Source organism: Schistocerca americana, chromosome 7 (assembly GCF_021461395.2).
Source record: "Schistocerca americana isolate TAMUIC-IGC-003095 chromosome 7, iqSchAmer2.1, whole genome shotgun sequence".
Classification (NCBI taxonomy): Eukaryota; Metazoa; Arthropoda; class Insecta; order Orthoptera; family Acrididae; genus Schistocerca; species Schistocerca americana.
In genome coordinates, this window is record NC_060125.1 from 287,404,889 (window position 1) to 287,549,067 (window position 144,179).

The window sequence follows — 144,179 nt, forward strand, 5'->3', positions numbered from 1 at the left end:
ACTCGTGACCCCAATAAAATACTTTGATAGGCACCGGTTTCGATTAGAACTTCACCGTCTTCAGACGATTTACACTGTTACGGTAAGCGGTGGTGGTGAACGGAGCAGCCTTCAGGACTCCAAGAAAGTCAACCGACCAGTTCGTGGAGTCATAACGCCTGCTCCGTCCAGCGCTGCCTCCTACAATCGTGGTATAAACGGTCTGAAGATGGTCACATTTCGACCGAAACTGGTAACCATTACAAAAGTGTTACACTGCGTTGAAGACTTTAAAATGTATTACAAGTATTTTTAACCACATCGCCATTTCTCCACCAGAAGTGTTCTGTAAATTTACTAAATCTGGAGGACTGGGTGCGGGCCTGAACCAAGCTTCTCGAGAATAAATGCGTTTGTCATTTAATCACTAACTCAGCCTCCGTAGCTAAGTGGTCAGCGTGTCTGACAGCTATGCGGTGGACTACGGTTAGATTACCAGTATTGCCATGGATTTTTCCTCTGTAGAATGACAGTAACGGGGCGCGCTCTGCCTCCTGATGCCAATTGAAGAGGTACTTCAGTTAAAGTAGCGGCCCCAACGTCTTGGAAGCATACAACGGCCTCGGTTGCTGTGTGCTGACACCACGTCCCTGCGATCCCATCGGCATGGCGCCATTTGACAGAGGATGACATGGCGGCCGATCCAATAAATGTCCGCAGGCGACCAGTAGACGGGACTTATTTTATTTAGTGACTAAACGTGTATGTTCATTTAACAGATAGCTGCAAGATTTCCCATGATGATTCACACGGTCATAAAACAGTAACCAAGGTGATCCTTAGGCAGGAATATTTCAAGATCCAAATTAAAGTAGTTCAGGGACATCATTATAACATTATGTAGCTCCCCAGACGTTACTTTGAGACGCTGCATCATCTGACCAAATTCATTTACTTTCATGAAACTCCAAGGAAGATTTGCGTCCACTTTCTTCGCTGTAAGTGGATATTTTCTAAGCTATAGCAATTTGAAGTAGGTCCGGCAGCACCTACTACGCTTCCCGAGACATCGACAGTGCGCTCAAAAGTGAACCCGCGTTAGGTAGAGTTCCTCAACAACTACTCTTGAGTTTCAAGACCGAAACTTCAGCATTTCTTGGGACAACTATTCAGAGAGAACAATGTGTAGTTGTTCGTGCATTTGTTGATAGTCATACGTTACACGCGTATTGTATGGAGCCTACTGTTATTCATGTGATTATATCAGTAATACCAAGAAGGCACGAAGACGTGAACTTCTTAATACAGAGGCGATAATTCATGGGATAGTCGCTTGACACCGTGTCGCACGTCGTATCGCCCGGCGTAGTGCATTAACACAACGTGGCATGGACTCAAGAAGTTGTTCGAAGCCCCCTACAGAAATATTGAGACATGCTGCCTCTTCAGCCGTCCATAATTACTGCGAAAGTGTTCAGGTACAGCATTTTGTCTTCCGACTGACGTTTCGATTATGTCACATAAATATGCGTCCCGATTAATATCGGGCGATCTGGGTGGCCAAACCATTCGCTGGAGCCGCTTAGAATGGTTTCTCAAACCAATCGCGAACAGTTGTGGTCCTATTACGTGGCGCATTGTTATCCAGAAAAGTTCCATAGTTGTTCGGAAATACGACGTCTGTGAATGGTTGAAATTGGCGTTGAAGTAGCTGAACATCCAAAGTACCTAGTCCATTCCATGTAAACACAGCTCACACCATTATAGAGCCAACACCAGATTTCCCAGAGCCTTGTTGACAACTTAGATCCGTGGCTTAGTGGGGTCTGCGCCACACTCGAACCCTACCATTAGCTCTTACCAACTGAAATCGGGACTCCCAGGCCACGGTTTTCCGGTGGTCTGGGGTCCAACTGATGTGGTCACGAGCCCAGGAGAGGCGCTGCAGGCGATGTTGTGCTGTTAGCAACGGCACTAAGGTCGGTAGTTTCCAGCCTTAGTCCATCAACGCCGGATTTCGCCGCACTGCCCTAACGGATACGTTCGTCGTACATTCCTCATTGATTTCTAGGGTTATTTCACGCATTTTTCCTTGTATGCTAGCATCGACAATTCTACGCGAACGCCGCTGCTTTTGGTCGTTAAGTGAAGACCGTAGGCCATTGCGTAGTCGGTGGGAGAGGTAATAACTGAAAATAGGTATTCTCGGCATACTCTTCACACTGTCGCTCGTGGAATATTGAATTCTGTAATGGTTTCCGAAGTGGAATGTCCCATGTCTCTTGCTCCCACTACCATTCCACGTTGACCGTTAATTTCCTTCGAAGACCTTTTCACATGAATCACCTGAGTGCAAATGACAGCTCTGCCAATGCATTGTCCTTTTATACTTTGTACTGCTACGGTCGCAGGTTCGAATCCTGCCTCGGGCATGGATGTGTGTGATGCCCTTAGGTTAGTTAGGTTTAAGTAGTTCTAAGTTCTGGTGGACTGATGACCAGAGCTTTTAAGTCCCATAGTGCTCAGAGCCATTTGAACCATTTTTTTATACTTCGTGTACGCGATACTACCGCCACCTGTAGATGTGCATATCCTATGACTTCCTTTACACAGTGCTCTTCAAAACCCGCGAGCACTACCATCAAAGTACCATGTAGGCGGAGCCTGCCGTTCGTCCAAGAAACGAACTTTTTTTTCCTGTTGGTTGCCATATATCTACTGAACTTCTGACAACAATCTGAAATTAAAAACTGTTGACGTCGCAGTTCGCACGAGCGGAAAATGGAATGCAGTTGGAGCTTGGAGCGGGTAGATAGGTTCTAGTAGAGTTAGCCACTTCTGGGACCACGTAGACTGGTTTGGATTGCGAGTTGTTTTCGGAACTTCAGTCGTGCACGCATATCGCCATAGCTGTTGCATTACATGCTCGCTGTGTGCTAGGCGTGTAAATTCATAGGTTTTCGAATCTCCTATAACATTACTGCCTACACACGTTCAAACTGCAAGACGTTCGCTCTTCATTGTCACCTGGTATGCATGATATTAATGCAGGATTTATAAATAAAACGATAAAACATTGTTAGGTGTGTTCATCTTTACCACTTAGATCAATAAAGCATCCAGAACAGCTGCATCTTTTTAAAAGGCATTTTTACTACCCAAAACTTATCAGATTTACATCTTAGCGTATTGTTAGACCCTTCGTAGTATGGGGAGTGTTGGACGATTTGCTTAGATGATTCGCGGTTCGTATCATCCCACAGTGACGTGATGTTCGTTATTTTTTCGGATAACTTGTCTACATTGTTTTCCTCTTCCTGCTTCTGGATTGGAAATACGTAGTTACTCAGTTAAGTGACACTGAACAAACTTCAATTCTATTGATCCACCGCTAAACGCACACACCGGTCTGAAACGATAGTGGTATATATTCATTGTGAATGAATAGCTTGATTGCTGTTCTTGTCGTCGTTCGTCCTTGATCATCTGACTAATTTGATGCAACCCATCACAACTTCCTCTTCAGCCCCAACCTTTTCATCTCAGAGCAAAACTTGCAACCAACATCCTCAATTGCTTGCTGGATGTATCCCAACCTGTCTTCCTGTACAGTTCTTTTCCCCTCCACAGCTCCCTCTTGTACCATGGATGTTATTTCCTGGCAGAAAGTTCCTTGTTAGGACATGATCGTTGGTTCGTTCATACATGAGCATTAAAACGTTTGCCTGATTTTTACCCAAAATTGTATGTACTGTCCTCAGTTATAAAAAGTTAAACTGAAATTACTATTTCAAACAGCGTGTCTCAGTGCATACATTTACTTGAAGACAAAATTAACTGTCGTTCACTGTGCAGGAAATTAGATGAAAACTGTTACACATATACCACTATCAAAATCAAATTGCACTGCCCAAAAAGCTGAAACACTGAAATTAGGTAGCAACATCATAAAACACACACTGCTCACTCACCCGTTAAAAATCTGCATTTCAGAGAACATACTTAAAATTTGCGCAGTGGAAACGTGAGATGAAAAACGAAAGAACGAACAAAAAATGAAACCAATCTAACCTGAAAAATGACCGCATAATCAGCAACAACAACGCGGTATGAAGAAATCGCGCTAGCTGAAATATGCTAAAGTAAAACGAAGCTATTGAGAGAATGATTGGTGTGAGGTTCTCATACTAAAGAAAAATTTACAACTTGAAATTTCAAGACGAATCCGTTCATTATGACAATGCTGTTCTAAACTCTCATTCCACAAGAACATAAAGCTCACAGAGAACCAAAGACATTACGTTCTTCACAAAAGTCTTACAAGGCATTACTTCAACGTTTATGCAAATTGAAATGAATTAAAACTGAAATATCCTAAACTGAGGTGGGCTCATCAGTTAAAGGACTCGCTACAATCATAAGTGCGCACCAGCAGAAATTATTACTTTAAAAAAAGTCCAAAATGCAAATCTAGTCTCTGTTCCATAAATGCTGCATTTGTAAGTCCTTACGTCAGATTAATAATTCCTAACAATTTGCGTCAGCAAAATCCTTCTCCAATATGCACTTCACTAAATGTTCTGCCAGCTTTCTCCATGTGCAACAATCGACTATGCTCCGATTTACAATTGAGACAAATATACACAGGTTCAGAGATACTAATGTCACTGCCGTTAAGTTGACTATTCCACAGATGCCACACGCGACTGCTGCGCTCCCGTAACATGAAATTCCCACTCACTCTGTAACTATCCGCAAATAAATGTCCAGTCCACCTATATACGTTCACGTCCGCAACTCGTGGTCTAGTGCCTCTGGATCACGGTGTTGGGATTCTCTCTGCCCGGGGGCTGGGTTTTTGTGTTCTCACCATTTGTGACGGTGTCGAGATAGGATAGTGTAAAAATTTGACTGTGTACAAATTGAGACTTTGTGCGCCACTTATGACGGCGCAGTTCAGCGCCCCACAAAGCCACCATGCAATATACCTGTACGTTCACTTTTCATACTCCTTGCAGATGTTCTATCATCTTGTGCCTTCTTGTCAGTGTTTCCACGCCGATTCTTCGGTGAACTCCCTCTTCCCTTACCGTGACTGTCCACCTAATTTCCAACATTCATCTGTAACGCCACATCTCAGATGCTTCGATCCGCTTCTGTTCTTGTTTACTCACAGTGCATACCCTGTGCCATACAGTGCTCTGCTCCACACGTACATTCTCAGAAATTTCTTCTACAGATTAAGACCTATGTGTAATAGTAGCAGAATTACCTTAGGAAGAAATGCCCTATTTGTCAGTGTTTGTTTGCTTTTTGTGTCATCCTTGCTCCGTCCGTCGTGGGTTATTTTGCTGCGTAGGTAGCAGAATTCCTTACCTTCACCCAATTTCTCATCCGCAATTCTGTCGTTAAGTTTCTCGCGGTTGTCATTTCTACTACATAGATACACTGTCCATATTCTGTAGTCAATCGACTCTTCATTTCATTCAACAGACCAATTTTTCTTTACTGTCACGTCGGATGACAGTGTCACCAGAGTGTCTTAACATCGATATCCTTGGCCCTGAATTTTAATCCCACTCGCGTACCTTTCTTTTATTTCCGTCACTATTTCTTCGATGAATAGATTGAACACGAGTCGTGAAAGTCAACATCACTGTCGTTCTTATCCTTCAGTCTCATTGTTCCCTCTTGGTTCTTCTAAACATCGTATATTACCCGTCTTTCCCTCTAGCAAACACTTTCATCAGAATTTCGAATTATGCACAATTTCACATTGTCCAACGCTTTTCCTAGATCGGCAAATCTATGAGCGTTCTTGCTCTTTATATTCCTGTTTCCGATGCCAGCGCAGCAACTAAGTCTTTCGTGACTTAACCTTTCCTGAGTCACCTGAAAATCCTCAGCTGAATTTTTCATTATTCTGTATATTATCTTTATCAGCTTAACAGCCCCGTGCTTATTTACGCATGAGAATTTTTTAAAACGATGTTTGCAGTTTCCTTACGTGAATCGTTACAATGAATTGAAGACTCCACACCAAGGTCGTATTCGGGGTGCGGCTCGAAATTTCGGAGTAAAATCGTCCGTTAAACATAACGTTAAATCCCTTCTGACGTGTAAACATTACTTCTGGAGTGATTGAAACGATTGTTGGTGGAAACTGTCTGATGAAAGACGCCAGCTTTTGAGGACTGGTTATAGACAGATTGAGAGAAACAAAGTGTTAGAAACTTACTTAGATGTTACAGACCCACTTGAAAACGGGCTACGCCTGAAACTTCAGAGTGCTGAATAAAGTAGTTTCAAAATACGGTCTGGTGGGATCATGTCTCAAGTTAGTCGTTGTGGAGATAACTGGAGACGGACTTAATTGAACGAGTGTGCTACAGAATCTGTTGGCTTGCGAAACAAGAATCCGCCGACCATATTAAGTGAACTAGGTAAATCGTGAAACACATGAGTCGGTGGGGGTGGATGAGAATTTGAATCTCGGTAGATACAACGTACTGTAGATACGTGTCGATTGACACGACAGTAATGAAGTACTAACGTTTATAGAGCGTTAAGAAACTCAGCATCTTTAGTAATGGAATTGGAAAATGAGTGGAAATTAGGTCTGAGCTTACTTCTCTGTAATAAAAATTGGCAAAGCGAAAGAGCTTAGTCATTGATGTTAGAATTGCGACGCTCTCTCTAACAAGCAGCAACGGGCTTCGTTGTCATGTTTTGAGCTCAAAACGGGTCGAGAATAGCCTAGAGCGAATGAGACAGTGCTGCAGATGTAATGTCAACTCCAATGTTTCGTGGAAAGACCTTTCCTCCCGTTAACTGCGGAAACGGCACTCACTTACGTGGCACGCACAAACGTGTCTTTGTTAAGAAATCATTCCATTGTACATTGCGTCTCCATAGCTGCTTCACCGCCGTTCATTAAACTGCCGTTTCTGCCCGACGGGGCAAAGGTTGCTTTTGTATGAGAATCCCTTTCTTTGTAGTATCGCATAGATGAACAGACATTACTGGTATTGTCCTACGTAGAGTTCATAATACGAGGTCGTGCTGAAAAATAATGCTTCTGATTTCCTATTTTGTTGAATATCGGTTGAACTATTACATGCCATGCACATTACTCGTTAGACTTTCCCGCCTCGCTAACGCAAGTTTCAACCCTCTGCCGTAGAGGTCTCAGAGTCGTAACGTAACGATGTCGGTGCGAGACAGTCCCTCAGAAAATTGAAAGCACGAATGTGGAGAGTTCGCCCACACTTGGAGCACCGTCTTCTTAAACATCACAAAGGAAGACCACATCAGGGCCAGACAACTCAAAGCGCTGCGACAGTCCGATGCTTTGGGCTCACTGTCATCGATGATTCTCCATACAGTCCCGACTTGAGTTGGCTCCATCCGATTTTCATCTGTTTCCAAATCTTAGTCACCTTGGAAGACTTCACTGTGTTAGTGATAAAGTGGTGTAAGCAGAGGTGAGGTTGTGGCTCCGTTCACGAAGTCAAACAATGTACAGTGACGGTAGGAACAAATTAGTCTCTCATTGGGAGAAACGTGTTTGTAGCCAGAGTCCGGCAGAAATAGGTATACATGAAGAACAATGATGCAGAATGTTAATAACTTTTGTTTTAGTTTAAAAGCTGTAAGAGGTTTCACATAAGAAAACTCAGAAGCATTACTTCTCAACATGCCCTTGCAGTAAAGTCATAGGTTTTCTATCAATATATTTGTGTTTCCGGAAGTGGTTTGAGCAGATACGGTGTAAAATACGTTACTGCTTTGCTGTACGTGGTAACTTTAATTTTCTAGGCGTTATAACCAAAAACAGACGGCGTTTGTTAGGGCAAGAGATACCCAAAAGAATAAGTCTAAGAAAGGCAACCTTGATGTTGATTGGTGCAAATTCTGGAAAGCTATTGGAAACGAGAAGTTATTTTTGTACGTGCAGTATTTTGCAAATTAAGAAAACTACGCAGACAGCAACTATCTACACCATTAACAATCTAATGCCAAAGAATGATCACGAAATAGATACCGTATTATACATGAACTACAGATCACAGAAACAAACTGTGGCCAAATCTTCACCCACTACGTATCACATAGAAGTCTGTGAGAATGAAATACGGTAAACCAAAATCGTTCACTTTTAAGGGAACGCAATAGTTGAGGTACAAACCGACGAACCGCATGCTTAGAGGATTCGTTGCATTATGAGGACAAACTGCCGTCAAAATATTGAATTGTCTGAGGTGAAATTGCATTAAAATGAAGGTGAAAAGTGGTGTGGCTGTGAGAAAAGCGACAGTAACCTCTTCCCTCTGACAGGGTGCCGAATGAAAGACAACTTGGAAGTAAATTTACTTCACTTGTTTGTGTGCTGAGTTGACGCAGCTACCAAAAGACACATGCAAAAGAGTGCTCTTTATATGGGCAGTGGTCGAGCTGGGACTACTGGTATTTCGTCCGCCTCACAATTATTAGACCCCATGAACTTTTTGTTTCCAATCTTAAATCAAAATAGCGTGGAGAAAAAGCTATTCTAATGGACAGTTCATTTGTACTAAGTGGGAGTAACTTGCAAAGTTTAAAAATTCCGTGAAGGAACTAAGATCATTCTTAAATTTATTTTCCTAAAAGCTATATTTTTGATGTTCAAGTTGTGATTTCGGTGTTGCAGTATGCGACGCTCTGAGGCAGCTGACTGATTCATTAAACTCACTCAGACTATAACTTGTTCCTTACATTTCGACAGCTTGTGCACGCTCTGGGAAACACGTATGAGGAGGAGAGAGAGAGAGAGAGAGAGAGAGAGAGAGAGAGAGAGACCGACCGCAGAAGTCCGTTCGGCTTTTAAATCTTCGTGGCGACATCGAATTAAACTTCGACTAAGCCATATACAACGTACATTGTGTAATAATTATCAGCTAAAATCGCTAAATATTGATTTGGACGTAAACTAAGTTCCAGCTCTCCGTGTAAAGTTAACTCTGCTTTAGACTAGGCTTAATACAGTTACAAACATGGTGACTCAGTTCCTCTCCGCTAATTAACACACGTCTTGACTGTTGTTTACTCTGAAGTTGAAAGCGTAGTCGTTAAAAGGCCAGGAAGTCTAATTCTCGACATTTGTTTGGTTAGAACTGTTCACTTAAATTCTGAAGATTAAAGGCTTAAGGTTTAGTGCCAAGTGTGGAGCGTGTACATGTTTAACAAGTGGATGGGCTGATGTCACTTAGTGTACTACACCCTTGTCTTACAATTCCATACAGTTTGCTTATGCACGTATTTTTATTTGAAAGTAACTGTCAACTATTAACTGTTCAGTCATGCAAATATGTATGTCTGCTGTGGTCCTGGCTTTATTCTTATAATCCAGTAAGAAATTCGCCTTGAAAGCAGAACTATCATAACATAAGATGGCAAGCTGTTTCCTCTTTTGATAGTAAGTATCGTTGTACAAAATAAAATTACACACTCAAATGCTATATTACTCCAACGCACACATCAGCTGTAGCATGGTAGATTTATCCTAACTGGGACAAGGCATACGGGAAATGAGATTGAGTAATACGTACTTAGCGAAATTAAGAAAACCAGGCGCTACTTCAACGTAGTAGTCGGGCCATGTGGTTTTCTCTAAAATCCAACAAAAATTCTCAAAACGTAGACAGCGAAGCTGTTACTGCCGCAAAGTAGAAGTATAAGTCGCTACCTACGGACGGTAAAGGGACGTTAACATTAAAATTTTCGTAATACATATTTATAAAACATAGTTCTGAATTGTCTTCTTGGCATAAGAGTGAAACCTGAGGACGACATTGCGCAAATACAATACAGCCTCACATACTGTCTGCAATGAAGCGCAAAGCATACAGAAAAAAGATCACACATTGGAAATGTTACCTTACAGCGCATAGCAAGCTGGACATACCGTGCAACGATTGCTCTTGCAGTACGACTTGGTGTAAAAGTACCATTTCTGAGATACTATGTTCGCATCCTGTCGGTCTTCGTCTCGTCCGTTGCTGGAGTACAGATAACACTAGAAATACCTTTACAACATTCAGGAACTGGTTCTTTACACCAGAACAAGGAAAAAAGTTCTTACAAACATATCTCCGAAAATCCTTCGTTTTGTAGTTATTAATGAAAGTTGATGTTAAACGGCTTTCCAGGTCCAACCCAACAACTTACCTGTGGAACTGTTTGACTCATGGTATCCTAAATGGCATTTTGTTGCCAGGAAGACTTGTTCACATTTGTCTGACTTCAACGTGTCCATTGTGTACATCTACAAGAGGTAGTGAGTTAACTGAAGGTGCTATTTCTGAGACACCCTGTATATGAGTTACGGTATCTGCAGTTACTCTGTTATACATGTTAATTACTACTACTACTACTACTACTACTACTACTACTACTACTTCTTCTTCCACGACACAGTTAATGTAATACACTATTTAGCATCTGTTTTTCCATGCATTAGGACTTCCAGCTACGTGCATCCGTGTTTGTTTTCTAATGTTATCTAACGATCTTGCATCAGGATGAACTGCCGGTCTTTCGTCCCGACGTTGCGGTCCAGCAAAGAACGTTCCTTCAATTTCTCACCGTGTTGTATATACACCGAATAGCCAAAGAAACTGTGCCTAATATCGTGTAGGGCACCCGCGAGCACAAGTTAGTGCCGCAACACGACGTGACATGGACACTCTGATGTTTGAAGTAGTGCTAGAGGTAACTGACAACATAAATCCTGCAGGGCTGTCCATAAATCAGTGAGAGTACCAGGGGTGGAGATATGTTCTGAACAGCATGTTGCAAGGCATCGCAGATATGCTGAATGAAGCTCATGTCTAGGGAGACTGGTGGCCAGCGGAAGTGCTTAAACTCAGAAGTGTGTTTCTGGAGCATCCCCGCAGCGATTCTGGACGTGTGGGGTGTCGTACTGTCCTGTTGGAATTTTCCAAGTCCGTAGGAATGCACAGTGGACGTGAACGGATGCAGGTGATCAGACAGAATGCTTACGTACGTGACTCCTGTCAGATTCGTATCTAGACGTATCAGGGTTCCCATAAAACTACAGCTGCATTCGCCCCACACCATTGCAGAGCCTCCGCCAGCTTGAACAGTCCCCTGCTGACATGCATTCATGATGTCTATATACCCGTGCACGTCCGTTAGCTAGATACGATTTGAAACAAGACTTATCCGACCAGGCAATGTGTTTCCAGTAATCACCAGTCCACTGCCGGGGTTGATGGGGCCCAGGCGAGGCGTAAAGCTTTGTGTCGTGCAGTCATAAAGGGTACAAGAGTGGGCCTTCGGCTCCGAAAGCACATTCCGATGATGTTTCGTTGAATGGTTCGGACGCTGACACTTATTGATGGCCCAACCTTGAAATCTGTAGCAATTTGCGGAAGGGTTGCACTTCCGTCATGTTGAACGATTCTCTTCAGTCGTCGTTTGTCACGTTCTTGCAGGATCTTTTCCCGACCGCAGAGATGCCGGAGATTTCATGTTTTACCGGATTCTTGACATTCACGGCACACTGGGAAAATCCCCACGTCCTCTCTACCTCGGAGATGCTGTTTCCCACCGCTCGTGTGGCGACTATAACACCACGTTAAAACACAATTAAATCTTCATAACCTCCATTGTAGTAGCAGTAACCGTTAACAACTGCGCCAGATACGTAACGTCTTAGATAGGCTTTACCGACCTCAGCGACATATTTTGCCTGTTCACATACCTCTATTTGAATACGCATGCCTATCCCAGTTTCTTTGGCGCTTCAGTTCAACTGCATAGGAAAGAAGGAAGGAAGGAAGGAAGGAAGGAAGGAAGGAACGAACGAGCGACCGAACGAAGATACCGGTTTGTCTCATCGACACCGAGGTCGGGACAACACCAGACCGGAATGTTTCATGGTTGATGAAGGAGATTGGCCCTGCCCTTTAGAGGGAACATATCAGGAGAGCTTTAGGGAAATTATGGGACACTTTAACCATGATGGCCGGGAGCGGATCTGAACTGTCACCCTACTGAGAGTACAGTGGGCTTATCACTGCGGCACCTCGCTTAGTCGGCCCGCTAGAGATATTTTTCTCTGCTGTTTTTCCACTTGAAACATCATTTGCTGTTGGCAGAAGTATCTTTTAAATAATTCCTTTTTAGTACGAGTAAGTGCGTATCATCGGCTTAAAATGAGAACGTCGTATCTGGTAAGTCATGCGTGCTTCTCTCACTTAACGTCGATGTCTGGCAATATAAATGGTTTCTGTTTTCCTCACCAGAACGCAGCACTTGAATCATTAAATAGTTGGTGGAGATAGTTTCCTAACCAGTAATGCAATACACACTTCTAAAGATAAGATTTTTATTCCAAGTCGACGGTAAGTGTCTGTAAGATGCGTTATTTAATATACTATGCACACTGTAAAATAGCTAAGCATAGATGGCTGGACGACAAATGTAAGGATGTATTGGCATATATCACTAGCGGTAAGATGGATGCCTCCTACAGAAAGATTAGAGAGCTCTTTGGACATAAGAGAACCACCTGTGTGAATATCAAGAGCTCAGATGGAAAGCCAGTCCTCAGCAAAGAAGGGAAAGCAGAAAGGTGGAAGGAGCATATAAAGGGTCCATACAAGGGCCATGTACTTCAGGGCAATATTATGGAGATTAAAGGGGACGTAGATGAAAATGATACGGGAAATATGATACTGCGTGAAGTGATACACAGATCACTCAAAGATTTAAGTCGAAAGAAGGCCACGGGAGTAGACAACATTCCATTACAACTACTGATGGCCTTGGGAGAGCCAGCTCTGACAAAACTCTACCATCTGGTGAGCAAGATGTATGAGACAGGCGAAATATCCTCAGAGTTGGAGAAGAATATAATAATTCCAATCCCAAAGAAAAGAGGTGTTGACAGATGTGAAAATTACCGAACCATCGGTTTAATAAGCCACGGCTGCGAAATGCTAACACGCATTCTTTACGGACGAATGGAAAAACTGGTAGAAGCCGACCTCGGGGAAGATCAGTTTGGATTCCGGAGAAATGTTGGAACACGTGAGGCAATACTGACCTTACGACTTACCTTAGAAGAAAGATTAAGGAATGGCAAACCTACGTTTCTAGCATTAGTAGACTTACAGAAAGCTTTTGACAATGTTAACTGGAATACTCTCTTTCAAATTCCAAAGGTGGCAGGGGTAAATTACTGGGAGCGAAAAGCTATTTACAATTGATACAGAAAGCAGATGGCAGTTATGAGAGTCGAGGGGTATGAAAGGGAAGCAGTGGTTGGGAAGGGAGTGAGACAGGGTTGTAGCCTCTCCCCAATGTTATTCAATCTGTATATTGAGCAAGCAGTAAAGGAAACACAAGAAAATGTGGAGTAGGAAATGAGGTCCAGTGAGAAGAAATGAAAACGTACGTCTGCAGATAACATTGCAATTGTCAGTCAACAAAGGACTTAAATGAGCAGTTGAAGGGAATGGTCAGTGTTCTGAAATGAGGGTATAAGATAATCAACAAAAGCAAACCCAGGATAATGGAACGTAGTCTAATTAAATCAGGTGATGCTGAGGGAATTAGATTAGGAAATCGGACACATCCAGTAGTAGACGAGTTTTGTTGTTTGGGAAGCAAAATAACTTACGCTCGAAGTAGATATAAAATATAGACTGGCTATGGCAAGGTAAGTGTTTCTGAAAAGGAGGAAATTTAACATGGAGTGTAGATTTAAACATCAGGAAGTCTTCTATGAAAGTAAATGTAGGAGTGTAGCCACGTATGGAAGTGAAACATGGACGACAAATAGTTCAGACAAGAAGAGAATGGAAGCTCTCGAGATTTGGTGGTATAGAAGGATGCTGAAGATTAGATGGGTAGATTATGTAACTAATGAGATAGTACTGAATAGAATTGGAGAGAAGAGGTATTTGTGGCACAAGTTAACTAGAAGAAAAGATTGATTGCTAGGACAAATAATGGGGCATCAAGGTGTCACCGCCGGCCGTGGTGGTCTAGCGGTTCTAGGCGCGCAGTCCGGAACCGCGCGACTGCTACGGTCGCAGGTTCGAATCCTACCTCGGGCGTGGATGTGTGTGATGTCCTTAGGTTAGTTCGGTTTAAGTAGTTCTAAGTTATAGGGGACTGATGACCACAGTAGTTAAGTCCCATAGTGCTCGGAGCCATTTGAACCAAGGTATCACCAGTACCGCTGCTGCCTTTGGAACATGGGGTCCCGGGTTGGGGATTATCTCTGCCCGGGTACTGGGTACTTGGGTTGTCCTCATCATTTTATTATCATTCATGACAGTGGTTGTGTTGGACTGTGTAAAAAAAATTAGACTGTGTAAAAATTGGGACTTCGTACGGGCGCTGATGACCGCGCGCGCATTTGAGCGCCCCACAAACCAAACGTCACCAAGGGATCACCAGTTGAGTATTGGAGGGAAGCGTAGAGGGTAAAAATCGTAGAGGGAGACCAAGAGAAGAATACACAAAGCAGATTCAGGAAGAGGGTGTAGGTTGCATTAGTTGCGCGGAGATGAAGCAGCCTGCACACGATAGAGCAGCATGGGAAGTTGTATCAAACCAGTCTCTCGACTGAAGAAGAAGAAGAAGAAGAAGAAGAAGAAGAAGAAACACATTGTACATCTCTCCCCCTTCAACATAATCTGCACTTCCTCTTCTCTTGAAGTGTTTCTTTAAAATTTTATGTCCCTTGTTTGCTGTGTACGTTGCGGGTCTCATAAATTAAAGTTATGAAGTTGATTGGATCTGTTACATACTGTGAAGTTATTTTGTTTTCGTGAAATGTAGTAATCTGCGTTTTTCGACCTATCGTATCGTTTCGAAGTCCATGTTCTGTTCGCTTCCTTTTGGAAGAATTGTGAATGTCTTACGTCTCTAATATCCCACAGTTCCAGCGATGTGGAGGCAGACTCGTGGAGTCTCGACGATAGCATGTGTGTCGCATTGTTGATTTTTTTTTCAGCAGCCGCATCTCCAGAGGTCGCTACAAATGTCATAAGGGAATGATGGTTGGCAACAAATAAGTTTTCGGTTGTCATCATAAGGTCGATCTTGTTTCTCCACATACTGTTAAGCTCGCGTCAATGATACATCTACGTTGTCAGGCTAAGACACAAAAACCTTGATAATTTCTGGTAGCATATTCTGTATTTAACTGTGAAGAATCGTTTCTTGGTTTATCTCTCTGCTCATTTTTCACAGTATTACTGGCTATCATTTTCTGGCGATTTATCATTCCATATCCCAGATGCTGTGCGGTGTGGAATCCGCATCAGATAGGACATCGAAAAAGTTCGTTTCGTATTATCGCGAGGTAGGATTTTTCCACGGACTTACGTGAAACGGGTTTGGCGATCACTAAAACAAAGGCGTTCTGCGTTGCGGCAGGACCTTCTCGTGAAATCACCAGCTTTCTCCTCAGATTGCGGAAATATTGTTGGCGCCCAATTACGTATAGGGATAACTGATCATCATGATAAGAGAGATCAGGGCTCTCACAGTAAGATAGACATGTTCGTTTTTCCGCACTCAGTTCGGGGATGGAACTGTGGTGTCACGCGGTGTGGCCGCGAAGTCCCTCCCGCCGGAGGTTCGAGTCCTCCCTCGGACGTGTCAGTGCGTGCGTGCGTGCCGTTCTTAGCATCAGTTTAACTTAGTTCAAAGTAGTGTGTAAGTCTAGTGACCGATGAGCTCAGCAGTTTGGTCTCTTAGGAATTCACACACATTTGAACATTTTTTTGAACTGTAGAAAAATAGCTTAAAGGTGTTCAGATGAATCCTGTGCTAAGCACTTCATTATGAACTGCAGAGTAATGACGTATATACAGTTAACGAGGATCGGGTGTAAAAGATCAGTTTGTCGTACTGCTGTATTTACTTCGAAGGCTTCTGATTGCTCCCCCGTTCCTCGTGATTACATTTTAGATAGTATCTAGTTCGCTAATTTATATCCGTTTGTATCCAAATTAATGTGGACCTATTTCGCATGATATCTGGCATAGAACGTGTTTAATTTCTCGTACATTATTTTCTGTGTTATTTAAACATCATCCTTTTTGACAACGTACCACAAGAGTCTCAAGGAAGTTGAGACTACAAATTTGGTGAGACACCTGCGGTCTCAAGTCACGACACTTCTCGAATTGGCCTGCAAAACTACCTCAGCTATAGCGCATGCGCGTCGCACGAGATGTTAATTTTTTTCGTACTCACTTAGCGCAAACTATTAATCGTAGAGAAAAACGAATAGGATCTTTCTTGTAGAATATTTAATGTAGGTTAATTTTGTACTAAGACATGTTTCCGTTAGAGGGTGTGGTTTTAGAGTTATACTAAATGTGTTCCGTCTCTTAAAGCATTGGAATAAGACTTAGGACCATATGAAGTTTTTTTATTCAGAATCACTATAGCATGTACCTTGACTCGTGACTGAACCTATATTTGCTCAGAATAAAATGTAACGCTTTCTATTCCCAACCAGACATTCGTCGTAACGACAATAGCCTTGTCAGCAATTTTTTTAATATCTTGCATCCAACTGATAAAAATAGAAAACACGTGCAGTTATAAATAGCAGTGGGTAAAATATTATCAGTTTCCATACGTCCGGAATCTTCTTTGATTACCAGATGTCGTAATAAATCGCTGACTATCTTTGGTTGAGACGATTTTCAAAGTTTCCAATTGATAGGGATCTTAATTCAATTACGTGTATTGAAGCGTTCGACTACCGTAGAAATAAACTGGAGAGTGTATGCTACATTGCGGTAAAGCACCAAACCAGAAACGTTGATTTTAAACATCCTCCAAAAATCAGGATGCATAAGCATTGTATATTTCCTCTCTCTCGATGAGTAGGACCCGTTCGCGAGGAAGAGGCAGATACCTTTTTCCATAAAGTAGTTCATAGAACGCAGACGAAAAACCACTGCTGAAGAACAGCATATTGATCTGAGAGCTACCAGAAATAGTATTATTCGCGAACATAGACACCTATGAATAAATACAGAATGTCGGGTCACGTATAAAACATCGACCTCATCCTGATTCCTTAAGCATTTCTGAAGACGCCATGAAGACGTCACATGATCGCTTGCAGTACGTTGTTATATATATATATATATATAATATGGCAGATTCTAAAAGCATAGTTTGTATCTCTTTATCTGTTGGCAGTTTAAAGATGACCACCGTTTAGTCTAAACCTTCCACGGCATTGTGAAATACTGATGTGATATTGTCCTATGTCATATACAGAATGAAAGAATTTCAGCTCTTTTTTTTTCGTCAGTGTGTAGTAGTTTCCTCATTCTTGCAAACAATCCTTCAAGTAGGGTCTCCACAGCTAAAATCATTATACATACTGAAAGGAAGACTTAAACAAATTAAATTACATTGATGTTAAAATGGTAGTAAAACTGATTGACAGTTCGATTTGCCGCGTTAGCTGTTCCATTACAGTCACTAACAGGCTGGTAGAACAGGTTTCTTACATAGCACATACATCACCAGATATATTTATGCGAAAAAGAAATTTCGTTCGTGACTTTCCGAGAGCGGCGCTACAGACACACAAAGTTCCGAATTCGTAATACTAGAAAATTAAAATCATGGCACTCGAATTAATAACGAACGACGTGAGCTGCTACCATTAAAAAATCCTGTCAAGGTCTAATATCATTTTACTTCAATGGCTTAATGCTTTCCCCAGGATGCAATGAAATGAAATGTCGTGCGGCTAGGGCCTCCCGTCGGGTAGACCGGTCGCCTGGTGCAGGTCTTTTTAGTTGACGCCACTTCGGTGACATGCGCGTCGATCCAAGATGCAATGAGCAGCTGTGACGCAACCAGCAACGATAGTCAAACTTCATAAAGCCAGTTGTCACTGATAAATTACGTTTGGAGAGTGCCAAAAGTCCCCAGAAATAAAATGGTGTGAAAGTAATATTGAACACCGTTGGTGGTTGCGTCACTTGGTGCTCCTCATTGCGCCATGTAACAGGCATTAAGCCAATTAGATAACATGGTACATCAGACCATGTAATTAATTTCATGGTAGCAGCTCATGGCTTTTGTTATTAATTTGCGTGCCATGATTTTCATTTTCTAGTATTACTAATTCTTAACTTCCAAGGCTGTAGTATAGCTCTTAAAAAGTTCTGTATAAAATTTTTTTCGCAGGAATTCAATTGCGGATGTACGTGCATGGTATGAAAGTAGTTACACCAGTCCCAGAGCGACTACAGTATGACTAACACGGACAATTGGACTCTGAATTAATTTTACCATCATTTCACTATCTCAACATATTTTAATTGGAGTGGTCCTTTTAGTATATAGATTTTCTCATTTTTGTTAGACCCTGATCCTCCTCCTCACCTCGTGTCATTGCCAGTTAAATTTTAGCACAAATAACATTTTTCTCCTTTCATTAGAATGACGTCCCTCGTAACTTGCAGTATTTTGTTGCTTTATTCAAACTCTTCTGGTTGGTCGCTGGAACGCTCTGTAAACACGGCGGCCTTATCGGAAGTGGTTCGGAGTCCGCTGCCGCCGCCTCCTTTCCTCGCTGGCAGAACTTTGAAAGTGCAGGCTGGGGCCGGAGTCATGGTGCTTGAGAACTTGGGGAGCGGAGCCAAGTGTCCCGTAAATTCCCAGGTGCCCTTGATACGGCGCGACAACTCCAGTTTAGCGGGCCCCCGCTTCTTTCTCTTCCCCCCCCCCCCCCCCCATACTGTTCCGTTCCGTCCTGTCGTGTCACATGCGTGACCTCTCCTCTGTCATTCATTTATATTAAAATCAAGTAGTTCACCTTAATTCATACCAAGTTGAATATTAAGATGGCTGCTCATTACTGTTCTCCTCTGCTCTCTCAGTATCGTATTGATCGATTATGGGTATTACTGTTGGAAAACGCTGATTGGAATTAATCAGTATGATTTGACCCTCACTCATCGTTCCTTAAAGCTAAACTCAAATTTTGTTATATAAAGATGTAACTACAGCGCAGTCTGCATGTCTCTTGAGAAACCTTAAGTTTTACAGTTCATTGCCCAGTGATATATCTTGAACGTACTAAACTCCATCTCCTACCACCAGCAGCTAAGTACTCTCGCTAAACTACGATATTCCTCGATATTAGTAATTTCCAAGAATCTTCTCATAAGCAAGTCACGTTGATAAATAGCAACCCCTAAAGTATACCCAAGCTTCCTTGAACGCTTATTATGTACTATATCTGATCTGTGTTATTGACGTTTTATTTCCTTCTGTTTCAGGTAAGCTGAGTTTCTGACCAGTCTCCAAAACAAAGAAGCCTTCTGTCAGTAAGTTTAATCAGCTTTGGTATTGGGAGACTACAATGCCCACTTAACCCTCCATAACAGGACATTGTTGCAAAAATATTCTATATTTATGCTAGCGTTTTGTTTCCAAAAAATTGCGTGTTAGTTGACGCTTGAAGCAGCCGATTTGGTTACTATTACACTATTTATCATGTTAATAGTTACAGCAGAGAAGAGTATATTACGAATATTTCCTAATGGTATCCGTTGCCTGTAAGCGGAAGCTCCAACGAAAGGAATGCACTTATCTTCATTCTTACATCGTGGTACCGTCTTGCTCCTCTTTATTCCACTTTCTGGGGCATGATTTTTAAATGTTGATACTTATTTAGGACACAGTAACAAAAGCGTATTGAGGCCCCTTTTTAGGTGGAAGAATACTCTGCATTTCGCGGGTGCGACACTAGTAACAGGCAGTTCGTTAAAATTACAAAAAATGCCCTTATCTTGATCCGAGAGTGCAAGCGGTTGTCACTGCTGTGTATCCTTACCGACAAATGCTCCATTAAATAATTTCCTAGTTCTCACACTTCAGAAATACTAAGGAAATAAGTCGTGTTAGTTACTTACACGTCCGCAGATTTGTTTAGTATTTGAAATGTTCTTATGTAGCCAGCAGACACACAGAGGCCTTATTGCACATGTACTGCATACGTTCACCCCCTCGTAATACTCTGTAGATTTCACGAGCACTGTTAAATTGCCGTTCGGCTTAGACTGTAGTGAAAACAGCCATGTATTGATATCTTCCATAGCGTTGTTTTTGTTTCAGCTCTGAACACTACGGAATGACGTATGTCAACGTATATTTGAACATACTTTAATTTCTTTTCCCTCCCGGCCTTCGTTCAGTTTTCTACCTCCCTACCTCATTTCCTTTCTACCTACCTTCTTTCTTTCCTTGTCCTGCTCTCACCCAGAATTACAACTGCTTTTACATGCGGAAAATTATGTAATGCAGTCTAACTGTATATGATAGAATCGTTTCTTGTGTGTGGTCTGTTTTATACTGTTATTTACCAAATGTGTTAGGCGCCCAACATAAACGTAGCAGTAAGCGAACCGCCTACCATAGAAAGTACAAACCGATCCAGAAGAACGTGACTTTTGTCTTGGTAGTTTAATGCTGCATATAGCACTCACTTCCTAAACATCACATCACTCCAATGAGCGCTGCCTTTAGTCGGAGCATTCACGCAGACGAGCTATGAAGCTCCAACGCAAAGGGTTGTCCAGTACAGCAACAGGACTACTAGCGACTCCTGTACGGATGTTGGCCTCCAGCGCTTCGATGTTTGCAGGGTGATTTTCGAAAACTTCCGACTTACGATACGCCAGAGAAAGAAATCGGGCTCCTTCATATCGGGTAAACCGATGCCCGTGCCTGTACCGTTTCCCCGTGTCCTCACATTTTGGGCTCGTCCAGAAGACTTGATATCACGCACTGATCCATCCTGCGCCACTTAGCTACCCAATGCCGCATGGTATGGCCATCTGGGACGTGTCTTCGACGGTTTAATCTACGGAAAGGTCGTTGGGTCGCTACGATTGGCTTCGTTTCAGTGTAAAGCTGTACCACACGGACAAGGTCTTGCACACTCCACTTCTCCATTGTAAGTGGATCTCTCACTCCCTTGCATTGTTGCTAACGTGTACCTGCGCGCCCACCAGTAGTGAAAATAGCAAACTGAAAAGGGCCGTCCTTTCTGACTCGCCCAGTTGTTGCTGTGATGAGGTGGCATGCTCGCACGCCGGAATGCAGATTAAAATTTAATGACGTCGGTAACCCAATAGCTAAAATTAAGTAATTTGTTAAAAGACTATGTACAAATAGTCAGCTTTTGTTCGATGATACGGTGTGCCACTGAGGTTCAACTTGTGATGACTGGTCTAAACCTAATTACGTGAGGACGGGTAACCCAACAGTACTTCCAGTCTGGCTCTGCTCTCGGTGGCAGTATCAGTCTTGAGTCTTGCAGCATATGTATACGGGGGACATAAGCCGGTTACTGCGAGACGGTGGCTGCGGCAAGGTGACAACATTCGATAACTGGTGAGTAGCCGAGTGTAGACGTACACCCCTTTAAACCCCCGGTCGGCGCATAAAGATTAATTTGCGAACTATTTATCTGACGCCAGGCGGAAGCTGGATGCAGTCCCCATTCCCATAGCTCTCTATGGCGTCAGAACGTAACTACGGCGGATGGATAAGACATCCGTGTGACTTCGGTGTTACAATTGCACTCAGGGGCTACTGACAAAGACTGTGGTGAAGAATTGGGGACTGTTCTTGTCGTTTGGCGCTCTCTGTGTTCATGACAGTCCAGCCGTGTCTGACGGCGGACACGGCATATAACAACCGACTACCCCTTCTTAAACCCTTCGGACACAATTGAAGGAAAGGAGGACGTCTACGGATTACAAATAAGTGCACGCTACAGTAACATCCGTTCGGTTTTGTTTAGTCGTAAAACTACCGCAGGCTACCGTAGACTATAACAAGTGTAGACTGCGGTAGTTTCCCTAGTAGCTGTGGTCAGTTAAGATAGTACCGCGTTATATGTACTGTAAGGGTGTATCAGGCGTTACCTCATAACGATCTTTTCTCTTTACATATGCGACCAGCGTCTCATTATTTAGCGGTAAACCGTCTAGAAACAGAGTGAGGATGTATAAAGGGCCGAGTAACCTACGGAACATATTTGTTCTACATAGTTAAACTATAGGCAGTTACTTCAGAGTAAACAGTATTTAAAGCATAATTGAACTCCTTAATGTTTAATTCAAGTTTTGTTCGTAAATTGTTCATTTTCAATGCGAAACGGAGGCATGTTGTAGAAACTAAATGAAAATAACATAGATTATGCAAAACAAAAATTTTTCAAACATCGCTTCAATACTTCGAACTTAAACATGTTTAAGTTATTCATGAAAGAACTTCGGCAGGAAACTTACTGCCTTTGATCGTGATGAAGAAACGTCGGTTGAGTACAAAGTAACAAAAATAACTACAGTTTTTGTGTCGCGCATGTAAACTGTACTTAAATTAAAAGTAATTGCTTTACTTACATAATAGCGCAGAATCATACTATCAACTAATTTTCATACTAAGGAAACGCATTTTATATTCTGTAAAGATCAAAAAACACAATGTAGTAACATAGATTGACGTGCACTTCTAATCATGTGCAATACAAAAAGCAAAGAAGTCGTAGTCTCCCAGTTCCTCTCTTACACATAGATTTACGTCTCTTTTCCTACAAATACTACCTGCCGACAATCCTACCATTTACACCGAGGTGACAAGTCATGGGATAGCGATATGGCAGTAGCATCGCGTACACAAGGGCAGTGCATTGTCCGATCCGTCATTTATGCTCAGTTGATTACTGTGGAAAGATTTCCGACGTGGTGATGGCCGCACGACGGAAGTTCCGACTCTGAATCCGTAGACGGAGCTTGACGTGTGGCACACTGAATTTCGGAAATCGCTTGGAAATTCAACGCTCAGAGATCGACAGTGTCAACAGTGTGCCGAGAACACCAAATTCTAAGCATTCCCGTCGGCCTTTACTTAACGACCGAGAGCAGGAGCATTTGTGTAGAGTTGTTGGTTGCAACAGATTAGCAACATTCATGAAATAACCGCAGAAATTAACGTGGGAGTACGACGAACGTATCCGTTAGGACACTGCGGCGAAATCTGGCGTTAATGGGCTATGTCAACAGATTACCGGCACGGTGCATTTGATAACAGCACGACATCGCGAGTAGCGCCCGTCGTGGGCTCGTGACCATATCGGTTGATCCTAGACGACTGAAAAACAATAGCTAGGTCAGATGAGTTCAGATTTCAGTTGGTAAGAGTTCACGGTAGGGTTAGAGTGTAACTGAACCCACAGAACATACAATGCTTTAGAGCATTGTATTCATTGCTTGCGGGCAAGAAATGTGTGGCTGACATGTGGCATTAATGAATAACATGACTCAAATTGATTCACAGATTGTCACGAAAAAATTTAAAAGCGTAATAGTCAAATGGGTCCTCCTGCCAAAGGAATTAGGATGTTAATTTAGACTAGTCATTATTGGCTACCAGTAGGCCTATAGCCGAAAATTATTTTCGCTCTACTTTGTGATAAAGGGAATGAAATGTTTATTTTCAACGATGTAATTATACTTGGGTACGGGAGGTATAATTGAGCGTGTAACTTCAACTCGTGTGCGTGACAACATCCACTATACTACAGGTGCCAATTGATTTTTTACTGCAGCTTCTGTCTAGTGACGTTATTCCTTAGCATAGGTCATAGAGCAACAAAAACTGACACGTAACCAATACATACACAAAGTTAGTAAACAGAAAAGAAACTTTGCAGCAGCTGCCCTACAAAAGCGGGATGACATGGAACAAAAATTGCGCTTCAAAAGACCAGGACAGTGTGTGCATGCAAAGAGTCTTGAAACGAAACCTAAGAAACGGATATACCTGGAACGGCGGCGGAGTTGCTTTTTCTGTTTAGACCTGTTACGTTGAATCTCGTGTATCTGCGCCTTACATCGCAAATTCATTAATGTCACGGCTGCTTTCTCCCTCAGCCGAGCAAAATAGAAGGTTAAAAGTCAGTGGCATTTATTGCACGTTTGGCATTTCATGTGCGCTGTATGAACCGGAAATGATTTCGTGTTAGGCTTCCGTAGACTGCGTTGTTCCCGAAGGTTCCTTAAATTACTTAAAGACGTATTGAGTACTCTATTGGCGTCACTGACGCTTTAATCGCTTGCTGTTAATGCTCTGATGGAAATAAACTATATCACTATCCCAGAGAGCTTGTCGAAAACTGCGTAGTAGATGTTCCTTAACGTGTCGTCAGAACGTTGTCTTAGTGCGCTATGAGCAACGTTATATAGTTAGTGCCCTCTGAGCAACGTCTGCGCTCATATAGAATGGAAGGAGGTTGCCGTTAATATGCACTTGGTAATGAACACGGTAAGCAGGAGGAAATGAAGTTGGCCTAAACACACACAGTTATTGAAGTCAATTACGTCGAGACAATATAGCTACCAGTTATTTGTTAACTATCTTGTACAGTTTAGATATTAACGAATCGCCTTCATTGAAGACGGCAGCTGTATTTGTGAACTGTGGAGGTTTGTGGACTACGAAAGTGATATTCATGAGAATTGCAGTCCCCTCGAGAAATTATTGGAGTTGTTAAATAACTAAATAGTTCTAAACATCAAATAGCAAACGCATCAGACGTCATCGTCACACACTGCTTAGATACAAGTCGAGTGTGGATTAGTGTTAAGTATGTATTTACACGTTCCTTAAAATCATGGTTGGCCACCAGGCCAAGGCTGTCTGTATCACCTTCGCTCGTTCTTACCCGGAAGTACCCGGGACAGCGAGACATTCCATTTCGTACTGCGGTGTGGCATTTTTCGGTCGGCACAAATGTCTTCAGTTCGGCAGAATCGCGGTGTTGCCGCTGTTTACCCTTCGCTATTTGTTCGTGGTAAGGGGACGTTCGAAGGTTCAGTGGTTGTTTGCACGAAAAGAGGTATTCTAGCGATCTATTGTCAAAGGCCGTTAAAAATCAATGAGAATGACAGAAGAGAGGGATGAGAGTTCTTAATACATCATATTACGCAGTCGCCTAAACGACTGGTGCTGCAAATTTGCTAGGAAGCGATGTTACAGACCAAGCAGAAAGGGTTTAAATATTTGACAATGAAGAGCAAAGAATTAAGACTGATAGATGGGATTCATTGCTCAGTACATCAAGAACTACTCAGTACATCAAGAACTATGTAGTGCAAAATTTAAAAGTATGCAGCACGGAATATATTAGTGGTATGAACAGTGAAATTTCTGACGACTCGCGCGTTATTCCGCTATCAGATGACACTCTTTCCAGGGTATTGAGCGAGTTTGTGGGTATTGAGCGAGTTTGTGGGTATTGAGCGAGTTTGTGGGTATTGAGCGAGTTTGTGGGTATTGAGCGAGTTTGTGGGTATTGAGCGAGTTTGTGGGTATTGAGCGAGTTTGTGGGTATTGAGCGAGTTTGTGGGTATTGAGCGAGTTTGTGGGTATTGAGCGAGTTTGTGGGTATTGAGCGAGTTTGTGGGTATTGAGCGAGTTTGTGGGTATTGAGCGAGTTTGTGGGTATTGAGTGAGTTTGTGGGTATTGAGCGAGTAACTACAAAGTACGAGGGCAGCTCAATAAGTAATGCAACACATTTTTTTCTCGGTCAATTTTGGTTGAAAAAACCGGAAATTTCTTGTGGAATATTTTCAAACATTCCCGCTTCGTCTCGTATAGTTTCATTGACTTCCGACAGGTGGCAGCGCTGTACGGAGCTGTTAAAATGGCGTCTGTAACGGATGTGCGTTGCAAACAACGGGCAGTGATCGAGTTTCTTTTGGCGGAAAACCAGGGCATCTCAGATATTCATAGGCGCTTGCAGAATGTCTACGGTGATCTGGCAGTGGACAAAAGCACGGTGAGTCGTTGGGCAAAGCGTGTGTCGTCATCGCCGCAAGGTCAAGCAAGACTGTCTGATCTCCCGCGTGCGGGCCGGCCGTGCACAGCTGTGACTCCTGCAATGGCGGAGCGTGCGAACACACCCGTTCGAGATGATCGACGGATCACCATCAAACAACTCAGTGCTCAACTTGACATCTCTGTTGGTAGTGCTGTCACAATTGTTCACCAGTTGGGATATTCAAAGGTTTGTTCCCGCTGGGTCCCTCGTTGTCTAACCGAACACCATAAAGAGCAAAGGAGAACCATCTGTGCGGAATTGCTTGCTCGTCATGTGGCTGAGGGTGACAATTTCTTGTCAAAGATTGTTACAGGCGATGAAACATGGGTTCATCACTTCGAACCTGAAACAAAACGGCAATCAATGGAGTGGCGCCACACCCACTCCCCTACCAAGAAAAAGTTTAAATCCATACCCTCAGCCGGTAAAGTCATGGTTACAGTCTTCTGGGACGCTGAAGGGGTTATTCTGTTCGATGTCCTTCCCCATGGTCAAACGATCAACTCTGAAGTGTATTGTGCTACTCTTCAGAAATTGAAGAAACGACTTCAGCGTGTTCGTAAGCACAAAAATCTGAACGAACTTCTCCTTCTTCATGACAACGCAAGACCTCACACAAGTCTTCGCACCCGAGAGGAGCTCACAAAACTTCAGTGGACTGTCCTTCCTCATGCACCCTAGAGCCCCGATCTCGCACCGTCGGATTTCCATATGTTTGGCCCAATGAAGGACGCAATCCGTGGGAGGTACTACGCGGATGATGAAGTTATTGATGCAGTACGACGTTGGCTCCGACATCGACCAGTGGAATGGTACCGTGCAGGCATAGAGGCCCTCATTTCAAGGTGGCGTAAGGCCGTAGCATTGAATGGAGATTACGTTGAAAAATAGTGTTGTGTAGCTAAGAGATTGGGGAATAACCTTGTGTATTTCAATGCTGAATAAAACAACCCCTGTTTCAGAAAAAAAGTGTGTTGCGTTACTTATTGAACTGCCCTCGTACATTGGTTAAGTCAGGAAGCAAGCTAGCAACGATTTTTCGATTTAATACACGCTAGTGTTGAAATTATGAAGGGAAAGGAGTGCAGGGACGGAAATCAGAACATCCGGGAAGGACTGTAGACCTCGCATTTCAAGCGGACTTCACTGCACACTATCAGCAGTAAGATATTGCAAGGTGAGAAATAACGTATTTCTGATACGACGGAGATGCTTTTAAAAAGAAAATCGCGCTTTAGAAGGGCGACATTTTGACAGACTGAGTTCAGTTGCCTAAGCTGACTGCCGTTAAGGGAAGTGGAGGTTTGAAGAATTCATTGTGGCCTTGAAAGAAGTACAAAGATAGTTTCCTAAATGTTTTTAGGACACTGTCTCACATCTGTTGTCGAGCTATTTAGAGACCGTTTCAGTTAAAACTGGTGCAGATGGAACTGATCGATCTGCAGGGTAATTCAAATTTTAATGACCAATCCTTCTACGTTAAAACTGTCAGACTTCTACATCCTTTTCCAAAGGTAGTTTTCACGTCTCCATAGTGAGGCTGAAAAAGTGCTACACAATTTCGAGCGATATATGTAAGACCTTTTTCGATCAGTTAACTGCGTAAGATTATGTGGCAACTTAATTGCGAGAATCTGTGAAACTGTCTCCGTCTGTCCGTAAGTCGACAGCTTGTACCATATAAAAAGACTTCTGCACAACTGAATGAATAAAACTGAAAATAGGTTTTGTTTGTGATCTGTGTCGTTGGGAAATGTGAAATATAGAATGAAGTCTTACGCAGTGCGACTGCACTGCCATTTAAATGCGGCGCGTTGGCACTTTCCCCTTGTCCCTCCCCCCTCTGCTCAGTGAGAGTGGCGTGGCGGTGGGGGAGATGTGCACCGAAGCTACACGGCCCGTGAGCCGAAATCTTCATCGCCCCTGCTTAAATTGAGCAACAGAGGGCAAGCTACAGCGAACAGGAAAAATCTTCTGTAGTTAGACGATCACATTACTACTGCAGGCACAGAGTTATCCATCATGGAGTCGAGGGCTAATTGGAATTCTCTGTTCCTTGCTTAGTTTGTGGCAACTGCTGTGTGTCAGACGGAATTATTATTCGTATTGCTCAGTCACAAAATTTTATCCAAAGCATCTGAATGTACCATGTATACTGCCAGCGGCACTCCTTTCAGTGCCTCAGTTGCACGACTCGCGTTGCATTACTGTGAACGCAGAGATTCTATCTTCTAGTTTCCCCCACTGTTGGCTGCGTCCTATACTCTTCTAACATCCAGCGTAATCACGTTTGCTCCTGTTATTACAACATGTACTTCTGATGCAGCAAGGCACGGTTTCAATTCAGATTGGCCAGTTAAAACACTCCGGTGTTCTTCGCACTAAACTGCCATACTGTGCCTTCTCTCGCCTCGTAACCTCACTGCCGGTTCGACGTGACAGATGAGAAGCTGAGCAGACCATTCGTTTCGTGATGAAAATGTAACACGTCTGGCAACATTATAATCTGGTATTTTTGAATAGGCTACCTTCATGTGTTAAGTATGTTTCGCATTTTTGTTATTCTAAATCATTCAGATAACATTTTCGGTCAGTATTATCCCAAAAGTCATTTTTTATGTAATTAAAGCCTAAAAATCGTTAAATTTAAAGATTTGGTCTTGTGATCGGAGGTGCTGTTGCTGGCCTGAAACGCTAGTGATTCCACAGGCTAGGAGTAACACGAGACTATGCATCTGTTGCTGGAGTGTTAGCCGGAGTTACTACAGTTTTTCCGTACATTGTCTGCAAATAGTTTATTTATCTGGCGATTGAAAACGCATTTACAACTTTAAGTAGAAATTGAAGGTAATTCTATGAATGATAGTGAAAACCTTCCAAAATTAGATGAGTGTATGGTCTCTTCGTTCTTCAAAAACTACGCAGATTTTTATGTTTCGGAAATGAGAAACTTAAAAATAGTTTCGCGTGGGGTCTGGGACGGAGGTACTGTAACATAGCAGTAAGTCGCAGAATTGCCTTAAAACTGAGGAAATCTAGAACACCGTTTGCTTGGACTAAGATGAAAAGGCAGCTTGTGAAAGACTTCCCACCAAAACGCAGTGTGAACTTTTTCAGTCCGGGTAGAATTCTGATAAACTGCCGCGCTTGTTGCAGGAACTGCTACAGTTTTTCAGCTTTCCGCAATTATCAAATATTCAGACACGTGTTTGCCTTCAACATGTTTACACATTGAGCTTTTTCTGTTCCTACAGGTCATTAATTTAAACCATGGAAAATTACGCCCATAAAATACGCAGTTGACACAAGGGAACCATAAAGTATGTTGTTCAATTGCGTACTTAACTGCTGTTGATTTGAAAGTGCTTAAACAGTGCCAGCTTTCATTTTGTCGTAATGCCCTTATCTTAATATATTTCTTCGTAGGTTCGAAGCAGTGTTAAATTTTTCTCTCCGTTAAAATCATACAGCCTTACAACAGGCTCAGTGGAGACAGGAAGAAGTGGCAAATTGTCTTCAACGACTTGTTTGGGAAGAACAATGTCGGAAATAGTTAAATGGTATCTCAGATTTTCCAGAGCAGGAGATACATCAGGCGTGAAATAGTTTCTTAGCGCCATATTCGTGATTCATCACAAACTGATCAGGTGTAAAAGGAAGCTAATAAATAAAATAGATACTAAAATGTAATATGACACAGAATTTAAAGTCGCTACGTTGCCAAATTACGAATAAAATAAACTTAATAAGACGGTAGTGTTACGGGAAGAGAACGGGAGGACCGAGCGAGGTGGTGCAGTACGAACGCATGTTACCCCTGTGAACGAAATGTTTTAACAACACTTACCAGTTAGCAAATCAACGACGCCTGTGGCGAATACGTATTCCACAAAAGGAGAGTTTTATGTTCTGAGATTATTATGTATGAATTCGATGCTTAAGAGTGGGGAAGTGTCAGAATAGTCTCAAGTTTGAGTGAAGAGCGTTAGCTCAGTGACCCTTACACCGAACAACCCTCAATACTTCGAAGTAACTGAGTCGCGATTTTTCTCATCGGTCGCTGAAAAATAAGCATACGGTTCCTCCGATTCGATTCGGTGCAGGTACAGGCGCCCTGCGACCTAGAATGCAGTCTTACTTCTTGTTCTCGGTGTGACGTCAAACCGGAAGGGAGAGAGCGGCCGCAGGTCAGCTTCTTGTCGGCCACGGGCCACCTCAGCCGCGCATCTCGCTGGCACATTCGTGGCGGCCGGTCTTCGCCCAAGACTACTGGCAGTCATGTTTACATGCTAATTTAGACGTTGTTCCGCCCACCATCCAACACTAGAGCACTTAGGCTGTGAAGAATAATTTAGGACAATGGGAGGCCGGTATGTATGAAATTATTGGAGGGGGGGGGGGGGGAGGAGGGTGAAGAGTTTAGAGACAGGTTATGGCTGTAAAATATCCGGATTGATGGTGTCAGAGTAAGCAAGCATGTGCCAAGTATGATCGTCCAACAGCTTCAGTCGAATGTGGCATTTATGCTGTCCGTAGACACATCACTGTGGCCCTCGCCTTAGTTCGTGTAAAAGCTGTTACTTCGTTTCACCGGAAAAGGGATATGTGTAATAATAGCACAACGAATTATTGTGAAGTTTCATGCTGCTGAAACTTATCTTTTACGAAAAGACGCATATGGCGAAGAGAGTTTATCACGCACGCCAGTTTCTAAGATGTTCAAGCGTTTACAAGAATGCGTTGACCGCGGTTCAAGATGACGCGTTTGGGACGCTCCTCGACATCAAAAACGAATGAAAATATCGAAAAAAATAGATCTCATTCGAGCTGATCGTCGGGCGAGTATTCTATAGACTGCTGGAACTGTAGGAATTGACAAAAATGCATAAGGAAATTCTACATATCAAATTTAACATGAGAAAAATGTCTACGAAACTCGTTCCGAATATTCCCACGTTCGAACCAAAAGAAGTCCTCGTTCTATATTGGGATGTATCGTGGCCTATGAGCTATAGTTCCCGCCTGAAGGAGCGTCTGCAGTTAGAGCATTCTGGCAATTTGTTTGTACTGCACTTCAGGAAGTGCTGTTACTTCAGTACTTCCTGTAGCAGTCTGCTTGTCGGATAACATTCGCAATCTTACTGCCGTGTACACTTCCGCCATTTATCGTATAGCGCCAGTTTATTCGGTAAGCAGTCATCTGTTCTAGCTCTGAAGTGTTGTGCTCGTATTAACATGTGTTGTACATAAATGTTTCCTATCCTCCACCTTCATTGGCGCTTAACATCCGTATCCTGTCCTCCATCTTTCTTGGCGCTTAACATCCGCTGTGTCGTCTGACATGGATTTTCATCAGAACTATACCAGTGCCTGACATATTTGTTCTCATTGATATGAGTGGATTGATGGCATTGACACTCACCTTTGCCCCAAGAAAGGACATGAGAAGTTTCAGATGGAAAAGGTCCAGTTTCTTGACGTGTCTCCAGTATGGACACACACATGCAAGACTGCCCGAAGGGCAGTGCCTGCGACATTATTGTATAAAGGGAACTACATAATTGCAGAATGTGAAAGAGGAAGAGACAAACCAAAGTCACCAAACTCAGCGCTTTTTCATCCAGTGCGGCTATTAACTTAAACATAAAAGCTTTATACGTCACACTGCCACCAAACACTAGTATTTGCCCACAGATTGAATGAAGTTTTTCAACGTCTAAGCGGATTTATTTAGGTTCATGACAGTAAGAAAATACCTCTTACGTTATTATTGGGTGTCACATTAATACTGAGACGAAACTTTGTGATTAGCAGAACCTGTTTGCATTGTGTGGAGTCCCTCTTCAGTGCCTCAGCTGCGATCACGTCATTGCCGATTACAGTCTGTCATTTATTACTTCTGGCTAAGGTTTCCTGCAGCTTCGGAGCCTTTGTAAGCTAAGAAAATTTCCATTGGCATTATATCATAAGTGGTCATCATCAGCGTGGTTCAGTACATCATTCATGAGTGCCGTGAAATGTATGAAAAACAGAATTGTACCTTGAACACGCGTTGCGTCACAACGCGCCTGATTTTAAAGCCGTTAGAGTATGTTTGTCAGACCGTGCACTGCGCTTGTTGCAAAGGAACGTAAATCGTCAGAGGTGAATCGTTTGCCCCTCAGCCTTTTTAAGGGGACCAAAAATTGTGTAATCACAGGGATGGAGGTCTGGACCGTAGGGAGGGTGGCAGAGAACCTCCCATTTGATTTTTTGCAGGTGTGTCGCGACTGTTGTTGGCCGTATGAGGCTTTGCATTGTCGCGGAGCAGAATGGCCCCACGGGCGAGATTGTCTGGTCGTTCTGATTTGATCACAAGGCGAAGGTTGGTCAAGGTTTGCGAGTAACGCTGGGCAATCACTGTTGTCCCGTGCTGCAGGAAGTGAGTCTTGGTCAAAGAAGAACGTCAGCATAACCTTTCTGTACTCACGTGGACGACGAAGTCCAGCTGTACGTGCGGAACTGGTTAACATCGCAGCCCAGGGAATTTTGTCAGACAGCCATTCACCTCCTTGTGCCGCAGTGGGACAAGTGTCTCAACAGCCAGGGTCAATACTTCTAACGTACAGGTACTGGTTTCTATAATTATGCCTCCGGCTGGTTTCTTTTTGATCGCCCTTTACAATAACCCTTGTAGGACATTCAGGCAACGGAAGATCGGAATTGGGAAAAAAGAAAACCACGGATAAACGCCTATACTTTCGTAAATTAAAAGCTCATTTATTGATAAACTGTTATCATAACTCCATTATTATTTAAAAGTCTCAATCCATATACTTCAGAGCTTAGAATCAAGAAATTGGACTCCGAACGTGGTCTTTAAACTTCCAGGATTGCTCTTAGAAACCTGAAAATTGAGACTTTGAAGGCAGACTGGTTAGCATTGGATTGTATCCAGGAGCTTCGGCTTTACAGGAATATCTTAAAACGAACGAGAAGGATCGGCATGATCAGCTGTCCCTCTCTGAATTCCAGGCTAACTGAATGATACCTGAATTAAAACTTCAGTCTTGCAGCTATTTCGGATCACAGTCAGGCACGACTGAAAAATCGCGGTAGTTTCCTGCTGTCTCATGTAGTCGCATATAGGTTATAATAGGTGACAGTTTCTTTCCCCACCTCTCTGTGCTATAATCAATTGTAGCGAACACGTGCAAGGTGACATCTAGATAAAAGGGTTCTAGTTGACGTACGTACTATTGCGCAGTCACCCAATATTGTCAATAACTACACATAAGAATAGAAACAACGCAAACGAAATTGCGTATTATTCGCAGACAGCCACAAAATGGCATTGTAGGCGAAATAGACTTAACCAAACCAATAAACGACTAAATACGTTAAACACAGCAGCGATTGGTATTTCTCTAATTATAAGGCCAATATTAGATAGCTATAAAATTGAATAGTCTGGTTTGTTTTAAGTAAAAATTACTGAACAGATACTAGCCATTCGCTTAAAAACATTTCGATATTACCGTCGGCTCATTGTCCGCGCGTGAAAATTGGAAGCTTCATAAAGCAAGACAGACTACGACTAGGTCAGCATAGACGTGGCACAAGCTCTGAGTACACTAGAAAAGGGCGGGGAATCAGTCGTGGCCTTTCAAAGGGAACCGTGACGGATATTCCTCAAGTAATTTAGCGAAACCATGAAAGCCTAAATGTAAACGACCGAAAAGAGGTTTGAACCCTGCTCCTCTCTCATGACAGTCCAGTGGCTTAAATCAGTGCTCTGTTCTGCTCAGCCTGGCATTAATTACAGTTCTCTTATGGTCAAGCGTAATAGTCTCAGGCCGCTAACATTTCAGATTCAGCATTCGAGGCAACACGAGAGTATTTGCTGGAAGTGCGTTCGCCATTAGTCAGAACATTATCGCCTGCTGTTGACAGTCTACACTTATCGCTGATATGTATTAATATCCAGAAATGTCACCACAGCGCCGATATTAAATATTTTGTTTCAATGTACCAGGCTCGCAAACACCACGGACGATTATTATCGCATCCGATATTGAAATGTTCCGAATGAAGCCGCTTCGTTCCGCTGCTTCGGGCTTGATTGCTAATTTTGCGGTTTCCTCTCGTTGTTTACGTACGCGAACTCAATTAGGCGAAATAATTTTTATTCGAGCACCATCCCGTAAACAATTTGTTTTTGATGTACACAGATCCTTGGCCGTCGCGTTAAGCTGCTCATGTTATTTAATTCACACAAGGCAGGCAGGTGGCTTTATTTGCTCTTGTCTGAAGTCTGTTCTCGCAGTTTGTTCCAGCGAGCCTTTCGAAAGCACTGCTCACTCATTCACACAGCGGTGAAAAAGGATATCACTAATACTAGACGGCAGTGTTTTACAGCACTATCGTTTTCATTAGCTTCAGCAAAAGACTAACTTTCGTCAGAAGTTCGGACAAACAGTGTTCGCATCTAATCATACTGCCAGTTATTTTCTTACAATGTTCACTTATTTTCTGTTTTGTGGGTGTTCATTTGTACCTAAACTATTTTTTTTTCTTGTGTGTTAGACTTCACCATTTTACTCCGTTACAGGTATAATAGGTGGAAAAATTTGGATTGGTTTGTCCCTCCGTCACCACCTTGCAAAGATGCGACGAGCTCCTGTTCTGTATTCTGTAATTCGGTACTATTACCAATTCAAAAAGGCATTTTTCTTCACAGCAGCTTTTAAATGCTAACATTGGTGCTCTGAACAGCCGAAGAATTAAACCATAAACTAAGTCATTTCCAGTTGTATGTGCGCTCGTGCACTGTGCCTGTGTCAATCGTGCAAACATGATAAGGAAATTTGTTACATTCTACCGACGTATAGATCATTACTAAAATGGCACAGACTGGACAAAGACGGGGATAGGAAACACCACGGCTGTAGTATAGAAACATATCAGCATTTTTTAAAGAATTTCCTTCAATATGAGCTTACATTTTTGCTCGTGACATACGCCGATGGACAAACACAGAAAACAGTCAAAAAGAAAAGATTTTAGGTAAAACGTAACCGTAAGTATTATGAACATCAAACTAGCAAATAACTGTAACCAAATACTTCCAGTTATTGCGCGTTTCGGATGAGTATCCTTATTTAAATCTCAATGCTTTGGCAATTAAAATATAGTAACATGTGACATTCACACTATTAACGATGTATTATCCGAAACACTTAGTGGAAATATTAAAGAAAGTGACAGGTTAGAGTTCGCATTTCAGTCGGGAAATACACTTCTGCAAATTGAAATAAGAACACCGTGAATTCATTGTCCCAGGAAGGGGAAACTTTATTGACACATTCCTGGGGTCAGATACATCACATGATCACACTGACAGAACCACAGGCACATAGACACAGGCAACAGAGCATGCACAATGTCGGCACTAGTACAGTGTATATCCACCTTTCGCAGCAATGCAGGCTGCTATTCTCCCATGGAGACGATCGTAGAGATGCTGGATGTAGTCCTGTGGAACGGCTTGCCATGCCATTTCCACCTGGCGCCTCAGTTGGACCAGCGTTCGTGCTGGACGTGCAGACCGCGTGAGACGACGCTTCATCCAGTCCCAAACATGCTCAATGGGGGACAGATCCGGAGATCTTGCTGGCCAGGGTAGTTGACTTACACCTTCTAGAGCACGTTGGGTGGGACGGGATACATGCGGATGTGCATTGTCCTGTTTGAACAGCAAGTTCCCTTGCCGGTCTAGGAATGGTAGAACGATGGGTTCGATGACGGTTTGGATGTACCGTGCACTATTCAGTGTCCCCTCGACGATCACCAGTGGTGTACGGCCAGTGTAGGAGATCGCTCCCCACACCATGATGCCGGGTGTTGGCCCTGTGTGCCTCGGTCGTATGCAGTCCTGATTGTGGCGCTCAACTGCACGGCGCCAAACACGCATACGACCATCATTGGCACCAAGGCAGAAGCGACTATCATCGCTGAAGACGACACGTCTCCATTCGTCCCTCCATTCACGCCTGTCGCGACACCACTGGAGGCGGGCTGCACGATGTTGGGGCGTGAGCGGAAGACGGCCTAACGGTGTGCGGGACCGTAGCCCAGCTTCATGGAGACGGTTGCGAATGGTCCTCGCCGATATCCCAGGAGCAACAGTGTCCCTAATTTGCTTGGAAGTGGCGGTGCGGTCCCCTACGGCACTGCGTAGGGTCCTACGGTCTTGGCGTGCATCCGTGCGTCGCTGCGGTCCGGTCCCAGGTCGACAGGCACGTGCACTTTCCGCCGACCACTGGCGACAACATCGATGTACTGTGGAGACCTCACGCCCCACGTGTTGAGCAATTCGGCGGTACGTCCACCCGGCCTCCCGCATGCCCACTATACGCCCTCGCTCAAAGTCCGTCAACTGCACATACGGTTCACGTCCACGCTGTCGCGGCATGCTACCAGTGTTAAAGACTGCGATGGAGCTCCGTATGCCACGGCAAACTGGCTGACACTGACGGCGGCGGTGCACAAATGCTGCGCAGCTAGCGCCATTCGACGGCCAACACCGCGGTTCCTGGTGTGTCCGCTGTGCCGTGCGTGTGATCATTGCTTGTACAGCCCTCTCGCAGTGTCCGGAGCAAGTATGGTGGGTCTGACACACCGGTGTCAATGTGTTCTTTTTTCCATTTCCAGGAGTGTAGTTACTGATATCGGTGTATCGAAAAATGTGGCAACTTTCGTGGGATTGACTTAACAGGAACTAGAACTCATGTGAAAAATAAACAATAAGATTTCAACAGGCGCCAGGTATACGTAATTGTATGAGCTTGTCGACCAACCAGTCTCCCAGACATCCTCTCTGAGTGTTTGGTTGCTCGTACATCGGCCGAACGCTTTCAGATTTGGACATGGATGTCCAAATACATGCCCGTCGCATTATCCGCAGGAGTATCTCATATGTTTGCATAAATATGTTTTTCATGTAAGTTATCACGATAGCGAACAACTAAAACTTGTTTTAAATAAGTCATAGATTCGCAGAGAATGTACCTCATTTGAATTAAATGTTTTATTCAGCACTATTGCCCACTTCAACAATAAAATGCCCCAATTTTAAACTGCTCATATACGTAGGGTCATACATGTGCTATTGACAGATCGTACGTTACGTCCAAAGTCAGGAATATATTTCAGATTCATCACTGATTCAAATGAACACAAAGAACATCACAGAAAATAACGTCAATGGAGATAGACGGCACTAAGAGAAAGTCCGTTTCCCACTGGCCCTTTGGCTTACGTCTCTTGGTGTATCTGTGCTGTATAGACAGCTGAGAATTATCAGTGAATTCGTGAATTACAAACTACTTACGGATATGACACAATGATTTTACCATGAAAGTGTCTATATTGTCTTTCAGAGCGTATTGTTTGCTACAAGCATTTTACGATGCGTTGGGTCTGAGACCGAGGACGAGAAACACAAAGAATGCTCGAAAAAGATATTGTATGTCAACAGAGCTTTTTAGACAGCATTGATTCAGATTGTGTTCCCAAGTTCAGGAGCACAGGATGACAATACACACTGATCAACCAAAACATTATGGTCACTGTCTATCGCAAGATTGAATGCTATTCGGTGGCGATGCCAGCACGTGACTAAGTAAGTATGCTACATCAGCGGAGCAGAGACGAATGGAGAATTGCCCTAGCGGCATTGTTGTTGTTGTTGCCCTCAGGCCGAAGACTGGTTTGCTGCAGCTATCCATACCACGCTACTCTATGCAAGCCTCTTCATTTCCGAATAACTACAGCAACGTATATCCTGCTGAACCTGCTTAATGTATTCATCTTTTGGTCTCCCTCTACGATCTTTACCCACCCCCCTCCCCTACACTTCCCTCCAATATCAAAATTGATAATCCCTTGATGTCTCAGAATGTGTCCTATCAACCGATCCCTTCTTTTGTTCAAGTTGTCACAAATTTCTTGTCTCCCCATTTCTGTTCAATACCTCCTCATTAATTACGTGATGGAGCCATCTTATGTTCAAAATTCTTATGTAGCACCACATGCGGGAGCTTCTATTCTCATTTTGTCCAAACTGTTAATCGTTCACGTTCCACTTTCATACATCACAACACCGTATACAAATACCTTCAAAAGAGACTTCCTAACACTTAAATGAATATTCGATGCTGACAAATTTCCCTTCTTAAGAAAAGCTTTTCTTGTTATTACCAGTCCATATTTCATATCCGTTCTACTTCGGTCATCATCAGTTATTTTGTTGCCCAAATACCAAAACTCACCTACTGTTTGTTTCTCACTGAACTTTCATTCCTACTCCAAATTTTTCTTTGACTTCTTTCACTGCTTGTTCAGTGTACAGATCGAATAATATCGGGCATAAGCTACAACCCTGTCTCATTCCCTTCTCAACCGCTGCTTCCCTTTCATAAACCTGGACACCTGCAACTGCCGTCTGGTTTTTGCACAAGTTGTAAGTAGCCTTTCGCTCCCTGTACTTTACCCATGCTACGTTCAAAATTTCGAAGAGACTATTCCAGTCAACATCGTGAAAAGCCTTTCCTCTAGGGCTATGAACGACGGTTTGTCTTTACTTCATCTTGTAAGATAAGTCGTAGGGTCAGGTTATAGGGCCAGTATTGCCTCGCTTGTTCCTACATTTCTCCGGAATCGAAGCTGATCTTCCTCGAGGACGGCTTCCCCCAATTTCTCTGTTATTATGTAAAGAATTGGTGTTAGTATTTTGCAACTATGACTTCATCAACTGATTGCTACGTAACTTTCTACCTGTCTGCAACGGCTTTTTTTTAAAATTCGAATTACTACATTCTTCCCCAAATCTGAAGTTATTTTGCTTGTCTCATACATCTTGCACGCAAGATGGAAGAGTTAAGTCATGACTGGCTCTCCCAAGGCCATCAACGGTTCTGACGGAATATCGTCTACCCTAGGGGCCTTGTTTCGACTCAGATCTTTGAGAGCGACGATACGGGCCGCAATTGGGGAAATCCGCTGATATACTGATATAAGCGACTTTGACTAAGGGCAGGTTGTTACGGCCGGGCCCTTCGAACGAGCACGGCAAGAACGGCGAAGTTGGTCGCCTGTTAGCGAGCTATTTTCCTTTAGCATCTGTTGAAAGCGGTTGAAGAAAGAGTAGGCGACGAGGCGTAGGACGTCCACGCCGCCTCAAAGAACGCCTAGGACTGAGGGATGCCTGCTCCATAAAGCAGGGTAAGGGGGCGATCTATGGCAGATAAGATGACAGAATAGAATGGTGGTGCAGGCACGTTACTGAGCACACTGTTCAGCGCACGTCGTTGAGAAGGGTCTCCACTGCAGACGATTACCCATGTGTCCCCGTGTTGTTCTGTCGACGTTTGTCCCCATGTTGTTCTCTCGACATTGTAAATTAAGATTCCACTGGGCAAGAGATCATGGAGATTGGACCTCAACATGAAAATAGCAGCGTTTGTCAAAAAAAAGTTTCGCGATTCGTCCGTGCATTTCAGCAATTTTGGAAGGCAGTATGTCTACGCAAAATACAGAACACTTGGGCATTATGTAATACGTTTCTGCACCATTATTTTTCACCGTAAAATTTTGAGTACCCGTCGAACACAGTTACAGTTATAACTTTAATTTGCTCTCGATGTGTTCGTGAAAATACATGTTTAAATACGGTGGTACGGATTAAACGTTATCAGAGATTATGCTAAAGGCATTCTCTGAAAATTATTTCGAGCAGTTAGTTCATGAGACCACGCTGATAGTCAACGGTTGTGAAAACACACTTTATCTCTTTGCACAAATTATCCTGGCTAGTAACGAGCATGCAAGCGTAGATGAATTTGAAGAAATGAAAGAATGATAACCGTAACCAAGAAAAAATTTGATTCCGTAATATGAGAAATAGACAATCGTTTTGTGTACCGTAGCATTTGATTACTTCGAGAAGTGAGCTAGTTCTTTTAATAAATAACATATATTCGATTGGACGGCGCTATCTGAAACCTCAGACTGGGTTATGATTGAAAACACTATTGTACCGGGTGATCAAAAAGTATAAATTTGAATACTTAACAAACCACGGAACAATGTAGATACAGGGGTAAAAATTGACACACATGGTTGGAATGGCATGGGTTTATTTGAACAAAGAAAAAACAGTTCACAAAATGTCCGACAGATGGCGGTGGACAGCAAAACGTCAGTGACTGCGCATGACAATCACGTGTAAAAGGAGCTGTAATCAGAGAGTGAATCAGATGCGCAAGCAGTCGCAGCATGTTGACGTTACCTGAAAAGGCGCTTTTAGTGGAGCTTTATTATCAGAATGGGGAATGTGCTAGTTCAGCATTACAATCCTATAGTCATAGAACAAACGCAGCTGTGGCGAGAACGATTTCGAAGTTCGAAGCCACGGGTTGTTCAGACAATAGACGCCGTAGTGGCCCACCGAGCATAAGGCGTAATGCTGCTGAGACAGTTCAGGAAGAAAAGGAGACTGTAGCGGGTTCGCAGACGCGCGTCGCACCGGCATTCCATACACCACTGTTCGGTTGGCACTTAAGCGTACCCTTCGATGCTATCGGTACAAAATCCGTAGACATCATGAACTGTTGCCTGGCGATTTAATGAAGCGGGGGGAATTTGCGGTGTGGGCGTTTCAAGAGATAGCGGAAGATGACGATTGGTTGAGTAACGTGTTGTGGACCGACGAAGCTCACGGTCCGAGGGTCTGTCAAACTGCAGAATTTGGGCTACTGAAAATCCTAGAACTGTCGTGTAAACTCCATTGCACGACGAGAAGGTCACGGCATGGGTTGGATTTACCACATCTACCGTTATCGGGCCTTTTTTTCTTCGAGAAATGAGTGATTCTGGTTTCGTAACTGCTACCGTGACGGGTGAGAGGTACGCAGATAAGTTACAGCATCGCATCATCCCCAGCCTGGCTGATAAACACCTGCTGGAACGTACGATGTTTATGCAGGATGGCGCTCCACCCCATATTGCTAGACGCGTGAAAGATCTCTTGCGCGCGTCGTTTGGTGGTGATCGTGTGCTCAGCCGCCACTTTCGTAATGCTTGGCCTCCCATGTTCCCAGATCTCTGTCCGTGTGATCATTGGCTGTGGGGTTACCTGAAGTCGCAAGTCTATCGTGATCGACCGACATCTCTCGGGATGCTGAAAGACATCCGACGCCCCCCCCCCCCCTCCCCCCGCGGGTTCGGGGGTAAGAATAGGCCCGCGGTATTCCTGCCTGTCGTAAGAGGCGACTAAAAGGAGTCTCACATGTTTCGGCCTTATGTGATGGTCCCCTCTCGGGTTTGACCTCCATCTTTCTAAATTTATCCGAAGAGCGAGCCAATTGGGGAAGGGCGCCTTACATGGTGCACTGTATCCGTCGTGCGTTGAGACCTTTAGCCGGATTGCTCGTCGTTGCAATGGTGTCCCGCTCGTTTTCGATCTCTTGGGCGAGAATACGTCCCTGGGTGCGATTACCACGCTGCCTTCTGCAGTGTTTCTTTTAACTGCGACGACGACCTTGGACATTTTTGCACCTAAGATCCAGCACGGTAGCCAGTCCGTTGTGGTGGGGCCGCCATGTACCCTCTTGGTTGTAGCCCCCTGACAACACAGGGATCGCTCTATTGATGCCTGCGCCGTTAACTCCCCACGTATGCCAAGGAGTAGATGCCTATCCTCCTGGGGTATCGGGACTCCCGGCAACGGCCATCCTGCCAGGTGGCCTTTGCTGTGGCTGGGTGGCGCCCGTGGGGAGGGCCCTTGGTCGGAGTAGGTGGCATCAGGGCGGATGACCCGCAATGAAGCGTGGTACATCATCTCTCGCTGGCGGCCAGCCGCCAGCAGTCTCTAAGCGTTCTCGGGCTCAATTTAATGCTCAGAAGTACGATCCGAAAACGTTCCCCTCCCTGGCCACGCCGTGGGAAGAGCGTAAGTCTCAGGATGGAGGTAACAGTTATTCGCCCCGATTCTTAGTTTGTACGAGAGCTGATGGGGAGTCTTTTCTCTCCACAAAGCCTCAGTTCTTCGTCGAGCATTTAGAGGACAAGTTTGGGGAGGTGGAGGGCTTGTCTAAGATGCGCTCTGGGTCAGTACTGATACAAACGGCATCCTCCGCCAAGTCACGCAGGTTACTTGCTTGTGACAAGTTGGGGGATGTTAACGTTACTATTACACCACATAAGAGTTTAAATATGGTCCAGGGTGTTATTTTCCATAGGGACCTCCTCTTACAGTCTGATGATGAGCTGCGCGCCAACTTAGAACATAGAGGTGTTCATTTCGTCCGGCGCGTTCATCGGGGTCCGAGGGACAATCAGGTTGCTACCGGTGCCTTCGTCTTGGCCTTCGAGGGTGATACGTTACCGGAGAAGGTCAGGGTGATGGTCTACCGATGTGACGTCAAACCCTATATCCCTCCCCCGATGCGGTGCTTCAAGTGCTGGAAGTTCGGCCATATGTCTTCCCGCTGCACTTCCAGCCTCACATGTCGAGATTGCGGACGCCCATCTCATCCCGATACTCCATGTGCCCCGCCTCCCATCTGTGTCAACTGCGGGGAGCACCATTCACCTTGCGCGCCTGTCTGCCAAGTCTTTCAGAAAGACCGCAAAATCATGGAATATAAGACCCTGGACCGGCTGACCTATACTGAGGCCAAAAGGAAGTATGACAGACTCCATCCTGTGCGAATGACATCTTCTTATGCAGCTGCTACAACACCTGTGCTAGCCCCATCAGTTTCGAGACTTCCAGCCAGCTCGATAAGCAGTAAGACTCCTCCTGCCCCCTTGCCCGTGGGGGGCTCTACCCAACCGGTTGCTCCTGCACCACCTACCTCGGGAGCAACCTCCTCCCACCCGTCGGGGACGTCCATCCCCGCTTCTCAGCCGGAGAAGCGTCTAACTTCTTCGGCTACTCTCGCCCGTAAAAGTTCCCTTGGGACCCTCCCTTCCCAGGGTTCCACCAGCGGGAAGGATGACGGCCGCCAGTGGCCTAAGTCCTCACCAGCGGCCGGGCGTAGGGCTTCACGATCCTCCTCTGTCCCGGAGACTGAATCGGTGAAGCCTTCCCAGCCGGTGAAACCCAAGGTTCAGCGAGAGAAGTCCAAGAAAAAGACCTCTAAGGCCAAAGAGCTTGGGGTGGCACCAACCCCACCGCACCTTTCGCGCTCTGCGTCTGAGGATGAAGTCGAGATTCTCGCGTCCGCTGAGGACCTTGATCTCGCTGGTCCCTCAGAGGCCATGGATGCCTATCGTATGGGTACTGAATCGGTGGCAGTGAGTGAACAAGCGGCGTAAATTGCCTTCCCAGTCCTTTCACGCCTTTCTCAGCCATGGACAACATCATCCTCCAGTGGAACTGCGGCGGTTTTTTCCACCATCTAGCTGAGCTCCGCCAACTTATCGGCCTTCGCCCTTTCTTCTGCATTGCTCTCCAGGAAACTTGGTTTCCAGCAATGCGAACCCCCGCCCTCCGTGGCTATCGGGGTTATTTTAAGAACCGGGCTGCTTATGAAAGGGTGTCTGGTGGCGTCTGCATATATGTCCTTCACACTCTGCACAGCGAGTCTGTCCCTCTCCAGACGCCTTTAGAGGCTGTCGCTGTCCGCGTGTGGACGCCACAGGCTGTTACCGTCTGCAGTCTTTACATTCCACCGGATGGTGATGTCTCGCAGCATGTCCTGGCTGCACTGGTCGCCCAATTGCCGCCACCTTTCTTGCTATTGGGCGTCTTCAACGCCCATAACCCTCTGTGGGGTGGGTCAGTGGCCACAGGTCGGGGCGCCATCGTTGAGCATTTATTGTCGCAGCTCGATCTCTCTCTGTTAAATGATGGTGCCTTCACACACTTCAGGATTTGTTCTCCTCCACTGCCTCTTTTGAGCCTCTCTCTACTGATGACATTGATGCGGTGGTTCAATCGGTCACCACCGGAGTCGTTACTGCCGCCGAATCTGCCATTCCCCGTTCTTCTGGGTCCCCTCGGCGGAAGGCTGTGCCTTGGTGGTCGCCTGAGATCGCTGAAGCGATTAATCATCGCCGGCGGGCGCTACAGCGTCACAAGCGACATCCCTCCTTAGCCCACCTTATCGCCTTCAAACGGCTGCGTGCGCGGGCCCGCCTCCTTATCCGCCAAGGCAAGGAGTGCTGGGAGCAGTATGTGTCCACCATTGGCCTCCATGTCACTCCCTCGCAGGTCTGGGCCAAGATTCGACGCGTCTACGGCCATCGGACCCCTGCCAGCGTCCCTGCGCTCTCACTGAATGGAGCCGTTTGTACTGACTCCGACGTCATTACAAATCGCTTAGCAGAGCGTTTTGCTATGAGTTCCGCTTCTGCGAATTACCCCCAGGCCTTCCGCTCCATTAAAGAGCGGCTGGAACGTCGGAGCCTTTCGTTTCGCACCAACCACCCGGAATCTTACAATGCTCCATTCAGTGAGTGGGAATTTCGCAGTGCCCTAGCTGCTTGCCCTGATACCGCTCCTGGGCCAGATGGCATCCACTGTCAGATGCTGAAACACCTTTCAGTGGACTGCCAGCGGCGCCTTCTCGATCTTTACAACCGTCTTTGGGTCGAGGGGGAGTTTTCGTCGCAATGGCGGGAAGGCATTGTCATCCCCGTTTTGAAACCTGGACAGACCCCTCTGGAGGTGGACAGCTACCGTCCCATTAGCCTCACCAACGTTCTTTGCAAGTTGCTTGAACGGATGGTGAGCCGGCGCTTGCATTGGGTACTGGAGTCTCGGGGCCTTCTGGCTCCGTCTCAGGGTGGGTTCCGTAAAGGCCGCTCCGCCACCGACAATCTGGTGAGCCTGGAGTCGGCCATCCGTACTGCTTTTGCCCGCCGTCAGCACCTGGTCGCTGTCCTTTTCGACATGCGGAAGGCGTACGATACGACATGGCGTCATCACATTCTTTCTACGCTTCATGGATGGGGTCTTCGGGGTCCTCTGCCGATTTTTATCCGCAATTTTCTGTCGTGTCGTACCTTCCGCGTGCAAGTCGCGGCCTCGTATAGTTCCTCCCACGTCCAGGAGAACGGTGTGCCACAGGGCTCTGTTTTAAGTGTCTGTCTGTTTTTAATAGCCATTAACGGGCTTGCTGCGGCCGTGGGAAATTCTGTCTCCGCTTCCCTGTATGCTGACGACTTCTGCCTTTACTACAGCTCTACTGGCATTGCAGCTGTTGAACGTCAGCTACAGGGCGCTATCCGTAAAGCGCAGTCTTAGGCTGTAGCGCATGGGTTTCAGTTTTCGGCAGCCAAGACCCGCGTTATGCATTTCTGCCGGCGCCGAACAGTCCATCCTGAGCCGCGGCTTTATCTTGCCGACGAACTCCTTGCTGTGGTGGAGACCCACAGGTTTTTGGGGGTGGTTTTCGATGCCCGGTTGACTTGGCTGCCTCATATCCGGCAGCTGAAACAGACGTGTGGGCGGCATCTAAACGCACTGAGATGCTTGAGCCACACCCGCTGGGGCGCCGACCGCTCTACCCTGTTGCGGCTCTACCAGGCGTTAATCCAGTCCCGTCTGGATTATGGGAGCCTGGCTTATGGCTCAGCATCCCCATCTGCGTTACGGGTGCTGGACCCAATTCTCCACAGCGGGATACGCCTTGCCACTGGTGCTTTCCGCACCAGCCCTGTGGACAGCGTACTAGTGGAGGCGGGTGTACCTCCACTGCGGGTACGACGCCAACAATTACTGGCTGCTCATGCTGCCCATGTTTTTAGTTTGTCCGGGCATCCAAATTACAGTGTCCTGTTCCCGCAGTCGGTCGTCCATCTGCCGGACCGTCGGCCCCGGTCGGGTTGTCCGATCGCCGTACGCGTCAAGGAGCTTCTCTGCGGGCTTGGGTTTTTCCCTGTTTCGCCTCCTTTCCAGGCACCTCTGCGTCCACCCCCGCGGTGTGTTCCTCGCCCTTGCCTTCGGCTCGACTTGGCACAGGGCTCGAAGGACTCAGTCTCTCCCGAGGCCTTCCGCCGCCGCTTTTATTACATCCTTGCCACGTATCAGGGCTCTGGAATTGTTTACACCGACGGTTCGATGGTTGCTGGTCGTATCGGGTATGCGCTAACTCTAGGGGACCATTCCGAACAACGGTCCTTCGCGGCTGGCTGCAGAGTTTACACTGCTGAGCTAGTCGCCATCTTTCGAGCCCTAGAGTATATCCGCTCCTGCTCAGGTGAATCCTTCGTGATCTGTAGCGACTCCCTGAGCGGTTTACGAGCTCTCGACCAGTATTTCCCTCGATCTCGTCTGGTGATGGCTATCCATGAGTCCCTGCATACTCTTGCGCGTTGCGGCCGCTCTGTGGTCTTTGTGTGGACCCCCGGTCATGTCGGTATCCCGGGCAATGAACATGTTGACCGCCTGGCGAAAGAGGCCACGTGTAAACCATCTCTGGATGTTGGCCTCCCAGAGACTGATTTGCGGACAGTCCTCTGCCGAAAAGTTTTTGCGCCTTGGGACGCTGAATGGCGCGATCGGATTACACCCAATAAACTCCGTGCCATTAAGGAGACGACGACTGTGTGGCGGTCATCCATGCGAGCCAACCGCAGGGACTCCGTCGTCCTTTGTCGGCTCCGCATTGGCCACTCCTGGCTAACACACAGTTATTTACTGCGCCGGGAGGACCCTCCTTTATGTCGCTGCGGGGCGGCTTTGACAGTGGCCCACATTCTGTTGGCCTGCCCCCTTGTAGCTGTGGTCAGGCAGACATTTGCGCTTCCTGATACGCTCCCTGCCCTTTTAACAGACGACTCCACTATGGCTGACTTAGTTTTACGTTTTATTCGGGTAGGGGGATTTTATCATTTAATCTGAGTGTTTCTGTTTTATTTTATTGTTTTGTGTTGATTCTGACCTTTGGCCTATGATTTTCAACTGATTTTTTTTTTAATGTGTTTCTAAGTGGTTGGCTTTTCCTTTTTTATTTCTATGGTCGGCCAACCACCGTCACACTCTGTGTGGTTTTAGTTCGTTTTATCTTGTCTTTGTCTCAGTTTCTCTTGTTCTGTATCGTCTGTGATCTCTTCTGTTCCTCGTTTTTATTCTCTGTGGTTGTTCTTTGTCTTTGGAAAAAGGGACCGATGACCATAGCAGTCTGGTCCCTTTAATCCCCCAAACCAACCAACCAACATCCGACGTCAATGCCTCACCGTAACTCCGGACATGCTTTACAGTGCTGTTCACAACATTATTCCTCGACTACAGCTATTGTTGAAGAATGATGGACATGTTGAGCATTTCCTGTAAAGAACACCATCTTTGGTGTGTCTTACTTTGTTATGGTAATTATTGCTATTCTGATCAGATGAAGCGCCATCTGTCGGACATTTTTGAACTTCTGTATTTTTTTTTGTTGTAATAAAACCCCATGTCATTCCAAGCATGTGTGTTAATTTGTACCTCTCTATCTACATTATTCCGTGATTTATTGTTTTCAAATTTATACTGACTTTCTGGTCACCCAGTATATCTGACTAAAAATGGTGTGAAGGTTTGAGATGACAATCGCTTTCAGGAATACATAAAGAGCTTTTTTAGAAACAAAGCGTGACTCGGAAAAATGGAAGATTAAAAACTTGGGGGGGGGGGGGGAGGAGGAATGGATTAACTTTTTTAAGCAAAACCGAAAATCCTGAACGCAAATTCCAACTGCCAAAATAATACGAGAAATTTATTTTCCATTCCTGCACACAACGCCGCTGTGGAAAGAGTATTTTCGGTGATAGCCCAGTGTACTGATGTAAGAAATGCACTGCTGCCAGGAACCTTGGAATCTTCCAATGCCACTTTAAGTACAAGCTGACTTGCATTGAGTTTCATAAATACGTAAAAGGGAAAGAAAGACTTGTTAAGAGGTAAAATATTCAGAAAAATGAGGTGTACCAACTATTGCCGCAACAACTTCCATGTAATTGTGCTCTAAATGAAAAGCAATTATGTTATAAATTCGTTGCCTCACTTCTAATCAGTCTGTGTCCCGACGAGGTCCCAGCTAGATATGGCAACCGTATGTGTGATACATAATCATACATTAATCTGTGCATGCGGCGATACGGCAAACATTTTCCACAATAGAAGTGCAGACAGTTCGGCAGTCGTGTAAGTACTGTCGTCTGTTGAAAATCTACACTGATAACTCTTTTGCCAATAAATAAGCGAAACTTGTTCAGCATAATTATGTATCACGAATTGTAATTACACAACAAACTGTAACAGAAATCCCTGTAATTATTTACGATCTGAATCGAGGGATCCACCTGCGTGGAGAACAGTTTCGGCCCCAGTTGCTCCAGTAATCGCCTCGGAACTGGGGGAAAAGCAGCGAGTGGAATTTCAGTGAAAGGGCGAACGCGCTGGCCTAACGACTACCGTGTTGCCGCTGCGCTCGGCTAGCAGCGCGGCGTGCAAGCGGATAGGCCGCTTCAAAGCAGCAGCCAGCCAGCCAGCCAGCTAGCTAGTCCGTAACGGGCCGGCAGAGGTGCACGCGCTGCCTCGTAGAAGCGGCTCGTTGCGAAACAGTTGCGCTCCGACTGACGTGAAAGGTACTTTCATTACCTCGCGAAAGTGATTTTCCATAACAATGGTCCCTGCAAGAGGTGCACCAATTTGTGGCAGTCAGCGGGACTGTGTAACTTCACGTCATCGCCTGCTCTGGCCGCTTCATTCCTTGGCGGTACTTGACACTAAAAAAGAAATAGTCCGAAATATACACCACTGGCCATTAAAATTGCTACACCAAGAAGAAATGCAGATGATAAACGGGTATTCATTGGAAAAATATACTAGAACTGACATGTGATAACATCTTCATGCAATCTGGGTGCGTAGACCCTGAGAAATCAGTACCCAGAACAACCATCTCTGGCCCTAATAATAAAGGCCTTCATACGCCTAGGCATTGAGTCAAACAGAGCTTGAATCGCGTGTACAGGTACAGCTGCCCATGCAGCTTCAACACGATACCACAGTTCAACAGTAGTGACTGGCGTATTGTGACGTGCCAGTTGCTCGGGCACCATTGACCAGACGTTTCCAATTGGTGAGAGATTTTGAGAATGTGCTGGCCAGGGCAGCAGTGGAACATTTTCTGTATCCAGAAAGGCCTATACAGGGCCTGCAACATGCGGTCGTGCATTATCGTGCTGAAATGTAGGGTTTCGCAGGGATCGAATGAAGGATAGAGCCACGGGTCGTAACACATGTGAATGTAACGTCCACTGTTCAAAGTGCCGTCAATGCGAACAAGAGGTGACAGACGTGTAACCAATGGCACCCCAGATCATCACGCCGGGTGATAAGCCCGTATGGCGATGACGAATACACGCTTCCAATGTGCGTTAACCGCGATGTCGCCAAACACGGATGCGACCATCATGATGCTGTAAACAGAACCTGGATTTATCCGAAAAATGGCGTTTTGCCATTCGTGCACCCAAGTTCGTCGTAGAGTACACCATCGCAGGCGCTCCTGTCTGTGATGCAGCGTCAGGGGTAACCGCAGCCATGGTCTCCGAGCTGATAGTCCATGCTGCTGCAAACGTCGTCGAACTGTTCGTGCAGATGGTTGTTGTCTTGCAAACGTCCCCACTGTTGACTCAGGGATCGAGACGTCGCTGCACGATCCGTCACAGCCATGCGGATAGGATGCCTGTCATCTCGACTGCTACTGATACGAGGCCGTTGAGATCCAGCACGGCGTTCCGTATTACCATCCTGAACCCACCGATTCCATATTCTGCTAACAGTCATTGGATCTCGACCAACGCGAGCAGCAATGTCGCGATACGATAAACCGCAGTCAAGATAGGCCACAATCCGACTTTTATCAAAGTCGGAAACGCGACGGTACGCATCTCCTCCTTACACGAGGCATCATAACAACAGATTCACCAGGCAACGCTGGTCAACTGCTGTTTGAGTATGAGAAATTGGGTGGAAACTTTCCTCATGTCAGCACGTTGTAGGTGTCGCCACCGGCGCCAACCTTGTGAGAGTGCTCTGTAAAGCTAATGATCTGCATATCACAGCATCTTCTTGCTGTCGGTTAAATTTCGCGTCTGTAGCACGTCATCTTCGTGATCTAGCAATTTTAATGGCCAATAGTGTATTTGGTCGAACCGTCGCCCAGGGACCGCTTTACGTATCCACAACAATTCAGATGCTCCACAAACACGGCGATTATATACAGTGAGTCACTTAAGACGTAACACCACTTCAAATTCGTGAGCGGTTCCAGGTATCAAAACGAGGTTTACGGCAAGTGATAGCATACTAATGGACATGCGCTTAGGCATACGATAAAATGACATGCCGAAAGAAGACAGTTCCTGCTAGTTCAGTCACGAAGACAAGTAAGCAGATGAAAGGCTTGATACGACGCAGCCTGGCACGGAGCATGTTCGCAGTGGAATAAAGAATTCCGGCCGATTTGTCTTTGTTTTAGAATATTCCTCGGACTGTTTGGCGAAGAATGTAAACATCAACAGTAACGTACGTATGTCATTGTACTCGTCTTCTCAAGCGCTTCAGATTGCAGTTAAAAATTCATTCCATTTTAAAAAATAAACAAAAGTTAAGACTATCATAAACCAAAGTATATGTCCCTAAACGTACTATCATCTGCCGTACACCTAGTTTCTGTATCTGGAACAGTTCACGAAATAACATAGGTGCGTTACACCATACGTTGTTCACCCTGTATAGTCACCACGTAGTCGGTATCAGCACGGAAAACATAGTATTCCCAGTGTTAGTATTTGCAGCTATAGTTCCTCACTGTTATTTCCGTGCTTTTTACGCAAAGACAAGTATAACTTCCACTAGCATTCTCCTGTTAAATTTTCGTTACCCTTTCTGCCCAAATGTTTTTCACCCAATTTCGTAGGTGTAATCGCTGGTGTACAAAGGAGTAGCACAGAAAATTGAAGGGGTCTGCGGAAGACAATTCTAAACCTCATTTCAGAAAGGATAGTGTGATTCCATTATATGCTGTACTTTCGAATGCACCACATGCTGGTAGCAAGTATGTACTACTGGGGAGATACGTCTACTCCATAATACATTGCTTCTTGCTGAATTTAAGTTCATTTTCCTGAACGTAACCTAACACAACACACACTGACTCAAAATACGCCTTTGCGGATTAACCCTTTCCGTAGTCGATCGCTACAGTTGCTTGCCAACAAAAATATTTTGAGATACGCCCTTGCGCTTGACACAGCAGCACTTTCAGGATGTTCAACATCTACGTGATTACGCTATTCACAGTAAAGTGCCTGGCAGAGGGTTCAATGAACCACCTTCAAGCTGTCTCTCTACTGTTCCACTCCCGAACGGCGCGCGGGAAAAACGAACACTTAATTTTTTCTGTGCGAGCCCTGATTTCTCTTCTTTTATCGTGACGATCATTTCTCCCTATGCTCGTGGGTGCCAACCGAATGTTTTCGCAATCGGGGGAGAAAACTGGTGATTGAAATTTCATGAGGAGATCCCGTCGCAATGAAAAAGCCTTTCTTTCGATGATTACCACTACAATTCACGTATCATGACTGTGGCACTATCTCCCTACTTCGCGATAATACAAAACGAGCTGCTCTTCTCTGTACTTTCTCGACGTCATCCGTCAGTCCAATCTCAAGCGGATCCCACACCGCACAGCAATACTCCAGAAAAAGGCGGACAAGTGTAGTGTAAGCGGTTGCTTCATTAGATCTGTTGCACCTTCTAAGTGTTCCGCCAGTTAATCGCAGTCTTTGGTTGGCTCTACCCACATTATGTATGTGATCGTTCCAATTTAGGTTATTTGTAATTGTAAACCCTAAGTATTTAGTTAAATTTACAGCCTTCAGATTTGTGTGATTTATCGCGTAATCGAAATTTACCTGATTACTTTTAGTACTCACGTCAATAACTTCACACTTTTCTTTATTCAGGGTCAATTGCCACTTTTCGCACCATACAGATGTCTTATCTAAATCATTCTGCAAGTCGTTTTGATCGTCTCGTGACTTTACAAGACGGTATATGACAGCATGATATGCAAACAATCTAAGATGGCTACTGAGATTGTCTCCTATGTCGTTAATATAGATCAGAAACAATAGAGGGCTTGTAACACTTCCTTGGGGAACGCCGGATATTACTTCTGTTTTACTCGATGACTTTCCGTCTATTACTACGAACTGTAACGTTTCTGACAGGAAATCACGAATCCAGTCGCACAACTGAGGTGATACTTCGTAGGCACGCTGTTCGGTTAGAAGACGGTTGTGAGAAACGGTGTCGAAAGCCTTCCGGAAATGTATAAATATGGAATCAATTTGACATCCCCTGTCGATAGCACTTATCACTTCATGAGTATAAAGAGGTAGTTGTTTCGCAAGAACAATTTTTTCTGGATCCGTGCTGACTAAGTGTCAATCAATCATTTTCTTCGAAGTACTTCATAATGTTCGAATACAGTATATGTTCCAAAACCCTACTGCAGATCGACGTTATTGATATGGACCTGTAATTCAACGGATTACTCCCATTTCCTTTTTTGGGTATTAGTTTGACTTGAGCAATTTTCCAGTCTTCAGGTACGGATCTTTCTGTGAGCGAGTGGTTGTATATAATTTCTAAATGTGGAGCTATTTTTATTAGCATACTCTGAAAGAAACGTGACTGGTATACAATCTGGAAGCCTTGCTTTTATTAAGTGAATTAAGCTGCTTTGCGACAAAGAGGATATCTATTTCTATGTTTCTCTTCTTGGCAGCTGTTCTAGATTGGATTTCAGGAATATTTACTTCGTCGTCTTTGGTTAAGGAGTTTCGGAAGATAGTGTTCATTAACTCTGCTTTAGTGGCACTGTCACCAATGACTTCACCGTTGTTATCGCGCAGTGAAGTCATTTATTAAGTCTTGCCACTGGTGTGCTTTATGTATGACCAGAATGTCTTTGGGTTTTCTGCCAGATTTCGAGACAGAATTTCGTTATGGAAATCATTAAAAGTATCTCACATTGAAGTACGCGCTGTATTTCGAACTTCCGCAAACACTTTTCCAGTCTTTGGGATTCAGTACAATTTCGGATTATGTTTTATGCCTGCCGCCGGCTTTAAACGTAGAATTTTTCCAGCATATCGGGGTAGATTAGTCACCACCGACTATAATTGTATGAGTGGGTTGCATATTTGAAATGACTCAAGTTTTCTTTGAACTGTTCAGCAACTATATCTTCTGAGTCGGGGTCGGTAAAACGCCCCAATTAATAGTTTAGTCCGATTGTAAAGCATAACCTGTACTCACAATATTTCGCAGGAACTACCTACTTCAGTTTAACTAAAAGGCAAACGACTTAAGACAGCAATAAATACTCCACCACCAGTTGTATTCAATCTATCCTTTCTGAACATCGTTAGATTGTTACAATAAATTCTGCTGAGCGTATTTCCGACTTAAGCCAGCTTTCTGTACCTATAACTATTTGAGCTTCAGTGCTTTCCATTAGGGCTTGGACCTCTGGCTCTTTCCCAACACAGCTATGACATTTTACAACTACAATGCCAATCGTTTCTACAACTAAATTACTAATCCCCTTTAGAAGGACGCCCTTTTTATGTTTCCCTGAGGCTCTCTAACCTAAGAAGCCACCCAGTCCCTTCCAACTGCCCCCACTACCCGTGTAGCAGCCTCCTGTGTGTAGTGGACTCCTGACCTATTAAGCGGAAACCGGAAACCCACCACCCGATGGCGCAAGTCAAGAAATCTGCAGCCTACGCGGTCACAGAACCGCCTGAGCGTCTGATACAGACCCTCTACTCGGCTTTGCACCAAAGGACCACAGGTGGTTCTATCGACAATGCTGCAGATGGTGAGCTCCACCTTAATCTCGCAAGCAAGACTGGCAGCCTTTACCATTTCCGTTAGCTGCCGAAAACCAGAGAGAACCTCCTCTGATCCCAAGCGACAAACGTCCTTGGTACCGATGTGAGCCACCGCTTGCACTTGGCTGCACCCTGTACTCTTCGTGGCATCCGGAAGCAGCCTTTCCTTTCCACAGACGGAATGACTCCCCCCTCCCCACCTCCTCCCGTACGCACACGGAGTGCACACTGGCTTCCTTCCTCTCGTTGGCAGCCATGTTCCTAAGGGGTCCCATTACGCGCCTAACGTTGGAGCTCCCAACTGCCAGCAAACCCACTCTCTGTGAACACCCAGACCTTGCGGGATGAGAAGCTGCCTCTGGAACAGGGTGGATAACTGCATCCAGCTCACACACATCGTCAGCCACAGATAACGCCCGAAACCTATGTCAAACTAACCGGGAGGCCCTACGATCGGCCCCTTGGAAAGTTTTTCACTGCCTGCCAGCCTTTGGAATGATCTCCCACTCGACCACGGGTGAGAGGTCAACCTCAGTGCAGACAGTACCCGGGGCAGCCACAGCAGTGGACCGAACGGGGGACATCGGGACGTGCTCGACGTCCCTCGCATCTCCGCGTCCGACCCACCACAGTGATGGCCCTTGGCAGCAGCCTAAAGCTGTGTGACGGAAGCCAGCGCAGCCTGGAGCCGTGAGTGGAGGGTCGCCAACTCATATCACATCTGTACATAGTAATCACAGTTCCTATCCATTACTGCAGTCGCTCCTGTTTGCTCGTAAAAATATACAACAAACGAATGGTGTACTCGCCTTCTTAGCAGCAGGAACAAGAGGTGCTCTGCCACCGAGAGTCTGTTGTCGTTGTTATTTTGCTGTATTCGCTATCTTCTATCGCACCTCCATATTCTGGGTGTCCTACTTGTGTAGAGAGCTATGCTCTATTGTTCCGTTGTTATTATCTTTCCAAGAAAATAGGGATCTGTCACGTTTCTGTCTCCCAGGTGGTTACCATTTAATAATTTTCATTGGCCACCAATGATCTGACATTCTCGTACCGGTTAAATAATTTTTGTTCAGTCCCATCACTGTTTCTTTCGCCCTCATTGTAGCTCTTCTAAATAATATTTTTATCTCCATTCTTGATATTCTGGCACTTCTTTGTAAATAATCCATTTCCACAGCTATCCGTCTCCTTTTTAGGTCCACATACAGAATTCATAGTTGTGATCCAAAGAACAGAACAAATTCCAACTGTTCTTGTCCCTCCAAAAAGAATTCATACACTCCATAGCTTCGCTTCTTCGTTGCATTTCGTATTTTACTTCTGTATTACCCAATCTACGCTTGTCAGTATATGCCCATAAATATTTCAGTGTTTCCACCTGTCCCGTAACTACTCATTGATTTGTGCTTCAAATCTTGCATCACTATTCACTACTAGTTTTTGTTAGAATCAACTATAGTTCTGATTCGCCATACTCCTGACACAAGCCTCGTATCAGAGACACAAAGTCGTATTCATCTTGTGCTAGAATGACTTGATCATCAGAAAAACTTAACAAAAACGCCTAAGCGTCACTAATGATTTCCATACCTCCACAGCTGTCCTTCCATCTCCGGACAGCCACTACGATGTATAAACTGACTTAGATGGGGTTACATACTACAGCGTTGTCTCAGCCCTCTTGTAATCTGTACCTTATCTCTGTACATTAAACATGCAGTTATCTGTACAACTACAGGACTGTGAAGTAGCACCTTCTATGTTGGCTCTCCTATACATGTGGCACACTGCAAAATTGTCATACACAGTTGAGTCCACCTGGATGCAGAAGATCCAATGGACACACCTGAAGCACAGGAGACTTGGAAGATACTGCTGCACAAAGGTGTACAGTCGCAATCAATACTACGATTCACTGTCCCATAGCCAGACTACCTCTCTGAAAACTCGATGGAAACACTTGTAGAAACGTTTCCTTGAGCGCTCGCCGAACTCAACTTTTCTCACTACTTGTCTTTAACGTTGATATGTCGAAAGAGGAACATACTGTTAAACGGTTAAATCTCATAGGAGACCTTCCTGAATTTCTTAGATATTACAAAAAAATGTTTCTGCGTGTCTCAACGCACCATGTAGTTTGAGGTACATACATTAGCTATCAGCTATTTACTTAGATTTATTCTATATCAGATCAGTTCATATGCACTGGCATTAAACACTCTGTGTAAATAAAAGTTCTTCTGTCTTGATTAATGTGAGTTTCACGTTTGGCAGCGCCTTTTCGTGGTGTTACAGAACTGTTGATAATACCGCAATGATGTTCGGTTATGGGTGTATCAGATGATTTCGCTTGATGCACGCATCTCTGCCAGCGTTACAGAATATGTGGTTTCGTTCCGCATTCTAGCGCAAAAACGTTAAAGTCGTTCATGATACATCACGTGTCTTGAAAGCCCCGTCTGCCGCAGCAAAAACGTAGTCAGGCGATCTGTTGGGAGCAGGTCGAATACCACGAACAGACACTGTTGATAAAGTCGTATACGATTTGGAAATATGTACAGGAAATAAATAGTAGGGAAATTTTATTTCTCTCGTGTATCATAAATAGACTGAAACACTGAGCGCAGCATCCCAATGGTGAAACAAAGTTTAAAATGTCAAAAGGCGCCTCCAACTGCGGCAGTACGTCAACATGCAGGGGAACGCGGGAGGATTCTCTTAATTACCCTAACAGCGCTATTTCATCAAAATGTGCATCTGTTTCACCATTTGCCATCATCGTATGGTATGGCAGCTTTTGGAAAATTCGATTGTAAATTTTTCAGTTTAATTTCACAGTTCAGTATGGAAACATGTGTTCAAACTGTTACGGAAAAAATGTAGTTACTAACAGATTACAATCAGATTAATACTAATAAAATTACATTCGTGGGAGTTAGAACAACTGTAAACAGCAGATGATCATTCGCCCCGTCAGTTGAGAGTAGGCAGTGTTAAATAGTGGACGTGTGACCGTAGTGTATCAAAGTTATCACAGGTCATAACGGAACAATAATTCTAAATCATATGTTGAAGGCATTCTCCAGAATGTAATGTAGAAGAAAAGCGAGTGCGAAGTTCGTACCGTTCACCTCCACTCGCGACAAAAACAATGAGGCGTTGACGCCTTCCGCGACTGCGTTAAACGGCAAAACGCAGACAGTTCTTACTAAGACAAAATCATCACTGGTAACTGGTTTAGTGTAACCAATACGACCCTATCACAAAACGACAGTGTAGACATTCATGTGAACAGTGAAAACTTTAAAGACACAACCGACATTGAAGCCAGTGTGACGCGCTAGTTGAAAAGCATCACAAAGAAAGACTTTCCTGACAGTTTTACGTGGTTGGATGAACGTTCTGAACAAGGGGAACTATGTAGAATATGTGCATCATTCAAACTACTATCTTAATTTAACTTCGTTACCAGGCGTATTTGCTATTTCACCACTTCTTACAAAAGGGAACTTCAAATATTGACAAGCTTTTCTTATGTTTTCTTAGGAATACTTCAGCGAATATATGTAATTCGATTTTATATTACAAACGTGTTTCCTTATTGTACAGACGCATTCGCAGTATTTTACTCTTGTCACATAACTGTGCGCTTATCTATATAGAATTTGGTCTTATGTAACGTTGGGTGTTTTTCTTAAGAACAGCATCGTATAATACAGAAATCTACTTCCTATTTCGTTTAGAGAACAGATTTCAAACAAATTCAAACCGTCTTCGGGTCATAAAACCTGTTCAGTCCTTTATTCCACGATAGTAATGACTGAACTTTCTGAAATGCTCTGTTAAAGTATATCATGTGTTACAGCAACCTTATCCTCAGACATGGAACTTCCGCATGAAAGTACTTCACATTAACAGTCCACTGTTTACTAGACGAAGGACATGTTTGTTATTGTGCATCATACTTAAACATTTCTGAATGTTTAATCACTGCAGCTGTGGAATACGCAACTTCGCAGGTTTTATGATCCGAAGATGATTTGCATTTGACGGAAATCGATAGTCCTAATATAACAATAGATACAATTAAGTATAACTATACTCAGTTCCTAATATTTATCGAAGCTGTCCAGCCCCCTCTTACACACGATATTTTTGTTTTATAATTTGTAATTAACTGAGACAAATGTGTTACTTGTATCATTGTTACATCCCTTGCCCCCCCTTTCTTTGCATTTTGTTGGCCTTGTTTTTCATCTTTTCCCTATGTGTGTTCATCTTATCTTGCGGTTTGGGCTGGATATTTTAGTATGCTGCAGAGTGGCTGGCTCATCCTCTTGTATTCTTGTGATTAGCCAGCCCAGACCATCGGCTCTATGGTTTGAATACCTTCCTCTACTTTTCCATGTGGTGTACGTTTCTCCCTTTTTGTTGGTTTCTTTCGTTTCCTCTTTCGGTGTGAATGCCCATTCCTTTTACCCTCTTCCACTTTCCCAAATAAACTTGGATGCTGTTATTGCTTCTGGGTAAACATTTAAATAATGAAATTAAACTATTATAAGTCAAACACTGTCTAACAACAGAATTTGTACCTAGCACGTGAGTATTTTTCTGCCCGAGTATCAGTTCGCTAGGACAAGTTGTCACTAACACAAGGGTCGCGATTGTGAGTTCTATCGCGAGCGTGAGTACGGACTTTGATCTGTGGCTACAGCCGTGCGCGAAGGCGACCTCATTGTCATACACACAGGCACGCCGTTCCGTTCACTCCTGCTTTCAAAGGTTTACTGCTCATTGCGTGTGTTTGCCTCAGACTGTCAGACTTCAGCCACAAAGTTAATTTACTGTACATTGTGAGAAATGCGGAACTGACGCGGCGTATTCGCCTACAATGAAACGTTTTCCCACTCTAGAGTGACCGTCAGAACGAGTCCGGATGTGGAGCCATGAACAGCAAAACTACCTCCCGGGAATACCTTCATGCAGTGAGTGTGTTAACGTAAGTTCACAACATCCTCTTCTGTACATTCGACGTGCCGTTACTAGTTTGTAGTGGTAGACAGATGGGAGTATATGAGAGCGGGGTGAAAAGTAATGCATGTTCTCAGTACCGATGAGGTATTACGTGCCGTGCATGTGATCGGTCGGCTTCCCCGCTTGGCTGACTCTGTCGCAACCCTCCGCCAGCAGAGGGCCTCCGAATTGCAGCGTGTGACACGGTGCTGCCTAATGTAACTGCTTCGGTGCGTGAGAGAGTGCTGTAACAGTTACGCCGTCAATCATCGTCCATAGTCCCAACCGGGGCCCATCCGGTTTTCGTCTTCCTCCAAAACTTAAAGAACACCTTGAAGGACTTCACTTTCACAGTGATGAGCCGGTGCAAGCGGAGGTGAGGTTGTAGCTACGGCAAAAATGTGAAACGTCGTACAGTCACGGTATCAACAGTCAGTCTATATTCGTCGCCGTAGTGATTATGTAGAGAAATACACACAGACGTAAATAATGAATTTGTAGGATATTAAAAATGTGTAATTTAAGATCTTAGTTTTCACAAAAAATCGGAGGCATTGCTTTTGAGCGCGTCGTCGCAAGTTGACCCATTCCTCTCATTTTATGCAGATTTTCAGTATATGAATGAATATTGACATGGAGAGAGAATAATACCCATGAAACTGTGAGGGAAAGACTACACTCATAGTAAGATCATTATGCAACTTTCTATTGTATTGCACTCCCCCGTGCATGTTGTGCATAGATTACTGCTTTTCTTGTCAATATCTTCTAAGGAAAAACAGGCGCATCACGAAGGAAGTATCCGAATGGGACGAAGTCGGATGAATTGTTAAAGAGAAAGCGATTCACAAATAGAGCAATAACGCGTTGGTCCATCTCTGGCCCTTAGGTAAGAAGTTATTCGGCTTAGCCTTGATTAACACAGTTATTAGGCGTCCTCTTGAGAGATACCGTGCCAGATTCTGTCCAGTTGGCGTGTTAGATCGTTAAATAATGACCCAAGCGTTCTCAATTGGCGAGAGATCCGCCGACGTTGCTGCCAACATAGGTTTTGTCAAGTACGAAGAGAAGAGTAGAAACTGTCGCCGTGTGTGGGCGGCAATGATCTTGATAAAATGAAATGTAAGCCCAGGATAGCTTGCCATAAAGGCTAACAAAACGGGAAGTATAGCATCGACACACCACTGTTATTTAACGGTGCCGCGCGTGACAAATGAAATGAGACGCCAAACCATCACCCCCGTTGTCGAGCCCAATATCAGATGACAGCCAGCTGTCTGGGACATCTCCAAAATCTCGTTGACTAGACTAGGACTGTATTCAGCGATCAGTCCCGCATCGAATTGAGCTCCGATGACAAACGTAGAAGAGTCCGGAGACGCCGCGGACACTGGTAGGATACCATCCTTATGTCGCCGGCCATACGGCCCGACAAGCAGAACTGATGGTCTTGGGTGCCATTTCTTTTCATAGCAGGACCCTTCTGTTTTATTATTTAGAGCAAAGCCTTTATTATCTCACGTAATGTATTTTACCACAACTCTACTTACAATCCGAGCGCTGTCGTATCATCTTTGTTCATAGAAAAGCTAGGATCATTGTGAACACGCACTAACAGTACTAATGTATATTATTACTATAAATATCACGATCTGTTCGCAACGTTATGGAGTTCCACGTAATATGACGAAAGGTAGTTAGTTGTTGGTATAGGAGATGCTTCTCTGGTATGCCAGATAAAATATTGTTCTTCATATATAAAAGTGTTGGAAGGAATTCAAACTACATAAAAATTGACTGATCACTTTAATCAATCAAAAATGGTAGAATAAACGGAGCCAGTGGTAAATTGCTCAATAGATTTTTTAGAACAGACTGAATATGTATCCAAACCACCGGACATTCTTAGTTAAAGAAATAAAGATGAAATAACTAACGAGCAGATGATAAGCATCCAGCAAATCACAGTACACACTCAAAATGACTTAGTCTCGGACGTATGAAACGCTGAAAGCAGGTGGCTAATTAAGTAATTACGCTAATAATCACATAAAAATCTGCCTCTAGGATCAGCATTTAGATCAGCATAAAATCATCAATCTGTTACACAATAAAGAAAATCAGTGGACTTGAATTTATTTACTCAAAGGATAACACCGTAGGATCTATCGTAAGAATCATAGATAGGCATGTGTGGAATAATTTGCTAGCTATAACTGTGAAACTTGGCTACACTTTGACTGAACATTTACTAATTCTAGAACTTTAGAAAGAGTGCGAAACAATTATGTTACAACGTAATGCGTTGCTGGCGTCTGGTTCATTAAGCAAGCGTGTACAAAAATAATTAAAATGCATTGCCTCGTGGGCTCATGAACAGCCAATGACTTGTAAAATAAGGATAGTTTCGTTGCCAGGTATCACACCCGCAGTTCTACATTGACGCTTGCACAACATAGAGAGGAAAAAAGAAAGGGGAGGAGTTACGAGATACATAATAATCGTACATAGTTCAGAAGAGTTAAGACATACACCATAACCATACATAACCGGCAACAAGGTATGTTCCCACATGCCTAACGTGCCAGTAATAAACAGGAAAGAGCTCACAGATGTTAAGGGTCATCTTTGTGCTGAAATAAGCACAACCTCAAGCATAGGCTAGCCGCCTGCGGTGGTACAGTCACATAAAGCACCCACGCAAGGAAATGGATTACGTGAAGTTGCGAATGGTCAGTAACAGAAAGCAGAAATAACGAACAAGTGAATGGCATTTAAATTTCCTTTTTGACAAAGAAAGGAACTGTAAGACGAAGAGCTACAGGCTTCTTGCTTTTTCAAGCACTAGGGTCCAAGACCATCAGGAAACACGAAAATCAAGAAAAATTGGTTACTCCAGAGAGTGATTTATACACATAGGAAAATTACCTCAAAATAATAACGAAGTAACGCAGAAAACTGGAGGTTGTGTACACCATTCACGAACATGTGGAGTCAAACAAAGGCACTCCTGTGAAACAGAATAGCAGAGTAAAATGAAGTTAATTAAAAAAGAAATTGAAACGCAAGAAACACACCCACGTCCACACTGAGAAAACAAGAGAACTTGCAATTACAACCATAGTTCGTCCTCGACGCTTCCACGTACCTAAACTAACTGAAGAAAGCAACTACCTATAAAAATCGAATAACAGTAAAAATCCTAGCTTTCCCTGTGTTGAGCGAACTGTACCACACATTAAGCAAAACCTAACGCTGTAAAATAATTGGTTAATACTTCAACTAACCCGAAGTTAACTGTGTCAGTCACCATACTGAAGATACTCTCTACGAGCTCCCACAAGCGACCTCAGTCACAAAGATACCAGGACGGATGCCTGAGCACGCAGGAAAATAAAGGTCTACATAGGTGGGTGACACCTCACAAGACTCCCTGCAAACAAGACGTCACTTTGACGTCACACTGTGTCGAACACGGGAAGAGCTGTCTACAGATTTTCGTTACCTTAAGTTTCACAACACGTGAGGCGAACATGGTGTTCGTAACAACATTCGTCTCAGAAAGAACTGAAGGTACATTAACCTCGAAGTTGCTTTGTTTGTAAGTGTCTGTAGTTCCGCGTTCATATGAACGGGACTGTGAATGATAGACGGATTTAAAGTGTTGCAAGAATTAATTTCGAAATTTAATGAAAGCGTTCTGTTTTTCGTAATACGTCTTCACTAATTCACATTGAGTCGACTTGCTGATCTACAAGTAACAAAACAAACAGAAGCCAGCCAGCACTGATTCCATACAACGTACGGTGTATATACAAAACACTGGCCGTTTAGATGTCTCAAGAGCGTAAGTTTATTTTTAGAAACTCTGAAAACTAGTTTCGGAGTTTGTGTGTAATTATAAGGGTTAGATAGGCATTCTAGCAGACGAATTAAAGTGGCAACTTCTTTGACTTACGTTCCACGTAACACATCGAGGATGTCTCGAAAACTCGTCTGTATTGGTACAGTTTATTGTAATAAAATAAGGAGAAACGTCATACTGGAGCTACACATATTTTAACTGAAGTCGTTCTTCGTCAAAGAAGTGACCTAAAACAACTAGCTCGTAAATTTTCTTTTAAACTTAATAGACGGCTGAAACTGACACCTTTTAATTCTATTGCAAATGTCAGTCTTTTCTACGGGTTCTATTGTTTAACAGTTTTACACCTTATGATCGACATGTTACGAAATTTTACTCGTATTTTTTGCGTTCAGCGCTCAGTTTGTAAATCGCTGACGGTCGCAACTCTCCTGAGAGAGCACTCCTAATATATGTAACATCAAATCTTACCGAACATACTTCTACGAAATTAATAAGGCAGTCACTGAATCTTCCAGATAAGGGGAAAAAGTTTGAGGTTGTTAGACGCGAACCCGCAGCTAGCAAGCTCCCACTACACATTCGTACACTCAGAACAATTACACGACGGTGACGTCGCAGAAGTTTGGACTCTGTGCCGTAACTTAGATCTCATAATAGCTTTAATCGCCGATAACTCGTTATGTGACGCTTAGTTGTAATGGTAATAATTGTAAGAAATCGAACCAAGAGCGAGACGTTCTATAAAGGCTTCGATGCCGTATGTGGCGTCAATGACGCCATGTGTAAACGAAGGCTTGTGACAGTTACTCGTGTGAGAATGGCCCGCATCGAACACTAACTAAACTTGATAGCAGCTCCTGTTTGCAAGTATTGCGTGTGACGTCAAAATGACGGACGTTTCGCTTGCAGGTCGTCTTGGAAATATTACCTTCGACAGTAACGTCAGTGGCCAGAGAAAACCGTTTCCACACCGTGTCAACTTAACCACAATAGCTCTTCGACTACAGGACCCAACCTGTTTGCTCCATTCTAAGTCTTCGTAGAAGTCGGCTAAACTGCCATAGCAGCAGAGCCAACGTCTGTAGTGTAAACCAGTTACGAAATAGATGCAGTTTGTGAAAATGCGTGAAACTCTGGTTAATAAAGATACTCAGCTGCTAATTTTTTATCTTGGCATGATTTACTAAATGCACCGAAAGTGTGGGGTGGGAATGATTTGGAAAATAAAGTTAATTTGAGTAAGACACAATGAAATAGTTCATGCAGAGACCTTTCAAAGAGAAATGTAATAGTGGTCACCTGCAGCGACCACGTGAAATGAATGGAGCAGCTAGCCTAGAAAGTAGAAAGACGCGGCCGGTGCAGGAGTTTCGATAGCGGGGGCAGGGACCCGGTGACGGCGGCTATTTCTTGGCGCTTCCTGCTTGGAACACCGCCGAGGTGCTTATGAAGGACGCGGGGTGAAGGACCGCGGCAGACTCGTCGCTCCGATCTGCTGTGACACGGGCGACTCGGCTCGTGTCGTTCGGCGAAGCCCGGAACTGCGGTTCGGCCGGGCTGGGGCGTCGCCGCTGGTGTCTGCAGGGCGAGCGTGCGTAAGGTCAGTTCACACGCCGTCACGCCCCGCGCAGACTGGCTGTCACCGCCACATTCCCGATTCTGGCGCTGCTAATTGCGTGGGCTGCGTGCTCGAAGGCGCCGTTGTCTTGATAGACCATACAGCCTCCTCAGAGCTAGCAACATACGGTGCTACAGATCAGGTGGCTTTTCTCTGCAAGTTCCAAAATATTCTGTCAAAGGGATATTAATTTACATAAATAAACGTAAGAGACATTCTTTTTCCCGAATTGGGAAGTTTAGAACATAGTCGTCCAGAGTGTTAAAGCAACGAGTTAAACAGGATGTTGGAGGTGTAGGTATAGATATTTTGATCATTGGTACCTATGTACCCACATCACTGTTAGTTGTTTTTTCTCTGTGTCTAACACTCTTCCCGCAAACTCATCACATAACTTATTACATGATGTTTCTGCATAGTAGTAAATACATCCGAAATGGACATTGCCTGTCAGTATAGACTACACGTCATGCATCCACGTGTCAACGCTTCAATACCTGTCCTGCTGCCCAAGGGGAAATTAACATTAATAGTCTGCATGTGCCACGCTTACGTGCAGGTACTAATCAACCTAAAAACATACTAAGCCTAATAGCTATAATTATTAGTCTACAAATTAAGTAAATATTGATGCAGTGTTGTTCAGTACACTGTCCTCAGTCATCAGTAAATATCTGCACTTAGTGCACTATCGCTCAGTGCATGTTTTTTTTTAAATGAACGTTAGTTTATCACGTAGTAGATGTATTGTAGGGTGGAGAGTGTCACAGATATGATAAGCGAGTTGTGTTGGCAATCACTAAAACTAGTTTTTCATTGCAGTGAGGTTATTTCACGAAATTTCAATCACGAACTTCCCCTCCAAATGCGAAAATATTTTGTTTGGGTCCACACATAGGGAGAAATTATAATCACAATAAAATAGAGAAATCAAAGTTCGCACCGAAAGAGTCAGAGTTCCTTTTTCCTGTGCGCTGTTACAGATTGGAATGGTAGAGAAACAGGTTCAAAGTGTTTCGATGAACCCTCTGCCAAGCACTAAATGCTGAATTGCTGAGTGGTTGAGCAGATGTGGATGTGAAGAAACTGTGTACAAATCAACTGATACCAAATTTCTAAGTTAGCGAGGTAGAATAAAGGATGTATGCAATATACTGCACGTTACTGGTTGTGTTCAGATGGCACACTGAACCTAGTTTTTTGCGCATTCCAATCTGCCTTGTATACGGCAGTGTAAGAATATTTTCTACCATATAACCTAAAACGACTTGAAACAGCACATTTAGAAAGGTGGTTGCTGTCTTTACATTTTGTCCGCAGGTTGTTCATAAGACGCTGTGAGTTGTGCATTCAGCAAAATGGACACTCCGTTGAATATCTCGCTTAACCCTAGCATGTTATCAGCTCTGCAAAAACTTTTTTCAAAAATTTTTTTTCAAATTATTTTCCAAAAATTTTTTTCACACAAAATGTAATTAGGAATAGGCTTTGCTACTAGGGGCAGTTAAGAATTTCCAATGATGTCACCAAACTATTTATTTGTTTTTTACCCCGTACCTCATGGCGTCAACATAGTTATTATCGGACTAGGCATCGTTAATATTAGTTGTTGGCTGGATGCCCTTACTGTCTCCACTCCTTCGCCGCCGCCCCCCCCCCCCCCTATCCCGCAGGACGGAGTTCATGTACCCTGTCTGCGTGTAATGTGAACTGTGTGAGGCTGGCAGGCTGGCTGGCAGGCACACAGGTTCCCCGTTACTGCGTCAGGCGGATTTTATCAGACACCTGCCCGAATCCTAGAATTGGCATGCTGTCACGCACAACGATCCACGCGGGTATTAATTGTTTAACCACTTCTGTTTCCGTAGCTGAAGCTTTAGTATCAATTTACCCTGCCCATTGAAACCAGAAGTGTCATCTTGTTACGAATTACGTATATCGTCATTGAAGAAACAGTCTTACATCACCAGGTGAATTTTCTGTAACAAATACTAAGAGGTGCGGTCTCTAGGACCCATCGGTTTAATCGGATTTAAGGATTAAATAATTCCGAAATTTTAAATTAAGCTGTATAACACTTCTTATTACAATTACTCACTAGTTCATTTGATTGTGCTAAATAAAAAGCGCAGAATTTTACTTCTAATCATGCAGGATCACATACTTCGGTGCGTATTTTTAAATACTACACATAAGCAAACTGGCAGGTAATTGAATTTTGCATTCTGAAAAATTATAGTACCTCTTAGCACGTAAATTTTCACGTAAAACTAAAGCCCAAGATTTGAACTTGCTCATTTGAACTTGCTCATTTAAACTGTGCTCAACAGGTGAGAAAAGAAATTCTTCAGAATCAACACTCAGTGCTGGGCTCTACATTTTGTTTCAAACCATTTCATTAAAATATTTCAAAACATTTCTTGGACTTTTTGTGGATGCTCGTATTTGCCCCCTTTTTTAAGTTCCATTTTACATGTTTTTTAATAGTTTGCTGCGAGACTCTGAGGAGATGTGTAGCCACATGGTCCAGCGGTTCCCGGACTTTTCCTCTAACCCAACATTTCGAGAATCCTGATACTTTCACGGAACAACTTGTTTATTTTGGAGGCTAATAAAATTTTTAAATGTGAAAAATAGTAACATTTTTTAGTTAGTGTTGTCAAAATTTCGGGAAAAACTCCGGTTATTAAGTTTCTCGCGGAGCCGTTACGCACTTCGCGGGGGACACGAGTGTTGCGCGGACCACGGTTTGGGAAACCCTGACATGCTCTGCAAAGATTTCTTCTCTCGTCGCCCAGTGGCCCTTCTCCACTTGGCTCATGAGAGTTCCTTTTTTAAGTGTGTCCTTTCAGTGTTGGGACGGCCCTTCCTACATAGTCCACCAGAGACACTTTCACAGCAAGGTAATACAGATAGAGTTGTACTCTTCCACGACCGGCTTGCCTGCTCCGTGGACTTGTCCCCTATCAGCATGTGTCTGACGCTGAAACGTCAGATGCCGCAATGTCGCTCTCTACATGATTCGGAGACGGCTGTTCCAGATTTGGGGCCAATCTGTCTCAGGACATCAGGCGTGAAATCTTCTCGTTGCCAGACCGTGTCGCGACATGTTTTGCAGCAAAATATGGTCAATAACGTTACTGATGTTGCACTTTATTTGTCTACATGTACTCACCGTATTTAATGTCTTGATTTTGGGATCAAGTGTGTCTCTCATTTGTATCATTATGTCTAATAAATTTCATTTCGATCCGATACTTCCCTCTTCGTGCGTTATTTTCAATGTTCTTGAGTGTGTGTATAGTGTGTGTGACGTTTGGGTTCGATGGTGATGGCGACAGGAGGGATGGAATTAAAAGCGGCGCCAAGACGGCCTACTTTCCTCGAATGACATCAAGGGGCTTCTGAGCTTAATTTCCCTATTCGGCGGACAGATCACTATCAACAGTGTTACGTGCCTTCACTTCCTGTGATGTGATTCCCCTCCCCTCCTCCTCATCAGTTTCATTCTCTACCATTATTGTCCAGTATTAGGAATGCAGGATGTCCCAGGAGTGATGGTCGATATTCAGGGATATGACCGGAACGATCATTCCAAGAAAAAACGTAACGTAAACATGGCCTCTAAAATACATGCATGTGGGACTACGAGTACTCTCATCTTCGCTATTGTGAAAAACATCTGCGCTAAATTCCGTCAAGTTAGAAGGCGAGCTCAGTGGTAATTATTCAATAAATAAAGCTTGGTTACGCAGTTACATTTCTGTATAGTGAGCGGAATTTTCGTGTTATACGCTGTTGTTTAATGTTCATTAATGGAAAAGCAACAGAAGACACATTCTCGAGGAAACTGTCGGTCCGCGTCTAATTGTTAAATGTCTTTCTGCAATTCAGTCTCCCGTCCATTTGCGGCGTTAAATAGGAAAAGCCTGCCGCAGACGGGTCTTCAGGCAAATTTCGTAATAAGAGCGACAGGTGCTTCTGCAGTGCTGCTGACTGCACGTTTCTCAGGCTCTTCACTAACGTATAATTATCGCGGAACTCCTGCTTTCGGCAACTGTTATTCAGAAACAGCTGTGAAATAAAGAGAAACAGCAGCTGATAATTGTTCGCGAGGTAACTGGTTATTACGCACTCCCGAGGAATTCCTTGAACCCTATTGCAGCAGAAGCAGAGTACAAGGAATCTCGACAAGGAAATTCTCAGGGATACAAGCACGCAGTACGTAGGCCTATTCTCATTGTTGCCACCTTTATTTGGTTTTCAGTGTAGTAACGTGCAACAACAGCGTACTCTCGGGTGTTGGGCGAATTGTCAATTCGGTTTTTCTGCAAAAAAAAAAACACCCAACTCGGTTCACACACAAAAGCACGCCATTAATATAGCACAGTGAGAGAAAATGACAGGTTAAAACACTCCACGACAGTTTAATGAGCTGCACATCATGGCTCTATCTGCATGAATAGTTTCGCAGGAAAAAAATGATTAATTTTTCGTCATAGTCGCTAAACTACATAATTTGTATCGTTACCAGATTTTAACACCAGAATGGTTTTCATAGCTTTACTGTTCCAAGGACAAGACTACTTTTTTCCTCGACTAAAACGCAGCTTAAGTTGCAAAAAGGAAGAAGACAATATTAAATCTGTTGCATGGACAAGGGGCAACTAAAATCGATGAATTGGTTCTTATTACTGTATACGTAATTATGGGTTACAATTGTGGTTAATTGCTGAAAAATTATTGCAAATATAGGAAAGGCCTTAAAAACTAATTTGCAGGTCGTTAACACAACATAATGACCAAAATTCGATAGATGGCAGTACCTGAAGATCGGTGACGTGGTCGGTTGTTTCCACTAGACAGGGTCGCGACATTTTGGCTACCAAACGTATGGTTTTACAAAAGAAGACGTGTTCCGTTGTAGGCTCTCTCGTGAAAGTTCTTTATTTGAATCTTACCATTAAGTGCTTGAAAATGAAGTATGGTCGAATTTAGCTAGTCGTACGATTTAAATAAAGCACACTTACATTACGGCAATACAAGGGCGAGGCTCCATTTTATAAATTACTTAGAGGCAGCGGATCCGCACAGGAACAAAACATGCTTCACTGGTGATACAATGTTGTAAAGGTATCGTCGTGAGTTCTATCATGGATGGAAACAATTATTGGTGAGAAACCAGTTGAGATGCAACGCTGATCAGTGTACTGTGTCGCGTATGACTCTATGCGTTCCTATTGAGTAATTCTTTGATTGGACTCACTTTCGGTGGAGTAAATAAATCTCCAAATTTTTGTGTATCGCTCATACGTCGCTGTTGGAGTTGTAAAACTACTGTAGGCTGCTGTAGACCATCGTGAGGAAGCGTGGACGTAAGTAGTTTCCGTAGTATCTTCGGTCAGTTGGGATTGTACCCACGAAGTACGGTAAGTGCCTATCGGACTTCACCTCATTTCGATTACTCTGACCACGTATGCGATCTGTGTCTTCCTAGATTCCCCTAGAAACCAGAAGTCGAGGAACTGAATGAGGGTACATAAAGGACGACGTAACGTACGGAACGTAGTTGTTTTACATAGTTATCCTCCTGTCACTTACAAATCAACATTATTATAGCAAATTTGAAATTGTGAAAACTAAAATTGATTTGTAATGTGAACCAGAGGCACGATGTAGTAAAACTAAAAAAAAATGCGGGTTTATCATATAGCCCTACAAAACGCGGTTTCCTAAAAAATAGCTGAACTTCCAAGAAAGCAAAACAAAAAATATCAAACATCGATTCGATACTTCTTCGAGCTTACATATAAAATACGGTTCCGTTATTCTAAAAAACTTCGGCAATTACCAAAATAACAGTAAACTTCTGCCTTCGATAATGACGAACGTTCTATTGAGTACATTATCAGAATAATTACACAATTTTTTTTTTATGTTTGTAGATGCGAACTGTACTTAAATAAAAGCAATTGCTTTCGTTACGTAAAAGCACGGAAGATGCCTGGTCAACTAATTTCTATTACTTATCAAATGCAGTTTATATTTTGTAAGGCTATAAAATACACAATCGACTGATGCTGAACGATGTGCGGTTACAATTATGTGCTGAACAAAGGAATAAAGGAACATAAAGGACAGTCGTCGGCTCGCAGTTCGTCCATCGTATTAATTTACTGTTCCATCCTTAAGATTGACGTCGTTTATGTAAAGTACCAAAACCAGTAAACAATAGTTTTGGTAGAACGCAACTCTAGTCTCTCTCTCTCTCTCTCTCTCTCTCTCTCTCTCTCTCTCTCTCTCTCTCATTGATATGAGTAGAAACTGGTGTGGTTCATGAAGAACTGTTGTTGACCAAGTCACACTGTTCATGATGCTAAACAGTAAGCGAGGCATGTTTGTATAATATTTTTAATGACTTCTACGGTTCTTCGTGATGGAAAAAAAATGTTCGCTCATGACGAAGTTTGTCTTTGTATTACTATCCGTGTAGCGACATAGTGGGCCTGATACTTCTAATGCAGCTACGACAGTGTAAATTTTGTTAAAATTACACCATTGTAAATACAACTGACATTGTCCTTTCATTGACAAAAAGCGTCTTTCATTTTCGTGTTTTTGGAGACACACGTCAGTATAAAACATAACCGAGTGGGACGTGGTTGTTATTCACACTTATTCGTATGCAGTACGTTTCCCGCTTGGTGACAGCGAGACCGTTTGATGTTAATTTCGCAGGGCAGTAAACAGGAAAATAGATCAATTCGTCAATGGATTTCTGAAGTGGTGGTAAAATTTTGAGGTTTATGTAGAACACCCTCTGAGCTTCCGTTAAGAAATATTTAAATTTCCACCACTAGTTACGTTCATTGAACATACTCGGAGAACATCTACTACGATAGGTAGAGGAAATCATATATCGCAATACGAACCTGTCTTTGCATGTAACGTGATCTCAATCCTACAGATAAATAAGATGCATTTCGTGTTTTGGCTTCATAGCACTTCCTAAAACAAACATCGTCACAGCATTCATTCGTCACGCTAATCAGTATTGTGGAACGTAAGACTAAATGCAACACGTCTATTTATGGAATTTAGTTCTGGCCACTTTCAAAGGCAGTTTCGTAATTAGAGATGCGATGGCCTTTGCTGGTCGTAATAACAGGCGAAATGAAGACGTTCAAATTTGACCGGTAGTGGAAATTTAAGTATCCCTTACAACGGTCGAGGCGATGCTCCTTCCATACTCGTTTTAAAACCTGCGGCAGCACAATACATATGATGCGTGAAATTATTTGAATAATGAAATTGGCGCTGTAGTTCAGAATCGTCACGGACCACGCTAGTGGACACCTGCAGATATTGATGCTTCACTGGTAATATCAGATATTTACTGTACGAGGAAATAAGTTAATTGCTGCTTTCCCATCTAGAATTAGCTGTGGTTAATTCTGAGGGAGAACAATACCATTCAATTTGTATCGCTTTTGCTGAACAACTAATGTCGAATAGAAGAGGTTACGTCTCGTTTATCCCTCGCCAGATGTATCCACTAGCCACATAGTGGCTATTGCTTTGAAAATTAAGCAGGTTACCCATTTTCGGTGCATTATTGTCTTAGACACGTTCGAATTAAAACGCTGCGTCATTTTCTGAACATTTGCAGCTTCTACAGTGAATCGGATTCCTATGTTGTTAGAAAGCAGAATGATAGCTGATTCCTAATGATTAAATCATTTATTCCTGAAAAACGACGAGTTTAGTTAGGAGCGAACGTATCTTCGCTGTCTCTGCTTGTAAGTTTACAATGACCCGCTACTGTGTGCATACTATCGCTTCGCTTATGAGAACATAGTTCAATGTCCAGATCGATCATACAGGTAGCAGTAGTTTTTCTGAAGTCTCACAGGCAGAGGAAACATGATACTACCTACGTTCTCGTGACTACCCTGCCCGAAAAAGATGGTCTGATATAAACTCTACGTGCTTTTGATCGAATATAAAATTCAAAAAATCACAACTGGGTGTCTAGGGAACGTTCTTTTATTGAGCTCATAGTTCCGACAGGATGACAGATTCACCGAACTTCGTTACTGCGTGGACTTCCTAAAGACAAAAACGTTCAAACATCTGCTTGTGTTTTCGTAAACTTGATAGCTACCTTGTATATATTTCACAGAATCTCACGGCTAAATCAGCTGTGAATAAGAGGAATGTTCCTCTCTGCAACGGATGGTAATTCCATTGTACGCATCGCTGATGCCCCGTTTCATCGCTCTTAAGGCTTCGTGGAATTATTCCCGCTATCTCTCCCACAGCTGAGTTTATGGCTTGTGAGCATTCTGTGATGAAATGAAATTACATTTCGATGCGCTCATTGAAAGCCGTTCGTTTTATACACTTCGTGATAATCAAGTGCTTTAAAATTGCGTACCAACGTTTCACATAAAAAACTGCCGTAATAAATCAGTTGCAAAAGTGGCTGAAGTGAATGGATTTACGAATGTATTTTTAGTTTCAGCTCTGTGCCCAACAATAAACAAAACACCAAATCGGTGGACATGGCTTCTACATTATTCGTGGGTTCTGACTTCAGGCATAGTACGTGTTCATTCTGTTAGTCACTGATATTTATAAAATAGTGAGGGATATTTATAAAATAGTGAGGGATATTTATAAAATAGTGAGGGAGATATATAAAATAGTGAGGGAGATATATAAAATAGTGAGGGAGATATATAAAATAGTGAGGGAGATATATAAAATAGTGATGAATCTGAATTACCACATCGCCTAATTAAGATAATGTGAATGCTACATAAATTATTAGTTACCGCCCGAGGATTTGAGTATGTTAGTCGATACTCCAACAAAAGATAGTTTCAGGAAGTTGCTTTCGTCAATACCCCAAACTTGCAACGACAGCTACAGCCGGCAACCTCTGGTTCATTCATATTGGGTGAGGGCGACGCTAGTTTCGAATGAAGTTGTGGTGACGTGCTAAAGGCAAATGAAAATTACTTTAGATAGAGTATCATAGTGCTAGAGCTCACTTTTCTCAGTCTTTTCATAAGCGAAAATCAGAACATGTGATAGCTCCAGTGTTTTGGTGCGGTCTCGTGATGAACGTATTCCGAATATACATTTCATGGCTGTTGCTCCTAAGTAGTAATGTAAAAACTTAATGAAATCTGGTGTAAGCGTAACTTAATTTGCAGGTTAATTTCATTGCACTCAGGGTTTCATAACACTGTATTAATCTGTATGTACTACATCTTCGAACCTTTTTTTTCACATTTAGCTACGAGATAAGAGAAGTATTTTTTGAAAGACCGTGCACGGCTATCTGTATAGCACATAAAAACAAATAGATTCCCACTAATATAAGCTCAAGGAGTACTAAGAAAACTTCTACAGACTTTTCTCATTTTTGTTTACCCTATGCACAGAGGTCTTCCTAAGAATCAGAATTACTGTATTTTGTAATACAATTCATGACGACAAAGCGAGAAAAATGCTTGTTCAAAAATTTTCACGCGTGATGCAAACAATATCGAGTTACCTGTGTTTCCATCGCAATCACTTTCGTCTTCTGAATTAATGAACATTAAGTTGAATCGAAAATTTTGTGATAAATGGAAATATTGGCAGACCTGAATTTGCACTTTGGTATGACCATCTAAAATTTTTTATTGGCTTCACAGTTACATAAATAATACGTCAAACAACAAAAGATTACTAAGATTTTGTTGCGTGGATATGCCAGCGAAGCTTGGTCTAAATGTTGTAGACGTGTCCTGGTTCTATTGGATGACAAAAGCGTGACAGGTTCTAACAGTTTCAGCCTTCCGAGATACCGTTACTAAACACGAACTGGATATTCAGATATCTTTGTCCTTGACACGCCTTATCTTAGTTCCGGCGCGTTGGGGACAAACTTACCAATGATTCAACAGACTTAGTGGTGATGTAACATTTCAGGGGTAGTTTTTTTCCCGTTTCGCTGCAGATTATATCAACAGAAACAGTACAACGAATTTATTTTCTGATACATGCAACAAGAACTGAAGTAACTAGTTTGTGTTTGACGTGTTACCTGTTTCTATTAGTCCATAACTGTGATTAATTACTGCATGTGCTGTTATATTTCTATCGCTGTAACTTGAAAAACGTTGTCATGTTTGAATTCCTTTTTCCAAGTTTCCTTTCAAGCGAAAACGGCACAAAGGCATTTCGCCTGATGGGAGAACTGCTGTGCTGACACTGTTAAGACTACGTAAAATGTTGGAGCTGGCAGACAAGAGTAGTAAACGTTCTGATGGAAGAAAAGACATAACGTCTATGGATTCTAAAAAAAAAAGTTACATTCAGTACTGTTGAAAAACCAGCAGAAACAGCTTGTATCGTGCATCAGTGGAGAATATCAGGGCGCCAGCGGTTAGCTTCACGGACTCCTGACGTGCAGGCCTCGAGTTCGATTCCTGGTGACCACTCCGTATGTTCGGCCTCGTCAGGACTATTGAACATCTATGTGCGAAAATTAGCAGCGAAGCACATACACAGAGCACGAGAGTGATACAAAGCCAGTGGCTTACGTAAGACAACGAGCCACACTGCATTTATTATTGAAGGTACTGCGAATCTAACGTTACAAAATAACGTAAAAATAGAAAATGTTTAATGCCTCATCGACGTAATTAGGGTCGAAGCGTTAGGCGAATTAAAAATATTTCCGGGAATAAACGGTGATAAAACTTCGCCTCAGGTAATGAAGGGAACTTTCAGAAAGAGCCGGTCGGGGTTTGAATCCCATCTCTACTAAATAAGCCATCTGCCTTGTCAATTGCGCCCCTTTTCTAGATTCACCGACTATGGCGACGGGCGCTCATCCGGAAAAAATTAGACGAGAGAAGGCTTTTACCGGGCTCTGCCGAAAGTAAATGCCCATGAATGCTGTTGAAGCTGATAGGCGGCTGCCTCTCGATAGTTCAGGGACCGGAGGTTCGCTTTGGTACTGTTAGCGAGAATAACGCAGTCTTTCGACTGTGCTGTTCATTAAGAAGTACTATTGGTCTGATACGCTATCGGATTCTAGGGTTTCAGCGGGGTCCACGAGAAATATGGGCCCTGCAACGGTTTTGTCACCTCAAACAAGTCGCCTTGTCCGCCATACTTCGCTAAGCTCTGCCCCGTGCGGGGCCCACGGGAAATCAGTATGTGTACGAAAAGGTACTCACTAGAGGTACTAACTTCGTCGTGCGCTATTGAGAGCTAGCATACGCTTGAACACGACAGATGACACAAACGCGCGCGCGCGCGCGCGCGCTACGCGATCTTTGTCGTTGGCCTCGGGTTTATGTGATCCACTCAGTATTAACATGAACAAAGCAAAATCAGGCATTTGTTGATTTGGGTTAAGTAAATCGTAGGTACTTCAGCAGAATCCACCGCGATAGGGAACTTCCTTCTTGTGTGCATATTGTCCAAAAGACGATCGCCGACTACACGCTAGCTAGCGTCTCGGCTACTGCAGCGCAACTGTTGCTTGAGTCTATTTGCAGCATGCCTTATCAGATCACACCATTGTTGAGCACTAAGGAACACACCCTAAGGCTCAGCTGCGCTGTTTTTATCAATTTCCTCAACAGTGCCTCTGGCGTCAACAAAGATTTCATCGGCAGCAACAATGCCATCGGCGTCATCACCACGACGACCATCGTCATTGCCATAAACAAAAAATAAACAATAACATACGTTAGCTTCTGGCGGCTTGTGCACATCTAGGGGACGAGAACCGAATTCTTTCCGTATGCGTTAGTCGACTTAGGAGTGAGGGCGCTTCGATCGGCTTGTGTATTTACCTGTGTACTTGAAGCCCACCAGAATGTTCACGACTGTTAGACCAGGCGTCATACTCGTGAAGTTATTCGTACTTACAGTGTATGCGCCACCCAAAAATTAATGTACTTTGTTTATTGCAACGCACTGCATGTTCCCGATAATGACCACGAGAGCTTGGTTCGGTAGTACAGTATACTAAGACCGTTTAGGTCCATCTATCCTTGGTTATCTTGGATGGGGAGGGTAGCAGTGCTAAAGTTGTGGTCTGCCAAGTAGATCTATCTGTTCTCCTCGGAAGCACAGTGACAGTCACTAGGCTTGATCGGACTGCGTTTGTGTTTGTGCGTGGAATTGGGGAACTGGCACATGCGGCGGCCGCTGCCTGTTGAATTGCGTCACGCCACGTCGGCCGTGGCAGCAGCGGCAGCGCGTTGGGCAAGGCAGCGGCGGTGACCGCCTGAGCTACAGCCACCCAGCAGCTGAGCGCTGCCCGGCCAAGCGAGGAGTTTTCACCTGCGACGAAACTGGAGCAGAGTGTGCTGCCCCGGCCTAGCGGTACGCCGCTTCACTTAACAGCGTCAGCTCCCTCTCAGCCCACAGACCAAGCGTTGATTTGTGAGTTTCGCTGTGAAGAGGTCTGCTGTTAGCTGCATCACGTGCAAATGCGCTGTTTATCTTCCACGCAAAAATGACTGTAGTCATTCATATCTAAAATTTGTCGTATTTCACAAACGTGTTCAACTCCTTCAGTCATTCACATACAGCAGAAAGGCTAATTACGTTACCATTGCTGGCCATTGAAACAATAATACACAAAACTGGCAATCGGCAAACATCACACTAAAATGAAGAAAACGGTTTGATTGGATATGTAAATGATCGGCATATCATCGTAACTGTATAAAGTAGATTGTACTAACACCATCCTTATTTTTTAAAGAAAAGTAACAGTGAGTTTCTAACACACAAATAGTATTTGAATATTGTTTGTTGTGAAAAGATTGATGTGTTTTGTAAGAAGCATCTACCAGCACTTATTGGAATCGGACAGTGGCAGGATAGTTGCAGGATAGTTGCTTACTGCGACTGTGGTTTATTGTTCTGTGATACTGCTGTTAGTGGAGATAACACAACTGTTAGGTTGATGTGTCTCCAGTATCTGCTCTAAAGTACCAGGATCTGTTCCAACCAAATTTGGCACAGAAACTGCAGGCTTAATGAGTATTAACATTGTGGAGTTTATAACTGCCTAGCTTCAAAAGGATCAGATATAGGAGCAAAACCGTTTTTCCCATACCCTGGTGTATAGGCTATGCTGCATGATATGCATGATGTATGGGAACAGTATCTGCCGGCCAGATAAAGTTGCTTTGGAGGGCAGCCTACATGTCAGGAGCAAATAACTTTAAAGTGTGTGATATTTTGCCTACCTGCATGAGAAGTTTGTTGGGGGAGTAGCATCAGCGTGCTTTATTGAACTATATTGCAGGGACTACACATAATTAGCTTGACTGAAGACAGGTTGCCTGAGAGAAAGCGAGCGCGCGCGCGCACGCACGCACGCACGCACACACACACACACACACACACACACACACACACACACACACACACACACACACACACACACACTAGAGATACTTGCAGGATCCTCCAGTCACAATACAAATCTTGAGTTGGGAAATAGGCTTGTTTGCAACACAAGTAACATTGACATTATGACATCGTCAGGAGCATGGCTATTTGCATGGCGACATTGTTGCAGCAGGGAGAGGTGCGTCGACAGAGGTGTGTCCAGCAACAGTGGGTGGATTAGTGGCATCTCATTTTTCCAAATGAGTAGTGGTACAGCTTACGACGACACCGTTGACATCTGTTTGTGGGGACTTCGAGGAGAATGGATGTTACCAAATTGCATTTGGCATAGTCATATTGGACCAGCACGTGCCATGATGGTATGTGATGCAATTGGGTACACAACACAGTCACCAGTGATAAGCATAGCTGGTAATTTGGACAGTGGACATGACATGATAAGCATAGCTGGTAATTTGGACAGCAGACATGACATTTTCGAGGTGTTAGGGCTGGTGGCTGTGGCCCATTTTCGAGGTTATCTTTCAACAAGATAACGTAAGATAGCATATTGCCCATGGAGCCCTGACCTACATCGATACAGTGTGTGTTGGACTCTTGCACTGGTCAACACATTCTCGAGATCTCTGGCATGTTGACAACTGCTCATAGGTTACAGAGAGATTGGGGCGCCACCACTTGCCTGACACTAAGATTGAGGAACTCGGGCATAACGCGGTTACAGTATTAAATAATGTACTCAGATCTGTCAACTAAAGCTCAGATCGACTCGATGCCATGCCAGTTAAGACCTGTTGTTAATGTGTACTGAACATCACACCCTGCATAGCTGAAAATCACCTACGTATTTGTTTTCTTCCTACTGTACTGTCATGAACAAGTAAAATTTCATTGTATGTTGCAGTTCCTGGTGCTAGTTTTTATGAGCAGTAGGGTACTTTGTCATTTGAACAGCCAATTCGTGTAGTGTTGCTCTCAGTTACTGTCTTTTCCAGACGACGTTGTAGACAGCAGCTCAATTTTCAATACAAGATACTTGTCCACATTTGACATTCGAAACTGACGAAGTGTGCATGTGGTACGTGACCTGTATGCTAAGTGACCCTGTTGATCCCGGACTCAAATTCTAAAACAATCAATTCGGGACTGAGTTGGTTCTGAGCATATCAGTGCTGAGGCTTAGCTTCGTTAACGTGTCAAGCTAAATTCTTCGAGCCCTGGCAGGCCAGCACACTGTGAGTTGTGTGTCGGGACCATACCGCCACGAGACGTGTTGGTGTACCGGCACTAGTGATTCTGTGTTAGTATCATATGTTTCAGGCTCTGTGAGCCATAGGGCACATCGAGCTGAGACTGCGACCGCGCGTTTCTACCCTGTGCTCCGTTTAGGTAGTAACATGCGCCTAAGACGGCAAACTGTTCCTAAGACTTTAACGTCGAATATGCATATTGTTTTACATAAGGAAAATACGGAATGAGGTACGAGAAAACCAGCTTCTTTTGAAACAATTATATCTTCAAATAAAGCAATGGACCTACGTTTACTGGCCTAATTACTAACACGTTGCACGGGTAAAATACTTAAAGGCAGATGTAAGTACACAGGTAGGTGTTGCCGATGTTACAAATTTGTCCATTAGTAATGATAAATGTCAAAAGACCTTGAAAGCGGTTGAACGTCCAAAATAAGCCAATATCTAGTTCTATTTTATTCGGCGCTGTACGTTGTATTTTTAACTCCATTCGCATTTCACATGGAAATGATGCTCAGTTTTTTGTTAGCACAGTCTCACCTCATGTCCGAAACCGAAACATGTCAAAATACTTCGTGTACTCCTTCTAGCATGTCAAAGATTGCGGAGTTGCGGTAAACTGAAGATCTGACAGTAAGTCCGTACCTCGAAGCGAACATTTGCGTTCTATAAAAACGCTAAACATTTTCAAAGGAAGGTTTCCTTCATCTCGGTATCCACCGTGCGGGCTGGCGTGAAGGTCAAGGCACAGTATTCAGCTCCACTCGGGCCGATCTAATTAGGGTTCTTCTGCTTTTCCTGAAGCAGTTCGGACGCTTTCCGGTGTGGTACGTTCAGTCATTATCCTCCCTTACCGTTTTCTTTAGCTAATTTTTAATGAGTTCGACGTTACATAGACGTTACTCTGTCAAGTTGTAAGAGGCCTACTGTTAGTCTCCTTGCCAGTATTCTCGCAACTCAGTCCTGTGGAAAAGTAGATCAAGGCTGCCCTTGGTCCGAAACTTCGTTCGGACACCAGAGTGCTTTTCTGGTATTGACCCACTACACACTGTATGCTTTTACTTTCCCTGGGGTCTTTGAACTGACACTCCGCTGTTTGATGGTGGGATATACTGTTCAACATGGTCGCCGAACAAAGACGTAGGTCAGCATTCTTCACATAGATCATGAAACAAAAGAGAATTGATTGAAAAATAAATTTTGTATGTGCTCAGGGTTGAGCCACACGTCTTCAGATTTGTAATCTGAGACTCATACGAAAAGTCACAAAATTCCACAGTAAAAGCGGAAAAACGCTCAGTTCAAAGTATAACGAGGTACTTGCCAAGCCGTAATAGTGCTCACTGGCGAGACTGAATCTTCATTGCCGCTCGACAAGCGATTTTGTAAACGAAGGTGGGAGTTGGAGTGAAAGTAAACTCTGAAAAAAGAGCGCGTAACTGGAGAACGAGGAAACTTTTGAAAATAGAGCTCATTAATTAGGTAATTCAATTTGAAAGTTAAATATCGGTAGGAAAAAAAAACTAAGATGACCACCTAGTTCAAAACGGCTTGGAAGCAATTACCACTACTTAATAACTTAACATCTTGCCATAGATACTTGAACACCATCGTGATGACACGGCTTGGTCCTTAATACCGAGCCATTTAAGGGTCACATGAGAACGTAAAGGTCAATAATTCGGCAAGTACTTACAGTAACACAGTGCGTTACCGCAGAATAGCGCCGAGAGACGTGGGATAAATTTTTTAGATAATAGATGAAATTTGTTGGCCAAGCAGCTACGTTTTTCGCCGCTTGGTGGGAGTGCAACAGTCCCGGCGCTGCCGTGTGTCGTTATTTAAACATATTTGCAAACTGTTACAAACGGAAAAATAACGCGCTCTGGACGCTAAAGCCCCCTGTGGACACACCAGGCGCGTTTTTCAATTAATGGAACTGTAAATTCATGCAACTGTGGACTCCACAACGTATCTGTACAGTCAGCTGCCTCAGTTGAAGCACCACTGCTGTAACTTTGGCGAATTGTGTGAAAACAGCCTCATACTACTGACAACACTTTCCTGATAATTGCTTTTTCACTCTCTCGTTCGCATTTGAATCAGTCAAAAGACGGGTTGAACGATGCCCCATCAACGTAATGAAGGTTTTCCGTAGTTGTTGTAAGTCGTACTAGATGAAAGCTTCAGTTCTTCCCGAGAAGAGCTACGGTTCGTTGTTCGCTTCTCATTATCAATATTGGGCTTACACTCCTCACAATGAAAAGACTTTAAACCCTTCGGAGACTTCCTCATTCATATTCTCTCAAATGTACCGCTAGGTTTTCAGACACCAGCGTGTGAAACAACTTATCTTCATCGCTCATGGTCTTGCGTGGGCGAGACGTTAAACCGTAGTCTTCTCCTGTATCCTGCGTAGTGTGACGTCCAGCTTCGGAGGAGCAGTAGTTCTCGTATATGAGGAATTCAGTAAGAAAATAGTTCGTCACCTAATGTATCAAAGGGAACACACATGTGACAGAAAAGGAATATCACTTAGCCTACTTCAGCTCATCGTTAACCTCGTTTAATATGTTACAAAAATCTGTTCCAAGCAGAGTAACAGGCCTTAGAGAATTTAACAGATCACAAGTAGGTGGACTCGGATTCAAAAATAAAATAGGCATTTTGTCCAAAAAGGCAGTATTTTGATTAGAGTATGCCGTATTTCAAATGCTGCTGAAGTACCAGTGCTGCTGTCCAGATCCACGTTGGTAGTGGCCCTGGCCTACATCTTTCCCAATCCTTCACCAGTCAGGCCTCATGCCCAGCCTCTAATGACGTCGTCATCGGTAGAAGGTTAAGCCCTCACCTTTCTTCCTGAAATACAGGGTGTCCGAAAAGTCTTTACCTGATTACATAAATTGATAACTCAGGCTAGAAGTAAGACACAAATATGGAACTGGTCTAATTGTTTACAAACTGTTTTTTTCACGCATCAGTAAACTTCCACTTCCATTGTTGCCCAATGACAGTACACGTCAATGACTTTGCGGTCGAAATGCTATCACGTATTGAGGACGATGATGGTTATCTAAGACGAATTGCCTTTTCCGACGAAGCGACGTTTTTTGTCAGTGGAGTAGTGAATCGCCATAATGTGCGCATTTGGGGTTCACAACCCCCTGCCGAGGTCATGGAGTGCACCAGAGGCAGTCCAAAGGTGAATGTTTGGTGCGCGCTATTACACGATCGAATTATCGGGCCATTCTTCTTCGCTGAGGTTACCATCACATCTGCAGTGTATCTGGACATGATACAACTGTATGCTGTTCCTCAGCTGCTTCAGTATCACCCCGATGTCTTGTTTCGGCAAGACGGTTCACCGCCTCATTGGGGTTTCGACGTCCGTGCTTATCTCGATATGACCTTTCCTGGGCGATGGATTGGTCTCGATGGGCCAACGGTTTGGCTCCACGCTCTCCTGACATAACCCCATAAAAAGTCTAATGGGGTTATGTCAAGAACGAGGTCTACCGAACACGTTTACCAGATCTTGAAACCCTGCGGCAACGGATAACCACAGTCGTTGAATCGATCCATCCAGTGATGTTGGCTAATGTGTGGACGGAAATTGAATACCGCCTAGATGTGCTACGTGCTACCAAGGGTACTCATGTGGAAGTTTACTGATCTGTGAAAAAAAACTTTGATAGTGTGTAAACAATTACACTCCAGAATGAAATTTTCACTCTACAGCGGAGTGTGCGCTGATACGAAACTTCCTGGTAGATTAAAACTCTGTGCCAGACCGAGACTCGAACTCCGGACCTTTGCCTTTCGCGGGCAAATGCTCTACCAACTGAGCTACCCAAGCACGACTCACGCCCCGCCCTCACAGCTTTACTTCTGCCAGTACCTCGTCTCCTACCTTCCAACCTTTGCAGAAGCTCTCCTGCGAACCTTGCAGAACTAGCACTCCTGAAAGAAATGATATAGCGGAGACATGGCTTAGCCACAGCCTGGGGGATGTCTCTAGAATGAACACCAGTTTCATGTTTGTATCTTACTTCTAGCCTGAGTTACCAGTTCATGTAACCAGGGAAAGACTTTTCGGACACACTGTACAATCGATATGGCGAAGCTTCTTTTATGGAAGGACCTACACACCTACCAGCGGTCTTGTGAAGAAAGTAAATTTCGTAGGTGTGTAGCTTCGTGCTGTCTTCCTTTTCACAAATAGTGTAGTTCATCACAATTGTGATGGCAAGACCTGTCGTACGCTACGGAACAAAAATGCGTTGCCCGACGCAAGAATCATCGACAGACGTCAACGCTGGTTTCTATCGATGTATGACTGAACACTCCAGTGCATAGCATAGCATAGCATAGCATAGCATAGCATAGCATAGCATAGCATAGCATAGCATAGCATAGCATAGCATAGCATAGCACAGCATAGCACAGCACAGCACAGCACAGCACAGCAACAGCACAGCACAGCACAGCACAGCACAGCACAGCACAGCACAGCACAGCACAGCACAGCACAGCACAGCACAGCACAGCACAGCACAGCACAGCACAGCACAGCACAGCACAGCACAGCACAGCACAGCACAGCACAGCCACAGCCACAGCACAGCACAGCACAGCACAGCACAGCAACAGCACAGCACAGCACAGCACAGCACAGCACAGCACAGCACAGCACAGCACAGCACAGCACAGCACAGCACAGCACAGCACAGCACAGCACAGCACAGCACAGCACAGCACAGGCACAGCACAGCACAGCACAGCACAGCACAGCACAGCACAGCACAGCACAGCACAGCACAGCACAGCACAGCCACAGCAACAGCACAGCACAGCAACAGCACAGCACAGCACAGCACAGCACAGCACAGCACAGCACAGCACAGCACAGCACAGCACAGCAACAGCACAGCACAGCACAGCACAGCACAGCACAGCACAGCACAGCACAGCACAGCACAGCACAGCACAGCACAGCACAGCACAGCACAGCACAGCAACAGCACAGCACAGCACAGCACAGCACAGCACAGCACAGCACAGCACAGCACAGCACAGCACAGCACAGCACAGCACAGCACAGCACAGCACAGCACAGCACAGCACAGCACAGCACAGCACAGCACAGCACAGCACAGCACAGCACAGCACAGCACAGCACAGCACAGCACAGCACAGCACAGCACAGCACAGCACAGCACAGCACAGCACAGCACAGCACAGCACAGCACAGCACAGCACAGCACAGCACAGCACAGCACAGCACAGCACAGCACAGCACAGCACAGCACAGCACAGCACAGCACAGCACAGCACAGCACAGCACAGCACAGCACAGCACAGCACAGCACAGCACAGCACAGCACAGCACAGCACAGCACAGCACAGCACAGCACAGCACAGCACAGCACAGCACAGCACAGCACAGCACAGCACAGCACAGCACAGCACAGCACAGCACAGCACAGCACAGCACAGCACAGCACAGCACAGCACAGCACAGCACAGCACAGCACAGCACAGCACAGCACAGCACAGCACAGCACAGCACAGCACAGCACAGCACAGCACAGCACAGCACAGCACAGCACAGCACAGCACAGCACAGCACAGCACAGCACAGCACAGCACAGCACAGCACAGCACAGCACAGCACAGCACAGCACAGCAACAGCACAGCACAGCACAGCACAGCACAGCACAGCACAGCACAGCACAGCACAGCACAGCACAGCACAGCACAGCACAGCACAGCACAGCACAGCACAGCACAGCACAGCACAGCACAGCACAGCACAGCACAGCACAGCACAGCACAGCACAGCACAGCACAGCAACAGCACAGCACAGCACAGCACAGCACAGCACAGCACAGCACAGCACAGCACAGCACAGCACAGCACAGCACAGCACAGCACAGCACAGCACAGCACAGCACAGCACAGCACAGCACAGCACAGCACAGCACAGCACAGCACAGCACAGCACAGCACAGCACAGCACCACAGCACAGCACAGCACAGCACAGCACAGCACAGCACAGCACAGCACAGCACAGCACAGCACAGCACAGCACAGCACAGCACAGCACAGCACAGCACAGCACAGCACAGCACAGCACAGCACAGCACAGCACAGCACAGCACAGCACAGCACAGCACAGCACAGCACAGCACAGCACAGCACAGCACAGCACAGCACAGCACAGCACAGCACAGCACAGCACAGCACAGCACAGCACAGCACAGCACAGCACAGCACAGCACAGCACAGCACAGCACAGCACAGCACAGCACAGCACAGCACAGCACAGCACAGCACAGCACAGCACAGCACAGCACAGCACAGCACAGCACAGCACAGCACAGCACAGCACAGCACAGCACAGCACAGCACAGCACAGCACAGCACAGCACAGCACAGCACAGCACAGCACAGCACAGCACAGCACAGCACAGCACAGCACAGCACAGCACAGCACAGCACAGCACAGCACAGCACAGCACAGCACAGCACAGCACAGCACAGCACAGCACAGCACAGCACAGCACAGCACAGCACAGCACAGCACAGCACAGCACAGCACAGCACAGCACAGCACAGCACAGCACAGCACAGCACAGCACAGCACAGCACAGCACAGCACAGCACAGCACAGCACAGCACAGCAGCACAGCACAGCACAGCACAGCACAGCACAGCACAGCACAGCACAGCACAGCACAGCACAGCACAGCACAGCACAGCACAGCACAGCACAGCACAGCACAGCACAAGCACAGCACAGCACAGCACAGCACAGCACAGCACAGCACAGCACAGCACAGCACAGCACAGCACAGCACAGCACAGCACAGCACAGCACAGCACAGCACAGCACAGCACAGCACAGCACAGCACAGCACAGCACAGCACAGCACAGCACAGCACAGCACAGCACAGCACAGCACAGCACAGCACAGCACAGCACAGCACAGCACAGCACAGCACAGCACAGCACAGCACAGCACAGCACAGCACAGCACAGCACAGCACAGCACAGCACAGCACAGCACAGCACAGCACAGCACAGCACAGCACAGCACAGCCACAGCACAGCACAGCACAGCACAGCACAGCACAGCACAGCACAGCACAGCACAGCAACAGCACAGCACAGCACAGCACAGCACAGCACAGCACAGCACAGCACAGCACAGCACAGCACAGCACAGCACAGCACAGCACAGCACAGCACAGCACAGCACAGCACAGCACAGCACAGCACAGCACAGCACAGCACAGCACAGCACAGCACAGCACAGCACAGCACAGCACAGCACAGCACAGCACAGCACAGCACAGCACAGCACAGCACAGCACAGCACAGCACAGCACAGCACAGCACAGCACAGCACAGCACAGCACAGCACAGCACAGCACAGCACAGCACAGCACAGCACAGCACAGCACAGCACAGCACAGCACAGCACAGCACAGCACAGCACAGCACAGCACAGCACAGCACAGCACAGCACAGCACAGCACAGCACAGCACAGCACAGCACAGCACAGCACAGCACAGCACAGCACAGCACAGCACAGCACAGCACAGCACAGCACAGCACAGCACAGCACAGCACAGCACAGCACAGCACAGCACAGCACAGCACAGCACAGCACAGCACAGCACAGCACAGCACAGCACAGCACAGCACAGCACAGCACAGCACAGCACAGCACAGCACAGCACAGCACAGCACAGCACAGCACAGCACAGCACAGCACAGCACAGCACAGCACAGCACAGCACAGCACAGCACAGCACAGCACAGCACAGCACAGCACAGCACAGCACAGCACAGCACAGCACAGCACAGCACAGCACAGCACAGCACAGCACAGCACAGCACAGCACAGCACAGCACAGCACAGCACAGCACAGCACAGCACAGCACAGCACAGCACAGACAGCACAGCACAGCACAGCACAGCACAGCACAGCACAGCACAGCACAGCACAGCACAGCACAGCACAGCACAGCACAGCACAGCACAGCACAGCACAGCACAGCACAGCACAGCACAGCACAGCACAGCACAGCACAGCACAGCACAGCACAGCACAGCACAGCACAGCACAGCACAGCACAGCACAGCACAGCACAGCACAGCACAGCACAGCACAGCACAGCACAGCACAGCACAGCACAGCACAGCACAGCACAGCACAGCACAGCACAGCACAGCACAGCACAGCACAGCACAGCACAGCACAGCACAGCACAGCACAGCACAGCACAGCACAGCACAGCACAGCACAGCACAGCACAGCACAGCACAGCACAGCACAGCACAGCACAGCACAGCACAGCACAGCACAGCACAGCACAGCACAGCACAGCACAGCACAGCACAGCACAGCACAGCACAGCACAGCACAGCACAGCACAGCACAGCACAGCACAGCACAGCACAGCACAGCACAGCACAGCACAGCACAGCACAGCACAGCACAGCACAGCACAGCACAGCACAGCACAGCACAGCACAGCACAGCACAGCACAGCACAGCACAGCACAGCACAGCACAGCACAGCACAGCACAGCACAGCACAGCACAGCACAGCACAGCACAGCACAGCACAGCACAGCACAGCACAGCACAGCACAGCACAGCACAGCACAGCACAGCACAGCACAGCACAGCACAGCACAGCACAGCACAGCACAGCACAGCACAGCACAGGCGTAAAGAGCAGAGACAAGTGCAAGTGTCTTTTACCCAAATTTGCTGGCAGTCTCGGCGGTATATATTGTACTGCTTGGATGTGTGGCTACAGATGTGGATTGACCCAACTGGAACTCCAATAAGTGCTCTGTAAGTGAAACCCAGAAAAACGCTTGGGTAGCAATTGCGTGGAAAATTTTAGGGGAAAGTAGGACCTTTTCTATGGGTTCCACTTTCAGTAGACATCTCGCAGAACTGAATAGAAACGAAAGATTTTCAAATCTTTGTGGACAGCTTCGTGGCCCGTAATGTTTATTCTGTGCCATAGTTCCTCGCTGTAGTTCAGGGCGTTTTACGGAAAACTTTAACGTAGATATTATTGCAATATTTTCTAATCAGTGTTTTGTGAATTTTTTTAGCGGCTCTTGCCATTAGAGTAGTAACTTGAGCATATGTTCCAAAGAGCACGAGAAGGAAATAAAGCTGAAATCGGGCCTTGGGTTTGAAATACCAGATGTTGCTAATCAGTACGACTCCGTCCATGGACGACTGGATTTTGCTGTGGTGAAGTATTCGTAGCAAGATTACTGAAACTCTTTCCCAAGTGCTAGTGTGCCGAAATATTGGACTTTAAACAGATTGCTTCACATGGGGATCCAGAAGCGATGCACATCTAGATAGTCCACTTTCCACTGAAAATCTCCGGCGTAGCGTCAGTGTGCCGCGCTGTTTGGCTCAACTGCACTACTGAGTGTTGCAGGGATAGACAACCATGTATCCTACATTAAGAACATCCTACAGGCGGACATGGCTACAGAGAAACGTGTGGTCTCAAGGGCAGGTTAGAAGCTTAGCTACTAGGGACGATGGAAGATGCCGCATTAAACCCACCACAAGAATATCTGAAGAACCTGATATTCAAATGTTTTTCTTGTACTATCTTCCCGGCCTTAGGAAACAGTTCTCGTAGAATTAGATACATATCAAGGGAAATCACTAATGTTCTCAGATGAAGTACTATTGGAAGAATTCACGAATATAGCAGCACAGACTGCTTTAGTGCCCGTCCGATGTCTCTTGCAAACGACCACGCATTCGTCTCTTCATGTACGAAAATACTCGGCATGCCATTAAATACCAAACGGCGCAGGGTACATCGCTCCAAATTGTTTCCTTTCCCATTCCATTATCATATTAAGCTGGTATGCCCCTGTACGCGCCGTGACATTTTTCTTACGGTCCCTATGTAAGATACACGTTGATGTAGCATAATGGTCACAGTGATCCTGGGATACGGGTTCTCTATAGTTAACAAACTGGATTCCGCGAGAACTAAGTCTTTCTTCCAAGGATACCCATTTAAGTTGGTCTATCGTTGCTGTTCACGCTTTCACGTGGGCTGTACCGACCTGATATTAGTCTAGCAATTTCTCAGATTTCGTACGATGATCTACTTCATTGACTACAAATGTATTGTCATGCCTACTTGATACGGACGCCAGACACTACAACGATGTTGAAGAACTGGTCACACTTAGCGTTTTGTATGCGACTTGCTTCACACACGCACACCTGATCGTTCAGAGCACATTCAGCAAATCTTACTCGTACATTCTCCTTATCTAATAATGATTTAACGTGATCGTCCCAATTCACATCGCTTCTTAGTATTACTCCAAAATACTTAAACAATGTGACATTATCAAGACGGTCACTACTAATATTGTAATCACATACGTTGTCTTTGATATAAGCATTTATTGCTTCTTCTACCTACTCTGTGGATTAAAATAAATACCATGCGATGGGTTGAGCCGTCGAGGCCTTGGACATACTCTCTCTCCTGGCGGTTATGTAAGCATTGTGTGTGTGTGTGTGTGTGTGTGTGTGTGTGTGTGTGTGTGTGTGTGTGTGTGTGTGAATGTATAGGCTGAAACCCGGTACCGGCACGTAGCCGCCGCCTCCTCCCGACTAGCACGAAAAGGACCTTAAAGTTCAACGTCCCCATTCGACGACTGGATCACCATGAACACAGTTAAACGTCCGCACTTCATGACACTGCGGACATGTTCGGCATTTCACCCAAGACATCGACGCAAAGAACGGTGACCAGGAACTTCATTTGACCACCCCACTTTCTTTTGCCGGCCGAATAATAGTGGTAGTGATAAGTTCCTCCACCGCCACGATTCGAACCGGCGTACCTCAGAGTCGAGCGCCATCGCACAGTCGTGCGTTAGCAACCTCGGGAAATCGCGTCTGTCGTCCGGTCAAATGCTTCCATTCCCTTCCGCCGGCCACATATTTCCTCTCCCTCACGGTAGTGCGGGTTGTAACCATTTTCTTTGTAACTGGTGGGAACTTCTTGCACGCCAGGCAGTGAAGAGTATTAGGTGTGAAAGCCAACTCCGCAGCGGTTTGTTGTACCGGTGACCCGAGCTGACTTCCTACTTCTCTAGCACTGGAGTGCTGTTCCGCGAGCCTCGTCTTTTTTCGGCGTTGAAAATGGAAAACTCTTCACTAACAAGGAGGGCGCGCTGTCGGCCGAGTGCTGATCCGAGGAGACTGGTGCTCTTTTGTAAGATGGCTGGACTCGGGGAGTTGCCTCATCGCACCCCGTGTTTCCCGGATCTGCGTTATTAATAGCGGAGGCGGCGGTGGCGCGGAGAGCAACAGGAAAGTTTGGCGCCAGGCACGGCGAGGCGAAAGGGTCACGCCCGGCGAAAGGGCCAGGCGCGGCGGTGGCGGAGCGGGCGGGGGAGGCGGAAGGGGACGGGGAGAAGGAGGGGATGCAGCCTCGGCTCGCTCGCCACTGCCGGCTTTCGGCAGGTTTTCTCCTGAGCAGCCGAGCCTCCCACGCAGCTCCGCCTGTCGCGAAATGCGCTTTGCACTGCCGCATGGCAATGCCTTTGACGCCACGCAGCGCAGGCGTCTGTTAACTCAATAAAACGCGTTCTGTCGGGCGGGGCCGGGAGCGTCTGCCTGCAGCACGAGGCATACAGCACGCGGGAAACGCCACAACGGAAGTGAAGACGTCGCAATGCCATTGATGGCGTCACAGATATTTCGGTTTTCATCTGCAATTTTTTGCTTCGGAAGAGACGTGCTTTCCGTCGATTCATGACGTATCCAAAATCACACTGGCGATCGTTCGCATGTATATTTTTCTAACAAAGGTAACTTCTACGTTTCTAACTGTAGGTCCCATATACAAAGAGATACTCAATTTAAGTTTTTTATCACCAACATCTTATAAATACGTATAAACATAAAATGTAGCGTATCTTTTGCTTAACCGTAGGCTATTTCGGTTTTCAATTGTTACACGCACAATATGTCTACCAGCACTTCAAAATATTCGTAGTGAGTAACCAGCCACGTAAATTGCGGCTGTCGAAAGCAACTTACTCGTACTTCAGAGTTTGTTTTAATCCAGACAGAGTTGAGTGATCAGTTATCCGAAAAAATTTTTATCCAGACAACTTCATGTTTCTGTCTTTCTTTAGTAACAGAGGATGTATTCCAATGATAATTACAAAACAAAAACTTAAGGGTTCAAAAACGAAATCAACTATTTCTACTATAAATCCATCTTTTTCATTTTTATAGGTGAGCGGCTGCACCCGCCTAGCTTCGAAGATAGAACATATTTAGAATAAAGCCGTTATGTTGTTATACATACACCACATCGGAGCTAAAACGTCACTTCTGCATGGAATCATAAAAACGTCGGGTTCAGATTACAAAATACGTGTAAATCGATAAGCAACCTTGTCTTTGTTCATTAAACGTGAAATTCCTGAATTCATGTCTTAACCGTAACTCTGTTACTTACATTTTGTTGTCTCTTTTGTATTTCTACTACTCTCTCAGCTTCCCTTAACACCCTCATATGGCAGTCTCATTTTCTCGTGCATGCTTGATCTAGGGAAACAGTTAGTTTGGGCGAACACTGGAAACTATTACAACAGTAATACAGAGAAATTTACTACATTAGCGGCCGGCATTCTATTACTTGTGTCTTGTTGCTTCTGAACCTCAGGAAATTTTTGCTTCCCCAGTGCCGATGCCCACTGAAGTGTAGTGAATTATTGACAGAATATATTGGCAATTCTTTAATTAGTTCCGTCGAGAAATGACGCGGATTTACGTTTTAGAGAAGACATTTCGGTCGCTCCTCGACCCAGTGTTAAGTTCCGAAGCAAAATAATAAACGCTAAGTAGCGGCGACGATGCGACCGGAGTTTTTGTGCATGTTGATGCTCCCCACAACTGCTCCAGTGACAGTGTGAGTTGTGTATCCAGATACGAAGGAAAGGCTTTTTGAAGCGCTGGTACGTGCATTGCCTGCTCTCCTCTCGTGCTCTCATTCTGTCAAGTGATCAGCTTTTCAACACATCTGGAGTGCCCGTACTTGCTGCTCGTTGATTCTGTGTGGAGAGAAGAGTCTGTGTGATACTGGCCACCAGGCAGCTTCGGTTATTTTGTGTACTCAAGAACAGCTTTCCATACCATGACTACGTGTGAATGACACAGTAACACAAATCAGTACTGATTACAAATATGCTGTTGTATTTGGCTAAGATGTGTAATGGAAAATTCCTGAATATTAAGGAGAAAAATTTCCTAATGTTTCGCAAAATCGTATTTATTTCTTCACTGACAGACGTTTGGCTTCTTAGGCCATCTTAAGGTGACAGCTGAATGTCCACACAGATAAAATGATCTGTGAATTACACAGGTATTACTTGTACAAAAGATACAGAAAGGACAAAGAGCATTTACAAAAGAAAAGATAATTTTTTGTCACAAAGTAATCATTAAGTTCACTGAAACAGAGGGAACAAACTTTCTTATGTAGAGATATATTTAACAAATTATGAGAAACCAAGTTGAGTTTACACGTTGAATGCAGTATTTCTCACGAAATGTTAATTTAACAAAGGGGGAAATGGGATCTGAATCTGATAATTTAATACTGCATTCTGGGCTATATGTATCTAGATTTCTATAATGGTTATTTTTCTGTTTTTCTTAACGAAATGTAAAACTCGACACATTCTACGTCTTATGAAATGGTTTTTCGTTAACAGATGATCGACAGATTCAATCTTTCTTACTTAATCTCCAGCTTCTCCCACATTCAGGTAACCTAGTTGCCACAACTCTGCTTGACTGACCAATATATAGTTTTCCATACTGTTGGCGTGTGATTTTATGCACTCCACTCGATGCCAAGCGTTGCACTTTGTCTTTACTATTGAATAAAATGTTTGATATGCTGTCGATTTTACAAAATGCGAAACATAAACTTAGTTAGCAATTTATCCCTATATGGGATTTTGCAGCAGTTCTTGTAGCGACCGTCTGTCTGCCTACTGACTGCTGTTGGCTAGCGTACAGAAGTGGTGTAACGTCATGCCTCTTTTTTTCATTACTACTCAGGGCAGAGCTGTAGCCATTGCTGGAAGCTGTATATTACACGGTCTGCAGTTTTGTCTGAAAGACTGATTCATATAAACATAACACACCATGCACCATCGAATGGAAGACAATGTGTTTGTCCCTGTTTGACTGCTGAGAGCTATTAAAGGACAATTCCAAATAAATTTACCACAGAAATCGCCCATGAATTCCAAAATCAGATACTGGGTCAGTTACGTGGATGATGTGTTCAGTTTATGGACTGGTACCACTAGAGAATTAGACACCTCATCACTTCTTTTAAACTCAAAACATATGAAAATTCAGTTCATAATGGAGCGGAGAGGCTCAGCTATAAATTTCTTGGACCTTAACATATAGATATTAGTACAATGAGACAATTTCAGCTTTTACAGAAAAAACCGCGTATGCAGATACAGTATCGTTCCAAGCTCCCATCATCCATACAACCACAAACATGGAGGAAGTGTTTCCTGTTCAGTATTATCTGTTCAGTATTATCAGAACATAATATATCTAGCACAGGTGGAAAATTGAGTTAATATGAAAAAGGTTCTGAAGTTGACTCGAGGTAGCAAGTTAAGTGTGGATTACATCCCAGTTATATACTTTGTTCGAAAACTTCGGTCCGTTAACGTATCGTGTTCCACGACAGATGGCCAACTAACGTAGATGCAAACGTGGTGGTGGTATGTATAGGGCACTGTTTGTGTGTTGGTGTTTAATCGAAGGCGGTGGCATAGTGGTTAGCACACTGGACTCGTATTCGGGAGGATGACTGTTCGAACCCACGTCCGGCCATCCTGATATAGGTTTTCCGTGATTTCCTTAAATCGCTTCAGGTAGAAGGCGGAATGGTTCGCTTCAAAGGGGATGGCCGATTTCCTCCCCATCCTTCCCTAATCCGAGCTTGTGCAGTCTCTAATGACCTCGTTGTCTGTGGGACGTTAAACACTAAACTACTCTTCCTGTATGTACTCACTTCAAGAATTTTAGGTCGGTGCCAGATATCAATTTCCTATAGTAGTACGACGCAGTTCCTCAAAACAATTCGAAAAAACAAAATATTAAGTAGAAAATTGTGTATTAATAACATAGTCATCGCTAGATAAGTACGTATTATAAATGTTTTGTGAACGTAATGTCGGTGGTATCTCGCTAGTACCAACATAATTTTTACTCTTGATGGAAAGGTTAATTAGCAAACGTTGAATTATAATTTAATGGCGCCATTGTTCTTACTTTCTAATTACTTGAAACTGTCAACTTCCCCAATAAATTATGTGTCGGACAATCTACCCCATTTTTTAACTTACGAAGATTGAAAAGCATTAATAATTCGTAGAGTGAATTTTCACTCTACAGCGGAGTGTGCGATGATTCGAAACTCCTGGGCAGATTAAAACTGTGTGAATCGAACGTGGGACCTCCGCCTCTCGCGGGCAAATGCCCGATCGTATGAGCTGTCGAAGCACGACTCACAACCCACCCTCACAGTCTTACTCCTATCATATCTTCCAGACTTCACATATCTCACGGGACTAGCACTACAGGTCGAAAGGATACTGCGGAGGCAGAGCTGTGGCTGCACTGGTGGAATAGGTATAAAGGCAGGGTTCCACGAAAGTAATAGTATAATGGGTGAAGCATACAGAAGACATAAATAACGTAGATGTACACAGTTCCTTTCATAACACGAGTAACAGAATAAGCCAGTTACATTTCCTGGGTGGAGATGAGTTTAAAGGCACACTCTGCTTTGTGGTGTTACTGGATTCTTGATACTTCGTCCGACATCCGTTCACCCTAATTGCCTCAGAAATTCTCTTCGGCATTGATTTTTTAAGTATTTGCAGTTCCTGCAGTGAACTGCAACCCCATTTCTCGTATCACCCTTTTGAGCAGACATACAGCTTCAAAGTCCCTCCCATTGCGATAAACACGCCTTACAAGCATTGCCCAAAGGTTCTCCATGGAGTTCAAATCGAGGTGACGACGTGCAGGGCAGGACAAGAGATAGATATCGTTATCTTAAAACTAAGTTTAGATTGTAGCAGGAACAATGAAAGAAGCATTGCCTTACTGATAAATCGGATTTTCGTCTCCTGGGTCCTCACACGTTCTCCTAAGTTCAGTTTCTAGCATCTCTGTGTACATGTTACAGGTCATTCAGTTCAGACAGTTAATGCGTGCCTTACCTTTACCGCAGAAGGCTGCCCAAAATCATGGCACTTAAATCACAAAATTTCTGATCCGTTCTTAGCTCACGCCAATAAGGAAACCCATCTGGCCCATCTAAATTAAGTCTACTCATCACTGAGGATCACTTCATCCCATTACGCAGTCTATGACATCTTTTTCTTCTTCTTCTTTCTTTGAGGAAACTCCAGTCCATCATTTTTATAAATGATGACTAACTGAAAACCTCGATGTGGACAGCTGAAAATGTGTGCCCCGACCGGGATTCGAACCCGGGATCTCCTGCTTACATGGCAGACGCTCTATCCATCTGAGCCACCGAGGACACAGATGAATAGCGCGACTGTAGGGACTTATCCCTAGCACGCTTTCCGTGAGACGCACATTTCCAACTGTCCACAATTCTACATATGTATTGTACCTTGTAGACACTTGCCCAACCATTCATTACTCGCGCACGCTTTGGCGATTCCCGTAAGAGTTTGGGGCAACGTGTGCGCATTCGCACAGACGAAGGTCAATGGCTGGGTCCCTGCAGTCGCGCTATTCGTCTGTGTCCTCGGTGGCTCAGATGGATAAAGCGTCTGCAACGTAAGCAGGAGATACCGGGTTCGCGTCCCGGTCGGGGCACACATTTTCAGCTGTCCACATCGAGGTATATCAACAACATCTGTCGGCAGTTGAGATTTTCAGTTAGTCATCATTTATTCCAGGGAAAAGCTGCACGGTCATCAACAATAACTGTTCTTTCGAGAACAAGTTACTGTCTTCGTATATATAGCCTTTCCATGTTTGGATGCTAGAGCGGGGTTCTAGAGTCGTTTCTCGACAGCAAGACGTTAGTTATGGAACTAAAATTGGCGTACACACCTGACAGTTACTGGCAGCTGTAAATCAGATAAAAGTTCAGAAGAATAACTGTTTCTGGCCCTTGCTTTTGCGCAAAATTTACTTTTTCTGTGCCTCAGATAATTTTCCACTTCGCCAATATTTTCCGTTCTGTGCATATCATGCACCCGGTCTCAGGAAATAAAGTAGAAGTGTTCTTGAATACTTCAGCTTCTTGGCTGTTCGACGATTAGTGTGTTCCATTTCCTTGTACGTAGCGATTATTGCTTTTTCGTCACACAAATGTTTTTCGCTTGGCACTGTCAGAGTTACGGTTTATGTACCCAACACGCATTGACACTAATGGTGTGTCTTCGCTATCCACAGTAAAGGCACGTACTCACACACTAACACCGCACAGAGCCGACTGCCGTTGTTCAGAGTTCCATCCCCAACCACCTGAATCGTTGACGTCTTCTTACATACTACAAGACTACTGACATCAAATGTGACAAAATTTGACTGACTGCATTTGTCGGTATAACGGATTTCATCCTATTGCATCTACATTGTGCACAACTATTCCAACCAATAGTGTTAATTTTTCTGCCAATACCCAGGCCTTCGATTTCAGTTACTGTATGCCATTCTGAAAGGTAGGGTATGAGGAATTGGAGGTGGTGAACTGCAAGGGCAGGTCGTAAGTCGTACTCATATAGCTCGGCCGATACAGCACTTGCTGTAAAAGGCAAAAAATCCGTTTCGATCCCCCTGCCGCACGAAATTTCAGTGTTGCTAACGTTTATAATTTTGTCGTTTAACGAAAAGGCATTTCACAAGCTAGAATGAACTTTTACTCTACTAACGCATGGCTACTAATAAACAATAAGAACATGTATTATTGGAAATACGATCCACTAATTATCATTTGGTAAAGAAAAAAAATTTTTGTTACTAACGAGTTTCCAAACAGCGACTATACAGCTCCCAAAGTTTCAACGCTACTCACCCAGTTACGCCGACAGTGTCAATAATTACCAATTTTTTTGCTTTCCAGCGTTCGGAAATACTATAATTTTCAAAGGCGATTTCTTAGAGCTTTATTTGAGAATTTCTCCTTTCTGCTTTAGGAAACTGTGTCCGTGCAATTACTTCAAAAGACCAGAAGTTGCCCTTGGAAGTCACGTAACTGAAATAACACGTAGGTCTCTGCAGCGACGGTACTGTAACTTTCTCTGACGGCAGGCCACTTCCGCGCTCATACACCACCTTCTGCTAGCTTCTGGCGGATCCTCTGCTGCTCCTTCAGTTAGCTCCGTGCTGCTACCTCTCCGTGGTCGACCATTGGCCGTCTAAAACGTTTCTGCGGAGACGTCGCTCCTTTATGGGAGGCGAGTTGCGTCTCAGCGTTGTTGTAGAGTTATATTACAGCTAAACGAAACACAACTGCACTTTCCAGTGAATACTCCAGCCCCCCTTAATAGCTCGGCAGATACCTGTTCCCTCGCTCGACTTTTCGGCTACGCAACAGACTCAGTTTTTAACCTTTCGGTGACAATATCGTGATACTGTCCGCCAACTGGGCCGATTATATCGGAACCTACATTCAGACCACACGTTCCACAGTGCTTTCCATAAGAAACCCATTCAAAAAATATTTCAATCAGAACTAAGTCATGCACTTAAACTTCGTCTTGTGTTAAACACTGCGCAAGAAAATTACAGGATGACTTTTAGAAACCGCGTAGTTGTCTGCCATTGCGACGCGTAAGTTCGAAACTAGGCTCAAAGGTGTCTACAACCTTCCTCTGCAATGGTGCAAAAGCGTGATGCCCTGCGACATTACTCTCGGGCTTGGTGAGGCTGCGGACAGCAAGGAGTCTACACACACGAAAAAATGCCACAGCTTGGAATTGCATGCGAGCTATAATGTGGGTTAGTGACGTTACGTTGGCACCAAATTTCACAATTCTGCACAATGCCCTCGTGGTCGTGCTACACAATGACAACGTCGTCACAGTGTTCTTACCCCCATTTCGCCGCCTTTTTTCTAGGTCAGAACCGCGACACATGGCGTTGAAGTAACGTAGTTTTCATACGGCTGGCCGAGGAAAATATTTCACACACCGCCGCTGAGAAGCGAAACAAAAAAGCCTTATGGGGTGGCTTAAAGGACGTAAATGAAACCATCCGTAGGATATTCATTCCCACGCATTTAACAGTCGAAAACGGTAGTTCATAATGCGATCGGCAGCAGGTAGATGTTCCTCACGACCTTAGACACTGCTGAGACCCCCTGCCTTTTCTCTAAGGACAGAGTGTGATTCCATCCCCATTGAAAGTGATGGCACCCAAGCGTAGTGCAGCGCGACTGCAATTTTTGCTCTAGTGTAGAGGGTGGAGCAAATGGGAACCATTCAAAACTAGTAGACTAAATTTAAACGCTATCGCAAACATCAAAGGGTGTCTATGCTTTCTCAGTTGTCCTGTTCCGCGCCCTAGGGTTCATTTGCTAGGAAGTTCTTGAAAAATGTAAATTTTAATACTACGTTATGCTGTTTTCACGGATTCAAGAGTATTTCTCAGTTTGACTTTTTTTTCTCTCTTTCTTCTTCATGTGCGGGAGTATTTTTTACAATGGCTCTGTGATCACTTTCTTTGCAAGTTCGTTCAGTAATGTCTAGTAGTAGTAGTAGTAGTAGTAGTAGTAGTAGTAGTAGTAGTAGTAGTTGCAGTAGTAGTAGTAGTAGTATTGTTTTTAGATAGCATGCGATCTGTTCTTGCTGTTCTGACACTAACGAAGTAACAAAGTTCTACGACTGCGACTTTCTGTGAATTGTTGAATTGAAATTATGTTAAACCTAAAAATGGTGGTATCTCTGATATGCACATAACAATGGGGAAAATAACGTGAGAGTTAAAAAAAGATAAAAAACGCCAATACTTCGGTGTCTTCAGATAACTCATACAGCCGCATACCCAACAAGAAATCACAACGTAGTCGATTAAAGGACGGCGAGTAGAGAACAAAGGAGAAGAAATTACAGAAAGCCTGGCAGTGTGTCAACAAAACTATGGTGACTGGCAGCAGACTTAACCAACTACGTTCAGATGTCAAGAGGCTGAAGAGGATAAAGCACTCAAAGCCGAAACAAGGAATTCCTGATTAAGAGGGCGCAGACATCCAGACAACGTTTAAACCAAAGAGATGTAATATATTACAGTCACTCTCACACACGAAAGATCAGGGTGGGGGTACAAACACAGTAACTAAATGAAGGACGTGATTCGTATAGTGTGCGCGCGCATTGCGTTTGCTAGTGTGAACTATTGTACACTTACTTCAAAAGAAAAGCTGGCGTTCATACAGCATAGACATTAGCAGTAAAATATGTTTCTTGTCACATACCGAGGGAGGTGGCGCAGTGGTTAGTACACTGAACTCGCATTCGGGAGGACGACGGTTCAAACCCGCGTCCGGACATCCTGAAAGACGTGTTCCGTGATTTCCCTAAATCGCTTCAGGCAAATGTCGGGATGGTTCCTTCGAAAGGGCATGGCCGACTTCTTTCCCCATCCTATCCTAATCCTATGGGAGTGATGACTTCGCTTTTCTGTCCCCTCCCCCAAATTAACCTACCAGTGAACGTTCTCATATAAAAACAGGGCTCATGGATTTAAAATTGCATTAAAAACTGATTGAATTCATAAAATTCCCGTGCACTCGTAACGGTAAATGAATTTTGAATTGTATCGTAGGCTGTATCTGAAACAGATCAGAAGGGTTATTTCAAACGACGTTCTGACAACACGGATAGCTATCTGTGTGTGTAGACAGCTAACATATCATAGCAGTAGCAATCCATATTATTTAATTCAATAAAGTACTGCAAAATGATGATAACCCGCATGGCCCTGAGGCTATCGGTCTACATAGAAATACTGGATGCATCAGTGCACTTCCTTAAAGATCTAGTCTGGGCGCCGTAGGCTATGATTTGGTGCAAGGTGAGGCAGGCCCTGAATAATGCAAGCGAGCAGGTTAAACGTATTCATACACGTGGGCACGTCTCCCGCTCCAGCCTGCGCCGGCACTTACGCGCTGTGGGCGCATTTTGTCGGCGGTAGGTGTAGTGGTGCGTGCGGCGGAAAAGAGCGCACTGCCGTTGACAGCATTCCGTGGCACCACAAACAACAGTGATCATGCAGCAGGAAAAAAACAAGGGAACGTACAGAACAGTGACACACACACACACACACACACACACACACACACACACACACTGGATACATGACGACAAGGGTATACAAGCGGAGCCGACAAGGATGGGAAATCATCTACCTACTATACGAGACGGAAATACGGAGGTCAACTGACAAAAGCGACATTGACACGGGGCGTATCGTTATGGCGCGTCGCCTGAGAACGATCATATCGAAAACGGCGAATTTGATCGGCTGTTCGCGTGCTACAGTTCTAAGCATCTACATCTACATCTATACTCCACGAGCCACCTTACGGTGTGTGGCGGAGGGTACTTATTGTACCACTATCTGATCCCCCCTTCCCTGTTCCATTCACGAATTGTGCGTGGGAAGAACGACTGCTTGTAAGTCTCCGTATTTGCTCTAATTTCTCGGATCTTTTCGTTGTGATCATTACGCGAGATATATGTGGGCGGTAGTAATATGTTGCCCATCTCTTCCCGGAATGTGCTCTCTCGTAATTTCGATAATAAACCTCTCCGTATTGCGTAACGCCTTTCTTGAAGTGTCCGCCACTGGAGCTTGTTCAGCATCTCCGTAACGCTCTCGCGCTGACTAAATGTCCCCATGACGAATCGCGCTGCTTTTCGCTGGATCATGTCTATCTCTTCTATTAATCCAACCTGGTAAGGGTTCCATACTGATGAGCAATACTCAAGAATCGGACGAACAAGCGTTTTGTAAGCTACTTCTTTCGTCGATGAGTCACATTTTCTTAGAATTCTTCCTATGAATCTCAACCTGGCGCCTGCTTTTCCCACTATTTGTTTTATGTGATCATTCCACTTCAGATCGCTCCGGATAGTAACTCCTAAGTATTTTACGGTCGTTACCGCTTCCAATGATTTACCACCTATGGCATAATCGTACTGGAATGGATTTCTGCCCCTATGTATGCGCATTATATTACATTTATCTACGTTTAGGGAAAGCTGCCAGCTGTCGCACCATGCATTAATCCTCTGCAGGTCCTCCTGGATTACGTACGAGTCTTCTGATGTTGCTACTTTCTTGTAGACAACCGTGTCATCTGCAAATAGCCTCACGGAGCCACCGATGTTGTCAACTAAGTCATTTATGTATATTGTAAACAATAAAGGTTCTATCACCCTTCCCTGCGGTACTCCCGAAATTACCTCTACATCTGCAGATTTTGAACCGTTGGAAAGTGGTTGAAGCTCGGTGATGCCACGAGGTAGCGACAAGATATTAGATGCCCACACTTCATTACAGAAAGCAAGATAGGCGGCGATGTGGGGCAAATCTAACGACAAACGTACAGTGCTCGTGCATATACAAGGGTTTCAGAGCACGGCACACACCGCAAATCGTTAAACATTGGATTCCGCAGCAGACAACTACTTCCCGTATTGACCGAGGGACATCGTAAATTAAGACTGCAGTGGACACGAAATAATGAAGATAGGAACACAAGTCAATGTAAACGTGTTACTTCATCCGCTGAATCCTGTTTGCTGTTACACCAGGTCGATGGTCGTCCCGGGATATGCAATCAACCACGCAAACAGCTGCTCGATACAGTAACCGCGCCGCGGTGGTTGTCATTTCTGCATTGCGGAGATAATTCCCCTGGTCGTCGGTGTTAGATTTAGACCATGTGAGCATAACTGCCCACAACCTGCACACTCGCATGCTTCATGCCTTCCCAGACGGCGATGTCATCTTCCAGCATGATAACGGTACGTGTCACCAGGAAAGAGTTGTGCTGCAGTGGTATGAGGCGCTTGGTAATAGTTTCACGTTGAAGTCCTTCCAAACTAACTATCCTGATCTGAACCGAATGGAACATGTCTATAACGCCATCGGGACAAAGTTAAAGCCTCGCCATGAAACTGGTCGGTCAAATTTGTGATGATGGAAAACACCTACCGCTTGCATAGCCCCTGGTTAGTAACAATGAAGTTCTTAGCGGTTCCTCGCTTGTCAATTCTATAGTAAATCATGTGTATTACTTCAAACTCGCATCAGACTCAAACAATTATGGTTGGTGGCTTCAATTTACCCTCGATATGTGGCGAAGATACATATTTAAATCCGGTGGTAAAATCGTCCGAAATCGTGCTAAACTTATTGTCTGGAATTTTTTTTTCACTTGTCATCGTTGCAACAAATAACCCTGAGCTACTAACGAGCTTCAAAACGGTTGCAGGAAGTACTGAATGCAAGGTTGTTGTAGCGAGACAGAATACTGTACCTTCCAGATCCTCCAGAAATAGAAGAAAACGTATCTCCTTAAAAAACTGATAAATAGTCGCTAGACGCTTTCCTGAGAGACAATCTCCATTCCTCCCAAGTTAACACTCAATTCTTTTCATAGCAGGACCCCTTCGGTTGTTGCCCACGGCACCCTTACACCATAGCGTTACGTCGACGATATTGCAAGACTCTTCTTGTCGTCCTTTATTGGTAACCCATACCGGACTTACACATACGAAAAAGTTTCGCATCACCTCGGTTCCGAGAGTTCTGGAACCTGTACAGAAAATTCGAATGGAGATAAACAATAATATCATTTCCACCCTTTTTGTTGCTCATGAAAATCACACATTTCATGTTGCACCACAATACGTCGAGACCTTCAGAGGTGCTGATCCAGATTGTACACACATCGGTACCTGTGATACCCAATAGCACGTCCTCTCAGACTGATGCATGTCTGTATTCCTCGTGACGTACTATCCAAAAGTTCATTAAGGCACTGTTGGTCCAGATTGTCCCATTCCTCGACGACTATTTGACGTAGATCGCACAGAGTGGTTGGTGGGGTCACGTCGTCCACAAACATCCGTTTTCAATCTGTCCCAGGCATGTTCGATAGTGTTCATTTCTGGAGAATATGCTGACCACTCTAGTCAGGCGATGTCGTTATCCTGAAGGAAGTCAATCACACTATGTGCACGATGGGGACGCGAATTGTCGTCCATGAAGATGAATGCCTCGCCAATATGCTGACGTTATGGTTGCACTATGGGTCGGAGGACGGCATTCACGTATCGCCGCCTTCCATGACAACGACCAGCGGCTAGTCGGTCCGACGTAATGCCACCCAACAACAGCAGGGGAACCTCCACCTTGCTGCGCTCTCTGGACAAAGTGTCTAAGGCGTAGAGCCTGACAGGATTGCCTCCAAACACGTCTCCGACGAAAGCATATAGGACACTAATCGGTGAAGAGAACGTGATGTCAATCCTGAGCGGTCCATCCGGCATGTCGGTGAGCCCTTCTGTACCGCGCTGCATGGTGTCGTGGTTGCAAAGATGGACCTCGCCATGGACGTCGGGAGTGAAGTTGTGCATCATGCAGCCTATTCCGCACGGTTTGAGTCTTAACACGACGCCCTGTGGCTGCGCGGAAAGCATTATTCAACATGGTGGCGTTGCCGTCAGGGTTCCTCACAGCCGTAATCGGTAGGTACCGGTCATCCACTGCAGTAGTAGCCCCTGGGCGGCCTGAGCGAGGCATGTCATCGACAGTTCCTGTCTCTCTGTATCTTCTCCATGTCCAAACAACATCGTTTTTGTTCGCTCAGAGACGCCTGGACACTTCCTTCTTTGAGAGCCCTTCTGGCACAAAATAACAATGCGGTGGCGATAGAACCGTGATATAGACCGTCTAGGCATGGTTCAACTAGAGACAACACGAGCCGTGTACCTCATTCCTGGTGGCATGAATGGAATTGATGGCTGTCGGACCCCCTCCGTCTAATAAGCGCTGCTCATGTAAAGTTGTTTACATCTTTTGGCGGGTTTAGTGACACCTCTGAACAGTTAAAGGGACACTGTCTGTGATATAATATCCACAGTCAACGTTAATCTTCCTGAGTTCAGGGAACTGGGGTGACGCCAAACTTTTTTCATGTGTGTATTTAAAAAATATAATCCACACCTGCACAATGCGAGTGTTTCTATTGCTGCTACACTCTAACTTGGCCAGCAAGTTCGCCATCTGTCTACCCAGCTGAGAACATTAGGAGCATTATGAGCAGGACCCTAAAACAAACTCGAGATTATTACGATCTAACGTGTAAATTGGACAGACTTGGGGCACGATATCCCTCAGGACATGAAGCAACTCTGTCAGTGAATGCCAAACAGAGTACTACCTGCATGAGGGCCACAGGTGGACCAACGCCTTATTGACTTGCTTAATTCGTACTTTGGAATAAATCGTCCAATTTTTCTGAAATTATAATTTGTTTCTGTATATGTACATCGACCGATTTCCATCCCATTCGGATAATTCTTTCGTGGTTCATTTTTTTTTTTTTTTACAGTTTAAGTCATTCGGATTATTTCCCAAGGCGGAACGGCACAACTGAAGTTTGCCACGCATGTTTATCAGCATACCGTCAATTTCTGTTGGTGGTAAACCATTCAAAACAATGGTCTGGTGTTCGTTTTTATTCAGTTGAAGAAATCGCACAAAACACTACAGCTGCGAAAACCTTGTTTGACATGTTTATTTCGAACATCTCTCCATCTCACGTAGAGATGCAGCATGAAACAATACACAAAATTAATATTTTTGCAGTATCAAGGCTGGCTGTCAGGACGAGATAGTTCACCTTGCCTTCATCCAGCGAGGGGGCGCAGTGGTTAGTCCACTGGACTCGCATTCGGGAGGACGACGGTTTAAACCCGCGTCCGGTTATCTGTTGTTACGTTTTTCGTGATTTCCCTAAATCGCAAATGCCGGGATGGTTCCTTCGAAACAGCAAGGCAGATTTCGTTCCCTATTGTTGACACACCGCTTTTGCTCAGTCCCTAATGACGTCGCTGTTGACGTGACGTTAAACTGAATCTTCCTTCGTCACCTTGCGTTCATAGTACCGAGGGTAAAATGACACAGGCCGGGCTGATTATGGAAGATATTAAAGTTGTCAGGACAAGAATCACGTCCATCTCGCCCGTCTCGTTTGCGAGGCAGTGAAAAATAAGCTGTATTCATAAAGCACAGATTTAACTACTCCCTAAAGGCACTGTTTCCTTGTTTCGATTATTTAATGCCAAATAGTTTCAAGGTATCTAATTTCATTATGAAGTGAAGTGCTCTGCTCGCCGAAACAGAAGGTTCTCACCGTATTATTTTGCACATGTACTCACTATTTCGAAGACTTAGATGAGGGTCTCAACGCCAGTACATCCTGTGGAAGCTTTTCCATCTGTGCATAACTCTTTACTGTAGTCAAGTCTTGGTCTACATGTAAGATTGTCGCCTTGTTCCCGATTCTTTGATGTCTCAGTATGTGTCCTGTCAAGACTCCTTCTTTTGGTCAAGTTGTGCCACTAATTTATTCTCCCAGTTCGATTCAGTACCTATCCAGTAGTTAATCGTTCTGTCTAAATTTAAAAAAAGTCTGTGCTATTTCCCATTCGTTTCGCTTAAGGACAGTCCCAGACGAATACCTTCAGAAAAGACATTTAACATGTACACTTACTTCAGAGTACGGACCAGGCAATGCTTTACAATTTGATGGATATTTCATTGCAGGTATGTTCAGTCTTCGCAACTTAATGAAAAGAGGTTGTTTTTTCTCATATGCGTTTCGCTTCTTTTATTTATGAAGCATATTCAGTGTGTTTACTCGGTCCCCGTACTCTAGATGGCCGATTTCCGCTTTTCTTCACTCACTGGCAACATTGGAAATCGCCACTAAAGATGCTTATAAAAAAAAAGCGAATCACAAACTGCCTTTCATTTATTTGCAAGATAAAACATACCTCCATGAATTTTGACGCAGTTAAGTAACGACTAAAAGGGGAAGAAATGACGCTAAACTTATATAGGATTTGGATATACCTCCTAATTTCCTTCTTGCCCCCCCCTTCCCCTGCCATCTGTTCTCTCCCCCTCTGCCTCGTGATGGCTGGGTGTTGTGTGATGTCCTTAGGTTAGTTAGGTTTAAGTAGTTCTAAGTTCTAGGTGACTGATGACCATAGATGTCAAGTCCCATAGTGCTCAGAGCCATTTGAACCATTTTTTTTGTCCTCCCCCCCAACTCTCTCTCTCTCCCTCCCTCCCTCCCTCTCTCTCTCTCTCTCTCTCTCTCTCTCTCTCTCTCTCTCTCTCTCTCTCTCTCTCTCTCAATTTCATCCCCCCTATCCATTGTTTCCTTTCCATTTCTCCCTGGCCTTGAGCCTTGTTAATTGTTTGTTACAGCAAATTGTTTCCATAGTAGCATTCTACAACTTCACTGTTTCCTGTGAAAACCGACAGCGAGTAAGAAGCAAAACAGAAAATTGTTGTGTACACGATTTTGAGAAATAATAGGCACAGGGAAACAACTCACTAATATTTTAAATGGCTTTGCTATCATAGTTCGAACGAACTACTAGAAAGGAAACAAAAAGCGAACGTTCTAACAGTAGAGCGCAGAATAACATTCTATTTCTCTCAGCAGTTTGTAACACAAACCTTCACATTATAGTATAGAAAACAAGCCGTCTTCAAGTGTTTATAACAATATCATGAAAGTATGTGAAGTAAAAATACATTTCTCGGTTTTTGACAACAAAGTTAAAGTAGTTACCTTGATAATTACAGTAATATATAAGTGTATTTGTAAATTACACTTATGAAAAGATGACAACCTTTGCCTTTCAGACGGTTCTGTAGAGTGGTGTATAAAAATTTAAAGTAAATTGGTAAGCATTTAGAGATTCTTGGTAACAACGTTAAACGACGACTTGTATTTATTTAGTAGTGTAGATGTTAAGGAATTTCTTTTCCTTGTTATCACCCTTTCGAAATTCTTTGTTTCGTTTTACTGCTTATTCAATATACGGACTGAATAATTTGGGGTATAGGTAACCACCTTGTCTTATCCCCTTTAAAGCTACTGACTGCCTCCATGTTACGTCCTTAGACTCCAGTATTGTAGCATGGTTCCTGTAAAAGTTGTGGATAACTTTTCACTCTGAGTACTTCATCTCCGCTACCTTCAGAATTTGTATATCTTTAGTCAGCGTTGTCAAAGCTTCCTCTAAATATACAAATGCTATAAACGTAAATTTTCCTTTCTGGAACTTGACTTTTAAAATGTCATACTACCAGTGTTACTTGATCTTCCCGAGATCGGCGTCTACCAGCCATTCGATTCTTTTAACTAATTGGTGTCAGCGTTTTGCAACCGCCAGTTTTTAAACTCAGGGTTCTGTAATGTTTACACGCCAGCATCTGCCTTGTTTCGAACTGCAATTACCACGTTCTTCTCGAATTCTTCGAGTGTTTTGGCTCTCTGGCATATTTTGCACACCAGGTGGCATACTACAATCATGGCAGACTCATTGAAGGATGTAATTAGTTCTGAGGGAATGTCGTCTATTCCAGGTGCCTCGTTTCGGCTTAGTTCTTTCGAATTCTTCCCACCTAGCGCGTCCTCCATCGTCGTTTAATTTGCTTTATTTTCTATTCCATTACACTAACCTCAAATTCGGTTCCTTTGTGAAGTCTGCTTATATATTCGAACATATTTGTAGCTCTTGTTAATGAAGTCAGCTAGTCATGACAAAGGCATTCAGTCCTGAGATCAAACATTGCTAGAAGTCAATTCTCTGCTCGAAAATAATTAAGGAATCTAACGTAACTATGGATTGCCGATAATTTCGCTTCCGTAGATTTCGTGCCAAGCTTACTGTCCGCTGTTTTCCACATCGACCTAGTTCTGAGTGGGCTTGGTGTTTACACAACTTCTCAGCGGTCCTGTGAGGAAGAGAACACCCCTCTTCACCCCTCGCCGCAGTCCTCCCTATTCTTTATTTAATTCCCGCCAGAAGTACTTTACGGCCCTTTGTGTGCGGGAACCCTTAATAAAAGGATTACGGTCAGCCTTTGTTTCCTCAGCTTTTGACCGCATGAATGGTCCTCGCTGGAGATTAGTTTGTCAATCGACAAGTCGAGGCTGGAGGAAGAGAGGGAATTAGTTTCGAGTATTCCCTTTGTTCCCTTACGATAAAAAGCGGAACAGAATGTTGACAGACTAGGCCAGGAACAGGAATGTCGGAGAAATTTAGCAGTGGAGAATGGGGCTGGATGCGGAAGGGGAGACACTGAAACTTGTTGCTCCAGTTCGGAGGGAATAGATACTGACAGCGCTCGCTCGCTCTCTCTCTCTCTCTCTCTCTCTCTCTCTCTCTCTCTCTCTCTCTGTGTGTGTGTGTGTGTGTGTGTGTGTGTGTGTGTGTGTGTGTAAACAGTAATAAATCAATATAAACAAAACCCAGAATTCCATGTTCTGCCGTTACATCATCTATTAGGACTCGGAATTTAGTTCTTATCGAGAAATGACTTTAATTTCACGCAGATAGCCAGGTTAGAAGATACAGGTTTTAAGACGAAAGTGATGAAATTTTAAAACCGTAATTGGTTTTGCATTCCCGAACAGGAACCGGTGTTGAATGTCATTCCCTGCAATCTTGTATAATGAAATTTGCCTGTTTGTTTAATATTTAGTTCAGTGTGAGATTTTTGGGACTTCAGACACATATGAAAATGAATTAAATGCACTCAAATGAAATTAATAGATCTATGGGGATGAAATACATAAAAGATGATGCAATGACTTGAAATGACGTCATTGCGTGTCGGTGGATGCATCAGCGACAGTTCAAGTTCGAGTCAGGGCTGGAGATGTGGGCAGATAGCCTAATAGTGAAGGCGGCTGCTCGAGATAATTAGGAATTTCGAGTTCGAATCACGGTTTGCCAATATGTTCGATTACCCTACAAATTCAGATACAGAGAAGCTTTGATTCCGTGAAACTGAAGTGTTCGTTCATAAATAACAAATTTTTTTAATGTGGGAAGGGTACCTCGATACTATAGTTCCACGCCGGTATGAAATAAGATCCCAATTTAGGTTTCCATGACTACTACCACACAATGTCGGTTGGAACAGAGCTTTACTTCATATCGATTGCTGTGAGGTAATGTACCAGTAACAAACGATCCTAACGTTTTACTAAAGCTGCAACAAACTCAAATAATACTAAAGCTGCAGTGCTGTGGTGTTACCGTTGATGCAAGATAAGTGTGTGTGTGTGTGTGTGTGTGTGTGTGTGTGTGTGTGTCTCACAAGAATAGCATGAGTGCTGTGTTTCGCGCGAATGTTTTCAGTAGATCCTTTTAAAGAGCCATAGTCTCATATTCCGAATTATGACGTGTAGCAAAACAGCACAGCTGTATTCTGCCCCCTGCGGGTTCGCGGGTTAGAGTAGGCCCGCGGTATTCCTGCCTGTCATAAGAGGCGACTTAAAGGAGTCTCAAATGTTTTGGCCTTATGTGATGGTCCCCTCTCGGGTTTGACCTCCATCTTTATAAATTTATCCGAAGAGCGAGCCAATTGGGGAAGGGCGCCTTACATGGTGCACTGTATCCGTCGTGCGTTGAGACCTTTAGCCGGATTGCTCGTCGTTGCAATGGTGTCCCGCTCGTTTTCGATCTCTTGGGCGAGAATACGTCCCTGGGTGCGATTACCACGCTGCCCTCTGCAGTGTTTCTTTTAACTGCGACGACGACCTTGGACATTTTTGCACCTAAGATCCAGCACGGTAGCCAGTCCGTTGTGGTGGGGCCGCCATGTACCCTCTTGGTTGTAGCCCCCTGACAACACAGGGATCGCTCTATTGATGCCTGCGCCGTTAACTCCCCACGTATGCCAAGGAGTAGATGCCTATCCTCCTGGGGTATCGGGACTCCCGGCAACGGCCATCCTGCCAGGTGGCCTTTCCTGTGGCTGGGTGGCGCCCGTGGGGAGGGCCCTTGGTCGGAGTAGGTGGCATCAGGGCGGATGACCCGCAATGAAGCGTGGTACATCATCTCTCGCTGGCGGCCAGCCGCCAGCAGTCTCTAAGCGTTCTCGGGCTCAATTTAATGCTCAGAAGTACGATCCGAAAACGTTCCCCTCCCTGGCCACGCCGTGGGAAGAGCGTAAGTCTCAGGATGGAGGTAACAGTTATTCGCCCCGATTCTTAGTTTGTACGAGAGCTGATAGGGAGTCTTTTCTCTCCACAAAGCCTCAGTTCTTCGTCGAGCATTTAGAGGACAAGTTTGGGGAGGTGGAGGGCTTGTCTAAAATGCGCTCTGGGTCAGTACTGATACAAACGGCATCCTCCGCCAAGTCACGCAGGTTACTTGCTTGTGACAAGTTGGGGGATGTTAACGTTACTATTACACCACATAAGAGTTTAAATATGGTCCAGGGTGTTATTTTCCATAGGGACCTCCTCTTACAGTCTGATGACGAGCTGCGCGCCAACTTAGAACGTAGAGGTGTTCATTTCGTCCGGCGCGTTCATCGGGGTCCGAGGGACAATCAGGTTGCTACCGGTGCCTTCATCTTGGCCTTCGAGGGTGATAAGTTACCGGAAAAGGTCAAGGTGATGGTCTACCGATGTGACGTCAAACCCTATATCCCTCCCCCGATGCGGTGCTTCAAGTGCTGGAAGTTCGGCCATATGTCTTCCCGCTGCACTTCCAGCGTCACATGTCGAGATTGTGGACGCCCATCTCATCCCGATACTCCATGTGCTCTGCCTCCCATCTGTGTCAACTGTGGAGAGCCTCATTCACCTTGCTCGCCAGACTGCAGGATCTTACAGAAAGAACGCAAAATCATGGAATATAAGACCCTGGACCGACTGACCTCTACTGAGGCTAAGCGGAAATTTGAACGGCTACATCCCGTGCGCATGATGGCATCTTATGCCTCAACTTTCTCTTCTGCTCCAGCTCCTTTATCTGCACCACAAACAGTCAGCTCTCAGTCAGAGGACCTCACCTGCCCCCTTGACGATGGGGCCCCTTCTCTCGCTGTTGCTCCCACACAATCTACCTTGGGAGTAGCACCCACTAAACCACCGGGGACACCAGTCCCCACTTCTAAGCCGGAGAAGCGTAAGTCTTCTTCGGCTTCTCTCGCTCGGAAGGGATCCCTTGGGTCACTCCCTTCCCAGGTTCCTACCAGCGGCACAGCGGACACCAACCAGTGGCTGAAGAAGCCACAGGTCGCTGGTCGTAGAGCTTCGCAATCATCTTCGGTCCTGGAGACTGACTCCAATAAGCCCTCTCAACAACGACAACCAAAGGAACAGCGTGAGAAAACGACATTGAAGACCCGTAAGACCAAGACACCTGCGATGGCATCTACTCCAACGCTACCTACAAGCTCTGCGTCTGAGGATGCGGTGGAGATTCTTGCGTTCGCTGAGGACCTCGATCTCGCTGGTCCCTCAGACGCAATGTATAGCACTTGCACGGGTGCTCCATTGGAGGCAGCAGGTGACCCAGAGGCGTAATCTGCCTTCCCAGTCCCGTCACGCCTTTCTCAGCCATGGACAATTCCATCCTCCAGTGGAACTGCAGCGGTTTCTTCCACCATCTAGCTGAACTCCGACAACTTATCAGCCTTCACCCTTTCTTCTGCATTGCTCTTCAGGAAACTTGGTTTCCAGCAATGCAAACCCCTGCCCTCCGTGGCTATTGGGGTTATTATAAGAACCGGGCAGCTTATGAAAGGGTGTCTGGTGGCGTCTGCATATATGTCCTTAACTCTCTTCACAGCGAGTCTATCCCTCTAAAAACAGCTTTAGAGGCTGTCGCTGTTCGGGTGTGGACGCCACAGGCTGTTACTGTCTGTAGTCTTTACCTTCCACCGGATGGTGATGTCGCGCAGCATGTCCTGGCTGCGCTGATAGCCCAATTGCCGCCACCTTTCTTATTACTGGGCGACTTCAGCGCCCATAACCCTCTGTGGGGTGGGTCAGTGGCGACAGTTCGAGGCGCCACCATTGAGCATTTATTGGCACAGCTCGATCTTTCGCTGTTAAATGATGGTTCCCTCACACACTTCAGTGTGGCGCATGGCACGTACTCCGCCACTGACCTTTCGATCTGCAGCCCTAGCCTCTTACCATCTGTCCAATGGAGAGTGCATGACTACCTGTGTGGTAGTGACCACTATCCGATCTTTCTGTCACTGCCACAGCGTCAGTCTTCTGGGCGCCCTTGCAGGTGGGCAATGAATAAGGCTGACTGGGACTTGTTTTCCTCCATTGCCGCTATTGAGCCTCTCTCTAATGATGGCATTGATGCGGTGGTTCAATCGGTCACCACGGGCATCGTTACTGCCGCCGGATCTTCCATTCCCAGTTTTTCTGGGTCCCCTCGGCGGCGGACTGTGCCTTGGTGGTCGCCTGAAATCGCTGAAGCGATTAAAGATCGCCGGCGGGCGCTCCAGCGTCACAAGCGACATCCCTGCATTGAACATCTCATCGCCTTCAAACGTCTGCGTGCGCGGGCCCGCCGCCTTATCCGCCAAAGCAAGCAGGAGTGCTGGGAGCGGTATGTGTCCACCATTGACCTCCATGTCTCTCCATCGCCGATCTGGGCCAAGATCAGACGCCTCTATGACTATCGGACTCCTGTCAGCGTCCCTGCGCTCTCACTGAATGGAGCAGTTTGCACAGACTCCGACGAAATTGCCAACCGCTTGGCAGAGCATTTTGCTCTGAGTTCCGCTTCTTCCAATTACCCCCTGGCCTTCCGCTCCATTAAAGAGCGGATGGAACGTCGGAGCCTTTCTTTTCGCACCCACCATTCTGAATCCTACAATGCTCCATTCAGTGAGTGGGAATTTCACAGTGCCCTTGCCGCTTGCCCTGATACCGCTCCTGGGCCAGATCGCATCAACTGTCAGATCGCATCAACTGTCAGATGCTGAAACACCTTTCAGTGGACTGCAATTGACGCCTCCTCGACCTTTACAACCGTCTCTGGGTCGAGGGTGAGTTTCCGTCGCAATGGCGGGAAAGCATTGTCATCCCCGTTTTGAAACCGGGCAAGAGCCCTTTGGAGGTGGACAGCTACCGCCCCATTAGCCTCACTAACGTTCTTTGCAAGCTTCTCGAACGGATGGTGAGCTGGCGCTTGAATTGGGTACTGGAGTCTCGGGGCCTTCTGACTCCGTCTCAGGGTGGGTTCCGTAAAGGCCGCTCCGCCACCGATAATCTGAGTCTGGAGTCGGCCATCTGTACTGCCTTTGCCCGCCGTCAGTACCTGGTCGCTGTCTGTTTCGTTATGCGGAAGGCGTACGATACGACATGGCGTCATCACATACTTTCTACGCTTCATGGATGGGGTCTTCGGGGCCCTCTGCCGATCTTTATCCGAAATTTTCTGTCGTATCGTACCTTCCGCGTGCAAGTCGCGGCCTCCCGTAGTTCCTCCCGAGTCCAGGAGAACGGGGAACCACAGGGATCCGTCCTCACTGTCTGCCTGTTTTTAATCGCAATAAACGGGCCCGCTGCGGCGGTGGGAAATTGTCTCCGCTTCTCTGTATGCTGACGACTTCTGCCTTGACTACCGCTCTACTGGCATTGCAGCTGTTGAACGTCAGCTACAGGGCTCTATCCGCAAGCGCAGTCTTGGACTGTAGCGCATGGTTTTCAGTTTTCGGCTGCCAAGACCCGCGTTATGCATTTCTGCCGGCGCCGAACAGTCCATCCCGAACCGCGGCTTTATCTTGCCGACGAACTCCTTGCTGTGGTGGAGACCTACAGGTTTTTGGGTGTAGTTTTTGATGCCCGGCTGACTTGGCTGCCTCATATTCGGCAGCTTAAACACGCGTGTTGGCGGCATCTAAATGCTCTGAGATGTTTCAGCCACACCCGCTGGGACGCCGACCGATCTACCCTGTTACGGCTCTACCAGGCGTTAATCCAGTCTCGTCCGGATTATGGGAGCCTGGCTTATGGTTCAGCATCCCCATCTGCGCTGCGGGTACTGGACCCAATCCTACACAGCGGAATACGCCTTGCCACTAGTGCTTTCCGGGCCAGCCCAGTGGACAGCATACTTGCGGAGGCAGGTGTCCCTCCATTGCGGTTCAGGCGCCAAAATTTACTGGCCGCTTATGCTGCCCATGTTTTTAGCTTGCCCGGGCATCCAAACTATCGTCTCCTGTTCCCGCGATCGGTCGTCCATCTGCCAGAACGTCGGCCCCGATCAGGTTGTACGATCGCGGTCCATGTCAAAGAGCTTCTCTCCGGGCTTACGGTTTTCACTGTTCCACCTCCTTTTCGGGCCACTTTGCGTACACCCCCATGGTGTGTTCCTCGCCCTTGCCTTCGGCTCGACTTGGCACAGGGCCCGAAGGACTCAGTCCCTCCCGAGGCCTTCCGCCGCCTCTTTTATTCCATCCTGGCCACGTATCAGGGCTCCGACGTTGTTTACACCGACGGTTCGATGGTTGCTGGTAGTGTCGATTATGCGCTAACTCTAGGAGACCATTCCGAACAACGTTCCTTGCCGGCTGGCTGCAGCGTTTACACTGCTGAGCTGGTCGCCATCTTTCGAGCCCTGCAGAATATCCACTCCTGCTCAGGTGAGTCCTTCGTGATATGTAGCGACTCCCTGAGCGGTTTACGAGCTCTCGACCAGTATTTCCCTCGATCTCGTCTGGTGATGGCTATCAAGGAGTCCCTGCATACTCTTGCCCGTTGCGGCTGCTCTGTGGTCTTCGTGTGGACCCCCGGTCATGTCGGTATCCCGGGCAATGAACATGTTGACCGCCTGGCGAAAGAGGCCACCAGGCAACCATCTCTGGATGTTGGCCTCCCAGCGACTGATTTGCGAGCGGTCCTCCGCCGAAAAGTTTTTGCGCTTTGGGACGCTGAATGGCGCGATCGGATCACGCCCAATAAACTCCGTGCCATTAAGGAGACGTGGCGGTCATCCATGCGAGCCGACCGCAGGGACTCAGTCATCCTTTGTCGGCTCCGCATTGGCCACTCCCGGCTGACACACAGTTACTGCGTCGGGAGGACCCTCCTCTGTGTCGCTGCGGGGCGGCTTTGACAGTGGCCCACATTTTGTTGGCCTGCCCCCTTTTAGCTGTGGTCAGGCGGACATTTGCGCTGCCTGATACGCTCCCTGCCCTTTTAACTGATGACCCTGCTATGGATGGCTTAGTTTTACGTTTTATTCGGGCAGGAGGTTTTTATCATTTGAGTGTTTGTTTTATTTTATTGTTTTGTGTTGATTCTGGCCTTTGGCCTACGGTTTTAAACTGAGTTTTTGATGTGTTCTCGGTGGTTGGCTTTTCCCTTTTTATTCTATGGTCGGGCAACCACTGCCACACTCCGTGTGATTTTAATTTATGTCTGTTCTTTGTCTGAGTTTTTCTTGTCCTGTGTTGTCTGTTGTCTCTTTTATCCGTTTTTTACTCTGTGTGGTAGTTTTTAAGTTTTGGAACAAGGGACCGATGACCGTTGCAGTCTGGTCCCTTTAATCCCACAAACCAACCAACCAGCTGTATTCTATTCACAATTTAAGTAAGTAAAGCTTTCATCACCCTGAAGGAAGATTTGAACCAGATTGTGCTTTAGTAGACATGGTTCAATGGGAAGTGTTACGGTGTTGCGTTCCTCCAATCTTTCAACGGACATGAGATGGGGTGGGGGGAGTGACGGGGTGGAGGGGACCACATCAGGAGGTTCAAAAAACTGCGATGTTTTTATTGCATAAATCGTTAGCTTAACTATCCAAGAATACGCTGTCAAAATTTCAGAGCGAAATTCGCATTCACTTAGATTCTATGAGCATCGAACAGAGTTTTAAAAAGCGAATGTGTGGGTCACGTCCAGAGGAGAACGGCGACTCGACTTCAAAACATTCGAAAAACTATAAAGCGTGGTGGAAAAAAGCGTAGCACTTACTATGGACTAGAGATTCGAAGACATACAAATAGTGTGCAAGATATGAAATGGCAGTTACGCCGACATACTATCATATGATTTCCACGGATGAAAATTCTCGACGTGAGTATTGCCCAGAGGGAGAACACAGCTAGTACGAGTGGCAGAAACGAACAGCCCTCGCAATGTAACATGAACCTCAACCTGCTCCATTGCGCCCTGATGTCCGGAAGGAAATTCTTCCAATATATGAAGATTTATCAAGGGATGAATTACTGGAGAGATGTTTCGGTGGCCACACACAAAATGCGAATGAAAGTTTTAATTCCACTATTTGGCGATTAGCTCCTAAACACTTGCACTGCGGACTAAAAGTCGTTGAATCAGCATCTTATTTAGCAGCGGTAGTATTCAGTGAAGGAAATTCATCCCTTCTGATGGTCGTGAACGAGGCAGGAATTGTAGTGGGCACGCAAAGCTTCAATTATGCCGAATAAATGGAGAGCCGGCAGAATCGACGTAGTTAATTGTAATCGAAGGAAGCTCGGAAAGCACTGTCACAAACGCAAGACGAAGCCCATGAGGAAGGAGGAGGATTACTACATGGTGCTGGAAAAGCAGAGTAATCGGTAAGCATTTTACATTATTGTTTACGTCGTTGAATTCCTAGTTTCTGAGAATTTACTTTTCAAACGCGTTTATCTCGAAATGACTTCCTTCACATTTGTGTGCACTCTCTCAAAAAGTATAGAACAGATCATGAAAATTGGTATTATGATTCTTCATAAAATTACGAATTATAAGAACCAACATGTAAGATGATACGATTTTAAGGATAATTTTCTCTGCATAACTAGAGAAAAAAATCGTGAAAATGGAAGTAAATTTATACATTGCCCTAAAAATTTATTTTCATCTGCATTGAGGTTCATATTCTTAGTAAATAAGTTCCTAACGTAAAATCAAAACCTTTTTGATCGGAATGACTACACGGCAGGCGATTGGAGAACTATACTCACAACCTTCAGCGGACATCACAGCGTAACTTTTTTTTATAACTTCAGCCAAGAACAACAATCACTAATTGTTTGAAATATGAATGAAATGTCAAAATTTTATTAAATTCTAATTAATTCTTCCCACCCAAAAATCCAAAAAATCTGTGTCAAACAGCCTCCTAATGCGGTTTCCTTCCTTAACCCAATGCCAAGTATTAATCTTAGCATTTCCATATTAATCAACATTGCCTGGAATGAACGAAGTGACAAGGGACAGATAAAAATCCTAGGACTGTTTACAGATGGGATAAGAGACTTCATATATATACACACACACACACACACACACACACACACACACACACACACACACACACACACACACGAGAAGAGCTGGGCTACAGAATGGCGCGGACAGTCGTCGTGGGAAAGCTGGACGGAAGCAGAAATGATTAGTGAAAAAGTTAACACAACAAACAGAAGATTTAACTGGTATTTCTCCGTAAGACTCGTTACAAATAATGCAGCAAGAAACAGAATCCAGCTGTCACAACGTCAACAAGGAAGAGGCTCTCTGTACTAAACTCGAACAACGTCGTAACCGAAAGGCTCCAATTGCTGGCCGTCCTACATCGCCTCGACAGAGGGCGCTCACAGTCCAGAGGCGCTGGAAGCGTGGCACGGTGCCCGCTAGATGCCGCGCGACCGGTATCGGCGTCGGACGGAGCCTTGTAAATCCGTTCCCAAATTGGCGACGCCCGTGGGATGGTATCGACACGTGATACCACATGAATTTGTAGTGTGCCACTTCACCATTGAGCCACCTAGCTCCACCATAATTCCTTACGCTCTTCATAACTCGGAACTATTCTAACCAATGCCACAATCCCAGCTGCACGTGGCACGCTATGTATAACTAGACGGCGTCTGATCACACCTCATAAGGCCGAGCGGTATCGGCGGACCGCCGTCTCCTCCTCTTCCTAAAGGCGTCGATGCTGTTATGGAGGACCGTCGCGTCAGCAGATAATTCTTCGTTGTCAGTTCTCGTGACGTAGGCTGCTACTTCCCAAACAAATAGCTCCGTAGTTGCCATCAAAAGTCCAAACTGGCTTGCTAACAGGGCGAGGCAGACATGGACGGTCACCCATCCAAGTACAAGCCACATCTGACAGTGCTGAACAGTCTACGACGGGAACCGGTTTAACCACCGCGGAAGGCCTTTGGCTACACCACGTATACAGCAATTGCATTGGAATCAGCGTGATACCAGATGTATGCAGCGATCGTTGAATATATACTACGGTGAAAAGAACAGGAATCAATCGCGAAATCCGTCGTTTGATTAGATGATGTAGATGTCAACTATTACGTAGTCTCCTTCATTGATTAAAATTGCAAGACAGGAGAACTGGAAATAAATAAGGTACCTGACATCTTATTGTTAGTGCAAACATAAGCGCCACCCAGATCCATACCACATAACAATATATTAGTCAAGTGTCACGTAGTAAACAATATTCATGGTGCAGAGCTCACAGGAGTCCAACATGAGCTGAGGCCATTGCTTCAATGGTGGAAAAGGAATGAAAAGTGACGCCATAGGCATGTGGCGCCTTCTGTCGAGGTGACCGTGAATAGTTACATAAGAGTAAAGCTATCAAATTTTTAAAACTTTTTAAGATATACCGAACAATAAAACAAGTAATGCTTAAACATGGAAAGCAAAACACGTGTGACGCTGAAAGTATAGCCCGCTCAATGACAGTAAGTACAGGATAGCGTTACGTACTTCGTTACTCAATATCGACTTACGTACTACAACATCTCATTCTGTAATACGTTTAACATTAGTTGAAAATGTCGAATTGTTGATTCATAACCCACAACGAAATCTGTCCCTTTGGTCAGTGTATTGCCGGCGTTCGCGTTACCGCCACTATTGGGCGTTTATCTGTAGTATATATTGTGTTCAGAAGTTGGCAAGACACTTAAAGCCGGTACATCATACCTTTTATCGCTGCACCTTTTAACTTACGTGTCATTTTTATATTATTTACTACTGAGTATATAAAAACGCTTAGCTTGGTTATCTTTTTTCCTTTGCTAGTTCCGCGACATACTCTAGCCTTCAGAGAGCCCTCGTGTGAAAGAACCACATTCTCGCTTAATCCTATTTGTTTTGAACACATCCTATTTCTCAGAACTCTGTTACTTTATTTTCCTTATTTGTTCCTCTTTCATGCGCCACTGGTTGACTGCAAACTTTCCGATATAGTGCGGTGTTTCATTCTGCATGTGTATACTGTAATCCCAGAGAGGCCGCTAATGTATTTTACTACCTGTATGATCTTAATTTGTGACAACAGGGCACACCATTTTTATTGTACTATTTTCAATCCTTCATTTTATTTTCATGTTTGTATATGCGCTACTGGCTAGCTTCACTTCCTTCGACGTAGATGCTGTATTCCACATGTTTATACCGTAAGTCCAGAGATGGCGCTAATGTAGTAAGAGTTCTACGGTTATACTTCATGCCCAGGGAGGGCAAGATTTCCATTTATTATTTCGCTACGTTATTTTAACTTCGTACTTTTCGCAGTGTGTGTGTGTGTGTGTGTGTGTGTGTGTGTGTGTGTGTGTGTTTTGCTTATATTTACACTTAGGATACGGTGTCACAACTATCTTACATTTGTTCCCGATTACTCTGTTCTATAATTTTTGGTATTGAAGATGACTAAGTAATACCTGAAATCTAGATCTGCTGTAATAAAACGACGCGTTTGACGATCGAATCCTGTTCTTTTCTCTACTGTCTACATGTACAGTAGTTTCCCCTTAAATATTCATCATATAATTGGAAGCCTGCAGTAGCTCGAAAGCTGTTTAATGGGACAATAAACAGTTTTGAAGAACTTACAAAGCAACTGGTCGCAGTTTCTGTATAAATTACCGTGTTTCAAGATCTAACGTCCCGTCGACGTGGTGGTCATTAGGTACTGGACACACGATCAGGTAAGGATGGGGAATCGGCCGTGTTCTTTTCCAAAGGAACAGTCCTGGCATTTGCCGTAAGCAATTTCGTCAAAAGGCGTAGGACCTGCATCTAGATCCCAGGCCGGCCTCTATGTCCGAGCGGTTATTGGCGCTTCAGTCTGGAACCGCGCGACCGCTACGGTCGCAGGTTCGAATCCTGCCTCGGGCATGGATGTGTGTGATGTCCTTTGGTTAGTTAGATTTAAGTAGTTCTAAGTTCTGGGGGTCTGATGACCTTAGATGTTACGTACCATAATGCTCAGAGCCATTTGAACCATTTTTGTTTTAGATCCCAGGGTGGGGATTTGAAAGGTACTCCTCTCGAATGCGAATTCGATGTTCGAATCACTGACTCCTCACTCGTCCTCAAATTTGGCATCGCGGGGACCATTTAAAGCACACCTGCAGTTATCTCCGTGAATAGTCACTGGCCAAAAAGGTTTCATGTATAAAACAATGGCATTGTATTTTAAACGGCTGTGTTCTAAAAGTCGGTACAAGACATGTCCCCCTAACTGCAACTTGTGTTTTCCTTCCTGCTTCTCGGCGCTGTTTCATAGTTGCGCGATAAATCAGAAAAATACTGAACAGCTGTGACAAAGCTTCCCATCCCCTCTCACTCATTCTGACACAGGAGTTTTCTGTCTTCGAAAATAAAGTTGTTTGATAGTTACCAAAATGTTATTAGGAACATAAGTGAAAATATAGAGGAATTACTAACGAATGTTTCCATTAGAAGTAGCGAACGTTTTGGCAAGTACTTTCCTACAATCTTCCCCGTGAACATGCCGTTCGATAAAGAAGTCAGGTGAAACCAGTTTTAAGATATCGCAACTTAAGTGTCATACACAAAGAATTTAATGAAAACACGCCGACAATAGGAAATTATTAAGTCTTTAATTTTTTGGTCACGTTTTAACTGCTATTTTCTTTTTTTGCAGGTAAGATGAACTCTAGATCTTCGTGCTTTTTGATGCATCGGTAAGTTGCTGATTATTCAGAGCAGATTGAGTATTCATGTACTATAATTGTAAGGTGAAACTAGGTCTCACTTTTTATTTCGTTGCTATAGCCTGTAAAATTCTGCGTTCTTACCTCCTCGAACAAGTGAACTGAAAATGTGCATCCCTTTGGATTATTGTGAGTGTTGCTTTCATAAACAGTAACAGTGCCATCTCTCTCCACGTATGCTAACCTCACGTATCTATGAAGAGGAATGACGAAGTAGGAAAAGTTTATAATGGATGTCACGTTGACAGAATATAACAAGAGTAGGGCTAGCTCAGTTTCAATGTCTGTGGAGGCGTGAGTGGTTACAATGTACACCACCTCATCCCTCAGATATAAAATACTCAGCACTGTAAGACAAAATGCCTAAATTGTGGTTTCTTTCCCAAATTACTGAGGACAGAGAACGCACACTTCGGGTTTATTGTCAACGTGAGGTAGCAGCCTTTTCAGAATCTGGATATATGGCCCGATACTGCAGTCATACCCCTGTTGTACAGAGATAAAGTAAAATTATCTGAACCCCACTTCATGATTCATTACGAGAAGAAAATATTAGTGGCGGATTAAAAATTACTGCAGACTGAAACTTGGATATGAACCCTTGCCTCCTTCGAATCTTGAAACATGGGAAAGAATGAGAGAAGTTCCGGCAAACTGAACCTGTGTGGCTGGCAGTGACGTGTTCATGTACAGCTCCTTCACTTGCGAAAGACCTGTCCAGACTAAAACTTGTAGTCTTAACAGTATCAACACATTCGTTCAAAGATTTTGGAACAATTGCACCAGAATTCCACTTTTGTTACAGATATATATATTTGGACGTAGATCCTTACCAAGTGGTTTTATCATTTTATCTCCTCCTCTGATACTTGGCGAGTTCATAGAGAGTTTTTAGCGATTAAACTCGAAGTTTTTTTACGAAGGCAGGCAGATGAAAACCAAACATCCACCGCAACGGGACCATGGAATGGTTCCATTGAAAAGTTGTCATCCAACGCATTAAGACATTTATGCCACTGGGAAAGGAGATAATCAGTTCATGTTTCGTAGAACATGGTCGGCCGCTGGTGGATCCACTCAAGCTCTTCCTCGTTAGACTAAAAACGCATGTCCGTCTTCAGGTTGCCAAAGATTAGAAGATCACACCGTGAAAGATCGGGACTGTATGGAGGTTGTTACAGTGTTTCCCAACCAAACTGCTGAAGCGTAACATTTATCAGATGGGCAGTGTGGGACGGGCGTTATCATCCAAGAAGACGATTCCGTCCGAAGGAGGGGGTCGTCATGGTCTTACCGGAACTAGTGTGAACAGCTTTGGATCTCCTTGGCGGGGGAGACACGGGATCTTTCCACTGCAGGCTTTGCCGTTGCCCTCCCACACTACAATCGGATGAAGGCTACGCTTCAGCTGTTTGGTTGGGAAGCATTGTAACATATTCGGTATATCGCAGATCTTCCGCGTGTGATTTTCACATCTTTCACGACCTGAAGAAAGACATTGGTGGACGTCTGTTTGTCTGACAGACAAGTGCAAGAGTGGGTGCGGTTGTGAATCTGCCAGCAGCTGTTCACATTCTGAGAAACAGGAATTTATCGTATTGCCTCCCAGCGAGATAATGATCTTAAAACGTGTGGTGATAACTTCCGAATGCAATCAATCTATGGTCCCGTTGTGGCGGGTGTTTGCTTCTTATTTGGCTGCCCCTCGTAATACGCTACCGACCTTGTTTATCTTTTATATCATTTCACTGTATGCATTAAAGAGTGCAACCCCAAAATATAGTATCATGCAGGCTTCCGTCAATGAAATTGTATCCATGGCAAGGTCACAAGAAAGTCAGAATGGGGCGACCACACATATTGGGGCAACCGACTAGTGTCAAGGTCTTCTGAGAAATTTTCATCATCCGGAAGGAGAGATGGCAGTTTCAAGTTCTTTGTTACTGCTTCCAAATGTCCGGCGCTGAATACAAAATCTTCCGGTAGTCCATCATAGTGTAGGCACAGAAAACTGTTGATATTGGCCTGTCCACCAAATGGATATGTCAACCGTATTGCTGCCTTTGAGAGAAACAGGCTATGCAGATACTAGTTTAAAGTCCATTTCTTTTTCTACTTTATCTGACATGATAACAGTCAGCTCACACTTAGCTGTTAGATGCATGCCTTGCAAAGCTGCACTTAGAGATACCAGTCACATTTCACGATCCACAGGTGCTGAGGTGAAGGACACGACAACTTCTTAGTTTGAAAGTTGATGAACTTGAAGTGCAAATTTTATACGTTGTGCGCGTTACGCTTTACTAACGCCGAAAAGAAATAGACGACTGGCGCTAAACTGGTAACAGTTTCTCGAATACTAGAATTGTTTTATTGCCAAAGTGGGTGCCGTATTTTTATCAGCTAGAAATCTGCGTTCTACACCTTATCAAAAATCAATAAGGATGGGTTTGTTGTGCCTCCACTGTGTAATACTATCGTACAGAATTAAGACTACTGTACAAATTAACATTAATAACTAATTGGAGACAAGTTTTTTATTCTGCTCTTAACACACATCACAGGTAAAAGATCTTCAGGTATATGGAACAAGTATCCGTTTCATAAACCATTTAATGTTGGCATAAGGTGAAAAGAACTCCTGGGAATCTCTGAATATTAGCAGTAGTGATGTACCGGACAAATAGTGGGCGTTAAGTTGTACAGTAATACTCTCGCATGAGAAACGTACGTGCTTGTCACACGGTCTACATGTCTGTAGTGTGTTTTAAGTGATAACTCCGAAATTTTATTTAATGACGAGTAACATGAACTTGAAGTGGTAAAGTATTGATTGCCGTAGGTGGTAGTAAGTAACAGATAAACAACACATTTCCTTATATACTGCGTCTTTTTTGTTAGGACAGCGTGCACAGTCTACGCACATTTTTCGGTGTTACATCCGTGTGCTTAGACACTATTACATTTGCTTCAGGTCCATAAGTAAATTGCAAAGTCTTGGATATGAGTGACATTTTAATTAGAAATTTGTATTTCATTGTGGAGACAATAATTAAAATGGTGTATTGCATTGTTAACGATTTGTTAAAGTAGCTCGATCGGTAGGGCAACTGCGGTGTGCAATGTGGAACATACGACGTGCATAAATGAAGCGCTAGTACTGTTACCGATATTTGAACGATTGGATTTCTTAGCTGAATTTTTCTGCAGGCTTTTGAAAATAAATCATTCCATTTTTTCTTATTTTATGTCACAGTCTTCAGTCTTCTGACTGTTCGATGCGGCCAGCCACGAAATCATATTCTGTGCTAACCTCTTCATCTTGAGTAGCACTTCCATCCTGCGTCCTAAGTTACTTCTTGGATGGGTTTCACCCTCACTCATAGCCTACAGTTTGTACCCTCTGCAGCTGTCTGCAGTACCCCGGAAGTTACTCTCAAACGGCTTAGCACATGTCATGTCGTCGTGCCTCTTCTTGTCACTGTTCTGACGAAATTCATTTTTTTTCTCTTGCCGGTTCTGGGGACGACCTCTTTATTCCTTATATTACCAGGCACCTGATTTTCAACGCAATTCTATAGCATCACACCTCAAACGCTTCGATTCTCTTCTTCTGCGGTTTTCCCACAGCCCATGGTTGACAGCCTATACAATGCTGTGCTCCAAACGAATATTCTTAGAAATTTCTTACTCCGACAAAAGCTTATGTTGGATACAAGTAGATTCCCGTTGGCCGGGAATGCCCTCCTCGCCTCCGCTAGTCTTCTTTTTACAGGGCTATTACAAATGATTGAAGCGATTTCATAAATTCACTGTAGCTCCATTCATTGGCATATGGTCACGACACACTACAGATATGTAGAAAACCTCATAAAGTTTTGTTCGGCTGAAGCCGCACTTCAGGTTTCTGCCGCCAGAGCGCTCGAGAGCGCAGTGAGACAAAATAGCGACAGGAGCCGAGAAAGCGTATGTCGTGCTTGAAATGCACTCAAATCAGTCAGTCATAACAGTGCAACGACACTTCAGGACGAAGTTCAACAAAGATCCACCAACTGCTAACTCCATTCGGCGATGGTATCCGCAGTTTAAAGCTTCTGGATGCCTCTGTAAGGGGAAATCAACGGGTCGGCCTGCAGTGAGCGAAGAAACTGTTGAACGCGTGCGGGCAAGTTTCAAGCATTGTCCGCGGAAGTCGACGAATAAAGCAAGCAGGGAGCTAAACGTACCACAGCCGACGGTTTGGAAAATCTTACGGAAAAGGCTAAAGCAGAAGCCTTACCGTTTACAATTGCTACAAGCCCTGACACCCGATGACAAAGTCAAACGCTTTGAATTTTCGGCGCGGTTGCAACAGCTCATGGAAGAGGATGCGTTCAGTGCGACACTTGTTTTCAGTGATGAAGCAACATTTTTTCTTAATGGTGAAGTGAACAGACACAATGTGCGAATCTGGGCGGTAGAGAATCCTCGCGCATTCGTGCAGCAAATTCGCAATTCACCAAAAATTAACGTGTTTTGTGCAATCTCACGGTTTAAAGTTTACGGCCCCTTTTTCTTCTGCGAAAAAAACGTTACAGGACACGTGTATCTGGACATGCTGCAAAATTGGCTCATGCCACAACTGGAGACCGACAGCGCCGACTTCATCTTTAAACAGGATGGTGCTCCACCGCAATTCCATCATGATGTTCGGCATTTCTTAAACAGGAGATTGGAAAACCGATGGATCGGTCGTGGTGGACATCATGATCAGCAATTCATGTCATGGCCTCCACGCTCTCCCGACTTTACCCCATGCGATTTCTTTCCGTGGGGTTACGCAGAAGATTCAGTGTTCAAACCTCCTCTACCAAGATACGTGCCAGAACTGCGAGCTCGCATCAACGATGCTTTTGAACTCATTGATGGCGACATGCTGCGCCGAGTGTGGGAGGATGTCTGCCGAATCACTAAAGGGGCACATATCGAACATTTTTGAATGCCTAAAAAAACTTTTTGAGTTTTTGTATGTGTGTGCAAAGCATTGTGAAAGTATCTCAAATAATAAAGTTATTATAGAGCTGTGAAATCGCTTCAATCATTTGTAATAACCCTGTATGTCCTTGCTTCGTCTGTCATCCGTAATTTTGCTTGCAAGGTAGCAAAATTCCTTATCTTCGTTTACTTCGTGAGCACCAAATTTGATAATTTTCTCGGCATGCTCATTCCTGTTGCTTCAGTAGTTTTCTTTTTACAGATTTCGCTCTGTCCATATTCCGTACTCGTTAAACAGTTCATTCTAATCAGTAAATCTTCTAACCTTTCTTCATTTTCACACACGATAGCAGTGTCATCAGCAAATATTATCACTGATACCCTCTCACCTCGATTTTCAATCCCACTCTTAAAAATTTCTTTTATTTCCGTGACTTCGATGTAAAAGTCGAAGAATTGGGGTGAAAGTCTGCATCCCTGTCCTGCACCGATTTTAATCATAATGCGTGGTACTTGAAGTTCGCACCTTACTGTTAAGTCTTCGTTCTTGTACGTGTCGTATATTAGATGTCTTTCACTACAGCTTAGCCCTGTTTATCACGGACTCTCATCATTTGAAATTGTTGAAAGGTTTTTCCCTGTTGACAATGAATGTGTCTTGATTTTTCTTTAGTCCTGCTTTCATCGCCGAACGCAACGTCAGAACTGCCTCTCGGTGACATCACGTTTCCTAAAGCCAGACAGATGGTCATCAAACAGATTTTGCTATGCAGGTTAAAGAACATGAAATTGTTTTATAGACCAAAAGCAGAAATATCATTGTAGAAGTACACGTAAGCTTATTGGACACAGAAGGACGCAGAAAGACTGTGCCGTCCGTTGCAACAAAGTTAGGTTCTCCACGTCAGAACTAAAACAGTAAAATTTCGGTTACACAAGAGAGAACACAAATTCAAAGGCTTTTGGTTCAACCAGATACATAGGGATTCCACAATTTAAATTTCAGCTATCATTTATGTATGGTTAGGGGCGGGGGATGAGGGAGGGACCGAGACGAACCAAAGACTGCGTTTTACTTGCAGAGCAGTTAGGTGCAAACATCTAGTAAAGACGCTGCCTACAACAGGCTCCTCCTTTCTCTGCTAGAATCTTTGTCTGCTGTGGGACCCGTAGTGGAGAGGGCTGACTGAGGACCTGGAGAAAGATCAAAGAGGAGCAGCTCGTTCTGTATTACCGCAAAGTAGGAGAACGAGTGTTAGGGATATGACTAGTGTGTTAATACGCCAATTATAAACCAAAGGAGCTTTTCATCGAGGCGATACCTTTCCACGAAATTTCAGTTACAAACTTTCTCCTCCGAACGTGTGAATATTTTGTTGGCTCCCACTTGCATAGGGAGAAAAGGCTACCTTTATAGCATAAGAAACATGGCTAATCGCACCGAAAGATAGAAGAGCTAATTTTTCCACGCGGTATTTGAGAGTGGAACGGCCGAGAAATAATCGGACAGTGGTCCTGCCCACCCTCTCCCAAACATTCAAGTATGAAATATGTCTAGTAAGTCACAGGCTCCTCCAGAAGTTTGCGGTGACACGTGACAAACAGACTAACTCCACCGGTCACGTGACTGATGTGGTAACATTTCTCCCTACTTGGGAGTATGGCACGCGTCGTTTACCATTCGCAGGCCGCAGCGGCCTTGGCGGGCACCTCGCGTGCGTCAGCAGGCGGCTCGTGCTTGCGATGCGTTGTCGCGTCGCCATTCAAGGCTACTTCGGTCAGCACATAGCGCCCTCACCTGCACCTGCACCTACGCTAGCGGCGGCCCTGACCTTCCGCTACTGCTGGCGCGATAGCACCACCGCTGTCGCCGCAGTTCTGTAGAGTTCGCCACCAAAACTCGCCCAGTACTTCCCACACATCAGCCAGCTCTCGAACCGGGCGTTGTTCTGGAGTTTGCAGTAAACAGCAGTACGGGACTGTCAAATTTAAACAGCTCTCATAGACTGAATATCAGTTACTTGCCTGTTACTTCCTTAGAAGAAAAAATTTCAGCCAAGATCGCAATAAAACACTGTATTGTGGATGACCGGTTTCTGTAAAACTATGTTACTGTTATCTGATCTTGGTACAGGTTATTACGAACATAAAATCTTACTATTAAATCTAGAGATGCCCACGTCGTTCATATCACATGTTTTGCATCTGTAGATTCAATGGAAAGATTCCATGTACGAAGATCTGATGATACTAACGTAGTTTTACCGCAACCGGTCATCCACAGTACAGTGTTTTATTTGCGGATTTTGACGAAGTAGTTTTTCTTCTCCTAAGAAAGTACATACACATCGCCACTTCAAAATCAGCATGAGTAAACTAATTATTATTATTTCATTTTAATTTTTTACATCTGTCTTACTTCCGTCTGAAACCCGTACTGCCATGAGAACAAATAATACAGTGCTTAATAGGACATACTCGATGTTGAGCAGTGACTCACGATCATTATTTTACACAAGACACATTCACTTTCGGATTCTCAATCGCTGTTTTTACTTTCAGACAAATCCAACTTACCGCAATTTGTCGTAGCTACGGGGTAACAAGTCTAACGGTAATGCCAATTTCTCCGTCACCTATTACGGTAAACCAATAACGTTACCGTTAACACTTACTCTGTAACTACAATATATGATGGGGAGATGGGTCTGTCGCCGGCCGCGGTGGTCTCGCGGTTCTAGGCGCGCAGTCCGGAACCGCGCGACTCTACGGTCGCAGGTTCGAATCCTGCCTCCGGCATGGATGTGTGTGATGTCCTTAGGTTAGTTACGTTTAAGTAGTTAAAAGTTCTAGGGGACTGATGACCGCAGCTGTTAAGTCCCATAGTGCTCAGAGCCATTTGAACCATTTGAAGATGGGTCTAAGTATTTTGAGCTCATAAAAACGGTGATTGACAATCTGAAAATAAGGGTGTCTTATACAAAAACGTATACTGGTAAAAAAAATTGGGCACCTACGGAAAATAAAACAAATTTTGCAAATGCATGTACCGAAGTAATCTGTAAAGTTTTCAATGTAACAAATAACTATTCAAAATTTATTTTTAAACATATTATCCTTGTAAGTACGTACACATCTTCCAACGATGCTCTCCTTTTTAACCCGTTCAAATAACTGTAACTTTACTACACGGTGGTAGTTTACGAAGGTGGCGGCCTCTTCATTCGACGAACATTTCTGTCCACCGAACTCAACTTACAGTCTAGGGAACAAGAAAAAGTTACGTAGGGCTAGATCTTATGAGTAAGGTGAAACCGCAGTTTTTAGGTCTTTATCATGGCCACGGCTGACGTGTGAGACACCAGTGTGAAGAGTCGTGCTACCCAGCATGCGGTCAGCTTTCTCAACCCTAAATTTTCAGTCATGTGACAAACAATTTCTTTAGATCTTCTCATAGTGAATATTACCTCCTTCACCTTAACTCGACAGTTCACTAGCGCCATATGCTCAACGTCACCAATGTTATGGTCAGTGGTTGTAGTTGTTAGCTCTTCCTAACATTCGTCACCCAACCTGCCCAAAATCTCACGGTGGCGAACGATGTTTCAGAGTCGCCGTAAACAGCGTCTAGCTCCTGTTTTATTTGCGTACGCGTATTGTCTTTCAAGAACAAAAATATAACTGCAACTCGATGCTCGATTCTGTCCATTTTTCATTAACACAAGCGCATCGACTCGCTAAACGACTGTCAAAAAAAATACTGTGCGTCTGCAATGGCTGAAATTCCGGTGAAAGCCGTGCTAGGTTTGCGCGAACAAATTCCCCAACTTTCGTTGACAAGTGCTGCTATCTTCATGTTGAGATCGGTAACTTTCAGACTTAGCTCGTATTATGTACAGAAAACAACACTGCGGCTACAAGACAGGAAGCACGTGGAAAGCGGAGCAGTCGTTCAAAAGGGCGTGAGACAGGGTTGTAACCTATCCTCGATGTTGGTTACCTGTTCATTGAGCTAGCAGTAAAGGAAACGAGGGAGAAATTGGGACAGGAAATTGAAGTTCAGGGAGAACAAATAAAGCTTCGTTGCTTGCCAATGACGTAGTAACAATGTCAGAGATAAAAAGAAATTTGAAGAGCAGTACAACGAAGTTCATAATATCTTGAAAAGATTTTACTAGGTACATACCAACGAAAGTGATGTTCAGTCGAACAGGAGATGCTGATTAAAGTAGTGGATGAGGTTCACTATTTCATCAGTAAAATAAACGACGATGGCCGAGATAGGGGGAAAATAAAATAAAGACTCGCAATGACACAAAAATCAAATCTGATAAAAAGGAATTTAACATCAAATATCTATGTAAAAATTGTGAAGTCTTTGTAAAGGTATCTGTATGGAGTGCAACCTTATATTGCAATGAAACGTGGACGATAAACAGTTCAGACAAGTAATGTGTTGGCAGAGAAGAATTTTGAAACGGGATGGGTAGAATAACTAATGAGGTACAAATTGACTGGAGTTGGGATCGGTTAATGCGACACATCTTGAGACATGGAGTCGTCAGTTCGATGGTGGAAGGTTGGGGTTGGGGGTTAAAAATTGCAGAGGGAGACTGAGGCGTAAACGAAGTGAGAAAGTCCAAACAGCTGTAGGTTGCAGTAGGTATTCAGAGATTGAAAAGGTTGCACAGGATAAGGGAGTGCGGAGAAGTGCCTCAAACCAGACTTAGCACTAACGAGGAGCACCGCCACATCGGGAATCACCAATATTTTTTTTATTTAATGATATGAGTTTGCCAGTAATTTTAAACAGTAAGGAGAGAAACACAAACGAACGGTTTCTGCGACATCTGAGTAGTCTAGAATCGGGTAAACCAGTGAATAATTATTGACCTTAGCTGTGGTGCGAACAGTCGACAATCCTTTCTCTGGGCTTGTCACATATTCATCGAAACAGAGTTCTCGAATTAAATTTATACGCATCTAAATACGAGCTATCACCAGTTGTGGAATAACAGGGGTAGGCGAAGACGTGGCGATTTCCAGTTGATCAAGCACTTGTTAAAAAAACCTCGCTGCATGGAAAAAGGCAACTGTACCTCAAAAGTAAGAGAGAGACTGAGAAATCGAAGTTGTGATGCTGGCCATGATGTGCGCATGTACACTTCAATCGGAAAGAACGTAGCGAGCACGAAGTCGGCGTTTGTGTACAAATAGCAGTAGCTTTGTCTTCCGCGAAACTTCAAGTAGCTCTTTCAGTTCCTTCGTTGTCTCTGACAGAATTTCAAGGTCACGGTAAACCTCAAATGTTTTTATTTTTTGCCCAATTTAATAAATATTTGTCAGTTCAGTCGAAGGAGTAGGAAAGCACCCACATCGCAACGACAGTTTGGCCTTGTTGCGTCACCGGAACGGTGACTTCAGCCATCTCGGTGCGCAGAAGGCTTATGAGTGTAGTTCGTATGCGACGCGACTACCAGCTGTGTATCGCTCATCGCATGTAGTAGAAGGAAGCGCTTGCAGTAAGCACGCAAACATAAAGTTACCTTGCCTATAACCGTACTACATAACTGTCGATCCAATTGGAGCTCGGTGCATTCGCTTGTCGTCGGTCGCGCTGTGGAAGTTTTTGCTTTCGAATGTCCTCAAAATTCATTGTGGTGTTGGTTTTTCCCAATATGTCTGATCGTTTTTAGCTATTCACATTGCTGTCCAACAAGGAATGACAAAGGTAGTTACATATCAAAAATGGGTTCGTTGGCTAACCTGAGTACCGTGCATATCAGTATCTGGGATTTTGCGACGTATTGGGAGTGGAGCAGAGCAGAGCACAACAACACCGAATTAGACAACGCACCGGATTTGACGTAGAATAGGTTTTTCTAGTAAGTAGGACTTAAATATAGGGGAAATAAACAATAGGAACCTGCAGCGAATAGTAAAGACATTTTGGGCCTGCCCGGTGCCTGCGGCACGCTCACCGGGATTAGCTCGGTGGGCAAAAAGTAGGTTCATACCAGACTGGCACTTAGGTAATGTTGCAGATAGTGCAGAGGCTAGTTTTCGCGTATATCACTAGAGAAGGTAGACAAATAACAATGGTAATGTATCTTTCCCATTGTAATTAACACTACTTGCAGTTTATTGTAAACTACCCGCAAAAATCATTGTAACAATTTTAGGACCCACTAATTGTATAAGGTAGTGATTTATTATGTATAATAAAAGATTAAGAAGTATTCAAGCGATGTTTCTTACATTGTTCGTTTTGCGGCTTTTTATTTTACTTCCTGTTCAGGAAACGGCGTTCTCCAGTGCTATGTGGCAAATCTGTATTAGTTTCTTTATTTATATTACAACATACCTCTTTTTCACGTTACAAATCAACAATTTTCGAATAAAACCTGAATTAAACATTGAAAATTTCAGTTATACTATAAACGTTGTTCATTCATGACAGACAGGGTAATTATGAAATAGAACAAAGATAACAGAGGGTTACCTGGCCCACAATGTACGCTCATTTTCTAAACAGTTAACTGATACCGGTTTCTAGGGGAATCTAATAAGACAATAATCGCGTACGTAAAAAGTAGGATTGTTATGAGGTAATGTCCGGTAGGTATGCATCAACCCAACGTACTGCGTCGGGTAACGATCTTAACCGACCAAATCTACTAAGAAACCTACCGTAGTCTACGCTTGCTTATGATAGTCTGTAGTAGCCAACGCTAGTTTTAAAAATCTGTTGGTCAGATTAGGTTCTGTCGGCCATCTTCGGCAACTTCCTCCAAGGATTTCAAAGCTTACCAAACAAAAATTCTAAAGTAAGCTTTTGCTGTCTAGACCGCAATTTTCCTATCACAGATGTAATACGATAACCATAGCCTAAGAAAATTATGTACGATCAAGCATAATACAAAAACGCTGTACAAAAGCTGAGGAAAGGTAAAGGGAAGCCAAGTCTAAAAGTGAAGATAAGACAAATCCGCCTAACAGTGTAGTACAAAATATGTTAATGCTTATAAGGTGACATACTGTTCAGAATGTGGAAAAGTGGTAAGCGTTGGAAAGCATCAGTAGCTGTAGTCATGCAATAAAATGCTTCATAAATACCAAAACAATAACAGTACGTAGTTTAAAAACATCACCGTGAGGAAGCCAGGTTGTAGGTCTGTCAAAATTATTGTAGACCTGAATCCCAAAAAGCCTAACTCCAAATGTAGATGAATTATAAAGTTATTAAGATAACAATGGCGTCAAGTTGAAATTATAAGGCAGATATCTCTATTACATTCTAAAACGTGCAGCTTGCCACGTAACTGGTATTCATTCGAGAATACAATCCAAGAAGATTGCGCCTAAGCCCAACTTAATTTAAAACTACAAAAATAACAAGGAATGACGTTGACAACTAGAAAACACATGGAAGTTGGCTGATATAGGTAACTGGATAAGTGCCACATGTAAAATATAGATCAAACGTGTGATTCATATGCCAGTCAGGATTATTTCGAAATATTTAATTTATTTACAAATAATTACGGCTGGCATTTGACTCCCACGTATGATTTATCTTTCACATACGGCACGTTGCCGGTTAGCTATATAAGGCAGCTTCAGTGTGTTTTCTAGTTGTCAACGTCATTCCCCTGTTACTTGTACGGTTTTAAAATTAGTGGGACTAACAGACAAGCTTCTTAGATTCCATTCATGAATTAATGCTAGTTGCATAGGATCTGCTTGCTACAAACGGCATGTTGCCAGTTCATGACATAATACATACATCTACCGTGAAATATTAACGTTACGCCATTGTTGGTTCCATACGAAGGGCTTACTTCAATAGTGGTACAAATCCATTTTTGTTCATTGTGAGATACGAAGTCCCAAAGTTAAATCAGCGCTGAAAAATCTACAGTTGAGATACGAAAAATATTCAAGCATATGGCTTCTTGCTAGAGATGAATCTCTTTATGTTCGGATCATTAATTACAGAAGCATTATAGGCAGAAAAAAGGAGGCAATGGACTTGCACCGCTATAGAAATAAGCCCTTCATATTTAAAATCCGGTTGGATATAGAGTAAGCTTTTTGAGATTTCTAGTCTAAAATTCTCGACGGGTCTACAACCTCGCTTGCTCGCGGTGACGTATTGAACTATATACTGTTACTGATTTGGTACTCACGGAGCATGTTACTGCACGACACCAGCTAGTGACGATTTTCAATGCTTATTCACCGCTTTTTCAGATTTTGAACGGTATGTTATATTACAAGCATTAACATTTTGTACTACACTGTTAAATGGATTTGTCAAATGTTCTATTTTACTTGGAGTCGGTTTTCCATTATTTTTCGTCAGCGTTTGTATAGCGTTTCCGTATTCTACTTGCTTGTACGTAATTTTCTTGGGCTAAATTTCCTCCATGTGTTACAGATCTGAAGGTAATTGCAGACAGCAACCAAAACTAGTTCCCGTAATATGTGAGCTGAAATTTGAGATCTAGACTGTAAAAGCTTTTCACTTTAAAAATTATTTAATAAATCACATTGATAACACCGTCTCCTCCCTGACAATATCAGGCAGAACTTCCGGAAGTTTATTCGTCCGCTCTCGCATACTGCAGCCAAGAGAACACCACGCGGATGCGGCATGCGCCTGCAGTGTCTTAACCCTCGCTGTTTGTCTAGCCTTCACAGAAAACTGAGCCTCACAGCCTCCCCTTTTGACAACCGTGGGCGTTACCAGTTAGCGGCATACGAAAACGGACGAGCGCATCGTAAGCAATGAGGGAAATGCAGCGATGCACGTTTACATTTCGGATTGGCATTTTTAACTTCGTCCAAATGATCCGTCAGCATGTGGCAAGTGAAATCTACGACCGGGCGGTGTGCCAGGTGGCGGCGCCCGCACAGTTGCCCCGGAGTGCAGCGCCACGGTCGCGTCCCTGTCAGGGCCACGCCGTTCCCACCGCCGAGTGGGAGTGGCGGTATTAGCCGCCGCTGTGGTCGGGGGCTGCGGCGGCCTAATTACGCCACCGCCTGCAGCTGCGGCTGCGCCGCTGTCGGCTCTTGACACTTGTTGATCTTGGCTGGCCACCGGGCCGCCGGCCAGCAGACGGCCGCACGTTGCGGAACGGCTCTCCCGGCACTGGCACTTCGCCCTCCAATTCATTAGGAGCCGTGGCGTGGGCGCTCGTGACAAATTAATGTGTGCGGCTCGCACATGTCCCAGCGAGCGGCATCTGGCTGAATTTATGTCGAACTACACCTTAATCCTAGTCACTTGTTTATTCATCCATTGAACACTGTCTCATCTTCGTAAAAGATGAGATAGTGCGGGCGTGCAGCAGTCGAAAATGAAGTAGTGCTTCAAAAAAATTGCTAATTCGTCTCTCACTATACGTCTAAGGCGACAGGTACAGATACCACTGTGTGTCGAACCTCAAACTTACCATCTCCGTTGGACCTAAAACGTCAGCCGTCAGCTAGGAAGTAAAGTTGAGTTTTGGCGCTTGAAGAAAAGGCACTAGTCAGTCACGCGAGGTCGGCTTACAGCATGAAGAAGCCCGTTGGTGCGATTAGGGGTGCAAACGATTTGTTCCACCTTCCTAAAATAGTCTTCATCCGCACTTTTGAGGTACGAGGGGGCGATCATGAAGTAACAGAACACATTTTTTGTCGGCCAGTTTCGGTTGAAAAAATTAATTGGTTATGGGACGTTGTGAAATATTCCCGCTTGAGCCCCTCTAGTACGTGTAGTTTCTAGTTGTGGCGGCGCTGCAGGTAGCCTTCAAAATGGCGTCCGTGAGGGATGTACGTTTCAAGCAGAGAGTACTCCAAAAGTTCCTTTTGGCGGAAAACCAGACATGGCAGATGCCTACAGAGACCTGGCAGTGAACAAAACCACGGTGAGTCGTTGGGCGAGGCATCTGTCATCATCGGAACAAGGCCACCCAGTCCTGTCCGATATCCCGTGTGGCGGCCGGCCGCACACAGCTGTGACTCCAGCAACATTGGATCGTGCGGACGCTGTCATTAGAGTTGATCGACGGATCATAAACACCTCGCTGCACAACTGGTGCAGCTGATAGGCTCGTTCACAATTGGGGTACTGAAAGGTTTGCGCCAACTGGGTTCCTCGCCGCTTAACGTAAGACCAAGAAGAGCAAAGAAGGACCATCTGTGCGGAGCTGCTTGCGCCTTTTGAGGATAATCGTGACAGTTTTTTGTCACAGGCGCTGAAGCATGGGTTGGTCACTTCCAAGCGGAAACCAAACGGTAATTCAGAGTCGTACCATACCACCTACCCTCGCAAGAAAAAATTCAAAGCAGCACCTACGCCGTTACAGTCGTGGCGACGGTCCTTCTGGATTCTGAAGCATTCTGTTTGAAGTCCTCCCCAGTGATATCTGTACAACCTGGATGTAGAAGTCTGGTCTCTGAGTATAGACTGCAGCGTGTCTGCAAATACACGTGCTTTGCATCGTCCGTCATATTGTAGTTTGGCAAACAAATTTCCGTCGGTCTGCATGTAACAAAGAATTGCAGACTGATTTCTTCTTTTGAACTTTGTCAACATACGATGTAATTGGCTGATGAGGGAGCGGAATTGAAAAGTGTTTTCTTTTCGTGTTCCAGTGGCATTTCCTAGCAGCCATGTTGTAGTTGGGCAAGAAACGAAATATGAGCATCTATGGCTGGCACGATCAGATAGCAGATGTTCAACATCCAGGTAGTATAGAGATTACTGGTCCTCCATCACGGTGCTACTATAAACTCGGAAATGTATTGCACTACCCTCAGGAAACCGAAGAAACCACTTCAGCGTGTTCGTCGTCAAAACATTGCAAACTAACTTCCCTTCGTGGCAACAAGTCTGCGCAACCGAGAGGAGCTCACACAATTTCACTGGACTGTTCTTCCGCATCCACTCTATAGCCCAGATCTCGCGCCTTCCGACTTCCATCTGTCAGGCCCAACCAAGGATGTACTGTGCGGGATGCAGTACGTGGATGATTGGGAGGTTACTGATGCAGCAGGACATTGGCTCTGATGTCGACTAGGGGTACCAAGCGTGCGTACAGGTTCTCCCAGTAAGGTGGCCTAAGGCCGTCGGATTCAACGATTATGCTGAAAAATAAGATTTTGTAGCCATAAGAGTGGGGGAATAATACGATGCACTGGAATTCTGAATTAAACCAAACTGCTTTCAGGAAAAATTTAGCATTACTTGTTGAATGCCCCCCTTATGTTACTGCACTTAATCTGTTAAATAGACAGATTAATCTGTTGTCTTTGGAGACCAGCCCTGATACATCATTGCTTCTAAAGTTTAATGATAGCGCCCCCCCCCCGCTCCCCCGCCATCGAGTTATGAGTGAGCCCTGTTACTTAAACAGTGCTACATTTCCGCGTGTAATTCTAGAAGACAGTGTTACATTCTTACTTCCACATTTATCAATGTGTTTAATGATATTAATTGCCACGTAATTGGCCTCCAGGCCTCTCTAGGCTGTTCCCAGTGAGTTGTCAGTTTGATACGAGCCTTCGGGCCTCTACCACCAGGAAACACTCCTGACTCCTCCTACGTCCCTCAGTGCTTAAATGGTGGTATAAACCAACGTTATTTACAACAATAATGTATGTGAGTCAGTCACATTGAAGAGTGCAAGTAGCAGAACGAGAGAACACGTGTCGGGCGCACGTTTATTGGATGAATCCACAGCTGTGATGCTTATTACGTAAATTTAAGGTTGACAGGTGAGAAAGGAAAGGAAAGGGTGTATGGATGTTAGCTGCATCGGAAATTGACACATAATCAGTGGCGACCAGTGAAAATGGGTGCCAGACCGGGGTTCGAACCCGGAATCTCCAGCTTAATAGGCAAATGGATTAACCCAGTGCCACGCGGACACTGCGTTTATCGGAACTGCGCGGAGATTTCCGAAAGAAAAGACACATTCGTATGATTTACCTGTATGGGCAATGAATCTACAAATTTAGTGCGAATGCACAAGTAAGTCGGACCTCCTGCGGGAATCTAGAAATAGCTAGCCTAGAGCATGGACGGGGACGGCGGGAATGTGGGTCCGCCGAGAGGCGTGCCGAAATAGTCCGAGCAGTTGCGATACACTCTGTGTCCGGGTAACACACTGGTTAACGCAGCTGCCTAGTAAGGAGGAGATCCTGGGTTCGAACTCTGGTCCGGCACACATTTTCAGTCAGCACCTCTGATTACGCATTAAGTCCAGATGCAGCTGACACCAGGAGTTCCTTGGCGTTCCTTCTCCCCACCCCTCCAATTTAAATTAACGAAACACGTTTATTGAACTTAAATAAGGTGACGCGTGTGCCTCGGGATTAAGTTCGTTCGGTGATGTACTCAACAAATAGTTCGATGCCGCGTCCGTACGACAGCAAACAGATCAAGCAATTCAGCTGTCCTCAGGACTTGGGCCATGTTTCCGTTCAACTCTTGGTGTTGCCCCCATGACTGAGTCTGCACCTCACCACAGTGAATTCATGCTGAGCTCAAGAAAATAGATAGAAGTTAGAATTACCCCATCACAGATCCTGGGATATGATTTTACAGTAAGATTCATTAAAGTATGAGAGTTGACTGTCGGAGGACAGTCTTACTTGTTATTAAATAATTTCTGACCTCGGATAGATTCACCGAAGTATGGAACTGCTTTTGCTTTCAGATTTCCACTGGACAGCGTTAGTTGCATCATGATATAAACGGCCTCGAGTCTCAATACATCGGCTGGTGACAGGCAATTCACTGCTCAATTTGGAAGCGAAGTTTCTCACTCATCACTCCCTAAGTTCCCGTACATTAGCCTACGACGAGCACGCGGCCTGTGAGGAATTAAGTTTTTGCTACAGATTGTCGTTGATAGAATGTCAGTAATACGTGCACTGAATAATAAAAACGAAAGAAAGATAGGATCTATTTTAGAAATTACATTTTCCTCCTAGACTTCGATTAAACGTATGTATTTACAATCGTGATTCAGATATTTGACACTCTCAACTCAGAGCTCAATAGGAGTTGTTCTTAAGAGAGAACTGCTCTAGTATCAACAACGTTTACTTACTCTGTATCCATAATAAGAAAGAAGACATTGTCATTTATATAAATCCCAGGTTTTCGCTAGGGAACCATACCATATAATTACTTCGTCTGTGTATAAATCACTGTACTCGTAATTCAGATTTGATCTTTTTCTACGCCACGTCTTCTAGAAAAAGTAATTGGGAATTTTTTCTCAATACAGAACAACTTATTTTTTTCTTACCACAGTAATTCTTGCTCCGCTCAGTAATACTCCGCACTAACCTGCCTGGATGATGCACCTGTAAGAACATGAATCAGCGAAGGCTAGATACTTCCCCACAGCTTTGAGTTGACTCAAAGAAATAGAAATTTGAGGGTATTAAATCAGGACTGCCCCCCCCCCCCCCACCCCAATTTCCACTGAATTCCATGGTCGCAACAGCGTTGTGGGCTTGGTGTTAAAGTGTTGCAAACGGAAATTTTACTTCCCTGGTCTGATCTTGCAAATTAATGATTTCACAGTTGCCTTAGCATCCAAGACATGCAAATGGATCACACCTTGCCTATGCCAGAAGACTGTGCACACTCTTTCTTTAGAGACAGTTACTTCTTGAAGTTTTTTTGTTGTAGCACTTGGATGTCGCCGCACCGTGAACTGTCTTTTCGATTCCGACTCGTAGTGGTCCTTTGGATCCCAGGACACGTTGGTATCCGTGGAAACAAGGCGGCAGATATAGCGGCCAAGGCTGCAGTCTCCCCCCTTCAGAAAAATTGTCACTTCCCGTCTAATTTGGGCCCAGCAGTACCGATCTCGGCCCCCCCCCCCCCCCCCCACACACACACACACACACACACACACACACACACACACACACACACTCTGATATAAAAGGTTGCGCTACATCTTGAGTGGAGCTTCATGGATTTCGGCTGTGTGTAGAATTAGTTAGTTGTAATAGGCCGACCCTGACGGATAAAGTGGTAAGAGACGCTGTTAACTATGAGGGATGGTAACAGGACCGATCAAGGAGAGTATTCTCGTGCACATCCTTTCCAGCACTACTGAATCGCATTACCTAGCCGCCTCACGTTACTCACATCTACTGTACCGCTTCCATACACCTTTAGCAAGTGTTCGTGGATTTAAGTTGGCGCTATTTGTTCATTGTTCATGAACTCGGTGACACACCTGTGTTCTATACACAGCTTGATGTTTGCGGCCATTCTGCAACGCTCGTCTAATGCCTTTGTCACCGACTGGTCAATAAGGGGAAATTGAAAAACGAAATAGTAAATCACCGACATGACGTGGAACACTCAATTACACAAAAAATTGTGTGTGGGCATAAGTTCCGTAATGAATCTCGTATGTACGGGGTACGATGTAAAATTTGCGAATTGGTTAGTTAAAAGCTGTGAGAATGCTATATATAACTTGAGTACGCCTTGAACACCGTTTTAGATTGCCGTTTGTTACATCAAATGCCTCTTTCTGTTATCTTGCTACTTCGTTCTGGTGGTGGGGATCCTCAGTGCCACCGCCATACGTGGACATCGAACTCCTCTGGACTTCATCCCGTCTTGTATGCAAATGCTAAAAGAAATATCACAGCTTATTCTCCTAACTACGGAATGATTTCGAATGAACTCTCGTTTCAACACTCTACGTTTTAGAGTTTATTGCTTCTTACTAGCATTACAGTGGCTCATATACGCTGTATCAATGATACGTCACATCAGTCGTTAAAACACGTTTAACTTACAGGTCGTACAATCAGTGGTATGTTACGATACATCAGTAGTCTTGAAGATTTTGGCGTCGTCGGTGTACTGCGTGTTACGGGCAGCCCATGACAATTAGGGGCATCACGATGCATACACACACCCCCAGCCGGCAGGCGCCGCGCGTTCACCGCCAACGCACCTCGGCCCTCCCGTAGCGTCTGTGTGAAAATAAAGCGGAACGAGCGGTCTCTAATTTTTCCTTGCACACTTTCTACCTATTTCCTCTATCACGATCATCGTTTGCTGGGACGGTTCTTCATAGCGGTCCAGGATACAAGAAAAACATCCTGATAGACTGCAAGAGTGATCCGTCATGATGCTAAAAAAATTTGAGACGATGGAGAAGGGTTAATGTATTAAATTGAGGTAAGGGGTACAGATCCGGAAATGATAAAGTCGGAAGTTACAAGCGAAAATCGTTCTGATACCTGTGACAGTGGACCTTTCTACTACAAGCTCCTTGCTTTCCATATTATGGGAGGAAATAGTATGGGCCGAAACAACAAAAAATTGTCTAGTAAACATGGGCTCTAAAGTGCATAACTTACGAGCTACGAGCATTTGTTCAGAAGAAGAGACGTGTTCTCCAGTAGCAAAGACGAAAAACTCCTCATAGCTCTTAAGAAACGCAGTTTAGAGCCCATGTTTACTGCACAATTTTTTCTTGTTATGGTCTGTACTGCCTCCTCCCATAACACGAAAGCAAAGAGCTTGCAGTAGAAGAGGTCCACTATCAGAGGCATCAGAACGATTTTCGGTCATAACTTTTGGCTGGGTAGTTCCTAGATCAGGATCCATACCTCAGATTCATTTACCCTTCTCAATCATATCCAAAAGTTTGTAACATCATCACGGAATAACCATGTATTGGTATGGCGGTGTTTTGATCAACAACAACCTGTCTACTGCGACTGCTCACTGACATTCGTGAGACAAATGTCATCCTCTCTTCAATAGCCCGTCCCACGGTTGCACCTGAAAGCTGCCCCTCCCTCTTCCACTTCGGTGGCGGGAGAGTCCAGGATGACGATGCTGCGGACGGCGAGAAGCGATGTCACAAACTTTTGGTTAGGTGGGTGAAACTTAAATCGTCGCCTTAAACGACGGCGTCTCGCACGAGGGAGGCGTTTACTGCCAAACTGCTTTCGCCGCTCACCAGCGACGCTATCCGAATACGCGAGCAGTCGCTTGGCTGCGCGCCGCAAATCACTTTAACTGCTTCCGCGCAGTTTGTTCCCGGCCGTCTCAGCGCGGCGTCGCGCGATACGGCGCGCTGTGTGTCGCGTCTCCGGCTGTCCGTAAATCAATGTCGCCCCTCTCCTCTCCTTCCATCCTATTTGTTTCGTATTCTTCGAGGCGCTTGCTGGACCGCCGTCGGCAACACCGTCACAGGTCGAAGCCGCCTTCCGCTTCACGTGCGTTAATGGTGCTTCCTCAACCCCCTTCCAAGGACTCGATAAATAATTTCCGATCATTCCATACTCACTATAGTATTTACCGTTTATTCGATTTTTTTTTAAATTTCGCCCAGGCGTAGCATTCAGGACTGGTTTAAAGTGGCACGAGGTCCGTCGAACTGACGGAACCATTCACCTTTACATACTCGCATTCTCTTAACCTTATGTTGCTTCCATCTAATAGAAAAATTATTAGAGCGTTAGCAGATGTTACGCGCCAAAAGTTTTTAATTGTTATCAGTTCAGTATAATCATCGCTTAAGACAAAATAATCTTAAAAGGTTCAAATGGTTCTGAGCGCTATGGACTTAACTTCCGAGGCCATCAGTCCCCTAGACCTTATAACTACTTAAACTTAACTAACCTCGGGACGTCACACACATACAGGCCCGAGGCAGGATTCGAACCTGTGACCGTAGCGGTCGCGCGGTTCCAGACTGTAGTGCCTAGAACCGCTCGGCCACTCCGGCCGGCAATCTTGAAAGGTCACAGTTCTTACAAATCATAGGTGTACCCATCACAAACATGACATAGTGTTCCCGCTATAGACTGAAACAAAGTAAGTGTAAAGGGTGTACTTCCTCTTATCACAAAGAGAGAATAGTTAACGTAACCGCTGTACCGCGTTTCTGCGATCACTCTAATTATAGGCAAACAAAACTGACAGTTCCTTTGGATCCCAGGACACGTTGGTATCCGTGGAAACAAGGCGGCCGATATAGCGGCCAAAGCTGCAGTCTCTCCCCTTCAGCCTGCTGTTCGCATGATTCCCTTCGCTGATCTTCAGTGTGTTTTATGTCTTCGTGTTGCTCTTTAATGGCACGCACATTGGTCTACACTTCCCAGTAATAAATTGCGGGATGAGAAAGCTCTTCCCTGTGCTTGGACCTCTTCCTCCCGAACTCGTCGTCGGGAGAAGGTAATTCTAACTAGACCCCGGATAGGGCACTGTCTTTTTATCCATCGACATCTTTTAAGTGACGATCCTCCCCCGTTTTGTCCTTATTGCTATCAACTGTGGACGGTGAGACACCTTTTACTTGAGTGCCCCTATTTTAATCCGCTAAGCGCTCGTCTATAGCTGTCGCCTGATACGTCTTCCATTTTAGCACATGACACGCGTCAGCCGATCGCGTCCTCGAGTTTGGTAGTGTCAGTGAGATGACGTCGGTCATTTGAAGCTCTTTTTGGGGAAAACAACCCCCCCCCCCCTTCTGTAGTGGTTTTCTGAGCTTTCCTTCTGTTTTTTAGTTTCCCCACTTTTTGAGTTCCGCTCCCATTGCTGCTGATTTGCATTTTTGTTACCTTTCCCTAAACCACAAACTGGCGCTAATGACAGTGGCAGTTTTTCGCCCTAAAACCATAACAAACTACTGACAGTCGCACTTCGTTGCAGGCGCTCAATTCTGCCAGCTTTTGTGTTCAAAAATAAAATAGATCGAATTACTTATTCTCTATGTAAGTAAATTGAACTCCCTTGCTCGCATCCGTCTGTATATGGAGGCTAATCTCAGGGACTGCCGTAGTAATTTTGATCCGTTTTTAACTAAGGATACACTTGTCTACGAGGAATATTTTAGTACATAAT

At 44.7% G+C, this 144,179-nt stretch overlaps 1 non-coding gene across 1 annotated transcript; it reads right to left on the reverse strand.

Annotated features, from left to right (window-relative positions):
* Positions 1-95,706: 95,706 nt before the first annotated feature.
* On the reverse strand, positions 95,707-95,780 carry Trnat-ugu. Its single transcript has one exon. It is a non-coding gene; the product is annotated as a tRNA-Thr (tRNA).
* Between the last annotated feature and the right edge of the window lie 48,399 nt (positions 95,781-144,179).